We start from the raw sequence: 144179 nt of genomic DNA, 5'->3' as shown, positions 1-144179 counted from the left end.
ATTATTATTATTTATTGCTTTCTCTGTAAAAATATTAACGAAATAAATATTTTATAAAGGTTTTCAACATTTTTTCACTGGAGCCAATATTTAGGCCTACACTTAAACATAATGTTATATATGGTACCAAAGGGAAACCATGGTTATTTTGGGAGTGGAACCACGCTGATCGGTATAAAAATCCCAGAGAAATTGATGAACATCTATAGAAAAAAATACATTGGCACAAACGAATTGAGAACCTCATTCTTTTGTTGGTAGTGCGGAAGTCGGTTAAAAATACTCACAAGCAACAAATACAATAAATGGCTATTCAAATAAAAGAACAATTAATTTAATTATCAACATCACATTAACTAAACTAGAACAATTGCAATAAAACACTGGTGTTATACTGAAATACAGTTAGCCGAGGCTCTGCACGTACAAATCACGCTGTATGGAATCAAGCTGGGTGTGAGTGTCGTGGTCGTGTGTAGGCCTATGTGCCAAGGTTCCTTGCTCGCTGGTGCTCAGTGCTGGCGCGCGGCGGGGCGCGCGGGGCTTGTGGACGCGCGTGTGAGAGCTATAACGCGGTAAGAGTGTGTTTGTGTGTGTGGCTGTACGGTGAGACCTCTAGCGCTCCTAGCCTGACCGTACTGAACTACGTGGGCAGCACGCAACTTCGCCGTACAAGCGCTCGAACATACCGACCCCTATCCCGCGGAGAATCTACTAAGGGAGTATGTTTAATCTATGGTTAAAGGTACCAAAACAGTGGGTATATATAAATTGACCATCATATTAGTTATAGATATTATAGTTTTGTATATACATTATAGCTTTTATAGATAGGCTACTGCAGAAGGTGGGGCCACCATCCGCCTATTGTCGCTATAGCTTTCATAAATCATAAACGTTGACGAATTAGTCTCACTTAATATGATTTCAAGGCATGTTTACATAAAAATCCATCCACTCAATAGTACAAAAATATTATCCATACAACAATTTCAGTTTAAAGTGTGAATTGTAGTTTAACAGCTGAATGTACATTCGTAGTACATTCATTCAGATAATTTAAACAAGAGACGTATTATAAAAATAATGATAGGCCTACTTTAATTAAATGACATTCTGGTGCAAGGTAAAAAAAACTGCAGTGTTTAAAATAATGTTTACTTAAAAAAACTTCTGGGAGTGTCCTATTTACAAGCAAATACAACGTGAAAGTAAATAACAATTTGTTATGTAAAAACCAGATAAACACTAAGTATAAAATACGAAATTAAAAACTAAACCAATGTAACAAGAGACAAGTATGTTATAAAAATGCGTTTAAAATATAATCCTATGTATTAATTAACAGTCTGGTGTATTGGTACAACAAAATATTAAAATTAAACTTGTAACTGCAGTGTTTAAATTAACAATTACTGCAAAAAGGCTTCTAGTGATGTAGAACTATTTACTATCAGTAAAAGGAATTTACAGTTTGTTATCCTATATATAATACGAGTAAAGTTTGAATAATTGTTACTTCGATCTAGGAATCGGCTCTAACAAAAACGTTTATACTTACAGAATAACTAAGTTCTGAGTCAAAAATAAGTTCTAGGCTAGTGGTTTAGCCAGGAAAAATCTACTTTCGCCATAATTTGATTACAAACTTTTAAAAATTTAACATGGGCCTTATGGGAAAACATTCCGCCATTTTTGTAATTTTGTTTACATTTTAAGACATAACTCGGCGTTCTGTACCCACAGGCACCTCAGCTTGCGCATGCGCAGGAAGCTCTTGAAGCACTTTTAACTGTTCTGATGTGTATTAGCTTCTGCAATACAATTTTGTCAACTTGAGACAGAGAGAAAGAGAACGACTTGACTATGCTCCAGTTCATTAAATCGTTTTATGTATAAGAATTTGTATTAGGCCTACATTATAAAACTTTCCAGAATAATGAGTTTCTAATCCATAAAAAAAAAAAAACTATTCTTTTATTATCCTCAGCTTTATTACTGTTTATTCAGTACTTTTGCCAATATAAACAAGCGATATATCTTATTTTAAAAATGGTTTTAATAATAATTATCATTACTTAATTACTCTTTTCGTTAGTTGTCGGTCGTGTCGTTGTCAATAATGTCGTATGATTCTGACTGATGTCAGATGTTACACTGAATCGGTCACGGGGATTTAATTAATTGTAACCTACCACTAGCTTACCTAACTAGACTATCTAAGTTTGAGTTATCTAAGTTATCTAAGTTTGAGTGTTGCTATTAGCAGTGTGGGATGATTGCACTGGACAGTTTAGCAATCTTTTTCAGAAAAATAATGTTTAAAATAAATCAATCACTAGGATCTGTTCTTAAGTTTTGGCCGTTTTGAGATGGATGCTTTCAGGACTCAGTTTAGCCTAGCCTGAACAACTGGGTTAGTAGCTTGACTTTGTGGTTCATCCATGTATAGTTTATTAACACTAATCAATGCCTAATCTAGATTATACGTGCCTTATTCTACTCCGTTTTAAAACTAATATACATAGGCATAAGTTTTATTTTTTGTATTAAATACTGGGTACATCATTAAGGTAACTCGGTTAGGTTGCTTTTTATAAATGAATAATTTCATGAATCACTAATTCCCTATATCATCTAGGTGTGTTCAGTACATAATGACACTCTCTCAAAAAAGTACTAATCCTAACCCAAATAAAATATATGTAGGTAGCTTTAGGCCTACAGAGGATGAGTGTTTATATTTATATCTCTGTGGTTAGGTTTTAGCGTTTTAGTTATGTTTGACTTAAGATGGCTATAAGTTTAGGAATATATGTCAAATAAACTCCCAATTAACTTTTAGGGCAGCCTAGCCTATAATTTGTCAGTGACAATAAAATAGTGCAATTATATCGAGGACAACCAAACTTGGATATACAACCATGTTTATACCTAAGTTTCCTTTTTGGTACTCACCAACAATAAGGATCACCCGTAATTGTTTTCAGTCAGAAAGTGTCCTGCGTTTCCGGGAAATTGTAACTTGTTACATTTTAAAAATTAAGGGTAAATTAAAGGTTTCGGTCTGGTTTTGGAGCGAGTCCAAGTTCTTGCAGTGACTAATACTTCTAAGGAAGGAAGGTGAGAAGATTTTCTTACTGCTGATAGCCTTTTTCGAATTCAGCGTGAAAAATACTGGGTTATTTCTATAGTTAGGACCGTTTAGGGGAACCAATTTTTTTTTTCATTTCAGTAAACTATGATATTATTATTTTAATAGAAGTTAAATAGATGTCATGAAAAAATATACCGCAAATTATTATTTTTGGGATAGAATTACATTGACCAAAGAATAATCTCTGAGTAATAGTGTAGTGATAAAGTTTCCCGAGCAAAGCTCGGTCCCCAGGTACTATACAAAATCAGAAAATTCAGTTGGATGGAATTAAATGCCCCTGTGCATTTCATTCAACAATTAATGTAATTTGTAATTTAATAATTGGAACACATCATTCAACATTGCGCATTCACAACAAAAATTCTGTTGGATGGAATTAAATGTACTGTTTTGTTATTAGGTGAAATAACATAGAACAAGTAAGTATCAAAATTAAACTTTTACGGCCAAAATTTAGCGTACGCGGCCTACGAAATAAAGAATTCAAGCTAAAATTACTACAAGTATTTTGCATTTAAATGTTTCGTAATACAGTACAGTTGAATAGACACCCTCTAGTGATGACATGCACTATTTTGTATTGTTTTACTACCGTACACGAACATCTGTTACTTTTATATTTAGTGTTCACGGCCAACGAAATAAAGAATTCAAGTTCAAATTACTACAAGTATTTTACATTTATTTGTTTCGTAATACAGTACTGTTTAACAGGTACCCTCTAGTAATGAAATGCACTATTTTTTTTTTTTAACTACTGTACACGAACATCTGTTACATATTTAGCGTTCGCGGCCTACGAAATAATGAATTCAAGTTCAAATAATTGCAAGTATTTTACATTTAAATTTGTCATAATACAGTACTAAAAATCACTATCATATACAGTATTAAAAGAAGCATAACAGATTTATTATATGTAGTAGGAATTGGCGTATTTTTTAATCTAAAATTTTGAAACAAACCTAGGTTCATTTGGGGCGGATATCCACCACCCGTAGACACCATCACTTCCTGAGTCGTTAATGCCAAAGATTACAAGCAGTATTCTAATACAATTGTAATGTATTTCCTAGAAGGTTTGGCTCCAATGTTATTTGCCCTGCTTCCTGTGTCGACGACCCTGTCCACCACCCCACAAGTATTTCCGGGAGATTCCTGGGATTTAGTGGGTAAAGTTCAAGCTCAGGTCAGGTACCTACTCCCGAGAAACCTACCCTTTACACCCCATAATAGGGGCAGCCAAGGCCGAGTCAGGGGCAGCGCAGGCCGAAAGTCCGTTTCCCCGTGTCTCTGCACCACGCGTTATCTTTTATATATCACAGCAGTTGAGCCATCCCGTGCGCTCCCTCTCTTAGATCTCACGTCTTGCTAATCTTAAATAATAACTTTCTGCACGAATCCTAAACTATCCTAAAATCCTAATTCAATATTATAACTATTGTCATTAATTATCCACTTTCTATCTGGCGATTTCGTAATGTATTTTGGATTGTCGTCACGTTGAACACTGTTGCAATTAACTTTAGCCCCCCCCCATTTGGATTTGTTGAGCCCCCCCCCAAGAATTTCAATGACGCAGTCTGCGTCACGGCCCCCCCTTGTGGGCACCCCTGAGAAAACCCATAACCCAAGCAACAAATAGTCTTTTCTTCCTTAAAATTTTACAACTTTTGCATCTAAACCATCAAGTAAATAAAATGTGATATAAGTAATTATCTGGGGTGGGGTTGGAATATTGCAATGCATAGATAAAACAATACTAAAGCAATCTTTGAATCACTGCCACACTAAACTGGGCAATTGTACCTTGTACCAACGAGTCTAATTCAGTACCTACAGTGTTGGTAGAATGGAACAATGCCTCACAGCATTTAGACTCCATGTAACATTAAAAGTTTTTATTAATAAGCATTACAACAATTGTATAGCTTTTAATGTAACCTCATTGTTTGGTGCTGATTATATACCCTTGTGTTATTATTTGGCGATGCCATTTTAATATTCATTCCTCCTGTTCTTGCTTTCTAGTGTTGTACTTAATCCTCCTAGATCTTAGATCAATGCTAGCTAGCTTGCTGAGTATCACCGAGCGTAAACTTACGATTTGGAATTGAGTTGTACACATGCAACGGATAAGTACAAATATTCACTCTGTGTTTTATACTCCGATTTTACACGTCCATGCACCATTCTGTCCATTCAGGATTGTACATATTCATAAATGAGAGTTTTTTGTTTCAATGTTTAAAAACTCAAATGTGCTTAGTTCACAATAGTGGTTTATATTTTTTTTGAGCTGTGAAACCTTTTGGACCGTATTTTAAATGTACCTACTGTTAGTAACATTTTAGATGGTATTTTTTTTTTTGCAATAAAGCGATAGTTTTTATTATAGTCTTATCATTTCCTTTTCTCCTTTCTGTTTTGTTTTCAGAGACATCCACATTCTACTGTCAAGTGTACAGAATTTATAAAATGAGATTTTAATGGAAGTTATAAATATACTATAATTCAATATTATTATTGGCCACAGGAATGAGTAAACTAATAGTTCATCAAGTTATGAATTCCAGCCTCAGGCAAGATCAATATTTCATTTTACTTCAATATTGACATAGTGTAATTTGTATCTCAATCTGTATTTTGGCACTAAGTGTGACTGGACATATTTTTGAGTATATCAAATGCTAAATGTTTTGGAAATTAGGAGTCTATTCATAGAGTTAAAATTTTGCAGTTTTTGGATTTTTAAATGCATATTATTCTTAGTTACAGGTAACAATTTTTTGTGAAACTCACAAATGATGGATTAACTTGCCAACAAATTCGCCAGGGGCTGACATTTTTATCTGCTAAATTTTGGTGACAGGAGTCATCAGTTTGAGTGTTGCTGAAAGTCTAAATCTTGTAGACTTTTAAGTGCCAATGTCCTAATCAGATAAGAAGTAAATAATATAATTAGAATTAGCATGGTCATACATATAATTTTCTTTCATTCATTATGCAATAGGTTTTAAAATGATACACTTAATATATATTTTACTGGTACTCAACCCTCGACAACTCATCTACTCAATGTAGAAGCTATTGACCAAACCCCATAGCAACTCGCCATCACAAATGAGAAATATGTATGCTTAACATTTATTTCAGTACAGTAAAAGCATTTTTTTAGTTGATATAACATGTTTTTCCTGAAACTAGGAGCAGTAATAAACTATCTTTCTGGTGCTTACTCAAGTAATTCTGGTTGTTCAAAAATTCTTCAGATGATTAGCATTGCCTACACTTTTTTTTGTGCCTACCTTATTTTTTGGAGTACAGATAGTGAAGTCTCAGTGCCGGAACCATCATCAGACAGTTTTATGTACTACAGAATTGTGTCTGCCTACTCTTCCATGGACACATTATACTCCACAATCCACAACGTAAAAACTCGTCACTTACTAACAACTCTAACAAAATCTTCAAAGCAACATCATCGTTTTGACAAATACCTCAGAAAGAATGGAAAGAAACGTTTGTTCACTTTGTTCAAAGCGATTGAAACGGTTTTGTTCATCCTAGGAATGTTGGTAAACGTATCGTCGATCACTAAAGAGGACAAAGTACATGAACTGTTTGGAGTTCCGTCACAAGATTTTACTAAAACAATATCTATTGTTGCAATAATATTTTTTATGTTTATAAACTAGGGGTTTTTCCTCAACTGTATAATATTTAGGATCTCAGAACTGGAAGTCCTACATTACTTCAGCCAGTTTTGTTCAAAACAATCTCACAATGGGGAAATCTGTTCATCTATCAAACCTTCTCTTGAGATGATCGGAACATTTGTGAAAAGCACAAATTTTTGAAATAGAGTGTTCTCCAGAACATATAAGCACTATAGAGGAAACCAATCCAAACATCATTGCAATAATGTTAGAATCAAATGATCTCAGACTAAGGTTTCAGTCTTGGTCTTACTTCTTGATTGCTATTAAAACGATTGGATGTTTTATGTACTATCCCATTATGCTATCACATGCTTCAAAAATTTTCTATACAGGAGGATATTTCTTAATGATTATGTCATCCGTATTATTTTTCAACCAGAGTAGTATACTAAATGGATGGATCAAGTACAAAAGGGGTCGTCTTTCAGTTGTTTTAGCACAGAAGGCACTAACTCTGTCGACCCCAGCCTCGAAAGTGTTCAGCAAACTACCCAGCATTGTCAATGACGCTTACTTGGACACCCCACATGTGTTGTTTGATATCGACTGTTCTCTAATCAACATGATGGTGGACACAGTTGTGTTGATTACAACTTCATTCAATCTTAAGTAAACTTAATCAATTAAAAGCCATAAGAATATATTAGAATTCAAATTTAAAGTATTACCAAAGTAAATATGCTTTCTGGATTATGCCATTTGGGGTACAGAAAACACTAAACGCAAACAAATATGAGAAATAATTTTCAAAAAACTTTGTTCAAATTCAGAACTTATACTGAGGATTACAAGAACCGAATCTGGATTGTATGAATATTCTATTGAATGTTTCATAATCAACTTTAATTTGAAGAAAACTACAATAATTATAATTGGAGAATTGGAACATTTCTAGTTGTTTTGTGCTATCATGGACTAACCGGAATATGCTTTAATCAATGTTATTAAATACTTTTTACACTCCCTGCTAGCAATTCTGAGTTAAATCATCATTCATGACTGTTGCTTACAGTCTTAAGAATTTTAGAATTGTATTTTCTGGATAGAAATGAATATCTTGAGTCATCAAGTACTTAGCAAATATCAATCTTTACTTTCTACTTCATTTCAAATCTCAATTTTAGTAACATCGAAATGTTTTTGGATGAGTTGATAAAGAAGGGATATTTCCAAAAGCTAGCAAAAAAATATTATTTGACACCTTTTACCTTTTACCTTCGATGTCTTCACCACAATCCGTAGATCGGAGAATCGTCATGATTCTTCCGTCTGGACGGGATTTTGCTATTTGTTCACGAAGTGAGCTGGCGTATGTGTATGTATGAGTGTTCCTCTATGTACTCGTTTATGTTGTAATATGGTCTATTGGTGAGGTATTTTTTTAGGTGTTGGACAAATGTTTTATTGTTGTGTAGATGTTTAAATTGTTGTGGTAGCAAATTGTAAAATTTTGAGCCAGTGTATTGTGGTGTATTGCTGAATTTAGAGAGTCTATGTTGGGGTAGATCTATGTTTGCTTTGTGTCTTGTATTGTGTGTATGGAGTTCTTGTCTGCGGACAGGTGTTAAGTTTATGGAGTAAATGATGGTTTCAAGGATATACAGTGATGTGATGGTAAGGATGTTGAGTCGAATGAAGTGTGGTTTGCATTGTTCATATGGGTCTAACCTCAAGATTGTTCTTACAGTCTTTTTCTGTAGAATTAATATTCTTTCGAGGTTTTTGGCAGATGTAGAACCTCATGAGGCAATGCCATATCTCAAGTGTGAAGCGAAGATGGAGTGGTAGGCTATCATTGTAGTGTCCAGATCGGTGGTGTTGCAGATTCTACGGAGTACAAAGAGTGCAGTAGACAGTTTTTTACTACCTACCTCAAAGCAACCAAAAGTTTTATTATTATCAGAAATCAGAAATCAGAAACTTTTTATTGCCGTAATTTGCAAGGTACATGCATATGACAAAGTCAACAACAAATGAGGTTCAAGTTCAACCAAGAAAATAAAACTAGATCCGGTAAAACATGAATAGACAAAACATTTGTCTGGGCAGTCATTATTATTTATTATACTTCAGGTCAACTGTTCAATTCAAGTCTACTGAGTATAACAGAACACTTTTTCTGTTATACCCGCAAAGTATTAAAGTAAAGTATAAAGTATATATATATTGTATATACCCAAAGATATACACAGAGTGAGGCAATGGGAACACATCAATTTATAAATAGTACAAACTTAATGCTATTTACTCCATACATATAAATAGCACATCTAAACAAAGCTTATCTTATCACTTAAACAAAAAAAGACAGTAGCTTTTTGATGGTTCGAAGCTGGACCCATAAGCTATTTTGTTTAAAACTGTAAAGGCCATAATGTACTGATTTTAATCAAAATCAAATTTAAAAAAAACCGTTCAGAAAAAAAATCTGTTATTTTATAGGTTTTTTTATGGGAAAATAAGATAAGTTAGAATTATTACTGAACCGTATTTTTACTTTCTCCCCCTATACCATAAGTATATGGAGAAAGTATTGTTTTTGTCAAAATATTAGAGTTTGAGTTTTGAGTGGATATATCCGTCTTGGGTCCCCCTGGTTTACAGATATGGGAGTTGCACCTACCATTTTGTTTAGAATTTAAAGGACTATAACATACTAAATTACTATCAAAATCGTTCTGGCCATTTTTAAGGAAATTAGATTTTTCCGTTATTATGTGGGTTTTTACAGAAAAATCACCATTAAAATAAAAATTTAAAAAAAATGAAAAAATACCTGGAGATACCATAGATAGACCTACTTACCAAATTTCATCAAAATCGGACTAGAGGTGTGGTCAGTAGCTCTATACACATCCGCACACAACCAGGTCCAGGGTCCAGACAGACACACACACACAGAAAATTACTTCAAAAACCAATTTTTTGGGCTCAGGGGGGCCCAAAACAGATACATTCACTCAAACTTGAAATTTTGGACAAAAACAATAAAGTAATTTCTAAGTATTATTTATATACAGGGTGGTAATAAAGTCCAAAGACAGTTAAATATTTTCTAAACGACAACAGATAAATCAATAAGATTTGGTAGGTACATCAACACCACTCCTAAAAATCTACTTTTTTAGGAAATATAAATTTTCTGTCATATCATGGGGACGTCCCGCAAGGAGTCAGAAGGAAATCTTAAATAGAAGCATAGTACATCAAACATCAAACATGTACATCAAATTAAAGGTCTTTACTATCAGAACATAATGCCGAAAATTTGAACTCAAACGGGCAACCGACTAATCTATCCATCTATTTATTGACAAGTTGGTCCCAGACTGTCGACAACCATTAACGTAACTCAACCAATATACAATTTTCTTTGAAACTTAATCAATGCTGCAGTGCATTGTCCCATTCCATTGCTCCAAGACTCCAAGAAATACTCAATCTAAGTCTACTATAGTCCAAGCAGACGATATGAAACCACTCATTTTGGACCAGTAAAAACATGATGTTTTCGTTTTCACTGATTTCAGTTTTTTTCAGTCAGCAGAACCATAGACAAAACTCAGAACAGTCAGAACTCTGAAATCAGAATCAGAATCATCGAATCATCACATTCACTGTCACTCACTGAAAGGCGAAGACGAACGAAAATGTTTCACGGTAAAATTATGTCTCTGATTACTGCCAATAGCAAATTTTGTCACGTTTTGAGAATTTTATGAACTTTGTAAAATCGTCTGCAGTGTTAAGGAAGTTAAATAAATTAATGTTATCCATCTAACTTAGTCTAGTGAACGTACCACTTTTAAACCTTTATTCTGTTTTCTTTACAAATTAGTAATCACTCACAAGAAATTGGCATTGTTTTGTTTTGGATGCATATAACCTGGTCTGTAGAAGAAATAAAATAAAATGGATAACCTTGAAATGAATTTAACCGAAGAACAAACGGAAAAAGTCTTACAGTTTCAGGTAGGTAATCGTAAATAGTGTAGGGTATGTGACTTGGTCTTGATCTAGCCTATGTACAGTACCTAGGCCTAGTACTTCCTCAAGGAGTATGTTTTATCTATGCTAGTAGGGTAGGCCCTAAGCCCCACATGGGCCCAGAAATTGTTGAATGAAGCCTTCAATTAATCGTTGTAAAATCCATGATTAGGCCCCATCTTCACCACATTTTTTCTCCTGTAGCCTAAGTTAAGTAGGCTAGGAATATATTAATTCTTCTTACCTCTTACTAACTTTTAAAGAGCTAAATTAGATAGGCCTAGCCTTCGCTTGAGATTGAAATAGGCCTAATTTACTCTTTAGAAAATGACCTTACTTTCCCACATGTTAAGTTAGTTGTATTATGGTGATTCGATTTAGTTCTTAACTTACCATCATAAACAAAAAATCATAGCCTAAGTTAGGCCTACATCTGTAATTTTACATTCCTCTGGGGTAGGTCACAGAAAACATACTACTATAACCCAGAATGCCAACCGCATGATAAAAAGCATTAAGTGTTTTGAGAGAGCTTTGCCTGTCAATCCGTAGGCAGCGCCACCAGCGTTGCCATGCACTCAGCATAGCAATGCTGGTGGCGCTGCCTACGGATTGACAGGCAAAGCTCTCTCAAAACGCTTAATGGTTTTTACTATGCGATTGGCATTCTGGGTTATAGTCAGTGTTGGGAAGTAGCGCGCTACAAGTAGCGACGCTACAGTAGCGCGCTACTTTTTTAGTAGCGTTAGCTGTAGCGTCGCTACTTTTAAGATTTTGTAGCTTTAGCTGTAGCTAGCTACATTTTTAAAGTAGTTGTAGCGGAATTTTAGCTACTTTTCTCGCTACATTAACATTGTTTGAGATAGTGATTTTTACCATAACCTCAACCTTACGTGAAACAACATCTTTCAAACTGAGATTTCCAAAACAATTAGGCCTACTTTCTTGGCTTCATACAGCTGGTTGCAGCCGTTTCATTCCCTATTACAACGTTGTGTGGACATATGGAGGCCATTAAATAAGTGTTATCCACATTTTTAGCTTTCATTTCCTTAATTTACTACTCTATGATTACTGTCAGATAAAATAAAATCGCTAGATGCAGACGACGTTTAAACGTTACCGGTACCAGTGACAAGACAAGCTATTGAATGCTTGCAAGTGATTGACAGGGAAATTAGTAATCAATTTAGTTTCTTTGTTATATTGATAGTGTTTTAACTAGGGTTTTAATGGAAACCAACACTAAACCTTAAACTAATGAGAAAGCTGGTCTATCAACCTTTGCTTCAGCTGTTGATTGTGGTTCATCGTCACAAGCCCTTCCTTGGTTAGATTACAAAGATTTTTCAAAGGTTTACTAAATTAACAAAGAGGAAATTACCTGATGAGATTTAAAATATGCCTAGACTACATGATAATAGTAACGAAAAAATCTCCATATAACATGAAACTTACATTAAAAAAATAGCATAGTTTGCTCCTGCTAACAGCTCTATTCCTAGGCTATGCTATGGTTTAATGACGAATACCAAGTTTAATTATTAGGAATGTATCTGTTTAGTCCTTGCAAGAACAAAGCTACTATAGCCAACTTGTTACATTGCCAAGTAGGCCTACATGTTATTTTTACTTTACAAATTTCAACATGTTTAAATTAAAAGCCGATTTCAGGATAAGTTGCTGAATACTGTTTTCTGTACCAACTAGGTTGAAGCACAATTTGCCCTATGCATAATGACAATAAAGGACGATTTATTAATCAATCGATTATTAATCAATATTTTCAATTCAATAGTTTCGATCGATATTAACATAGCCCAGTTAAGAAACTGTACCCTTCCTCTGTTCGATAGGCCTATTATGGCCTGGGCCTATTAATATTTTAGCAAATTTGGTATTTATTGTGACGAACGTGACCATGGGAACCTATATAGATTGATATATAACTAGAAACTAGATTTTTAGCTGAAAATAATAGTGCAACAATTTTTTCCGAGCTCAAATATTAACCCTCCGAGCGTCGAGAGTCTACGCGTAGACGAACAAAACCCCCTGTGGGGCGTCGAGCATCTACGCGTAGACGAACACACGGTGTTTCGTTCAATTCGTTCTAAATCCAATTCGACGCAATGGGACCTGATTTATATTGGTATCACCGTTTACGGTAGAAGTTGGGCTTTCTACCAATGTCTGTCTCGAGCCACTAAACTGTATGTAGTGATCGTAGCGCAGCTGTAAACTTTGTCAATGTTTTATTTGTTGACGTTGACAGTTGCTTGTTTACTAACACTTGTAAATGGTGGATTTTTTATTTATTTATTCATTCCGACGGCAATCGCCATTTTACAAAACAATACATCAGACAAGATTTACATGCAACAAGATATAATACAATAGAAAACATCAATAAATGAGTAAGAAGTTTGGTGGTGGTGGTGGACAGTTTGAGTGAAATTGCAACAGTTACAACATTGTGAAAAAAAGTAACAATAACAAGAAACAGTGTAAATAAATAACATCAATAACAATAACAAGAAACAGTGTAAATAATTAACATCAATAACAATAACAAGACAAAGTGTGAATAATAAACATCAATGACAATAACAAGAAACAGTGTAAATAATTAACTACAATAACAATAAGTGTGAATAATTAACATCAATAACAATCAGTAATCATCAAAATGACTAACATTGTGAATAATTAACATTAATAAATTTACTATACATAACAATAATAGACTATGACAATAGATAACAATATAATAAACTGTGAAAAAGCTAACGTAACATAAAAACAAAACTATATAACAAAAGGATGGATCTGGAGGGAGAAAAACCTTTTGATAGAATGCTGACAACAAGACATTTAATCACTTAACACTGTTGAGCGTGTGGCCCTCTAAAGGCACCACCAAGGAACTCCAAGAGCACAAATCCCATCACTTGACACGAATCAGCTCTTCCCGGCACCCAGCATGTGGCCCTTTAGAGGCACCACCAAATAACCAACACTGATAGATAGCGGAGAGGTGTCAGTAGAGCAGCCTCTGGACATCACGTCTGAAGGATGCTGGTGATGGCCCAAAGAAATCCAAGTGTTTTAGATGTCGTGTTAATTCCTAAATATGGATAAGTAGTGACATTCGTGATTGTTTATTTGAGAGTAGTGATGAGTTAGATGATCCTGATGAAGTGGACATAGACAGTAATTTAGAAATAAATGAACCTCCAACATTAGATTCAGACTTGCCTATATTAGCCTATTATCAGATTCTGACCATAAACATGGCGCAGAAAATCACTTTTACACCTATAACTTTTTGTTACTATTCGGTAATAATGTGTAAGTTAGGCCTATATATTTGTAATCTACATAAAATTTCAGACAATGTGGCTATCTTCAAATAGTTGTAGGCCTAGAAATATTTTATTTGAACTTAGCGCAAAGCTAAAAGTTTTTTTAGATTTTTATATTTTGATTTTTTGTCTATCATTTTATATATATATTTTTTATTGCAAATAACACCTATATTATTGTAGCCCATGAACCTGTGAACAAAATGATATACAAAACATCATAGTTTCTGACATTTAAATAGGCTGTAGATTATGTTAAATGAAATCCTGCAAATCAGTAAAAAACAGCTTAACGCCAAGGCGTTTTTGCTTGACGCTTGGAGGGTTAACGGAGTTACAGCTGTTTTAAGTTTTATTTACCGGTACTTCGTTTTTTTGACCTAACCTATTTATAAGCCTATTGTAAGTAATTAACGTAGAAGACTCACTTTTTACCAGGAAATAACAGTGCAAAAATGTCTCCGAGGCCACGAATATTGACTAAGGTAACTTAAGTTAAGATAATTTGTCGTTTTGATTTCCTTTAAGTTATATATACCTTCTATTCTAGTCTGCTACTGCTTGACGCATTGCGGATTACGGAATTACGGAACGGACTAACTGTTACTTGTAGAACTATACTGAACCTGAAATGAAAATGAAAATACGAAATTGAAGAGAAGAGAATAAAAATAAGTCAATCAAGTCATTTAAAGTACATGTGCTACAAACATCTAACAAACAACACGGCACTGAATAACTTATTTCAGAATGATATTATTTATTAAATGCTTGCAGCATTTTTGAAATTGTTATTTCGTCGTGTTTAACACACTATTTTAATTGCACAATAACTGCCTGTGTGTAATATAAATTATCAACTCAGTACACTATAACCTACACTTTACCTTCCTAATCTAACCTAACTTCAAAACACTTAATACAGTCACGAATCCGCATAAGCCCGACTTGCCTTCTACACATGCCTTTTCTGTCATCATACTTATATTTTATGCTACAGCAAGTTTGGTTTGGTTAGGTTAGTTTAGAATAGTTTAATTTTAATAATAATATGTATTCATAGTCTAATCAACGTGTTATTTAAGTCAATAACACAATCACTCTTCCCCCTGGTTATATTACCAAATGTAAAGCACAGTTCATTACTAATATTTTTAATAATACTTTAGTACTCTCTGATAATATTTAACAAAGTGTTATGACACTAGCGCTGAACTGTCACCTACATGAACTAGACATGGAAAAAACTTCAGATTTTAGAATGAAATGAGAAGTCTACCATTGTTTGTTAGTGTATGTTTATTAGTAGGCCTAGTTGTTAGGCTTTAGAAGTATGCCTACGTAAAAATCCAGTACTTTATTGTTAAAGGGAACATTCATTATTATCGATGATTTTTTCTCGATATATCGATATTTTGTTTTCCTTTACGATACATTACAAATTGATAGCTGATCTTTAGGCTAAAATATAGTCTATTATATGGATTAAGAAATGAAACTGTTCTAAGCTAACCTAACATAACCAACCGAACTTGCTGTACCATTTAAAAAATCCGTTTGATAACAGAAAAGGCGATTGGAGAATATTAAGCGGAGTTTTTAAATGTTACAGCAAGTTTGGTTAGTTTTGTTAGGTTAGTTTAGAACAGTATTTCAATATTTTTTTAAATTATTGTTTGTTGATTCTAAACAATATTTATTTATCGTAGTTTGTCAGCTGATATATTCAATTTGTTAATATCGATATATCGAGAAAAAACATCGATAATAATGAATGTTCCCTTTAACAGGAAAATACCAAAAATCCTTATTCTAAGTATAAGGATTCAAAAGGGCATAAAATCTACATCGTTAAAGTAACAATGTTGGCCTATTTTGTAGAGTGGATTGGATTACTGGAACTTGGAACTGGATTTTGTCAAATCCATCATGCCGCCAACGCCACCGCCAGTCGCCACTGAACCATTTCACTTAGCTGCGTACAGCTTAGCTATCTTGTTTCCCGAACGTTCTTTATGCTGAAATTAATAAGTTCGCGTTAATTAACCTATTGATTCTTAGTGTGAGTCTAATATTTACTTAAAATCACTTACAATTTACATAAATTTAATAGTTATACAAAGTTTCTGGCGAGGAAATATTGTCAATTAAAATAGACTAGTCAGTAGACTTACAAAGGTAAATAAAACTTAAAACAGCCGTTACTCCGTTAATATTTGTGGGCGCGGAAAAATTTGTGCACTGTTATTTTCAGCAAAAAATCTAGTTTCTGGTGATATATAAGTCTATATAGGTTCCCATGGTCACGTTCGTTGCAATAATTACCGCAAATTTAATTTTACCTTAAGGTCAAGTCTAACAAACACAATACGGTTATTATTCAGTTTCCACAACTCACCTAAAACGCACTTAAAAACGTTCTTAAACTGTTCTTTGACATCAATACTACAACTCGCTTAAATAACTTTTTTGTCGCTGAGGCTTATTTTAATAACTACACAATCGGTTTTATAACAGCAATAATTCCTCACCCCCTAGGGGAGAGAGTGGGAATTCGGGGTTTTGGGTGGGGAGAAAACTCGCTTAAACATCGAGACAACTGGCTAATTTAACTCGCTAAAACATCGAGACAACAGGCTAATTATTTAAATCGCTAAAACATCGAGACAACAGGGTAATTTTTATCAGCAATAATTCCTACTCTCTAGGGGACAGAGTGGGAATTCGGGGTTTTGGGTGGGGGGGAAAAAGTCACATAAAATTGAGACAAAAGGGTAATTTCATGGGAAGATGGGTAATTTGTACAACAAATATGGGATTTTTTTAATTATGTGGGATAAAATACATAAAACGGGATAAAAATCAAAATTACTGGGGATAATATTCCCATTTCAGGTATTTTATGCACATATCAGGGATAAATACAGGGCAAGTACCAACCTAAACATATGTCGATGTGGCAATGCCACGTCATTAGGTTTGTTGTCGCGTCGCTATTGGCCAATGCCACGTCACTTGTGTTGTTGACGCTTCGCTATTGGCCACTGGTTATGAGTCAGCAAGACAAAGAGTAATAATTCTCATCATAGCCTACAACTGGGTTGTAGATAGGGGTCTCAATCCCGGGCCTTCGATCCAATACAATAATTAAATTTTCCAATCAAAAAGATCATTAATTATAGGTACCATTTCATATAATCGTCCTAAAAATAAAGAGTATATGTGTTTTAAGTGTTATTGGACTATTTTTATTAATTTTCCGTAAGTAAAAGTCCTAAAATTCACAAAAAATCAATATAAACATAGGTTTTTTGCAATCCCGTTAATCCCGGGATTAAAAGACACCAGTCCCGGGATTTCTAGGTATCAAAAATCGGCCGAGATCCCGGGGTTGAGACCCCTAGTTGTAGACTATGTAAAATAACCTTGGAAATACTTTATTTAGGCATGTGGGGAAGGGGAGACGGGGATTATGCGGGTTCGTGGCTGCATTAAGTGTTTTGAAGTTAGGTTAGATTAGTAAGGTAAAGTATAGGTTATAGTTGGCGGGTTGTTTATTTATGTAAGATCTACAACGTTTTATCACTATTGGAACATTGGCTTAAACAACGAGACTACGATTTCAAAAATGCTTGCATTTTTGAAATGGTCATTTCTTACTTGGTAAATTTATTTGTTTTATCCTAAGTTAATAATATATTACTAAAAAACACACTTTGTACCCTACCTGTAGCAGCAAGCCTAGGTAGCCTACTCATAAAACCTAATGTTAATTAAATACATTTAATTGAAAATCAATTCAAGAAAATGGAAATTCGCTTAGTCAGCAGGTTTGCTGCGGCAGGGGTATTTATTTTCTTTACAATTTCTAATAAAGCTGGGGTTTCCATTTTCCCTTCCGGAGGTTCACAAAAAAGTGTATAACTTCTGAACCGTTTGAGATATTTCGACAAATAAAAGATCAAAAGAAAGCTAATTTTCCCCTCTACAATCTACTTGTCCCAACATTAAGTAATATGCAGTGGAAAGCTACCATAAGGGGGGGGGGTGTACACTTACCCCAGATCAAGGGGGAAGTGTACCTAACTTACACCCCAAACATAATTTTACAAACAAATTCTCAAAAACACAAAATTCATATTTTTTACAAAATAAAAAACCACATATACAAAACATTCCAAAGAATAAGTTCAGCAAATTTGACTTGTATAGCACCATGCATACATTGTGTAGCATACATGCTTTTTTTTCAATCTGTGGTCAAAGTTGTAGCCTACAATGTGATTTGGGGCGTACACTTACCCCCACTTGACCTTATAATATAGTCTAGCTAGGTACTGTTGGTAAATAAAAACTATATAAAAAAAACTAAGTTAAACTTAAGTTAATAAGATTGTTTTTTTTAATCCTAAATTTGTTCGTCTAAAAATGGTTTTATATAGAAGTTTAAGGAGGTCAATAAAAAGTAGTGCAACATCTCACAATTCCGCGTGTCACCTTTGTGAATACCTCTCAACAGACATAAAGTTCTGTTGTCAGGTAAAGATTAGTTTCTCCAATTTCCAAAGGCAATTTACCAAATTAAGTTATTCCCTGGGTTGTAGGTGAATCCAAAATTTACAATTAGTTTTGGTCGGAAAGACTCCTAAGTGTCTTTAGGCCTAAAACTAAATTTAAAATTACGATTTAACGTCTAACTTATTGAGCGGTTGGTAAGTTAATATGGCGGTTTGGACGAGTCCTTATGTAGACTGTTGGAGAGCAAACACTCTTGTTTATATTCGACTTTATGCTCAATGGAATCGAAACGTTGAACAAAGAAGGATAAACTTTTACTTACCGGTAATTATTTGTGAGTTAAATGAGACTTGTAATTTTGAATTAGTTAATTTATACCAAATTATACTATAGCACCACTAGTCACTGGCAGGCAGGCAGGAACTGGGTAACTTATAGAATAAAGTCAGTGAAATCTAGGTTATAATTTTGTTTAATGTTTAATTGAATTTCAAAACGAGAATACATGAGCTTATCAAAAGTGAATTGTAAATCGTAAAAATAGGATTAACTGATAGCTATAACTTAAAATCATCAACTAATGCACCTCATGTTCAGACTACTTGGCCAAGTCTTTTGTAGAAATGTCATTTTTGTATGGGTCGTGTGTTTTATATTAGGTGATGGTGACTATGTAGTAATGTTTTGACAGGACTTGACGGGAATAGAGAACGTGACGTTATGTAGAGATGTGCTCCAGAGACACCATTGGGATCTGGAAGTAGCGGTGCAAGATCAGCTGAACATCAGAGAGGGTCGGCCTACGATGTTCTCCAGCGACCACGCTCCACCTAACGTCGTCAGTGACTCTGTGGCGCAACATGTGTTTCACACACCTCCGGCCGGATACAACCCTGGCAACAAGTTAGTATCATCAATACATGTGACAGGGTTATCATACCCTCGTGTAGCCTACAGGGTGTTCCACAAAGAGGTTTAGACATTTGATTTTATATTACTTCCCCCATTTATGCACCAAAAGTTTTGAATCTTTACACAATTTATAAAGCGGGATTTTAAAATATTTTGTGAAAATACCATCTATCTAATGTGTGTAGACTGTAGGCACTAAATAGCATTTTGAACATTTTACCAACTGGCTTCCTGATTCGTTTGGTGTGTTGCAGTTTTAACACTACGGTAGTTGTTGTAGGCCTATAGCTGTTTGAAGAATATCTATTTTAGCTATAAATACTTGCCTTACATTTTTTTGTTTAAACTGAAGATTGAGGAATGATTTTACATCCAATGACATCGGCATATTTTTTTATATTATGTCCTTTTAAGCCTTTTATCATAAGTGTTACATCATTACATGTCCATTTTTAACCAAAATTAAAAAAAAATATACCAAAATTTAAATATATATTGATATAAAAATTAGCAAAACTGGTGATGTGTGCAATCTATATAATTAATACGCGACATGAAATTTGGTCGGTTGAACTCCTCCGCCATTTCTTAACCGATTTTATTCATTGACATCTCATTGGAAAGAGGGTGTCGCGTAGATTTTCAAACTGGCCTTACATTTTTGAAAAAATCCCTTGGGCTTTGCCCCAGTTGCTGTTAAAGTTCCCATGTTATCCTTATGGAGAACATAATTGTTTACATTTTGATCAGCTGTATAATTTAATTGCTGTTATTATTTTTCAATTCAATGAAACGTACTGAGTACATTTATTGAGCGGAGCGAGCGAAGCGAGCGAAGCTCTTATACGTCGACTCTTATGCATTTCGTAATACGCAAACTCCTCCTAGACGGCTGAATCAATCGTTTTCAAATTTTGCATGGTGATAAAGACCATATCGGTGAGTGCCAACATCTATATGGCGTTAAAAAAGTCTCTCAGGAATCCGCCCCACTGGGTCTCAAAGTTTCAATGTAATCCTTATGGAAGCAGTATTTGACACATAAACAAAAACATATGATCAGCTGTTGACTTTTGAATGCAGTAGATAAAGAAATAGCTGATAGCATTAATCCACAGATATTAGAACAGAAACGGTATGGATCATAAATATAATCAAATGACGACACTAGCTTGAGGTCTATGGCGTAGGAAGTGGTAAAGGAAGTAGTAAAGGTGAGCAGCCTGGAGTGTGGAATCGGAAACTGTTTATGACGATTAGATTTAGGTATCTGCATTCCTAAAATTCTATGGGAAGGGAGGAAAACGGGTCCGCGACGTAGGAAGTGGTGAAGGAAGTAGTAAAGGCGAGCTGTCCGGAATGTGGGGACTGTTTTGACGATTAGATTAAAATATCTGCATTCCTAAAATTCAATAGGAAGGGAGGAAAACGGGTCCGCGACGTAGGAAGTGGTAAAGGAAGTAGTCAAGGCAAGCTGTCCGGAGTGTAGGAACTGTTTATGACGATTAGATTAAAGTATCTACAAACCTAATATGCTATGGGAAGGGAGGAAAACAGGTCCGTGACGTAGGAAGTGGTGATGGAAGTGTAGTCAAGGCGAGCTTACCGGAGTGTGGAAACCGTTTTTGACGACTAGATTAAGGTATCTACAAACCTAAAATGCTATGGGAAGGGAGGAAAACAGGTCCGTGACGTAGGAAGTGGTGAAGGTAGTAGTAAAGGCGAGTTGTCCGGAGTGTGGGATCTGTTTATGACCAATAGATTAAGGTATTTTTAATCCAATAATGCCAAGGGAAGGGAGGAATACAGGTCTATGACGTAGGAAGTGGTAAGGGAAATAGTCAAGGCGAGCTGTCCGGAGTGTGGGAACTGTTTATGACAATTAGATTTAGGTATCTGCATTACTAAAATTTTATGGAATGGGAGGAAAACGGGTCCGCGACGTAGGAAGTGGTGAAGGAAATAGTCAAGGCGAGCTTTCCGGAGTGTGGGAACTGTTTATGACGATTAGATTAAGGTATCTGCATTCCTAAAATTCTATGGGTAGGGAGGAAAACGGGTTCGCGACGAAGGAATTGGTGAAAGAAGTAGTCAAGGCGAGCTGTCCGGATTGTGGAAACTGTTTACGACGATTAGATTTAGGTATCTGCATTACTAAAATTCTATGGAAAGGGAGGAAAACGGGTCCCCGACGTAGGAAATGGTGAAGGAAATAGTCAAGGCGAGCTGTCCGGAGTGTGGGAACTGTTTATGACGATTAGATTAAGGTATCTACAAACCTAAAATGCTATGGGAAGGGAGGAAAACAGGTCCGTGACGTAGGAAGTGGTGATGGAAGTAGTCAAGGCGAGCTTTCCGGAGTGTGGAAACCGTTTTTGACGATTAGATTAAGGTAAACCTAAAATGCTATGGGAAGGGAGGAAAACTGGTTTGTGACGTAGGAAGTGGTGAATGTAGTAGTCAAGGCGGAGTGTGGGAACTGTTTATGACGATTAGATTAAGGTATCTACAATCTTAAAATTCTATGGGAAGAGAGGGAAACAGGCCTGCGACGTAAGAAGAGGCGAAGGAAGTAGTAAGGTGAGAAGTGTGGAGTGTGGGAACTGGAAACCGTTTGTAGCAGTTAGATTAATGTATCTGCAATGCTGAAATGCTATGAGAAGGGATGGAAGCATGCCCACGACATAGAAAATGGTGAAAGAAGTAGTAAAGGCTAGCAGTGCGGAGTGTGGGCAATGTTTGTGGCAATTAGATTAACGTATCTGCATTACTAAAATTCTATGGAAAGGGAGGAAAACGGGTTCCCGACGTAGGAAATGGTGAAGGAAGTAGTAAGGCTTGCAGTGCAGAGTGTGGGAACTGTCTTTGGCAATTACATTAATGTATCTGCAATCCTAAAATGCTATGGGAAGAGAGGGAAACAGGTCAACGACATAGGGGGTGGTGAAGGAAGTAGTAAAGGTGAGCAGTGTTGAGTGTGGGAATGGATTAATGTATCTGCGATGCTAAAATGCTATGGGTAGAGACTGTAGACTGTAGGTTAAAATGATTACGAAGCACGAATCGATACATATTTCGATACATGCAATCGTTTACAATAGAAATTTACAACTGAGTTGACAACAGCTGATTTTTACTCCCTAAAGAGTAAAAATGCTACTTTAGACCCGCAACGCATGCATTTAAAACGACTGTTTTTACTGCAGTATGACAAAAACAACATAATATGAACCCTTGATGACTCCGCTCAATTTTGTGGATGCCCCTGCAAACGCCCCCTAGTTTACTATTTGAGTTTGTGTAAACATAAACCCCAAGACGGATCGTGTTAATATGGTTTATCTTAACTTTCTTTATTTATCGTTGTTTTGTGTCTCTATGGCGGATGGAGTTAGCATGATTGTAACTGAAATTTGTGCATTTATCGTTGTTTCCTGTAGCTATAATTTGTTTATTTGTTGTAGCGAATTTCCCTATAGGGAAGTATTTAGCGAATTTCCCTATAGGGAAGTAGCTATTACCGTAGGTCTCATGGTAAGACTTAGGCCCGGGACCGATTTACTTTTTCATTTTAATGTCCCCAGAGGCCAAAAACACCATTCGTTCAAATTTTTATATATGTATATATATATATATATATAGGTATATATATATATAGATTTATATTAAGGAACGCGGCAGCGTTCCGCCCCGCCAAGTCCCCCAGCGGTACACAGCTGCTGCAGTGTATATATACATGACGTGACAAAGTGGCTTTTTTACTCGTCTATAGCTCTGAAGAAACAAAAGCTATTAAAATAATTGTTCATCCACTGGATAGGGGCAATCATTCTTGGCAAAATAAAAAAAAAGAATTTAAAAAAAGGTTGTGTTTGAGCCAAGAAAAACTAGTTTGAAAATTCACAAATTTTCCGTGTTCTCCTTCTTCTCCTTAAATGTTGACGGACCTACAGCCCAAACCACTGGCTCAATTTTAATGTTTATTATGTTGTTTGAAAGCCCTTAGCGTGTAGATGTGCCTTTTGAGGGTCACAAGTCGGTGCGTTGACCCATAAACCCTTGGCAAGCCCTCAAAGTACGATTTTGGCCCATTTAAATAACATGGGATTAAAATCAAAACAAAAGAAGGATCAGCTGCGATTAAATCTCAATTAATTTAAAATGTTAGAGAAATTCATAGGATCAGCTGAAAAATTATTTTAAAACTTTTATAAAGTATTTTTTTCAGGTATACCGAATGATTTGAGCTACTTACTATATAAAATTACTTAGAGCAGTGATATTCCCCGATACTTTCCATTGAAAAATGCAGTGTACCGATGGTACACTGGTACAGCAGCTCGTCATTTTTAACAGTTTAATACTACTTATACATAAAATACCTTTTTATACATATGAAACCTAAGAACTTGAAACTTAGTACTAGTACTAAGGTTAGTTTTAACATTGTTTCTTCATAATATTGCCAAAATTTATTTAACTAAATAAGGTTAGTTTTATGTTTTGATACACTAAAACAAATAAAACAATCGGGAAAATCCGTCTACGTATGTTAAACAAGCAAAAAAGTGAATGTAAAAAGTGATATGTAAATTTAGGATAAAAATGAGTTTTTCAATATTTGTTTTGCCTTATGCTATTTCTAACAAACCTAATCTTTTTGATTACATTTTTACTTCTCTAATAAGGGCTCAATTTACACTAGTCTTTAGATATACGGGTTTAATTATCGGAACACTTATGTAACACCAATGCATTTTATGTGTAGTTGTGCCCTGGTCTATATATAAGAGAAAAGAGGATTTTTATTTTAACTGTTAATTTTCTACAAAAATAAATACAATCTAACAAAAAACCACTAAGTGGTAACACTTCCCCCGCCAAGTCAGCAACCCAAAAAAGACAATAAATCACCACTTTTCCGCCAAGTAAAACAATGTAATGTATGTAAGTTTGGCCACTTGGCGGCAGACTTTTGCTTGATCACTTTAAAAAATACCATAAAATTAGTTTCATTGAGCAAGTATCTCTCCCAATAGTACATTGCTAGATGAGAGCTTATTTTACAAAATTTGACCTTATTTGTGTCACATTTCATAAAATCATAATAGTGATATGGTTTTATATTTACTGATTACCTCGAAATTATTATACTTAGTTGGACTAATTAATTAGAGAAGTTGATTTGTGAAATTATCCACCAACGTAACTTTAATGAAAAAAAACAAGCAAAAGTCTGCCGCCAAGTTGCCAAACTTACATACATTACATTGTTTTACTTGGCGGAAAAGTGGTGATTTATTGTCTTTTTTGGGTTGCTGACTTGGCGGGGGAAGTGTTACCACTTAGTGGTTTTTTTGTTAGATATATATATATGTGTCCGTGAACACGATAACTTGAGTAATTTTTATCAGATTTTGATGAAATTTGGTTTGAAGGTGTAAGGCGGGATAAACTTGAATGAGTTCGCGATCCAGCATGATCGGTCCATGGGAACAGGGTTTTATGGGGGGTTTTATGGGGTAAAAATTGGTTTTTCTCACTTTTTACCCTCAAAACACAAAATTTCCCAATTTTTCTCTAAACCTTCTTAAAGAGCTTAAAAAAACAAACAATTCAGTATATCAAAGTGTTTTTGTACGGTTATTGGTTACGGAGAAAACTAAAAAAATTGTAAATTTAAAATTCCCATGTTATTCTTATGGAGAATATTGTAAAATGTTGTAGTTTGCTTGTTTATGGATATATTTTGATCAAACTTGGCAAATTTATTTATTTTATAGTAAGCTATCAATATTTTACTAAAAACACACTACTTTATTAGTTTCCTTGTAGCAGCAAACCTAGGTACTCGTTAAACCTAATGTTATTTAAATAGATCAATTGAAAATCAATTCGACCAAATGGAAATTCGCTTAGACGGCAGGTTTGCTGCGGCGGGGGTATTTTTTCTTTTAAATGCCTCCGACGCGACGACAACGAAACATAGACAAGAGGCGTAATCGTGATAACGACCGCAGCTACAGAACAGTGGTGCGTAAAAGGCTTAACTCACCTAACACTACCCCAAAACGACTTTTTGTTCTCAATTGGCCCTCTATCAGTGGCCTGTGTTGCCTGTACAGCGAGGCATTTTGAGAAGGAGAAAACCGGCCGGAATGCTTTAGGTTTATCAATAACGAAGATAAACATGGTCTGAGTTACACACCTGTAATCTTTGAGTTGAAACTCATTGTACATATGACTGTTATTCGTTTTGAAATAACTCCGAGCAACGTGTAAACTAGTCCTTATTAAATCTGAACTTCCATCCAAGCCAGACTTAGTTTATTTAAGGTGGGCCCTCCACTTAAGCTTAGCCACTGGTTAGTGAGCTTAATATCGATTGCACATAAGGATTAAAGACAAGTCTCAAAATTTCAGGAAATTTTAAATCTCGATCTACAAGACAGGATTTTTTTTATCAAGATTTTTTCAAGACGAGAAAAAAAATTTAAACGCCTGCAGAAAGTCAATGCAATTACTTATCCGCAATACAGGAGCGCGTTGTAGTTGCGTTTCGTTTGCGAAGACGTTCTTATTTCATTAATGTTTTAGTCATAAAACATATCAAACATGCTTTTCCTGTTATGTATGAGAAGGGAATCCTGTCTCGATCTCGTCTCAAATTTTTATGAGAAATAAAAAATCTTGTCTTGTCTCGAACTAAAAATCCAATCTCGTTCATCTCTAACTGCACATGTACAGGATTCAAACCCGCAAATGTAGATACGCAACACTTGTCAGTGCAACACCCATCAACTGCTTAGCCAACTGAGCTACAATGATACCGTTGGTCGTACGGATTGATTGCCACTATAAGCACACGACGACACTAGCGCTTGTAGGTTGGATGCGACGTAATACAAGAGAGTTAGTGGGTTAGCAGTACGACTATCTTAAGGCAAAATGCGGTGACGAGCTACACTTTGTAAGTCTTTGTCAATGGGTCATTGTTGAAGAAAAAGTGTGAAGAATTGTGCGTGAGATATTGTTCTTTGTAACATTACAGAAACAATTAGACACACTTTTTCAAACTACAAGTTTTTAACAAAAAATTTATCTACTTTTTATTTATTAGGTAGTTGATTCTGTGTAGGCAATTAAAAATTGTCTGCAACACAGGTAATTGCCTAACTCAAGGAAGGCTTTTTATAGGAAGAAAATCAGAAAAGATGTTGTCCCTACAAATGTTAGGAAGCTGAAATGTTCACAATATTTTTTTCTAAACCTACTTTATAAATCATGTTAATTTTCAAAACATTCGATGCGTCGATGAAGATAAAATCAAACAACTTTAACTCTTTGAGGTACACCCTGTACAAGTCCTAATTTTATACCATTTATTTCTGAATTTTCGCTATTCCAAAACAGTTTGAATTCCAATGAGGCCTAATTATTGTACTTATTAAAAGCCCGCAATGATAAAATTATCAACAGCATAAATTAGTGCTTTGTTAAAACACGGGTATCTTATTGTTAAAATCGAAATATCATACTTTTATTTTTACACTGTTTAGGGTTACAATAGTTTGTCTATAGGCACAATTGCTGGATTGGGATCGTAGTGTGGTTGTAGATTAATTTACTGTAAAGAATATACCTAAAGTAAAACTGCACTGCGATTATTTATTGATAATGTGTATGAGAAACTACACACGTTTCTTTGCCTGTTAGCAGTTGGAGCTTCATAAGATACATAGCCACAGTATTCTTTCACTTCTGCTACGACACGTTGACCAGTTTGTTAGGAACCACATATCGTCTGATGTTCGGAGATACAGGAAGACGTAAGTTGATATATTTCATGTTTTCTTGCCTCAGTTTTAAACAATAGACTTTGAAATAGCCAAATAAATCGTAGTTGAATGAATCTCAGTTAAAATTAAAAATTAAAGGTGTAGAATAGAGCACAAGGGCCTAGATTTTTTAGGATTTTTTGAGAGGATAGCAGGCTTACCTGAATGGAAAAGAGTCCAAACTGGCATAGGAAACACAAAACAAAACTTTACACTATATACACAAAACATTAGAATATTTCACTGTCACTGACAGCATTTTCAACTAAGGAAGAGAGAGTTTTCTAGATTTCCAAAATGGTGGCCAGTGAGTTGTTGAGTCAGTGTTGCCAATAGTATGAATTCAAAAAACACAGTTTCAGTTTATCTTATATGCACTATATATATGAATAAATATGTAAGCCTGCTAGTTGGGTTGGATGTTGAAGTGGAGTGGGTTAGATGAAAGGTAGTATCTTAGGTTTAGGTTTGGGGGTTGTCTAGACTTAGTAAACCATTGGTTAGACAATTCCCATCTTCTCAGTTGTGACTGGTTACATTGAGGAGGCAGTGATTTGACTATTTTGGTTGTATAGCAGTCATTGAAACTAGGGTTGTTGTGGCTCTGGGCATGTTGTACAACTGGTTTGTCTTTGTATCCAGTAGATACATCTTGTCTATGGCCATTCATCCTGGTTCTGAGGCTATTGGTGGATAGGCCTACATACTGTGCCTCACATTTGTTACACTGTAGTTGGTAGATAATGTTCTTTGTTTCACAACAATGTATATAGTGTATACAATGTATATAGTGTAAAGTTTTGTTTTGTGTTTCTTGTGCCAGTTTGGACTCTTTCCCATTCAGGTAAGCCTGCTATCCTCTCAAAAAATCCTAAAAAATTAAAAATTAGTTTGATGAGTACTTAGGTTTTCTGTTACTGGGAAGGTAGGCCTAATAAAGGGTGTTTCTTAGTAAAATGTTGATAGCTTATTATGAAATACATTTTTATCAAACTACAGTATAGGCCTAAGCAAGCAAACTACAACAGTTTACTTATTGTTCATAAGAATAACATAGAAAATTAACAGTTTTTTCAACTTTTTCACAACCATTTAGCTCACAACAACGCAAAAGCATACTAAGTTGTTTATTTTGATAGGTCCTTCAAAATTGTTTAGGAAAAAATTTACATAGTTTTACGCTTGGCTCGAAATGGGAAATCCCAATTTTTACCCCATTAAACTCCCCATCAAACCCTTTCCGATAGATCACCTTTCCGATTACCGATCACACTAGTTTGTGAACTCATTTAAGGACATACAGACATATACAAATAGGCTTAGGCCTATATATACAAGACCGGTAATAGTTGATTCCCTATGTGGGAAATTCGCTAAAAAGCAATTATTTATTTGTAAAGTAATTATTAGGCTTATTTGTGATGTAAATTTCCTGCCGGCAAAAACTTGTATGGCAACGCAGGAAATTCCGCCACCATAACAATCGCCTAAGTCCCAGGAATCTCACGAGCCGGGTTGCAGGGATTTTCCAGGAGTCTATAGTGATTAGGATAGCCTCAGTGTTGATAGTCTCGGTTAATCAGAGCTCAGAGAAACCATAAAGTGTCACCAGACACCGCACTTATAATCACCGCTCTAGTCAGGGGAGTTTGTGGGGAAGCAATAATGTACGTGTGTCCGTGAACACGATAAATTGAGTAATTTTTGTCCCTTTTTTATGAAATTTGGCTTGAAGGGCGGGATTAACTTGAATGAGTTTGCGAATCAGCATGATCGGACTATAAGAACGGGGTTTTAGGGGCCCGGGGTTTTATGGGGTAAAAATTGGTTTTTCTCATTTATGACCCTCAAAACAAAACAATTCCCAATTTCTCTTGTTACCATTTTTTAGAGCTTAAAAAAACAAATAATTTAGTAAGTATATTGAAGAGGTTTTTACAATTATTATGGGTCACAGAAAAAATTAAAAAAATTGTAAATTTAAAATAACCATGCTATTCTTATGGAGAATAAGTAAACTGTTGTAGTTTGCTTGTTCAAGGATATATTTTGATCAATTTTAGCAAATTAACTTATTTTATACTAAAATTATTTTTTACCCATTTAATAAATTAACATCTCCTTTTGAAATCCCTTTTTGAAAACCCCTTCGGTTAGTATTCGAATCTTGATAAAGAATCGCCATCTTTTTAGTAAACACCACTAAATTTGTAAATTGTAATTTTAAAACTCCCAGCTATTCTTATGAATAAGTAAACTGTTGTAGTTTTGATTGTTTATGGATTTATTATGATCAAACTTGGAAAATTATGTTATTTTATACTAAGTTATTGATATTTTACTAAAAAAGCACACTATATTACCCCTCCCTGTAGCAGAAAACCTAGGTGCCTGTTAAACCTAATTTTTATTTATATACATAAATAAAACATCCAATTAGTCAAATGGAAATTTGCTGAGTCTGCAGGTTAGCTGTGGTGGAGTTGTTTTACTCATTAAATAAAGTAAAATTTTAAGATTTTATAGTATCACACTATTTAACTAAATGGGAGGAATTGTCGTAAACCTTGAAAGTAAACGTCGATTTCCATGGGTTTTGATTATTTTTGATAAAAAGAAAAACTAAATATACTTAATCACAAATAACTCAAAAACCGTTGGGCTTAGAGAAAGATGATAAATACACAAATTTTGTATTTTTAGATGGACTACATTTTGTATATTTAGCTTTTTCCTGTATCTCTAATAATAAAGTCACTATAGCCAAAAATACCGAAATATTGCGCCATTTTCCAATATGGCGGCCATAGCACAGCTTCAATTTTGGGGGACTTTTAATATGTTCAAAAGGAAGGTACACCCAACACTTTTACCAAATTCCTTGGTTGTGCTAATTTTTTTTGTCTAAACATATTTTTATTGTACTAATTGGATACTGAAGTAGACCCCATCTATATGAACCAGCTGTCACTGATTTTTTACTAAGAAATAACATAGTTGTGTGATCAACCAAAGAATATCTAAAATTTTATTTTCTACCTTATTTTTTGTTGCTGACCAAGTTGATGGGTCATAACTGTTGATATTCTACTAAAAATCCCACTCTATACCCTCCCTGTATCAGCAAACCTAGGTACTTGTTAAACATAATGTTATTTAAATAGATTTAATTGAAAATCCAATCGGGTTAATGGAAATTCGCTTAGTCCGCAGATTTGCTGCAGCAGGGAGTATTTAGTCTTTTTGGGATTTTTATGCTACCCTTACGTCACATTCTGAATATTACAATTTAGAGGTCAAAGAATGAATACTTTTTAATGAATCTGTAAAGTTTGATCAAAAACTGTATTGCCAGCAGCGGTCACTGATCCCGTGGGAGATGTGATGCGGTTCGTCCAACAGTTTGAAGATACGTACGGCCCCATTCATCCTGTGTTCTACCAAGGGTCGTACGGCCAAGCTATCAGTGATGCCAAACAAGAACTGCGCTTTCTACTCATTTATCTGCACCAAGATAATAACAACAACTGTACCAACTTTTGCAGGTATTGTCTTCCTAACTGTATTGTAAGTCCCACTATTCCGAACTAACGTCCCTGTTTGGATTTAAGTTGGTTGGAATTCAGAATTGTATGCCGATTTCTGTAATAATTCATCATAACAATCGCGAATGATGTTCACAATTTTGCTGTAATCTCAGATTTTTCTTATCTCCTAAGATATTGATGATTCTGCCGTGACCATGCCGAATGTTTTTGCGGTTGCAGAAAACCTATACAAAGAAAGATGCCCGATTTTTAATTTCACCGTGATTCTCGGGACGGGATTAGTTCCGATCGTGAGTGATTTCGCCATGTCACAAGTCACAAGTGAGCATGATGACATATCAGTGATCGCAGGAGATTTTGCCCGTATTGTGGGTGACGATAATGATGTCTCCGCGATTACGAGAGATGTTGACGATCTTGTCGCAAGCGTGGGGCTTACTGACGATGTTGGCGTGATCGCGAGACATGCTGTTGATGGCGCTGTGACCGCCAGCCATGTCGAAGAGGGCTTCCTGACTGCGAGGTGTTTTGATGATAGTGCCGAGAGGTCGTGTTATGTTTACAATTTGTTTCTTGTTATTTCAGACATTCAAAACCTCGTTTAACCAAATAAAACGATCTGTTTTGAGAAATTCATAAACAGTAACTCGTCCTCTAGTTATATAACCAAACAGTAAAGCACAAATCACTAAATTACCCCTATAATAATAGAAACCAAATTTTGTCTACACTATCGATCAGTGCAAAAAACGAGCTTTAAAATTTACAATGAGATGTGATGTCTACTTGTGTTGGTTAGTCTATGATGATAAAATAAATATGATTAAAGAACAAAACTACAGGATGTGGTTGATTCAACCAACACAAGTAGAACATCGTACTACTTTGAGAAGTAAAAGTATGGCTAATGTCTAAAATTGTTATTATTTTTATGGACACTGTATGACAGATCTGTTAAAACTGTTAAATCAAATGTTAAATTTCATGAAAGTATAGTGTTTCTTGTGTGTCATGTAGATATATACCCTAATCTGTACGTGTAATTGTGTATTGATTGATGTTTTCAGGTTTACCCTAAGCAATGAGACAGTGGTCCAGTTCATCAACAGCTCCATGTTGTTCTGGAGTTGCAATACCAGCTCAGGGGAGGGTTATAGAGTGGTGCAGTCCCTCCAGACGCACACGTACCCTCTACTCGCTGTCATCATGCTCAAAGACAACAGAATGACTGTCGTCGGCCGGTATGTCCTACATTAGACAGCAAGCAAGCTTACCTGAAAAAATGTCTCAAACTACCGAAATTCAGCACACTTATGTCCTATTGGAGGACTCAGAGGGTGGATTGAAAATACCCCTTCCGCAACAAACCTGCAGAATAAGAAAATTTCCATTTGCCTGTGATTTAAACATTTCCTTGAAAATACCAGATTCAATCGTTTCCCTGTTTGAATAATACTAGGTTTAACGAGTACACTTGAGTCCCGCTAATCCGAACACGGTTAATCCGAACGTCCGCTTAATCCGAACACGTTCCCGATATTAATTTTAATAAATTTGCACTATATAAAATACAATGGGAAAGGTAAAACATCTTGAAATGAAGTATAAACAGAGTAATCAATTAAGGAATACAATGGTTTGTTTATTACGTAAAGTTTAAATTTACAAATCGTAATAAAAAACAAATAAAACAAAGAATTATTTTGTAAGAAATATTGCACATACCGTACTGAAAAATTAACTTTGGTTAGGCCTACTTGTCATTGGACATGAAGTCCCGCATTGTCATTTGCTGCAGTTTAGTAAGTCTGTTTTTTGCCGCGTAGTTCCGCCATTTTCTCATGAACATCACATCTGCAGGCGTGGCAGTAGACTGTTGCTCTAAGTAGCGAAGGGCAAGGTCAAGCGCTGCAGCTGCCTCATTGTGTGTCACTTTCTCCTCTCCTCCCCCGCCCCCTGGCTCGTCATCACTACCCTCCCCCTCGTCTCCCTGAACATGATCTTGCGTCACTGCTGCTACGATGTCATCTTCAGTCAGAGTCTCTGCACTAGTACCGTCTGCCGCCATCCATTCATCCACGTCTTCTTCTACCGCGTTTTCACAACCGGGAATGTTTCGAATCATTGGTAATAAGTTAACTGGGTCATTTTCGGTAGGGGTTTCTTCAAAATCTAACGATTTCCACAACTTTTTCCACGATTTTCTTATCGCCCCAGTTGTCACATTTTCCCAAGATTCAGCTGCCCAATACACAACATCCTTTACGTTCGTTTGTTTAATTTTTTGAACCAAGGGAATTGTATCGTCTTCAATTAGGGACTTTAAAAAGTGTTTGCGATACTTAAGCTTCAGAGCCTGCAAAACCCCCTGGTCCATTGGTTGCAATAATGGCGTCACATTTGGAGGTAAAAAGGCTGCCTTTATTTCGCCACATGTTAGTTCGTCGACATCTGGGTGGGACGGTGCATTATCTAGCAAAAGAATAGCACGTGGGGGAATGTCATTTTCTTGGCTAAACCGTTTAACAGATGGTACGAATTGGTCATGGAACCATTCTTTAAACAGTTTCCCGTCCATCCAGCCTCTCTTCTGGTTCCTGTAATACACTGGAAGTGACTTCATGTTTATATTCTTGAAGGCTCGAGGCTTAGCAGCTTTGCCTATCATCATAAGAGGAAGCTTATGGTTACCAGCAGCATTGGAACAAGCCATAATGGTTACTCGGTCCTTACACATTTTAAAACCAGGAGCACGACTTTCTGATTTAGAGGCCAAGCTTTTAGTTGGCAGTGCTCTAAAATTTAGGCCGGTTTCGTCAGCGTTATATATCTGTTGGGGGGAATAATTTCCTTCGCTTATTAAATTGTCAAATGAAGCAAGGTATTCCTGCGCTGCAGCCTGATCTGAGGAAAGTTGTTCACCGGTGACAGTTAGCTGACGAATACCATGACGTTTTTTCCACCGGTCAAACCAACCGGTGCTGGCTGTGAAGGAACTGTCGCCATTTAACAGATTGTTCAACTGAATTGCCTTTTCTTGAACGATAGGTCCACTTAAAGGGGTTCCCCTTTCCCTTTCTTGCGAGAACCACAGAAAAAGCGCTTCGTCAACTTTATCATACTGCGACTGTCGCGCCGTTTGCCGATTTTCAAGGGTTACCTCTGAAGACGTTGTGCAATATTGTTGAAGTTTCGCACGGTTTTTTTTCCAGTCGCAAATTGTAGCTTTGCCAACGTTCAGCTCTTTCGCTAGTTTAGTCACACTTTCACCATTATCCAAACGTTTTATAGTTTCCAGCTTATCTTTAAGAGTCAAAGTGTTATGTTTACGTTTGTTAGACATTGCACTTATCACACTAAAAACCCGTACACACGCAAATCCACAGGTGACTGACCGCACTACGTAAACAAAAGCAGACTAGATCAAGGTGTTGTTGTGTTGCGATTCTGACAATTAAGCTAGTTTATTGGTGAGGGGAGGGGGGCAGACGTGTAGGCTACTGTGTACAGTCTCGGTAAGCAGTGCGTGCAGACGTACAGTCCGCACGCATTATCGTCACATCATACACGTCTGCCCACCCGTTCATATCGCTCTACGCTAGTTGATTGTTGACACGCTAGATATTGCACAACTGATGCGCTTATTTAAGTTTAACTGCCGGAGTTTAACTTTAACTGTTGTTTTTTTTTTAATTTTGTTGTAGTAAATGGACTATTAAAATTGGTTTTTGTGTATTGCTCGTTCATATTACGACACTACGACCCCTTAAAATTGCTTCCATCTTGATTATCTACGTTATTTCGGCTAATCCGAACAATCAGCTAATCCGAACGGGGTTCGGTCCCAATTAGTTTGGATTAGCCGGACTGCACTGTACTTCTAGGTGATCTACTAGAGGGAAAGAAAAAGTGTTGTTTTTTGTGTTAATGGTTTAGGATGAAAGTACCGGGCAGCCAAGCCATTGCTCGGTATAGTTTATTTTGATTGTATCCTTTCGCTAGGTTTTTTTGCTTTCCTTTAAAATATAACCTTAACAGTCATGTTGGAATTGTAGTTCATAACTTAGTTTATGAATCAGTTATGAATTGTCAGTTATGAATCGGTGTCTGATTCTGTGTTCTGTTTACAGAAGTGAAGGTTTTGTGGATGCAGTAGAGCTTGTCAGACGACTGCAGACCATTATTCAGGCCAATGAGGCTGCTTTAGTGGCAGCAAGAGCTGAAAGGTGGGTTGAGAAAATATTTGGTTGCATCTTGATGGTGCTTTAGATTAATTAGCAATGTTTAAAAGTGTGTAGGCCTAAAAGTAGATTATCGCTGATAACTGGGGACAACTTTAACATTGGGATGGAATGTCTAGTTGTATCAATAGTCAAAAGCTGGGAGTATTGATGTATTCGTGTTCTTTTACTCGTAACTACATAATACATCAATTGAAAACATTTATTCTGTGTTTATGGAAAAAATTGTATAATTTGGTGATGGTGATTTGCAGGGTGGAGAGAAGTTTCAACCAGACTCTGCGTCGTCAGCAGGACGAGGCTTACGAGATGTCTTTACGAGCTGACGAGGCTAAGGAGAGGAGACGCAGAGAGGAGAAAGAACAGCGGGAGGAGGAAGAGAGGCTCGTGAGAGAGGCGGAGGAGGCAGAACGGCAGAGAAAAGAGGTGCAGAGATTTACTCTTAATTCACATCGAGTGATTGTGTTAAAAAGAGATAAACATTGCAATTTCAATACAGGTCGTTGAGTCAATTACATGATTGACTCGAGTGCAAGTATTAGAGTTTGAAGATTACAGGTATACCTCTATTAATACTCACCCATGGCTATTTACTAAAAGTCTTTTCTAAATTACCTCAGATTACACCATAGAACTATAGGCCTAAACATGGAACGCTGACTCAATGCGGCCAAAACGAGCCGGCCGCGGAAGGGCTCTCCCCACCACAAGGACGGAGCAGCACTGACCCATGTATTACGATGGGCGCGTTACGTTTTCAGGCTTTATCATTATTATTAAGAACTTGATTGTGGTGATTTATTGTTGTGTGATGATTCCTTTATCACATTATTGAAAATACACATAGTTTTTACGAGTAGGTTTTATTGTTAGTTGTGCATTGAATGCCACACAGAACATTTCACTTCATCATTCACTCAAACTTACACCACTCGTATATTCGTATGTTCCTAAACATTAACTGCGTAGATGCCAATCTAATTAACTATGTTTCAGTTATTATTACACCTGTGCCTGGCTCGTATACAAGAGAAAATAACTCCAACTGGTCTTATGAAACTTTGTTTGCTAAGATGAAATTATAATTTAAGTTACTAAATTAGTCTTTTACTTAACAATTTGGTACCGGTAGGTTAAAGCGTGTTAAGAAACAGGTGCGAAGGTTTTTTAGTATATTTTAAAACATTGATGCCTTAAATTTCCCGTTTAGTTACAGTATCTCAACCAACTTCCCAAATTTTAGCATACTGACTCTTATTTGTGCATCATTCAAGTATTTCTTGTTAAAAAGAACATTGAAATACACAATCTCATTCGTGCATTTTTATGCAGTAACTTCAAACAAAGAGACTACATAGCTACGCCTAGTATTATATTACACAAATATTTCAATCAAATTTTAGATCATAAAACTATTTAAGAAGTTTTTCCCACTTTGTGAAGTTTCTTAATTACGGACGGTTAGTGTTAAATGACCCAATAGCATTTTGAATTTTTAAATCAAGAATTTTAAAGTGATCAATGTGATTTGCTTTTTCTAAAAAATATGATTGATCCAAATTTGTTCAAAACCACACACATGGATTAATTTGGGGAACTTCTTTGAGCCGTCATAAGAGTTTTGTGTCTTCATCAAACTAAAAAATATGTCTATTCGAATAAATTATGATGTTTCCTCAAAATTCAAAATCAGAGTTTGTGCTAGTTAACAGAAACTCTTAACCCATCAGAAACACTGTTACTTAAGATATGTCCTGTTAATCTAACTTTAATTTCCTTGTTATTAAAAAATGTGTGTGAGTTGGAAAGCTAATTAAACATTCTTTTGTTTAGAACATTTTTTTTTATATATCAAGATAATTTTTGCCGTTGTATGTTGACGCAGTATACAGGCATGTCATCATATTAAATAGTTTTCAAGTAAGTGATTAATTAAACGATTAGGCTAGTGAACTAGTGATGCGAAACATAGGCTAGGAGCATGTGCCGCATAGTTCACTATGCACCACAACACTGACTTGTGTTGGGGGGAGCCGAATAGGGCCGGCTCGTTTCCAAACTGCCTAGCGCAGCTTGAGCCGGCATTCCACTTGTTGTAGTTCTATGGTTTACACATGAATTACCTCATATATTTATTCACAGTACAAACATACTAAAATAATATTCTGTATAGGCTATATTGAAAACTGCAGCATGGCAGAAACCTACAGTAAAATTAGCTAAATACTCAGTTTTGAGGTGAAGAATCACAGACATCGGTTACGTAGTAGGCCTACTATTTTTAAGACTTGAGTTTTTGATCAAACTAGCACATCAAGAATGGAATGGAATTCTGCTCCGCATCATGAATCACATTTTCACCCTTTTCAATGGATACAAACCCATTAAGAAGCTAAATGCTTATGGAGAATAGTCAGACTGGAATTTTTCTGCCAAAATGAGTTTTGCGCGGTAGCCACGATACTCTATCTCTCTTTCTTTCTAAGCAGATTCTTGGTTTCACTCAGTCAGCTGACTTGGCCACGCGCTCGCTATAGTCTACCTAGCGGCCGCCGTGGGAACTATCGAAAATTCAAATATTTCCAGACTGAATTTTTCTACGAAGGCATTTAACTTCTTAAAGGGTTTGTATTCATTGCCCTTTTACAACCCTAATTTTCTGCCATTTATTTTAAACGCAGAAACATAACTTTTTTATACCCGTAGAATCAAAGGAACTGAACCGCATCAGCTGTATATTGTATATAGAAATAGGTATTTACCTTCGTCTACAGCTCAAACTGTTGTAACTTGAGTTACGGCCGTTTCGGCATTATAATGCCATCGTCAGACGTTGAACATTCAGCTGAAGTAGTGTCGTCATAGTTGAAACACATAACACGAACACGAATAACATTTTACAATTACTAACGAAAACACAACGAACAGGCCTGTCGCACACACGGTACCGGTTGACATTGCCGCGATCTGAACTGGATGCCGACTAGAGGTTAATCCTACATCGATCTTTGCGTAGTGGTGTTATCAGCTGACCTTTGTACTCCTGCCTTTTGTATCTTGTCCTGGTCTAAAATACTATTGAATATGATGTGTGATTTATATTGTAGTTTGTCATTTAATATTGTGTCATCAAAATTATTTTCTGTATAGGCTCTGTAAATTTCGTATTCTTTTAATGTGTCCAATTTATTTCCTTTCTTGCTTGTGTGGAGTATATCGAGACCAGTGTTCAGATCATACATGTCATGATTTTTGTCAACCAGGTGTTGAGCAAAGGATGATTTTTGTTTGTCGGCTCTTGGACATGGGTGATGTTCTTTGTACCTGGTTCCGAATGTCCGTCCAGTTTTTCCTATGTAAAAGCTCGGGCAACTAGCACATTTAATTTTGTATACACCTGACTTCTCACTTTTGTCGATTACACGATCAGAAACGTTTAATTTATTAATTGTCTTGTTGTTGGTCTTGAACGCCAATTCGATACCATGTTTTTTCAATTCTTTCGTAAGTGAGTACTGAATTGAATGTGAGTACTCTACACACACATACTTCTTCTTTAGTGGTTGGACGTCTCCAGACTTTTTGTTTTTCATCTTACTTAATAACCTGTCAATCATATTGCTGTTGTACCCATTAGATAGCGCTATGTGTTTGATCAAATTGAGTTCTTTATTAATATTGTTGTCTGACATTGGAACATTTAACAATCTATATAACATACTATTATAAGCGGCATATTTCTGTGATGGTGGATGGTATGACGTGTTATGGATGGTTTGGTTTGACGTAGTTGGCTTACGACAAATGCTGAAATCCAATCTATTGTCGAATTTTTCTTATTGTCAGGTCTAGAAAATTCATTTTGTTTGACTCCTCAATTTCCATCGTGAATTTCAAATTTGGGGCAATATTGTTTAGATATTTGTGTAATAATTCAAGTTGTCGGACGTTACCGTTAAACAAAAGAATAGTATCATCTACATATCGGTGGTATCAGGGGCTAAAAATGGATTTTGAATATCTAAAATTTTATTTTCTACCTTATTTTTTGTTGCTGGCCAAGTTGATGGGTCATAACCGTTGCTATTGCTATAGCTCACAATAAGTATCCATTAGTTTGCCTTGGATAAAAAGGTCCTTGTAAGACGATTTTGATTTAAAACTGGCAAAAACTTGAATGCGGTGGTATCAATAACAATAGTCAAAGGTAATCAACCAGAGATAGGAGTAAGGATAAGAATAATAATATAATAGATGTTTTTGTGTCTCTAGGAGCTACAACGACAGAAGATTGAGTTGGTTGCTCTGGTGCCGAGGGAGCCACCTGCTGCAGATCCGCAGTCTGTCTGTGTTGTGTTTAAGATGCCCAATGGAACAAGACTCGAGCGGAGATTCTTGCAAACTCACACGTTAGAGGTAATTTTCTTACCTCAATTCCTATTTTTTTTTAGATAACTATTATTGAGGACTGGATAGTGTTTAGATTATTATATTTAGTAAATGCTCAAGGTGCAATAATACTACTTATTCAACACACTTTTTACAATTACACACACACAGTTTGACATAGTGCTTAGGCCCCGGCCACACGAGGCGAATTTAAGCCGCGCGGCTTATCTTCGCGCGAAGTTAAGCCGCGCGAAGTACCTGGCCACACGGGGCGGATGAACCGCTTCCTGTTGGGTTTTCCCAGTATCAGTACTCTATTTAAACATAATTCAGTTCACTCTTTTTAGTCGTGGACGAAACATTATGTTAGTTTGTGCATTAGAAGCGTGTGGTGATCTTGAACCAAATATTAACAGAAACCATTTGGTCCATCCCTTCCTAACGGAAAAACCATTTGTGTTCCAAACTTTTTACGAGCACATGCGAAACCATAGTTCGGAGTTATATTGGTTATTACCGTATGTATGTGTTTAGTGTTACTGCATCGTTCGACAAGTTACTTGAATTGCGCCAACCACATATAGCTAAAGAAGATACACTCATGAGAAGTTCAATTAGTGCTGAGGAACGTCTGACAATAACATCAAACATTTTTTGAACACCACACAACCTGTAACAAACACGCAAAACAAACTAAAAAAGCACTGGAAGTGTCCGAAGAATATCTCCAATAAGCGCGGCTGCCGCGCGGTCGAACCGTATCGTGTGGCCACTCTCCTAAGACTACGTGTGTCATCCCCCCCAACGCGGCTTAACTTCGCGCGGTTGGGGGACGACATGGCGCGGCTCAACCGCACATGCGGCTAAACTTCGCCTCGTGTGGCCACTCTCATTTGATTCAATGTGTTGTCGAGCCCCTTAACTTCGCGCGGTTAAACCGCCTCGTGTGGCCGGAGCCTTAGGCTTCCAGAAGCGATGGATTGTAGAGCAAAATGTCCATTGTCACTTCAAAGCATGAATTGGAGTGGGAAGAAATTTTGAGTTTTATGAATGTTAGAGATAGCCCACTTTGGGGGGTATTTTAAGTGGCTTGGCATCTTAAGTGGGGATTGGTACCAGAATTTAACATATGAAATCACTTAAAATTTTAATATTTTTTAGGAAAAATTTATCATTTTTTAAACTAGATTTTTTCCCTTGGGGGGGGGGGGGGTGTATTTGTTATATTAAAAGTCTAAAATTAATTTTATGGTTCTACTAAGTACTATGAAATAAATATCTCTGCCAACCATGTATATGGTGCAAAAAGCCTAGGTTTGTAATTTATTTTTTGTTAAATAAAACATTTTTATTTCACCTGTTTTATGCAGCTTAACTGATGATGATAATGCTCAGTAGATCTCAAACTAACCAAATCAATTGCGACATTAGGATGATACAAAAATTCAGATAGACCTAGTTGCACATTTTTACTGAAATTTGGGGTATTTTAATTTTGTGTTTACCAAGACTTTCAATTGAAAAATTATAGTTTTTGCTGCAATTGCTTGTTTCCTAATTGGTCAAAGTATGAGATGTGTTCTTATTTTTGCAGGACATTTTCCATTTTGTGTTCTGCCATCCTCAATCACCAGATGAATTTGAAATCACAACAAATTTCCCAAAGCGAACTTTAGACTGTAAAGGACCCTCAAAAACACAGACTTTAAATGAGTGGGGGCTTAGGAAAGGTGAAGTGCTATTTGTCTATGATCTTGAATCATAAGAGATACTTGATTCATTCTCAAAATGTGCTAGTGTTAAGATGTGTTATTCTTATTGCATTTGTTACATATACGTTTTCTCTGTATTTTTATACATTACTTAGAATAAGGCAATTTATTTACTGATTTGCTTCCATATATCCTTATTGTTTGTTCTAAAAAAATATGAATGTTTTTTGTACTTGTTAATTTTAGGTTTTGATTTCAGTGATTTCACTGTAACGGTTGTAAACAGGTCTTTCCACAACCAAATCTCATGTAAATAAAAAGAGCAATCTTAAATATTTCCTAGCACACAATGTATTTAATAAATTGTTTTGTTGTTATGATGTTTTCATATTTCCTCCCTCACTGTACCCACAAACACCTCTTTTTTCATATTTCCTTATACTATGTGATTTCTGCCTACAATGACAATACAATTAATGTGAGCCAGTAATGACGATTCCTACATCATCATAACCTCATAGTAAACAATTTGACTACATTATACCCAAGAGTAGCATGGTGACAATGATTGGTAGCATCTTAACTAGTTGAGTCAACCATGATGACTCCTACTCTATTCTGGCCTCCTACAAAATTGACCAATTAATGTCAGTATCAGAGTGTCAGGACGTGGTAGGAACTTGGCTAGCTGAGTCAACCATTAGGACTCCTACTCTATTCTGGCCTCCTATTACAAAATTGACCAATTTATGCCTGAGAGTATCAGGGTGTCAGGAACTTGGCTAGCTGAGTCAACCATGATGACTCCTCCTCTATTATGGCCTCCTAATTCAAAATTCACCAATTTATGAGGAGGTGGTAGGAACTTCGCTAGCTGAACTCCTACTCTATTCTGGGCTAATATAAAATCGACAAATTTTTGTCTGAGAGTATCAGGGTGTCAGGAGGTGGTAGGAACTTGGCTAGCTGAGTCAACCATTATGACTCCTACTCTATTCTGGCCTCCTAATATAAAATCGACATATTTTTGTCTGAGAGTATCAGGATGTGGCAGGAACTTGGCTAGCTGAGTTAACCATTATGTCTTCTACTCTATTCTGGCCTCTTAATACAAAACAAGAGTACTACTTAACCTACACGCAAAATATATTTCTTAAATTAATCAAAAGTTGTTTTCTGACTGACATTTATCTCTGGTTGTTAGATGCAGTAAAACCACCTTTAACTGAAAGCTGGGTTAACCAAAAACCCAAAAAAGATTTTCATATCAAAAGACTAGGCTTATAACAATTAGTATTTTTTTTTTTTATGAACTGCAACTCGCACTAGAATGCTAGCAGCGCTAAAAGGTGAGAGAAATAAAAACATGGTAATCCCTTTCTATTGATTGTATTTAATTAATACAATGTTCAACAGAGCTAATTTTTCACTAACTAATCTAAACCTACATAACAATAGAAAATTACTATTACTTATCACAAAAAAGTGCTTTTGTTTAAACTCAAACAAATTATTATTGGTCTGAGGAATAAATTAAAATGTGTTTTGTTGGGTGTGATGCTAGCCAAGTGGTTAGCACCTCTTTGGTGCGAGCAGGGCTAGTTAGATTCCCGGCATGTCTACAAAAATTTGAGTGGTTGGACTGCTTTCCTTTAAAGCGCTAATTATTTGTCCTTACAAAAATGCCACTGGAGTAGACTATAACAAAGGGCTTAGTCAAAGTACAAGATTGAACAAAATCATTATTTGCACATTTCTCAATGCTGTTTATAGTTATTTGTGCAACTAGTGAGAAAAGTGAGCTATTGACTCACTCGAGAGAAATCCTTACTCACGAGCCGTAGGCGAGTGAGGAATGGTTTCTCGAGTGAGGCAATTGTACTTTGAACTCGAGTTGCACATTATACTTTTCCTACAGTTACCATAAAACAAATAAATTTGTGAAGAAACATAACCTATTTTTACACAGTTGTGAACTTTTAATATAACATTTAATGTGAAGTGACAAATACAACAGTACAACAGCTGACCAGCTGATTTACAGCCAGTGCTGCCAACGTATTTGGCGCGCATACGACATTGCCTGCATGTTACGCGCTCACTATTTCGTGCCTTCACGTTGCAAATCTGGAGTGAGACAAAGTAATTAGAGTGAGACAATGTTAACTCTGATGAGCAAATTGGCCACTTTGCTTTCTCAAATCAGTGAGAGAACATGTACATTGTTAGGTAACTGTAGGAAAAAATATTTATTTGTCTTTTTGATGAAAAAGTTGGGTACCACCTGTGAGTTCATTGGTGCATTTTAATTTTATCAAACAACATACTGGCCTATTTTAGAATTTAACAGGCTACAACGTGTAAAGCAACATATTTTTATTGGTGGGAATAGCTCCAATTTTCATTTGATGCAAAAAAATTAACGAGTTTATTTCATTTACACCACTAGAAAATTGATACGTTTACTAAAGTAAAGTAAATAACATCACTTCCAGTTAAGTAAGCTACTTGTCACAAAAATAAGTGTAACAAAAAAGCAAATTTAATAAAACATTTCATCCAGTATTAAAAAATAAGTTCATGAACAAAAAGATACATTTTAGACCAAAGCAACTTAATACCAAACAACAAAATGGTAATTGAATATTTGCCACTAAACTAAACCATTTTCATTATCCTGAACCACAATCAAGGATGTGAATAAAAATTCTTAAATTGCATGTATGCAACTCACAATTGGTCGTAGCTTTGACTATTCAAAGGTTCTAGTCTCACCTAAAAGGCTAAAATTACAGTTGATTATAACTTTCAAATATAAACTATTTACAAGTTAAAAATTATATACAAAAGCTACACATAGTTTAAAACAATTAGGCCTACTTTACAATACATCTTAGAATTTTACCGAGTCACACAGCAATGTGTGAAAGTACTAGTAACTTCATAAAAAATATATTTCTCCTAACAATGGAACCGTTGAGGTTATGAAGACTGAAACAGTTACCTAGTTGTGGATCTTTGTGAGAGATCACTACTTTATCAGGATCAGAAAGCACAATTATATACATATGTTTAAGTTTTTTAGCAGATCTACTGCCACATGACTGGCTTGTTGAAATACTTCGCTAGAGTCGCAAAGCTACTCCAGCTCTCCCAAGTAAATCACTTTGTCGCTGGACCCTGACATGACTGAAACAAAAAATATATTGTTATAGTGTATTACAACTGGTAGGTATGAGGAAAATGAGCAGAAAGCAACTACGGCTAGCTAAAATCATGGTAGACAAACTTTTATATAAAGTGCACAATCAAATAGTTTATTTTAGCGAATTTCCCTATAGGGAAGTAGCTATTACCGTAGGTCTCATGGTAAGAACTAGGCCCGGGACCGATTTACTTTTTCATTTTGATGTCCCCAGAGGCCAAAAACACCATTCGTTCAAATTTTTATATATGTATATATATATCTATATATTATATGAGTTCGTTCCGGACGATAACTTGAGTAATTTTTGTCTGATTTTGATAAAATTTGGTTTGAAGGTGTAAGGCGGGATAAACTTGAATGAGTTCGCAAACTAGCATGATCGGACCATGGGAAAGGGGTTTAACGGGAGGTTTTATGGGGTAAAAATGGGGTTTTCTAATTTTTTACCCTTAAAACACAAAATTTACCAATTTTTCTCCAGACATTTTTAAAGAGCTTAAAAAACAAATAATTTAGTATATCAAAGTGTTTTTGTACGGTGAATGGTTACAGAGAAAATTAAAAAAAAAATGTTAATTTAAAATTTCCATGTTATTCTTATGGAGAATATTGTAGAATGTTGTAGTTGGCTTGTTTATGGATATATATTTTGATCAAACTTGGCGGATTTATTTACTTCACACTAAGCTATTGATATATTAATAAAAAACACACTTTATTAGTTTCCCTGTAGCAGGAACTCGTTAAAAATAAATGTTAATTTAATAGATTATTTGAAAATCAATCCAGGCAAATGGAAATTCGCTTAGTCGGCAGGTTTGCTGCAGCAGTATTTTTAATTAGGGCTCAGATTTGAGGTCTGAATTTTGAATGTACTGTACCTAAAAAAAATGTAGTTATGGTCAACATATTTATGACTGGCCTAAATGCTGGCTTGGATTTGCGATCAAAAGACAAATCTCGACAAGAAGAGCTGAATGTATTTCTTGTCATTGGGTGTGTGGGTCGGATAATAGAATATCTACTTCTACTTCATTCTACAATATACAGATTAAGCAACTATGATTCATATTTATAATAATCAACCCTTGCAAATTAATTTGTACCAACTAGTTCAAAATCTGATAAAACATTCAACAAGGTGTATTAAAAGTTAAGTGGAACTTTCTACTTTTTCACATTTTTCCTACTTAATCTGAGGATTGCTGGACACGTTATGAATGCGAATTAGTTACACTGTGGCTTAAAAGCACTGCGGCTTAGCCCGTGTGAACGAATACAAGCACACTCGCCAACTCGCCGGCTTCTTACACGCTGGCGTGTAGCTTGTAAACTCGCCCCGTGTGAACGGGCCTTTAAAGATATTCTTTGATACTAGTTTGTGACTCTTTCTGAATGTCCCAAAAGTTATCAATGACACTAAGTAACTTACTGATGGGTTCCTTCGGGTGGAGATGGACGTCGTTGACACTGCCGTTGTGGCCGGGCAGCTTGTACAGGATGCGACGAGAGGTCGTATCCCAGATGTAGACGAACCTGTCGGCCGACCCAGCCGACACCTTAGACCCATCCGGAGACCACGCACATCTCAGCAGGTTCTAAAATATATGGCTAACTGAATAAACACTTTTACTGAAGAAAGGGTCTATGTACACATAATAATTTTAAGTAGGATAAATTTTTTAAATTTGAATGAAAAATAAGCAGGATATTTTGATTGGTTTATGAAGAGAATTTAAAGGAGATTAATTTAGGTACCTAAGAGGCAAACTGAGAAGAAAGGACCATGAAGTATAAAAAAGGATGAATAATTTCTTGAAATACTTGGATACAGGACGATACTTTGTCCCTGTAGGTATTATGAAAGCTACCATACTAATAATTGGAACTGCATACTGTTAAACAACGCAATAAATATAGATTTTACACATTTTTTCCTGCTAAAAATAATCCAACTTTATTCCAACACTTCTATTCCCTGTGTTGCCTTCTATGTTCTGGGTGGTTTGACTTGGCACAGTTGACATTATTAAAACAACATGATATCAACTATGCAAAAATTGAGTCACTCTACAATTGAGATGTTGATAAATGTAACGATTTTGACACGGTCACTGTGGAGACTATGAAACTACAGTACCGGTATGTGACTGTGGAAGCATGTCTACTGACCTTCTCAAAGTTGTGCTGGTGTCCAGACAGTATCTTGACGCAGCGCTCCTGAGGTGCGAAGGGTCGGATGTCCCAGATACGCAGAGTATTGTCCATCGCGTTGCTCAGCAAGTAAGAGCCGTCGGGAGATAGACTCAGACCCGTCACCGTGTCTGTGTGGCCGCGTAACCTCTGCAGCAGAGCGTTCTTGCGCACATCCCAGATCTAGAAGTGCAAAAGGTGTCAGTTGGATAATAATAGAGATTTTTATAAATGTCTGTTGGATATATGCGGTTCAACCAAAAAGATAGTATGGCACATCTGATCTTTAAACTGTCATTTCATTGGTAACAACAACTTTTCACAAATGAAAAAGAAATAATAAAATTAATATATGCAAAAATAGTTACTGCAATTCCCCATACACAGTATTATACATGATATAATCTATACAATATTACACATTACATTAGTTATATTCCCTACAAGTACAGCATCCCCTGAAGTAGGTGCCCTGAAGTTACAGGTAAGTAGCTATACCGTAGATGGCTTGGTAAGACTCAAGGTTATTAAAAGAAAAAAAGGTTGCCTCAGTCGCGCATATGACGTCACCCGCCGACCCGGACCGTGCTGCTTATAATTCACAAAGCTGCCACCTGTCAAATTCTTTGTTATTGTTGTTTTGTTTTTCATTTATTTATTTGTAAACAGAACCACCATTCTTACTAGGAAAATACGTAATTTCTGAGTGTCCACTTCAAACGTTTTTGTGCTTGTTTAGTGCAATTAAGTAACCTTATTCTTTCTTGTTTAATTTATCCTGCGTTATATTTTTTTATTGTTTAAGTTTATATTTTCACTAGCTGTACCCGCGGGCTTTGCCCCGTTTAACTTCATAAGTATTCGCATAGCTCATTCACGTCCTGGTTGAAGTTCGTTCACTTCGCTCACTCACCTTTTGGTTGAAAATTAGCTATTGTCATAAATAAAAAAAAATAATAGCTTGCTGCACCCTGTTGGTAATCCTTGTAACTTTTATGCTATTGAACATCATAGAACAGAACCAACTTGTTTAATTGAAACAGCTGTTAAGATTCATTAATTCCTTTTAGATATGAAAAATCATAAGGTTAACATGGGGAACTACAGAGCCACTGGGGCGGAGCCCGAAAGGATTTTTGGGATAAGAATATGCTTTAATGTTAATCGGGAATGTGAGCTATCATCATGACAAATTTCAGCCCAATCCGTCCAGTAGTTTATGCGTGATTGAGCAACAAACACACACACAAACATACACACAAACACACACACAAACTCACAAACTTTCAGGTTTATAATATTAGTAAGATTCTGGTTTATATTTTTTTTGTGTTTTATATAATTTGATTGTTACATTTTATCTTTATCAAACTATAGTTTGTTTGAAATGCCTGGTGAGCGGTGTGCTGTAGCGGTATGTAACAATAGTCGGGTAAAACCCGTGATTTACATAGTGACAGGCCTAAAATTGTTTATCATCGTTTTCCTAAGGAAGAAGAACTATGCAAGCAATGGGTCCACTGTTGTAAACTAGTCTAGATCCATTAAATCCTCGCATGTCCATCATTTAACTTTGTCTAAAATTTCAACATCAAGATTAACAAGAAGAATCCCTAGTCAAAATATCAAGCATAGATGAAAGTTGCACTGGAAATGGCAGTATAATAAGTACGATCACTAATCAACACATCTTATCCAGTGAAGTAACTCAGAGATAAGATTAAACTTTCAAAACAAAAAATTGAATTTTTACACGTTCTGGCAATTTACTAAAGAACATAACACCCATATGTAGTATTTGTTGATACAATTTATGCATTTCCAATTTTAAAAATGATTTTTGTATTGCTTTAATAAAATATTTGCTTTAATAACATGTTTATGTAAAGTTTTTTTTTCTGAAAACCAGTCGAAAAGTAGTTATAGGCTACATTACAAAGAGAGCTGTTTCTCATCCAAATGCAAAAATAATATGTGGTGTAGTAATAGAGTGAAGGAGAATGCGGCGATCAGATCGGCGGATAACGTCACACTCCCGCCCGCTAGCTTACTTTTACATGCTTTTACTTAATCGCACGAAACTTACACAAAAACAAACAACAATAACAAAGAATTTGACAGGTGACAGCTTTGTGAATTAAAAGCAGCACCGTCCGGGTCGGCGGCTGACGTCATACGTGCGACTGAGGCAACCTCTTTTTCTTTTAATAACCTTGGGTAAGACTTACCCCTAGACCTAGAATCGGATATACCTAGGCATCTAATTACTAAAATTCCAGAGCTGATTTTTTACAAATATTATCAACAAGTGTGATCCACCGAGTGTACTATCAACTGTTAGGCCTAAAAATTTGGTTTTTGTGACAAACTTATCGGATAAATTATTTTTGGAAGTTATGCATTCATACTTAGCTGCTATGGTAACTATTTACTTTATAGTATGCTCTGTGTTAATCAGTTCACCTACCTTGATGTCATTGTCTATGCCACCGGTGATTATCTGTTCCGAAGTGTCATTGAACGACACGGCCGTCACTTGATACGTATTGTTGAGTGTCACACATTGTCCTTTCTTGCGAGGGTCCCACACCTTGATGGTACAGTCGTCTGCACCACTGGCCACAAGCTGAGTCCCGCGACGCGTCGGATGGCACGAGTTGACAAAGCTCGAGTGGCCTGTAGAATTCAATGTTAAAGTAATTTTGTTATTCCACACTACCATACTACCTAAATAAAAACGACATAAAACATATTATTTTTATTGCCAATGCAGACAAAATTCTTATAAATTCCACAAAGATTACTCTAACCCTGTCTTGGAGTGTAAATTATAAACAGAACTTATTATTATTTATGTAGAAGAAATTATTCATGTATACTTTTGTATATCTGTGAATTAAGTATCTTTAAATTGAATTACCGGAGGTGAATTTTTAGTTTCTTTTTTAGATTTCATTAAAACAGAAACACAGTTAAAGAAATTTCCTTTTAGATTCACACCCATTTTAATGAGTAATTAAGTTTGCTACTACAGAAACTTGGAGCACAAAAACATGATGTGCTGTTTTGATTGACTTTTAAAATTCCTACGCAATGATTTTGTGATACTATCCACGTTCCTAAAGATTTATATGCATGAACAAGCAATATGCAGCAAATTATTTAACATCCATAAATTAAGGGTTGTTATCAAAAGTGAACTTAGTAACATCACTCTAATTCATAATAGTAACTTTAACTAGTTTTCTACATAACTCTATTCTAAACAATAACCCACTTCGGTAGCTTGGTTTGCAGCTTACTGCTCTTGAAGCAGTGCTCCCGGTCACGCTGTGCGCTGCATGGTCGGCAGTTAATTGCTCACCAAGAACTAGGAAAACATTCAAATTGGTTTCAAAGAAATCGGTGGCTCACTCCGGCAACCGGGAAGCACGATGCGTATCTGGCTTAATCGCAGCACTAGGAAAATGCTGCTTTACAATCAGTACTGCACGGTGAAAAAGAAATCGAACACCAGAGTGAGTTAGCACTTACCTTTGAGTTTCTTGATTCTCTGGCAAGTCTGGAGGTCCCAGATGGCCACGGTTGTGTCTGTGCTGCAAGTGAAGAGAGACGATCCGTCAGTAGAGAAGTGAAGGTCCATGACAGCTCCTGTGTGGCCGGTCATCACTGCGATGTTCTCGCACTCTCCGTACACGTTCCATAGAACTGCACATAGACAAAAAATATATCTAGAACTACACACTTTATCTCCATGATTAAGTTGTCGCTAGTTTTCTGTCAAAATAGACTTAGTTTAAATGAGCCAATCACCAACAGTGTGCGCTAATATAAATTACTGATTTCTCCACAGACTTTTTGACCAAGTCATGCAATTAGGATGACTTAAAGAAAGCGATAGCAATTTTATGTCCCATCAAATATGTCAGTAACAAAAACTAAAGGTAGAAAATAGAATTTTAGACATTAGCACATTTTGTGAGTGGCTAATTCAACTGTTCTTTTTTAATCAAAAACTAGGTGAACACGTGCGAATTCGCTCGAATAATAAGTTAGGATATTATAGCATCGTTGTATCGGCGTTGGTCTTGAGCTCGATCGTTGGCTTGTGCATTCTAAGTTCTTTTTTCTGCTCAGTAGGAGTATTTTGAAGAACGGAGCTCATCATGCTGAAAACTTGCGCGTATGGATTAATATCAACCAAATGTTGAGTCAAAATGTGCATGAGTTCAGTGTTACATGAGCCATTAGCTTTGTTTAGCATTCTTTCTTCAACAGCGGTTTCGACGTTGTATATATAAATTTGGGCATATGTGGGATGCTCCCCTTCTGACGGTTGAAAGGTGCCAATTGAGTGATAAATTGTGTCGTGCACCTTATACATGAAAGGCCCTTCACCGTTATGTTCTTCAATTTTAGCTCGAGTGCTGACCATTGCGAGCGCAGAGTTGTACAATCTAATGTTCTCTTTGTAGTTTCTGCTCAAATGATTTGCTCCATTTAGTAGGCTCTGGATATAATAGCTTTCTCGGTGTGGTGGTCGATTCACTTTTCCTTTATGGCAGTAGGAAAATCCTTCGCCTCGTCCTCTTTGTTCTTCTTTAAAATGTAGCAAACCACATTTCTGACATTTTAATGCCATCTCGCCAAGTGAATGCTGCTGAGTTCTTGTTAATAAAAGGTTAAATACCTGTAGTACTTGTCCGTGATCCTGTTTTTTAGGTCAGCGACCCAGGTTTTGAACCTAAAGGTTCATTTTCAAGCTGATACCATGGTTAAACTCCTTCTAAACACATAAATCCTCTTCATAACTGTGAAGAGTCGTTGAAGACACGAAAACACAAACATTTAACAAAATTGGCCAATTAAAATAATACTGGTACGGTAGTGTGCGTGGTGTAGCCGGCAAAAGATGAGTCATGACTGGCTATGTTTGAGTTCTTGTATTTGTCAGCGTAATTTTGTAAGTACACGTTGCCACTAACTGTTCCAGCTCCTCGTCTGGGCTCCTTACGTTTTGCATTGCCTGCTGTATGGTAACTCGCCTTGTCCGACCGGCAATATTTCTTGGTCATCGGGTCCTTGGCATGTTTAGGCTAAACGAAAATAAAATGTAAAACTTTTCTCCCGTCGTGTCCTATAGGTAACATTTCTTTGCCGGGTTTCTAATTATTTTTAATAACATGCAAACTGTTTACATTTCAAAACCAAACAAAACTAATGTATTGACATCTGTTTCAGAATATAATAACATTCAAATCAATCACAATGTTATCCTTATGGAAGGAACTTTGAGGGCAGCCCATGCCCTTAAAAAGATATATTTCGAAAATCTAAAGCTAGTTCGCACATCTACACACTTAGACGAACATTTTGGTATATAATATGTAGGGTTAAATTTTAAAACAAAAAAGCCTTATTGTTCACAAAGTTTCATGTCGCTTATTAAATAACTTCTTGATCAGCATTGTACGTGTTATTAAATTTACGGAAAGTAAATAAAAGAAACGTCTTATAACACTTAAAACATATATTTACGCTTATACTGTTACTCACAAGACGGTAAATTTACAAAAACGATGGTAAGTGGTGATCGATTTCGATCGATCGATTGATCGATCGATTTCGAATTGCATGGAATTTACTACACGAAGTCGTCAGTGAAGAGGTTGAAGACGCCATGGACCGGAAATATTTACGGATAAACGACAAATTAGACAAACTCCTAGAGAAGAATACACCTAATGAAGAATTGGATAGGACCAATACAGAACACAAATTCCAGAAGAGAGTCATCAACCTTACAGACATTCAATTCAGTGAAGAAGAAACAAAAATACTGAACTACGGAATGAAGTACAATTTCCCAATGAAGAAGAAGGACGAAAACGAACTACTAGCTACTGAAGTCGAAGCAAATGTAAAATCACTCAGAGACGTAGACCATTATGCCGTTCGGAAGGAAGTGACAGCCAACGATTTCACCAGCCTAGGACCCATAGACCCCAGCAGAAATGAAGAACTGAAGACATGCAACAATAAAAAGAAGAAGCTGGAAGAGAATAGCTCAATTGTTGTGAAAGCAGACAAAAGCAACGCCATCTTAGTGCTCGGAAAAGAAGAATATATAAAGAAGACGGAAGATTTCATCAAAGAAAATAACTTCAAAGAGCTGAAAAAGGATCCAACGCAGAGGTACCAAAGAGAGCTGTCCGACGTCGTGAAGAGATACACCAGAGTGATTCCCGAAGAATATCGACAGAAGATGAACATCCTAAATTCTAAAGCGCCCGTGATGAAAGGGATCCCAAAAATACACAAGAAGAATGTACCCATCAGACCATTAGTTAACTTTAAATGTGCTCCTACCTACAATGTTTCAAAATTGTTAGCAAGTAAGCTCAGCAATGATTTAGAATTAGAATATGTATACAATGTAAAGAATAGTTATGAATTTGTTGAACGTGTAAAGAACATATATATAGATTCGAATAGTAGGCTAGTCTCATTTGATATCGCAAATCTGTACACAAACATACCTGTATCAGAAACTGTAGATCTTGTTAAATGTAGGCTTTTGCAGAATAGTTTAGACGATGAATATGTCAATCAGATTGTAAAATTACTTGTGACTGTTTTGAAGCAAAATTATTTTAGATTTAACAATAGATTTTACGAACAAACAGATGGTTTAGCTATGGGAAGTCCACTTTCGGCAATTTTGTCAGAAATATTTTTACAGCACCAGGAAAAAGAAATGTTAATGAATTTAAGAAAGAATCATGATGTAAAACTGTATGTTAGATATGTAGACGACATTCTTGTTATCTTCAGACAAGCCCAAGAGCAGGAGCACGAAACGATGATGCAGACACTAAACAGCCACCACCCAAACCTCACCTTTACCAACGAGTTTGAAGAAAAGAAAAAGATCAACTTCCTGGACCTCACATTAGAGAGAAAAGACAGCAAGATAGAGTTTGACATCTACAGGTAACCTACGCAAACGGACACTACAATCAACAACAAGTCTATCCATCCGACAATCCACAAGACCGCAGCCTTTAGATCTATGCTGTACCAAGCCTATAAGATCCCACTTAGCCAAGCCAATAGGAAAAAAGAACTGGACACCATTAAGAAGATCGCCCAAGTGAATGGATTTCGAACCAAGACGATAGAGGACATCGCAAGGAAGACGAGGAGAAAAATCGATAGACAGAATACACTACACAGCAGAACAACATTAGAAGAGATAAAAGAGGAAAGCACCAGATATATCACATTTAGCTACACGGGGACTACAACACAAAGGACTGCTAACAGATTCAAGAAATATGGAGTTTCAATAGCCTACAGGACTCAGAACACCATGAGTAAAATACTGCATCCAAAAATAGAAGATTGTAACAAATTTGACACTTCAGGCATCTATAAAATCAATTGTAACGATTGTGATAGCTTCTACATTGGACAGACTGTGAACTTCGTAAACCGCTTCAAAAACCACATATCTGCGTGGAGGAACAACAAACCGGAAAGATCAAATGTCGCACAACACCTGTTACAAAATGGGCACTCACTAGGAAAAATGGAGGATAGTCTAGATATTTTAAAGAATTGTAAGAAAGGATATGTAATGAATGCTTGGGAAGAATTGTATATTTATAAGGAAAAATGTAAAGATAAATAAGTTGATTAATGAACAGATACATTTTGATTCCAGTTGTACTTATAAAAATGTATTGGCCGGTGCTTCCGGTAGCCAATAGGGTATAAGTAGGGACGGCATTCAAGATTCTTGTAATTCGCCTATTGGGTCTGATGATGATTGGAGTGTCCAATCAAAATCGATCACCACTTACCATCGTTTTTGTATATTTACCGTCTTGTGAGTAACAGTATAAGCGTAAATATATGTTTTAAGTGTTATAAGACGTTTCTTTTATTTACTTTCCGCTTATTAAATATATAGATTTGTAACAGCTGGTCCATAAATGGATCTTTTTCAGTAGGTATTCAATGGTTATATGTTGGTACTGGTTGTAAACATAAATTAATTGATCCAATGGATTGTTGTGGAAGGAGATCTCTATTACAGAGGTACTTTTTCTTAAAGCTTGGTTTTCATAGGTGCTGAACAGAGCGTAGAGAGTGATGTTTGCTCCCCTCTTGTCTTAAATAATAAATTTAATGGTACTGTTTTCCTAGTAGCGCTGCGGAACACCACTGGGAGAGGCGAAAATAGCTTTTCTACATTCCGCTCTCAGCATTCCGTGCCTAGAAAAACTCAGCTTTACATACTTATGAACATTAGGTTAATAAGACCTGAGTTATGGCAGTTCTTGTACAAAAAAATGTAAAAAATATAAAGGACGTGAATAAACACAAAAATAAAATAAAGACCAAATATTGTGTAGCCATTAGGTCAAAATCTCATTTAGACATAAAGAAATTTCAGTATCATTAGGTCGAAAGTAATGTATTCGCTGTTACACAAGTATCATTTGATCAATAACTAAAGAAAGTACTAAAAATATATAATCTTTGTTTAGGTTATACATTTTATCTAATGAAACTATGCATGGGTTACTGAAAACCAGAGATTTGATCAAATTTATTCAAGATTCTCATAAGGTCAAAAACTATGTACTCTGTTCATGAGAAAGTATATTCCTCAAAACCACTTTTTCTTTTGAACCTATTTCAACACTGTCGATTTAGTGCAACAGCAGTTAAATAATCATTAGTGCAGTTGAACTAGGTCTAAATTATGTCAAACGGCTTCTACAGAAAAGTGAAATAGCACTGACTTAGCTTTTTGTTTGATCTAATGAGATTTTTGGCACAGGCCTAGTGCAACAGCAAATGTATAATATTTGACCTGATGATAGGCCTACTTGTATTTAATCTGTAAACCTAAAGAAATTTTGACCTTTTTCAAAGGATTTACATAAAGTTGTATCAAACAAACAAATGCTTAGGAATCGTAATTAGAAGGCCTACTTATGCATATGTATTAGGGCCAAATGTGATTTCATAAGTTGGATAAAACAGTAAAAATAATGTTTGACCTCTAACTCGAACCGAATTATAATTTATTATTTTTTCAGAAAAACTTTTAACATAAACACGTCTCAAGATGCTGTTTGGGAAACCCAATAACATCAACGTTCATCCACTGTTTCCATTGGATGTTTATTTAGCTATTGGTAATTATCGTCTAACTGATTCTACTTAACCAGTAAACAGTGCGAACAAATTGGCAAGGTGAATAAATATTTGAGGCCATTGCATCACTGGCTATTTGTTTGCAGGCTTAAGAGTGCTGAGTCAACTTGTAAATGGTGTTTTATGATTGATTGTTTTGAGAGTCATGAAAGAATTTATGTACCATTGTATGAAGGAGATGAAGCTCAACAACAATCTTTTCTTGTGCAAGGATTTTCATGATTTTTTACTTTTGAGGGATTTAATATGTAGTAGATTATTAAAAGAATTTGTTGGATTTTTGTATTCAACAAATTGACCCCTAAATAGTAAATATTTATTTTTATAGGCATATTCATATTGGGTATTAATTTAAAGCTCTTATCCTCTAGATGTGCCTTTTGCAGGTTTGGATGATATACCGTGAAAGCCCTTCTTCTTATAAGGCTTTATAAATTTTAGAGTTTGTGCTGAATTCTGTTATCAATCATCTGACTTTTTTAAGTTTACATTTGTTTAGATCAAAACAGATGGCCATGATACAATTTTGTTTACATCTATACGAAAATGGAGTTATCGTTACAGTTGTGTTTTAGTGATTTCAAGTAAAATATTGTCATGTTATTTGTATAAAGAAGAAGATTACTTTCAGTAAATTTTGTGTTTTCATAGTATGTTTCATTAGTATTTGGAAACTAATTACAAAGTTATGTTCAGGGTTTGCTTAAAAAAATAAAGTCAGTGATAAGTTAATCAACATGTAAAACATAGATAATTTTCAACTTAATTCAGAGGAATAGAAAATTGTAGGGTAACTCAAATATATAAAGGGTTTTGGAAGTTACGAAGTGAGGCTAGCTGCTAGTTATTAATAATTTCTTCTAGCTATACTTATAAAACTGAATTCAAATTGATTATACTTAATGCAAGAATGTAATGTATAAGAACAAGGTTGTCAATTAGTTAACATAAAAAAAAATACCTATTTAAATTAATAAAATTAATTCTATTCCTGCTTTTAATCCTACACATAATCCTGATCAACTCGATCAGTACCACATATGTCAATAACTTCATCACCAGCTGCAAGACTTACACATTTTGTTAAGATATTGCGGAACACTTCTTCTATACCCACTGGTCTAACACCAGGGCATTTGTCAATTGTGACTAACCGATTAGCCATTGCTTGTATTTTTGACCAAGGTATGATTTCTTCATTTAACTTCATTGCTAATTCAGCAATTGACGCTCTTAACAAAGAACTTTTTCTACCATGTCTTAATAAAAAATCAGTCCATTGTTCAGAAGTACTCCCTCCCCGCCTGGCCCTCCACTTCCAAACAGTTTTCTTACTACTTTTCCTACATGTTCAGCTGTAATCTTAACTGACTCCAATCTAGGCATTTCTTTCATGTGGCTGGGTTTCAAATTGATTGGACTGATTTCCTACGAATGAATACCTTGTCATTTTAGTGCATCCTCTTCATGAGGTATTAGGCCAATTTCTTTTGTGATATTTATAAATGTGTTATTCAAGAATTCAGATATTTCCTTGCAACTTGTAAGATGATTATCATTAATATCAGGAAAGTAAGTCATTATTTACAACCGACTTTAGATTTAATGATACCCCAAATCAAATCAAACTTTATTGTCACAAGAACTTTTATAAATAGCATGGCTATAAAACAGGTGACACTATCGACCATGTCAACCAAGTAGCCTTACTCCTGTTAAATTATTCTATTATCTAGACTAGGCTAGTGAAATATTTTAAAAACAAAAGTCTTGTTTGTTGAACCCCACAAGTTACAGAGTTAATGAAAGAGTCTATTGAAATAGCAACACAATGTTGGCAAAGGTCAGTTAAGCTAGAGTCCACTTTCCTTATCTATCTCCTATCTCTCTAACACTCACAAATGTCCTGTTTATCAGCTCACTCCCTGCATTAGGCAGGAAATTTCAAAACCAAATAATTTGTAATCTTAGCATTTGATTATATACAATGTAATAAAAAATGCTGTTCAGCAAAAAAGCATAATTTTTACACAAAATCTTTATGCTAATTTCAACTTAAATCTCACTTTAAAAAACCTAGGAAAATTTCAATAGTTTTACGAGCAAGAAACGTATGAACTGTAGCCGCAGAGGCTTCCTCCACTTCTACATTATGTTACAAGTCAGAAGATTACCATTAATTACTTAGGTAGGACGGTAGGGAAAAAATCAATTGGGACAAACATTAACTTACATATTTGTCTGTCAAATCCTGAGGATGCTAAATATTGTCCTTCCGGATGAAACTTGACAGCGTAAATCTCGCCCTGGTGGCCTTCCAGGACCATGATTGGCGCAAGCAGGCCGGACGCTTGACCTCCTCTCTAGAACAGTGTTATGAATTCAATACAATTATACACAACAATCGGTTAGGTTGTTTACTGTATTCTTGGCTTAACCTTTTGAACTCTTTTCTATTGGACGCAAAAATAATACAACCAAAACTTCCGCTTCCGGTTACAATTATCTATGTGAGGATAATGTCAACAAAAACAGCTTAAAGCTATGCCTGACATGTGATCCAGCCTGACACTACCTGGGATAGGTTTTTGGTTGACCCGTGCTATTTGTGTGTAGTTAGCTTTTAAGTGTGATCAGTGACCAAGAGGTCCAAGGTCTAATCTCATAAGATTATGAATTATGAATGGGCCTAAGCTGTTGATAGTTTTAGTAACTTAAAACTATTTTGCTACATTTACAGCTCCCAGCTCCTCATACAATTATTTACTGTAGGATTCAAAGAGCATTTGATGACATAAACTCTTAAAAGCAAGCCGTTATTTCTTTTAATCCCTAGAAGCTGGTATCAGGCCGTTGTTTACCGGTAGTGAAATATTTTTACCCTACAAGTCTTTGTCTCTTTGACATAAACAAATGACACAATTCGTAAATGATTGATTAATAAGTGGAAGCAATTAGGCTATAGGGTTCAGTTGACTTAATGATAAAATTTACTGTTTACCAGGACTCTGTTTGCACCGGAACTAACTTAAAACTGAGGGGTAAGTTTAGAGGAGAGATATGGGTAAGATGATGATCTACGTTGTATGTGGCACACTATAACAATTAACAGAAAACAATTAAAAGCAAGTGCCTAAATTCTGACTCATATCTTCCAAGTAAGCTATAGACAGTGGTGGGTATTGGGGATGTTTTGATGTTAAGTTAGACCTGTTTTAGTGTAACCATGCCACCCAGAAATGTCATCCGGTTTCTCAGTAGCCTACTCAAATAGTCTGCAAGAAGAGTCATACACCACAGGAACTGATGGATTATACAGTAGAACCCCTTATACCTGGCCTTGGAATTTCCGGTCCTCGGTTTATCCGGTCACTCTCCAATACTTAATCAAATTATTTCGAACAGCTGTAGGCCTACACGTAATCTCCATGATTTGAGCGTTCTCACGGTTTATCTGTTTCCTGTTCACAGTTTTAGCGGGTTCACTACTCAGTTTAGCGAGTAGATTCCAAAAAGAGGAGGGCTTTTTAAACACTACTTTTAACCTATTACAAGTCGTTATTAGATACAAATTTATCAATAACAGGTTGTAACCGGCCAGGAGCTCGGTCCCACTTAGGCCGGATATGAGGGGTTTTACTGTAATCGAGACTCTACCATCTGTGGCCTAAGTTAGGCTACGTGGTAGAAGTCCTAGCCTACCAGATATGTTATTTACTCTCTTAGCCTATTAGATTGGTATCAGGCCTTGTTATCCCATTTAATTGTACACTTTTATCATTTTAAACATTTTTACAAGGATCTCTGACACAAGATAAAAACAAAACTAGGCTTCCTAACCAGCAAAATCTTGTTGGGTTGCTTAAAAGTTGAGTATTAGGCCACTACATACAACAATCTTGTTTTGTAGGTAGTTTTTTACTTCCTGAATCCAAAAATATCATTATCTTGTTTTTACCCCAAATGAATATTCATACGACTAACTGATAGCAGATCTGTCATTAGCAGTAGGCCTATCTTACCATTTTATTATAGCCTAACTAGAATAAATACTTAGTTTAGTCAATAGGCACAACAAGTAAGCTAAATATACCTTTTGGTAAGTTTTAGCGAGGATCAAACAATTTGTACATTAAGTTACAAATTACGGTAGGCCTAATCCATAACTTATTCATTGTGTTCACTATGTCATTGTGTCTTAGGCCTACAATCCGTGATTGCGGCTGTACTAAGTTAACTTAAGTTACCTGTCATAACTTAGCAACGACATTGTGAACATCTCCTGTGATCATGGAACCATTAGTTAGTTTAGTTAGATTATGTTATATTAAGTTACTTAGAACAATTTTATCAAATAATCTAAACGTAATTTTAGCAAATTTTCTATTAGGCTAGAATTAACTTTTAAACCTTCATTTGGTTTTTTTTTCATCAGCAAGTTTGGTTAGTTAACTTAGGTTATGACAGTTTAATTTTATAATTGAGATATAGGTAGGCCTAGTTAAAAAAAATATTGAACGACTCATAACACACTTTGTGTAGTGTTTTGTGTCGCTTTTGCGACTCACAAACACTGTTTACGGCGAACGCTCTATGACTGACTAAATCGGATTGAACTGGATCGAGTTAGGTATCGTTTTTTTTTTTGCAGATTCTAAGCTTTCTCCTGAGGTCTGTCTCTAAGCGCTTGATATTGATGAAAATTATCAGCCAGATTCCTAGCTATGGTTGGGCTATATAGATGCATTCTTAGCTAAACGCTATGTACCGAAATCTGTTTTTTGCCCATAACTTATTTATTTGCAAATCTACTTCCTTAGGCCTAGGCCTATAGCCTATTATTATATTTTTTGAATCCTTATAAAATTCTGAACAAAGTGGCTATTTTAAAATATTTGTAGACCTATAAATTATGTATAACAATTTATTGAGCGCAAACATAAATTGTTTTCATTTATTTTATAATTTTTGAGAAATGTTAACCCCACAAAAATTGTTAAACATTTTTTTGTAATGTTTTATAAATGTTACATTGAAGCCCATAGTTTTCCAAACAAAATGATATATAAAACAGTATACTTAATACATTATTTTTAAGTTTCTAAGATACATTTTAATAAAACCCTGCGATTGCGCAATAAATGGGCGAACATTAAGACCAAAACTAGAGACACTTGGAGGGCTAAGTTAGATCTTATCGATATTTTCAATTCAATGGATATTAGCATAGGCCTAGCCCAGTAAGAAACAGAAACTGTACTCTTAATGTTATTTTCATCATTTTGTATAACTCATAACTCATTTATTGAAACAAAATAACAAAATTTGCATTTACATAAACTTTGCAACTTAGCCTAGATCCTTTGTTATCTTGTGTCATTTAATGCGCCTCGTGCAACTCAAGCATTTTATTTCCAACCTGTGAATGAAGTAGATGTAAAAAAGGTCATATGTAACTTAAAGAATTCCAAAGCATTAGACTTCTACGGAATGTCAAATTTTGTCATTAAAAGTGTTGGTGATATTATAGCGACACCGCTGGTCACTGCCACTAACCTATGTTTTGAAGAAGGAACTTTTCCTGATTTATTAAAGATTTCTAAAATAACTCCAATCCATAAGAAGGGTGACAAGAAAAACCCTGCAAATTATAGGCCAGTCTCGTTGGTTCCTGCCCTGTCAAAGGTGTTAGAAAACATCATTTTTCGTCAGGTAAGTGACCATTTTGAGGCTTTGGGCCTTCTTTCCGAATCACAATTCGGTTTTAGGAGGTTGCGCAGCACCACCGACGCTGTTGGGGCGTTGATTGCTAAAATACATGATGTTCTTGAGGGCGGAGGCTTTGCTTGGGTCACCTTCTGCGACCTTAGCAAGGCCTTCGATTGCGTCGACCATCGGATGCTTTTGGGCAAGATACAGCACTACGGAGTCGGTGGGGCTGCCCTTAACCTATTAAATTCTTACTTAAGCAACCGAAGACAAGTGGTTTGTATCAAGGGCGAGCGGTCAGCTATGTCTAATGTAGTATGCGGAGTCCCGCAAGGGTCCATACTTGGGCCGTTTCTATTTTTAGTATCGATAAATGATTTGCCTAATAATGTTCTCTGTGATAGGCCTACCTATTTATATGCTGATGACTCGACCTTTCTTGTGCATGGTTCTGATATAGATTTATTAAGTTTGCATGTTAAAGATGTAGTTGGTAACATTTCAGACTGGTTTGCAGCAAACTCTTTTCTTTTGAACAACGAAAAAACAAAATCTGTCATATTTAGCTTAAGAAAAGTACCTGATGTTTTTGATTCACAAGATTATGTTAAGTTTTTGGGTGTTTTGATTGATAAACAGTTAACCTGGTCACAGCAGATTGATCAACTAACAAATAGGCTTTCAAGAATTGTTTTCTTGTTCTCTAGATTTAGGATGTAACTGTGATTTAGATATAAGTTGCACGATTTTTTAATTTATTACCAACTGTCAAATTTTTAATCTCTTGCCATGGTCTGTAACTTTTGTATTTATTTGCTCGTCGCTTAATTTCAATTTTAACTCTTGTATTATATTGACTGTATTAACTGAATTCCTTGTTATTTATATATTTATACATTTATTTACTCAAGACTGAATACGAGATGTATTTACTAACATTTTGACCTATCTATGCATTACATATGTAAAAAATGATGAATAAATGTCTTATGTCTTATGTACTACTACTCCTTTGTTATCTTGTGTATTTTGTTATCTTTGTATCCTTCCTAGACATTAAGTTTCAAGGAATAATTGAACCTAGGGTATAACTTAGGCCTATATAGCCTGAGGCTAAATGTTTTAGTGATATAGTGGTACAATGTGGGCTACACTTAATTGAGATAATCGCCTAACTTAACTTAGCCTACCGGTATAATTCTTAATACGGTAATTTAAAGTAGATAATAAAATTATCAAAAGTATAAAAAGCTTCTTCCTTATATAGAATCATAATGCTTTGTTTTAAACGGTTTTATTTTCAAGATTTAATGCGTAATTCGAAGTTACGTTGAATTGAGAAAGGTTCAAATTCGAATTCGTCTAGTAGGCCTGGCCTATAAAACATTTACTTACGTCTTCATGGAATTTTTTGATGCTTCTGTTCTCAGCTAGGACAATCTCATCACCTTTACGTTTCATTTCTTAAGTAATTAATTTACCGGCATAGATTCAACTTAACCTCTCACAAACGACACCAATACCAATAATCACCCCACAAGAATAAGAATGCAATGGTCAATGGAAGGATAGGATAGGAATGACACAAAAACAAAATGCAGAATGCAGAATCAGAAACGATAGAAACAGATTTTAGTACCGAGACCGAGAGAGAAACCACAAACGCAAACTCGCCAAGTCAACAAAGAGGAAGGAGAGTCCGAGAAATAAGTGATATTTCCATGCTCTTATAAAATTAAAAAAAAAGATAGCAATTAACTGTGAATGTTAGCTAAAAAAAAACACCTTTGCAGCTTTTTCCCTTTAGAAATATGTTACGTAGATAGAACATGATGGATATTGTGTAGGAAATGCAAATACTTATAAGTACGGTATGCGATATCCATCTATCTCGAGGGAAATGTGTCTGTCTTAAGCTGGGTTTTCCTAGGCGCGGAAGCGGAGAGAGGAACGCGGAGAGCGGAATTGAAATTAACATGGCATTCCGCTCCGCATCTAGGAAAACAGTAACATTAAAATATTGCCTAAGACAAGTGGAGTCCGCTCTCCACGTTCCTCTCTCCGCTCGCCGATTCCGCGCCTAGGAAAACCCGGCTTTACGATCGATTATAGAATCAATGCCTCAGCCCAATCTATCTACCATCATCCTAGGTCCGATTAAATGTCCGGGAGAACGGGCAACTTGCCTTCTCTTACCTAAGGGGTGGTCTGAGGCACGGCCTCCTTTAACTCCAGGCCGCGGCCGTCGAAGTGGCAACGTCGCAAGTAGGGTTGTAGCAGCTGTTTTGCCTGGGAGCAGCTAATGGTATTTGTGTATTTACGAAAGCATGGTTACTGGACTATGAAGAGAGAAAAGAATTTATTTATAAAAATAAATACCTCTGCCTTAAAAAATAAGGTTGCCAAAGACACAGAAAAATAGTACACATAAAATATTAAAGGATTATACAGCTATAAAACTGATTAATTTTGATGTTTGCCATATAGATGATTTCTCATTATAGTCAAAGAACCTCTTAATGTTTCATGAATAATAATTTTCAAAAAGGATCTGTCCAAATCATATTGACTCCACTTTAAATGTACAGATATAGATTTTCAATTCATGAGTGAAAATTTAAAAACGTACGTTTTCAGGAAAAGCACTTTGCAAATTCTTTTTCCCTTTTTTCAAAACTTTTATAATTTTTTTTATTTCATTAACATTTGAAGTTTTATAAAATGTCCATGGCAACGCAATATCTTTGGTAGTTTCTTTTAAAAAGAGCATCTTTAGTTGAAAAAAACCAAATTCTGTCACGACCATAACGGACGTTTAAATGGATATTAAAAATAGTTAATATTATTTTTATAACTATGTTTTGCTATAAACTAATTTACTTTTATGACCATTATACAATAAAAAGGTCACTGAGCTTTTGGTATATTTGGTCTTTCTAGAAAAAAATAAAAAAACTCAAAAAAATGAAAAAAGCCAATAAAATCTTTTTAAGTTTGTATAACTCCGAAGAAACTTACCTGAGACCCGAAAAATCGTTATGTTTGTATAGAGGTGTGCTTCTTTTGTGTATAAAACATTGAAATATGACGATATTTTAATTTTTGAAATTTTTATGATAGAAATCATAAACGTGATGGTCAGGGACAAGCGGTACGGTCGTGAATTGTCTGGAATAATCTAAATCTTTCTAAACAATCCTTCAATTATACTGTTAGTTATAATAAAAATATGTGTTTTAATTGAACTAAACTGTTCAATTTACAATTATATTAAAGTTATTGTCACGACCAAACACACTAAAATCCATAATGCTGGATTGGTCGTGAAAAAACCCGCGATGGTCGTGAAACTTTGGTCGTGAAATTACGTGTTATTTGGCTCTGTTCTGGCGGTAGCCCTGCACCTCATGTTCGAGGATACAAAGTGGACTTCTACGTTAATCTAGCAAATTGAAATATCTTATAAACAAAAATTAACACCATGTCTACTTCATCGAATGACTACGTACGGTCATGGACACACCAAAATTACAAAAAACACAATCTTTCCTTTATTTATCTTGTAATTCCTCCTTTCAACTCGAAACGACTGGCACTACAATCCTGACGTACACCCCGAACTATTCTCTAAAACCAACTGACTCCATCAACGCCAGGCTTGCCACTGTCGTGCTCCAAAGTTGAAAATTTTTCCCAAATGGTCGTGATGCCAAATCGAGGGACAGACATATTTTGTCATGGTAGTCAGTTTGTAATGACAATAAAATTATAATATGCTCCTTTTTTGTAAGTTTAATAACCATTGATGACATAAAAATATGGATTTATATATTTCGGAATGAATAATTAGTCTAAAAACAGTGTGAAAGTTGGAAAATGTACCCTAGGGACACGTCATGGTTGTGAATTTCGAGACTTTAAAAATACGAAAAAAATACCTAGAACCTATTTAAAACCAAATAAATGTGTGTAACATGTTGCCCCCGTCCCAAAAAATATTAAAACACATAATAATAAACTAAAAATCCAGTATCTACGAAGTAAAAGGCCAGGGACATGAAAACGTACGTTTTTAAATTTTCACTCTCATATTGTTTTGGTTATCAATTATGTGTGTTTTAATTTCAATATTTTAATAAATTCATGTTCATTTAAATCAATAAAGTGCGAATTAATGAGCTGATGTCACCTGTCTGTCATGTTATCTTATGGGACGTCTGAAACTAAACAACCCTACTTGCGACGTTGCCAATTCTACCAGGCCGCGGCCTGGAGTGGAGTTAAAGGTGGCCGTGCCTGAGGCTTCCTAAAAGTATTCACACAGCAAGCACAAGCATACTAATATTTGATTGGGGTACTATTAAAGTTCACGTGGCCTGTATTATATTTTTGCTAAAAATAAGGTCTTTGCTCTTCGCTCAATCAATTCTAGTATAACTGTTCTTTAAATATAATTTAATTAACTATTGTTCTGTTACGAGCCTAATTAATTTAATAACGTATACAAAATAGGTTCCAATAAATGCAAAATTTAGCATATCCCATTTTAACCCCAAAGTCTGTGTTACTGTTACACATACATCCAGTCTTTTTTACTCAAACTACATATGATTTGACAACAATATAGACATTTTCTGTTTATAAAACAGATTATGAAAACATGATATAAGATATACAAGAAATAACATTCTACGAATTCCAATCCAAGAAAATTTCAAGTTTAATTACACAATGGGTAGTCAATTTTATGCCAAGGACAGAGTTTGTGATCGAAAGGAAATGATAAAAAGAGTAAGAAAGGTTATAGACGACCTGGACAGTGCGTAAGTACAAAAATGAAAAATGTATACAAGGCTTTATCAACCCAAAGAGACAGATTAGACCTCATATGAAAACACATTAGTAAACTAAGAATATAAAACTCCTGTGTTTTTCCAAAAATATATACTAAATTTGTACTAATTCAATAATTTAATAATAAAATATCATTAAATGTACCTCTACGGTATATACTTTATTTTTACCAAGGCATTTTGGGATAAGAGAAAAATTAGATATTTCTGTTGAGTTTATGAATACAAATTGGATTGATGTTATATATGGATAGTTTACGCTTTTTAATAATCTCTGTAACCCTTGGGCATACAAAAATGGTTCAGTACTAAATTATTTGTTTTTAAGCTCTAAAAAGTGTACTTTCCTGGAACATTCATTATTATGATGATTTCTTTTTCTGGATAAAAAAGGTAAACAAATGTTTACCCCACAAAACTCCTCATACAAACATATTTTGTATTAGTTGTACAATTAAAGGTAACGGAGAAAATTATTTAAAAAAACTGAAGTCCTAAATTTTAATTCCTATTTTATTCTTATGTAGAAAAAGATGATAACTGTTGATTGTTGTAGCTTTGTAGTTTACTTATGTTGATCAAATTTGACCAAAAAAGACTTTTTAACTGCCCCGTAGCAGCAAAGGGGTACACTTCTATATCTGGTGGCACTAAAAACCGAATGAGTATTATTGATTATTCGATTATTTAATTGAATATATCGTTTGGTTAGTTAGGTTAGGTTAACCTTACCTAACTAACCAAACGATATATCGATCAATATTTATATTTTCTTGTTTGTGCCAACAATATGTAAGTGTACCCCGCCAGCAAAGCTAAGCACTCGTTATATTTAAATGGGGAATAAATGAGTGAAAATTTAAAAACGTACGTTTTCAGGAAAAGCACTTTGCAAATTCCCCTTTTTTCAAAACGTTTATTATTTTTTTTATTTCATTAACATTTGAAGTTTCATAAAATGTCCATGGTAACGCAATATCTTTGGTAGTTTTTTTTTTTAAAGAGCATCTTTAGTTGAAAAACACAAAATCCTGTCACGACCATAACGGACGTTTAAATGAATATTAAAAATAGTTAATATTATTTTTATAGCTATGTTTTGCTATAAACTAATTTACTTTCATGACCATTATACAATAAAAAGGTCACTGAGCTTTTGGTATATTTGGTCTTTCTAGAAAAAAATAAAAAAACTCAAAAAATTGAAAAAAAAGCCAATAAAATCTTTCTAAGATTGTATAACTCCGAAGAAACTTACCTGAGACCCGAAAAATCGTTATGTTTGTATAGAGGTGTGCTTCTTTTGTGTATAAAACATTGAAATATGACGATATTTTAATTTTTGGAATTTTTATGATAGAAATCATAAACGTGATGGTCAGGGACAAGCGGTACGGTCGTGAATTGTCTGGAATAATCTAAATCTGTCTAAACAATCCTTCAATTATTAGTTATAATAAAAATATGTGTTTCAATTGAACTAAAACTGTTCAATTTACAATTATATTAAAGTTATTGTCACAACCAAACACACTATAATCCATAATGCTGGATTGGTCGTGAAAAAACCTGTGATACCAAAATTACAAAAAACACAATCTTTCCTTTATTAATCTTGTAATTCCTCCTTTCAACTCGAAACGACCGGCACTACAATCCTGACGTACACCCCGAACTAGTCTCTAAAACCAACTAACTCCATCGACGCCAGGCTTGCCACTGTCGTGCTCCAAAGTTGAAAATTTTTCCCAAATGGTCGTGACGCCAAATCGAGGGACAGACTTATTTTGTCATGGTAGTCAGTTTGTAATGACAATAAAATTATAATATGCTCCTTTTTTGTAAGTTTAATAACCATTGATGACATAAAAATATGGCTTTATATATTTCGGCATGAATAATTAGTCTAAAAACAGTGTGAAAGTTGGAAAATGTACCCTAGGAACATGTCATGGTCGTGAATTTCGAGACTTTAAAAATACGAAAAAAATACCTAGAACCTATTTAAAACCAAATAAATGTGTGTAACATGTTGCCCCCGTCCCAAAAAATATTAAAACACATAATAATAAACTACAAATCCAGTATCTACGAAGTAAAAGGCCAGGGACATGAAAACGTACGTTTTTAAATTTTCACTCAAATATGTCATCTTGTTTATGGAAATATTTTAGTAAAAATCCAATTAGACAAATTAAATTTGCTTAGTCTGCAGGTTTGCTGCGGCGGTGGTATTTCATTTGTATGCCCCCATAGAGCCCAAATGTAGGTTCACATTTACATGGGTGTAGGTGTAAGACCCACGGTAATAGCTTATTCTGTATATGAGAGGTTTTGCTAAATACACCCTCTGCATAAAAAATTCCCCTAAAAAATTTCAAGTGAAGCCGCCTTAGGATATATTTGATTTATTTCTCATCCTGAATCACAATGAGAATGATTACCAGCAAGGTGGAGGCTCGCTGCTGTTGCACGGACCCTGGTTCTCCCCCTGCTGGCACTAAGCTGGTAACTCCTCAGACCCTGGATGGCGAGGCTGCCGTGCCAAGGGTTGTATCAGCTAATAAAGCCAAGTATATATGGACGCCCCCAGCTACAGACAATCGCCAACATCTTGACGCCACTGTGAGTAGGATCAAATTCAGGTCGATTGGGTTTTATTGATATAGGCTAGTCTATTAATTATAAGGTCTGGGACTTATAAGTGCTAGAAGGACAGGATTGAACCGTGAACCCCACAAAAATTTGAGGGATTTTGACTTGTTTTCTCTAAAATACGTAAATATGTGATTCATTGATACAAAATGCCACTCAGAGGCTATAAAAAGAGTGAGTGAAGCTTTTTAATTGTCAAGACTTCGTTACGTTTTAGGTGTTCATTAATTAATTTCATTCCATATCAAAGTTGTGCTAGTGGGTTTAATTTTCTAAACAGCATGCGTTCCCTAAACTCCCAAATGGTTGTAATTTTACAAAAAAATCCTTAAGTGATCTTAATCTATTGTAAAGACTTACTATGTCACTTAACCGGGTTTTGCTTTCAATGCTGCCCCAAAAAGAGTACGTGATGCTACAGGGTTATTTTATTTTTAAACATAGGTATTGAGGTATGAAATTAATTTTCATTGCAATGTTAGAATATTACTCTGGTACTTTCTTATATGTTAAAGCATTTGTCAAAAGCTTGACTCAAAATGATACACTGCAAAAAGATAAAAATTCACAAGCAAATGCTCTAATAATAGTAGTATGACATGCAGGAGTAGCACTACTGCCAAAATCAGCTGGAACAAATAATTCGAACACATTTTTTTTGTTGAAAAACAATTCTTTATTTGCTAAGCTGTTGGATTAAGAAGCCGTTAAGGCGTTAAGTTGGTTTTTCTCCATCCCTTGAAGCTATAATTGCTAATTTGTATAAACAGATGTCATGTTACTCTGCCACCGTGGCCAACCAGTTCTATGATGAGTTGAAGGGATGCAGACTTGACTGCGGGGTGTCCAAAGGGGAGGGGGGAGGGCCAACACCACACTCCCACTGGTGGAACGCTCCTGGTAAAGTAACATCTCCCAAGGGTGTAGGCCCGGACTACTGTGAGGATCCGGAGTTTGTACCCCCCGAACCACTGGGACACATGGCCTGGACCAACGAGCCTGGTGGCACCTGCAGGTAATTGTAATGTTAAGAGTTTGGATAGTTCCATCTGACCCTTACAGACAAGTAAGGTGAAATATCGTTTCCATATAAGTTTGAGATATTATTTTCCTTTAAATGTTGGTAAAAACTCAACAACCTTCTTCATTGTTATACGAATATATCTTGTAATAATATACAGTACAAGCAAGAACAATATATCCAATCCAACGTATAAATGTTATAGGACTCAATTTGAAATTCTGTCTTTTTGATATCAAAATTTATTATACAATTACAGTGGAGCGAGCTGGTGTTGTAGTGGTTAGAGCGCGGGACTTCAGTCCCTGAGCTCCCGGGTTCAAATCCCACCAAGTCACCAATGGATTTTATCTGAGTGATAATGCCGCAACCGCTAGGTCTAGCCTGAAGTAATGTGGAAAACAATCCCGGACTCGTGCCTAGCGTCCTAGGACAAAAAAAAAAAAATACAATTACAAAATTTGGCTTTTTCAACATGATGTGGAATACAATGAATGACTTGTATAACATTCAGGAGTGTTTCTGATCAAAATATTGTTTTGCCAATAATTAACATGTAAAATCATATTTATTTTTAATTATTTTTCAGGTATCCGCAGTACTGCAAAGCCCACTGTTTTGACCATGCACCTGAAAGAGACTGGTCTAGGCATTATTGACTCCCTTGTGAAAAAAACAACAAAAACACACATACAATAAAGACGTACAAACACTGCTGCTGTGTTTTAATTTAGAGAACATCTTAAATAGAATAGTGTTGCACTGGCAATAAAGGCAAAACATACTTCAAACACTTGACATACTAACTTGACAAAAATGCATCACGTTTAAGAACTGCTACATGCTACGAGACTCTTGGATAATAGAGACAAAGAATGTTTAAAGTAGGTAGCTACACAGTCTCAGTGAATTTTGTGTCTTGGTTGCAAGCATTAATTAATTTAATTGACATTTTTACAAATGTAATTTTCATGCATAGTAAAATGAAAGAAAGGATTTTGAGTAATTAAAAAAATGTGTGCAAAAAGGAAAAAAAAACAAATGGGCCAACATAATAAAATTCTAAGATTAATCACAGTAAGGTACTGAGGAAACGCCCTTGCGGGATAACAACCCCAGTGTGCTGGTATTTTGTGTCAGAAATATTGTGACGAGCAAACAAAAGCCCGAACAGCACTGTGCAGAAATTTCTATCGCACAGGCTCTTACTCTACCTTGAGTGTTGCAGTACATGAGGGCGAGAGGGTGAGGTCCCTACGTAAGTGCGGGGGGATTAAATGATTCCTCTGTGGACGAGACATTAGAAACGTTACTTTTTTTTGCCTAAGGCAGTTTAAGAATCTATGACGTCCTTGTGAGGGTGAATTCTTAAATTTTAAGATGTCTGAACGAGTAACAGATCATAATAATGTGAAAAAATTCTGGCTGGATTTTTTTTTGTTTTAGCGAATTTCCCATATAGGGAATAAGCTATTACCGTAGTACTCATGGTAAGACCTGGACGCGGGACCGATTTTTTTTTTCATTTTGAGGTCCCTAGACGCCAAAAACACCATCCGTTCAAATTCATATATATATATATTTATATATATATATATATATATATGTGTCCGTTAGCACAATAACTCGAGCAAAAATGATCCGATTTTGATGAAATTTGGTACAAACGTGTAAACCTACGTTTATTCAAACGAGTTCGCAATCCAGCATGATCGGACCATGGGAACGGGGGTTTACGGGGGGTTTTATGGGGTAAAAATAGGTTTTTCCCATTTTTGACCCAAAAAACATAAAATTTAGCAATTTCTTTCCAAACCATTTTGTAGAGCTTAAAAAAACAAACAATTTAGTATATTGAAGCGTTATTATGCGCCTAATGGTTACGGAGAAAATTCCAAAAAATTGTAAATTTAAAATTCCCATGTTATTCTTATGGAGAATAAGTAAATTGTTGTAGTTTGCTTGTTTATGAACATATTTTGATCAAATTTGGAAAATGTTTTTATTTCTTACTAACTATTAACGTTTTACCCTCCCTGATGTAGCAAACCTAAGCACTAGTTAAACTAATTCTATTTAAATAGAAAATAAATGTTATATTTTTAAGTAGACATTTCAGTGTAAATCCAATCAGTCAAATGGAAATTCGCTTAGTCTGCAGGTTTGCTGCGACGGGGGTATTTTTTTCTCGTGTCTACGCCAGTGGCATTTTTGTAATGATGTCAAACACTTTTAAGGGAAAGCGGTCCAAACCCATTAAAGTTTTGTGGATGTGCCGGGGATTGAACCCGTCCCGAAGTCCGAGATGCTAACCACTAGGCTAGCAACACACCCATTTTTATAGACTTATTCATTTATTAAAAATTTTTTTAAATAATTGTATAATTAATTACCCTTTTTCCCATATTTTGTTATACAAATCAATTCTGGCCTAATAAATATAAATAATTACTCCTACAAAAGAGTCACAATATAGGTTGTAGTTGCATTAAATTTTGTTTTGAAGTCTGTATGATTTTTGAACTTTTTTCGTGTGTTGTTCATGTTGAGAATTTGAAAATACAAAAAAACAATCAGATTAATACATAAATTAAAATATGACCAGTCTGTTAAATCGTATTTTAAAGGGATGGTCATTTTTACAGTTCACGCCTTATATATTTTTGAAACAATTAAATATTTTTTTTAAATATTGCTAGAATCAAGAATTACCTGTGCATAATTAATTAATACAAGGGGTAAAAATCTATTATATTATTAAAGTGATACAATCAAGTTTTATGTAAATGGTTAAGGCCATTAACCAAATAAAATTATAGGTATATGGCACATCAAAATGAAGCTCAGAGTGTGTAGATTTGCCGAAAAGTATTGGTATGAACGAATTCTCTTAGGGCTCTGCCCCACAGGCTAATTTCCAAATGGCCACGCCTTACACGTTTTAGTTAACGTTATTCGACTAATTTATCGAAAACATCTGGTCAATGAAATTGACAATAGATTGTTTATTTACATTTTTGTTTACGTATATTATTATTTACTTTTATGTTCAAAGAGGTGCGGCAAATGAACACTGATGCTATTTCTAGCTGTTTGATCCAAGTGTACCAATATACAAAATACACCCTTCATAAAAAATTCCCCTAACAAATTTCAAGTGAATTAACACCATATATCTTTAAGGTGTTTGAAAGACGATGCATAATCACATAAAAACATGTCCGTTGGTTGTCCAAGAGGTTGTCACCGATCTTTAAACAGGTTGTCTAATGTGAAGAAGATAAGTAATTGAGTAAGATTAGCTTATAAGAATCTGTAACAGGACGTCGTGAAAGAGAGCGGCGAGGTCAGGTACAACCATAATATATATATAATATTCGGCCAAAGTTTCTGTGCGCACGTATGCGAGGGGGTTGGCGGGGTACTTTTGTTAAAACATTTGTGTCTTACTACTCACTCACCCCTAACCCCAGTACTGCCAATAACCGGTACCTGTATGTTTTAACCCTTAGAGTGCCAGGCGAGAAATAAAAGTAACGCTCAAAAAATGCCGATGATTTTTCCTGAAGGTCGCGCTAAAAATGCCGAGCGCGATCTGGCGATTTTTATTTTAAAATTTCGTAAAAATCGAATTTTCGATATTTCAACCAACGAAAATCGATGTATCGCATCTAGTAACTTTCGACTCAATGTTAATATATGGGTTAAAAGAATCCGAGTATCCATTCGGTTGTTATGACAGCTGTTCGATCATTACGAAACGTCCGGTCAGCCGGACGTTGGCACTTTTGGCTCAACGTCCGGTCGCCCGGACGTCGGCACTTTTGGCTCGTTTTAAAAACGTCCGGTTCCTCGGACGTTGGCACTCAAAGGGTTAATTTGGATAGTAGCCACCTGTCCGCACTGAAGTTTTTGCCGAACTGTACCCACGTCGGCCACCTCAGGACGTAAGGTATGAAGGTCCCACTGCTTTTAACATTCCTTCTGATGAGAATTTCTTGAACTTGCGCCCTTTAAATAAAATATAAAGTCGATATTAATTAATTTAATTTAATTGTGGCTTCTGAATTGTACACCCGTGAATTCGCGGGTAGAACCTCTTGTTATTTAGTTAAACCAAGACTTGAACTTTTTCAAAATAAACCTTATATTGAAAACTATTTTTTTAGAAAACTTCCTAGCTTTTTTAAAAAACAAAAAAGACAAATCTAAATTTATGAAAAAACTTAAGGTATTCTTACTTGACCTAGCTACCTTACAGAATAGAAGATTTTAGTAATTCATTTTTAAATAATATATAGTATATTGTAATGTTTAGCTGTTGTTATCCATAATATATAAATCCCACAATACCCATGCAATTTTGAGAGAAGTAAAGTTCACACCCCCAAACCCATATACCTAAAATCTTTGCCATGACAAGAAACCTTGTGCAAAACTATCCATTATTTCATAAATTGCCCTTTGAGGTCTTAATTCCTTTCTAAAGGGAACTTTCCATATACCTAATGTTAAAAATACCTCAGCTGTATCATAGATAAAACATACTCCCTTAGTAGATTTCTCATCCTTATGGAACAGCTGAAGACAATTTTATTGTTAGTTCTGTACGGTTTTCTGCAGATGTCGTGTTTTGTTTACAATTTGTTTCCCGTTATTACAGCCATTTAAAACCTCGTTTAACCAAATAATACGATCTAATCATAAACAATAACTTGTCCCCTAGTTATATAACCAAACAGTAAAGCACAAATCAAGAAATTAACCCTAAAATAATAGAAACAAAGTTTCGTCGACACTAGCGCCCATGTGTCACGTACATGAACTAGACACGAAAAACGTGCTTCAAATTTTACAATGGGATGAGAAGTCTACTTGTGTTGGTTAGTCTATGGCTGTATGTCTACTTATTGGTTTGTTATTCTTTCATACTTATTGTTGCCATTTCATTGAAAAGTATTAAAGTATATTAAAGTATTTCAATGTATTACCTTATTAAAATCAGGTGTGATTATTTGCTTGTATTACTGTATTCTATTTTGTTTATTTCAGCTTAACCTAACCAATCAATAGTTTTATTAATACAGTACTTAAGAAGTCAAACGGAGTGAAGCCCGTGGGTAGCAGCTAGTTTGGTTAAACGGGGTTTTAAATTACTGAAATAATAAGAAACAAATTGTAAACATAACACAACTTCTACAGTGCATCGGACACAAATAGCAATACAAATTGTCTTCAGCTGATCCTTAATGATAAGAAATCTACTAAGGAAGTATCTTTTATCTATGATTGTACATACATACATACTGTAAGCGACTCAGCACTTAGAAGGTTAATTACCTTTTCTGCAGGCCTCTACAAACTATTTTTTTTTAAGTATAGATAAAAATAATGATTTTTTAAACATAGGTTTAAAAATACACGTTTCAGTGAATATCATTCTTTAATACTTTCTAATTGCATAAAGTGAGCTTATATTTACAATAAACTGTGGTTTTCATTAGTTACAAATTTTTACAATGTCTAAAATGCAAAAAAAGTAAAAAAAAAGATTTAATTTCAACAACATGGTAATATGGCAATCACAGTTCAATATACAGTTTGTTGCACAACTCAAAAATTTTAAAAAGATAGAAAACCTGCAATTTTACCAAGAATATTCCCCCACATTGAATTTATTGCTACTTGACAAGCCAGTTTTCTACCTTTTAAAAACACCCTCGGAAACATACAACATGCTGTGGAAAATTTAACACAGATCTTTCCACCATTAAACTAAACATTATCCACTTATACACTCTTTTAGAGCATATAAAACTAATATATAATACACTTTGAATATTTACAAACTATTTACAAATGAACACATTATAAATGAACGGTCATTACCAATGTTGGAATTAAAATTGAAATCAAGCCTGATATAAAAATCATCTCAACCGGAAAAAAACTTTGGTAATTGGTAGTAACCAAAAATTCAATTTAGAGGCTTTATAGCAATGATATAAATTTACAGGAGTTTAATGCATGCAGTTGATTGGTTTTCAATATTTAAATAATAAAGCAATCAAAACAGTACATATGGTTTTATTTGCACTATTTTAACTATGAACTCGGTAACGTAAATAATATAGACAAACCCCATTTTCAAACTTTTTGAATGCATTGTTTGCTAGGAAGTTTTGGTCCCAAAAGTAAAATTACACTACTCACAATAATTTAATCCATAATCAGAAATTAAATTAAACAAAAGTCACTATACAAAATAAAAAATTAAACTAATAAATTTGTACAACGATTAATCCTAATTTTCAGTTTTAACAGTAAACATGTTACAGCTTGATTCCACTACGTTGAGTAATTAAAATTAATACATAGAGATCAATTATTTTAAAGAATGTGTTACATATAATACAATTAACAGCCCTTAAACTAAATTGTAAGGAGAAGAGAGATAAGTCTGTTAAAGCATAATAACTAATCAATAATACTCTAAAATAACTCGCCTAACACAGAAAATAATTTAATTACTCTTATGAGAAACAAAGAATGGATAATTTTAAAATTAAAATGTTATCGTTTAACTAGCATGAACACTTAAATTGTTTGGTTAGACGAATAAAAGATTTCTAAATCACAAAATAGAAAATACTGGAAAAAGCTAACAAAAAGCGTACAAATTGTTGTCTTCTCTTTTACTACACTAAATCGCATAGCAAACTTTGGCATGATAGCAAATTTTGAGTGATTTTTAAATGGGCCGGAGCTAGAGAAAGTACTAACAACTATAAAACTAGTTTACTTGTATTTTAAGACCCGTAACAAAGACATTTCCGAAACTGCAGGCTTTTAATGAATGAAATCAGACTTTGTACTATTATCACTCACATTGTAATTAAACTAAATCTAATCACTGTCACTTTCTTTGCCTCTTCTCTTCTTCGGTGGTGGGGATTCATTTCTCCATTGCCGCCTTTCTAGAGTCTTCTGTTTTCGCTGTTCTTCAAACCTCCTGATGTCTTCTTCGTACTCGATCTGGATATTTTTTGGAGTAAAGTTTCTTGGAGGACCCGGAGGACCTGTAGTTACGCCCATGTGATGTCCTCTTTGATGAAATCCCCCTCGGTGGAAACCTCCTCGATTTCCTCTATCAAACCCTCTTCTGAATCCCCCCCTCATCCCTCTCTGAAACCTCCCTCTCATTTGACCTGCTCTTGGAACAAACTGGTGATTGGAAGGCCCAGCCATGATCTTTGGAGGAGGTGGTTCGTTGAATGGTAGGCCTACTGAAGGTGGCTCGTATTCCCAAGAATCTCTTCTTTTCTCGGGCGGAGGAGATTTCTTGTAAGGTCTCCAAGTACCCCCCCGCCGTGGGGAGGTGTCCCTCTTTTCTCTCTTCTTTGAGGAATACCGATCTCGTTCACGGATTTTTTCACGTTCATCGTAATCTTTTGGTGGTGGAGATTCAGAATATCTCCTTTTTTCCTTTTTCTCTTTACGGCTCTCCCTACGGCTGCTCTCCTCTTTAGACTTTTTCTTCTTCTTTGAAGAAGAAAACTTCTTTTTTGAGATGCTCATATCAGGAGATTCCGGAGGTGGTGGAGGTAGAGGGGCCGGTTGCTGGGGTGGTGGAGGATACATGGGTTGAGGGGGAGGCTGGGGATTTGTAAAAGGTATGTGAGGGGGAGGTAGAGGGGGAAGTGGTGGTGGCGCAGAGTGGAACATATGGGGTGGAGGGAAGTTAGGAGGAGGTAGGTGTGTGGAATGGTGAGGTGGTGGGAACTCTGGAGTGAACGTAGGTTGACTAGAAGTGAAAGGCTGGTTTAAGTACACAGGTGGGGGTGGGGGCTGGTGCATGTGAGGAAGCTCATCAATAGCACTCGGGTGTTCCACTCTTGATTTCAAAACATCTGGGATGGGTTCTGGATTTTCCGGATTCATAAATCCCATCTCCGAAGCTTTCTTCATGATTTCTTCGTCGGAGAGCTGACTGAGGGACAACTGGGGTCGCTGCCTCGGGTCTCTGTTGACCTTCACTGACGCAGCAACACTCAGGGCCGAGGACTGAGTTGAGAAACTCTCCTCAGATGCTGGGGAAGCTATCTTCTCACTAACTTCTGGCTCCAGTTCTGGTTTCTCATCTTCTGGAGAGTACGGCTCATCTGCAGATCTGTTGATCATCAAGTTTGATTTAGGATTTTAAAAAATCTAATACAAAAAATTGTAATCTCTAATGCATTATTTCCTTTTTATACTGTACAATTAATTATTGATTGGCTCTCCTAAACTTCTTCACCGTATCACTCTGATGGACACAACTTACCTATAAGCTTGGACAATTGGATCTGACTGGAGGTCCATGCTCTTAGGCTCGTCCGGTTTCTTCTTCAGACTTGCAATGATCTCCTGTAGATCGGAGGGCAGGGATATCTTGCTCTTGTCCAGGTACGAGGAGTCCGGAGGCGGAGGAGTGATTGAACCTGAAGGACTGTACGCCTCCTCTATTTCCTCCTCCTCCTCATCATTACCAACAGCCATGATTATCTCCTGCAGGACAAAGTCATGACAAATCACAATGCAATCAATAATTCAACTTCACTTGTATTTACAATTATTTTCCTACTAGTTATTATTCACTAGAATCACAAACATTAATCATCGGTCTCTTTAATTTTCAACACTTCAGAAAGGGAACATTGGAAATTGTAGAAGTTGCAAATCAACTAAAAAAAAACCTCTTTTATTAAACTTAAAAGGTAGGGTACCTATTCATTTTTCAATGATATCAATCAAATCATTCTTCATTCGTTATACACAGAGAACATGTGTTGAATAGATACAAATAGGCTATAATTACATTTATTCAAATATTACAAAATGATTTAAATAAATTTTATAAATGAAGCATTTTTAACTAAACATAAAGAGAAATATATAAACAAGACAAATGACACTTCCATCAAAATCACATTAGCAGTAAATCAATATACATTTATTTTCCAGGCCAAAATAAAACAAAAGCAAAAATAAGAAATAAAAAAAGTATTACTTAACATGGTAATAATTAAAAGGGTTCATTTAATTTTCTTATGGAATTCAAATTATATTTTTGTACTAATTTATGTAAAAAAGTCTTCCATAGAATAAAATTGAAATTGGATTAAACAATCTTTTATTGTTCATTTATAGTAGTTTACACAACGATTGCTTAAAGATAGTGTTAACGACACGAGTAGAAAATTTAATATTTATAATGGTTTAAATACCTGCATTCAGTAATCCATTATGCTGCTTGTGGCAACTATAGTTTCGGTTCACAGGGAACCATCTTCAGGCCGTACAAGGCGTCGTTATTCACTTCCATATATGAAGGTCGTCATAAGTACATAGAACACGAACACACGAAAACACACATTGACACGAACATTTAACATTAAAAATACCGAGTACTCGGGAACACGAGACAGGTGACGCGACCGGGTGGAAGTTGTAGCTCGAACTCGACTCTCGAGTTTCCTATGTTTCCATAGTTTGCAAATCAGCTCTTTCAAGGATTACTAAGAAATGCAGCACAGTGTAAATTCAGGTTTCTCGAGCTACAAGTTGAGTTCGAGCTACAACTTCCACCCGGTCGCGTCACCTGTCTCGTGTTCCCGAGTACTCGGTATTTTTAATGTTAAATGTTCGTGTCAATGTGTGTTTTCGTGTGTTCGTGTTCTATGTACTTATGACGACCTTCATATATGGAAGTGAATAACGACGCCTTGTACGGCCTGAAGATGGTTCCCTGTGAACCGAAACTATAGTTGCCACAAGCAGCATAATGGATTACTGAATGCAGGTATTTAAACCATTATAAATATTCAAACGTAATCCGGAGGCTAACAACTCTTAAAAATGAAATTAGAAAATTTAAGGTACGAGCCTTGGCGAATGCCTTAAAAACTTCCTACGAGTGTCGTTAACACTATTTACGCGAGTTGGGTACACGACTTTATCTATGGCAGTGTATTAATTACTAAGGGCCGGTTGCTGAGCTCGAGATTTAGCTAAGTTCTAGACTTAAACCGGCTTTAGACTCTGGAGTCTAAAAAATGGCTTGCTGAGTCAGGGCGTTAGCAAAGTCCAGAACTTAATAGACTCTGGAGTTTATTTGGCTGGTTAGACTCTGGAGTTTACTACTTTACCTACGACGGTGTTTTAATTACTAAAAATCACTACTCATAACTTTTAAGAGAGGTTATGTTTTTGTTTATAACCTCTCATTGCCACTCACAGTGATGCAATGAAACATTGTACCAAACACTAATTGCACCACTCAACAATTAAATTGGCCTGAACAGCTGATTAGTTGAAGTTCGAATCATTACAATTTTACTTCTTCCCTCTCAATCCTTGAACCTCATTGGTCCGTTACCGGTGTTGTTATGAGTAAAACTATGCTGTTTTATGAAAGTAAACAATGCTGTTATGTGGAACTTTTCAATTCTAAGAACTGACTTTATAGGCTTACCTCCATCAGTAGTCCAAAATTGACATGTTTCATTGCAAATGCAACATCGTCACTTTGGACTACTGACAGAGGTAAGCCTACAAAGTCATTTATACGTAGTCCAGGGGCAATCAGAATGAATACCTTAACTGAACTGAAACGGCTACTTGAAAAAACGGTCGTAGGTAAAATTGATTTAAATTGTCATATAGGAGCCGGTAGGTGTTGCAAAAAAATTTAACCCTGCCCCGAATAATTGTTTTTTTTTATTCCAGTTCAATTTGTAGTAGGTTTATAAATCTATTTTTATTGTCACCAAAGAAAAGTATTCCAAAAGTACTGTTCATCAACTACAATAGAAAAAAGGTACATAGGTATTATACCGACCACACCTAATAATTATAACCACGCCTAACTTAACCTAAGGGTGGACTATGTTTTAGGTTAGGTTACGTTACATTAGGAAGATTGTATGTTATTTAAACTACTTAAAATATTATTGGGAAGTTGATTTATCGGTGTGGCAGCTATAATACCTAAGTACCAAAACCACAAGATTTTAATTTCAATTAGTGATGGGCGAATCTAAGAAAATTTCGGTACAGAATCCGGATCCGGATCTTGAAAAATTCGGATCCGGATCCAGATACACACTGTAATAAGGGTGGGTAAAAAAAACGTAATCAACAGAATGCCAATTTAAATCATACTGTTTAAAATTAAATTGGTAATGTTTCAAGGTTAATATATCTTAGAGTAATCTCCAGTTGAGCCCATAATCCCTAATTTTTTGGAGACAATAAAAATTTTCAAAATCATAAAATGCACTAAGTTTGCACGACCACCAAAAGGGTATCTGTGTATGTTTTATTATAGTTCGATCTTGAATATGCTATATCATGGTTTTTGCATGCAGCATCCAATTTATTTATGCCTGGATCACCTCTTGTTAATCTCTTCCTTAAATTCGTTCCAGGTCCACAGTACTGATAGCCGGGTATGTGAAGTTCTACAAGTAAAATACCCGTGTCTGTGTACAAGAAGTCTATACTGTGTTCTAACTTAGAAAAATATTACATGGGGGAGTCTTGACTTTTTATTCATCCTGTATATACAGAGATAATCTTCTTGTACACAGACACAGAATATTTTATAGTGATGGACAAAACCCTAAACTTCGAGATTTTTTTATCACGGAGCATCGGGCGGGATTGAAATACTAACGGGATATTTTCGAGACGAGATTATAGGCCGTTAGCTTATCATCCAGGTAAAAAACTAAAAACTAGAGGTGTGCAGATATCCGAAAAATCGGGTTGGATTCGGTTTGGAAAGATACATGCCATTGCCGTATATGTTATTTGCATCAAGAGACAAACACTGAGACATGGCCTTGCCATATAAGTTATTTGCAACAAGAGACAAACACTGAGACATGGCCTTGCCATATAAGTTATTTGCATCAAGAGGCAAACACTGAGACATGGCCTTGCCATATAAGTTATTTGCATCAAGAGGCAAACACTGAGACATGGCCTTGTCATATAAGTTATTTGCACCAAGAGACAAACACTGAGACATGGCCTTGCCATATAAGTTATTTGCATCAAGAGACAAACACTGAGACATGACCTTGCCATATATGTTATTTGCATCATGAGACAATCACTGAGACATGGCCTTGCCATATAAGTTATTTGCATCAAGAGACAAACACTGAGACATGGCTTTGCCATATAAGTTATTTGCATCAAAAGACAAACACTGAAACATGACCTTGCCATATAAGTTATTTGCAACAAGAGACAAACACTGAGACATGACCTTGCCATATAAGTTATTTGCATCAAGAGGCAAACACTGAGACATGGCCTTGCCATATAAGTTATTTGCATCAAGAGGTAAACACTGAGACATGGCCTTGCCATATAAGTTATTTGCAACAAGAGACAAACACTGAGACATGGTCTTGTCATATAAGTTATTTGCACCAAGAGACAAACACTGAGACATGGCCTTGGCATATTAGTTATTTGCATCAAGAGACAAACACTGAGACATGGCTTTGCCATATAAGTTATTTGCATCAAAAGACAAACACAGAGACATGACCTTGTTATTTGCATCCTAAGACAAACACTGAGACATGGCCTTGCCATATAAGTTATTTGCATCATGAGACAATCACTGAGACATGGCCTTGCCATATAAGTTATTTGCATCAAGAGACAAACACTGATACATGGCTTAGCCATATAAGTTATTTGCATCAAGAGACAAACACTGAGACATGGCCTTGCCATATAAGTTATTTGCATCATGAGACAAACACAGAGACATGGCCTTGCCATATAAGTTATTTGCATCAAGAGACAAACACTGAGACATGGCCTTGCCATATAAGTTATTTGCATCAAGAGGCAAACACTGAGACATGGCCTTGCCATACAAGTTATTTGCATCTAGATACAAACACCGAGACATGGCCTTGCCCAGAGCCGGGGATAGTAGCTAGTAAGGGCTAGACCACTCCGCCGGTGTACCTGCATCCCGCTCGATTCACCCTGTGACGTGACGCGGTTGTCAGCCACGCCTGTGCTGTAGTATGATGGCAATGCTCGGCAGCGCACGCGCCCTGTTTCGAATTAAAATTCCCGCTAAATATAAAGACCAATGTTGTTAACCTCTGGCATTCTTGAAAGGAAATTAAATTGTATATGGAGTGGTGTAACTTGTTCATATGAATATTATTATTTACTATTTATTATTGAAGATCAAAGTACGAAGAATTGTTTTTGACTTTGAACATGTGGTTACTTTAATTATGTTTTTTAAATGATTATGAAATATTTAACCAAATAAACAATTTATTTGTATCCTTAAGGGTTTCTCGAAATAAAAAAAACATATATTTAGCCTTTCTCAATAGTAATATTTCTATTCAAAATGATATTCAAGTTTATTTATTTTTACAATTTTTAAGGCGAGCTTACTAAAATTAGGTTAAAATAAAAAAAAATATTTGGGTGGCGATATAAATATTTAATTAGAATTTCCTATCATGTTCTTATACTTTTTTAAATTTAAAATATTTCTGTAAAAATGTAAAACTCAAGCAGTTTTAAAACTAATGATTGTTCTGTGACACTTTTGATTGTTTCAAACAAAATTTGCTTATCGAAAAACAACAAATAATTAATATATAACAAATTATACTGTCACTGAAAATCATAAAATAATTTATTCTTGTAAAAAAATACAACCGACTTCAAACGCTCTAAAAAGAATCAAATAAATTCAATAAAGTAAACTTTTGTATTAGTCAAGCTCACGTATTTCAAGACGGCTCTATCTGCAAATACGAATTAAATAAAAGATTAAGAGTGTATTTTGAAAATCAATAAATTGTAGCTGGATAACATAAATATATGAAAAACATACTGAACTGTTTTGTTATAAACAAAATCAAAGGAAGTATTTTATTTTATTTTATGTTTACTTCAGAATGAATGCATTATGAAAATAACATACACAAATGTTCTATATGAATAGGATGATAATTTATCGTGATATTATAATTTATAGGATCTTTTTTAAGATACGCATTAAGGTATTAAAACACTAATTTTTAATAAGATAGTTAATTATAATCTTATAGTGGTAACTATAAGATTACAATTTACTATCTTATTGAAAATTATTAATCATTAATTATTCGTTTTGTATTTACATAGGAGTCATATTTTTCTCAGCCCACTTAGTTATAGCTACTTGTTTTTTACAGTTTTTGTTCAAAACACATACTTTCTAAACACCTACAATTTCAATCGTGCTCTTTAGCTTTTTAGAGCTGCAAGATATTCTTACGTTTTATGCTAGCTAAAACTTTATTTTTTTGTCTAGCTAATTTCAGTTGCGATTTTAAGATTACTACTTCAGTATGTACTTTTTCATTTATTCCTGTTTTACTTTTACAGTCTTTGCAATTGATCACATCGGGTATTCCATCGCGATTCATCTCTGTGCCAGTACCACATTATCCGGGATTTTACAAATAACAACTCCATAGGAAACAGATGAAAATCATAAACAAACTATCAGTCAGTCACATATTATTTGACTTCAGAACACTTCTAACCACAACTAACATTAAAACTTAACTACATACTTAGCGCAATGAATGCAAACAAACAAGGGGTTCATTGCAGAAGCGCTGGGCGAGGCAACCACGTGACGTCACGCGGCCGCCGACCCCCCCACTACCTGGCGCGGCGGCTTCTGGCAAACATCAAAAGAGTGGTCTAGCCCTTACTAGCTACTATCCCCGGCCCTGGCCTTGCCATATAAGTTATTTGCATCAAGAGACAAACACTCGGGGAAAAAACGGGCTTGTACATGGATACAGACAGCTTTGTGTTATTAAAAAAATCGGGGGAAAATCGGTCTTTTACATGGATACAGACAACTTTGTGTTTTAGGAAAAAAATCGGGAACAAATTTGAAAATATCGGATCCATCAAAACCGGATCCAGCCCAAGATCCGGAATTTTTTGGATCCGATCGGGTGCCGGTATTAGCTCGGATCCGGCGGATCCGGTAGTCCGATATTCAGATCCGACCATCACTAATTTCAATCAAAAAGGAAGCAAGGTCATTCAAATATGATAAAGCGTTATAACACAGCACGCTTGATTTAAACTTTGTTTTCCCCATCTGTTGTAAGAATATTACCTGTGGTGGTGACATGATGCCACTGTCTATCTTCTGCTTGCGCTCCTCGATGTCGTTGATCATGCGGTTGAGCTTGTCTACCTTGCGCTGCAGCTCCTCACTACACCCGGGCGACAGAGGCTTGTCCTCTCCCTCGCCAGGACTGTACGGAGCGTCAGCGTCGTCTGGCTCCTCATCCTCTGGAGTGTACGGCGTGTCGTCCTCCAGCATGAAGTCCTCACTCACTGTAAACAGTCAACCTCACTGTAGACTGCAGAAGGAAAGGAGTTATACACGATAAAATGAAAAGTTGTTGAATAAAGTTTTGACAAGAAAATCTGTTCTCAAAACCACGCTAACAAACACATTCAGCCACTAATCTTAGCCCCTATACACAAAAAGAGGTAATGAACACAATTAACTCACTAAAATCAAAACTATCCTGTGGAGTTGATAAAATCCCACTAAAAGCAGTAAAACACTGTGTAAAACAGCTTTTACCCATTTGTAATAATAATTCATTCTTAAGCTCGGGTCAATCCCCGCAAAACTTGCGAAGGTGTATCCTAAGCACAAGAAAGGCTCAACGCAAAATAAGACAATGGCTTTAATTCACTCCTGTCCACTTTGTCAATAGCACCCAAAAAGATGTCACGTCATTTACAGGACCAACAGCTACTTGCTAACAAAAAGTCAACAAGGGTGGAGGAATCTTAAAAGGCAGGCTAATGTATCAACCACTCCACTCACTAATTGATTAGCAAGATAAATATTCAAATTACAATCCGTATATGAAACTATTGCATTTCTTGAAGAAATCTCAAAAAATAGATTGATTGATCTATGTTAAGATATGTTAATGTGACATAAACGATTATAACTTACAATATGTTGTTTCATAAGTTTGACTTGTTTCGGAAGTCAGCATATTAGACAGAAATCAGTAATCTAGATCCGCACAAACTGTTGGTCACTCAATTCAACTACTTCCATTTTGATTAAAAAACTGAATACGATTTTTTACACAGGGGTGGAATGTCTACTCCTATCAATAGCCAAAGGTTAAATGAAACTTTAGATCCTGATAGTCTGGAATAACTTAAGCTCTCGTGGTTATGATGAGAGTATCATATTTGTGTCTAAGCCCAAAAATAAGTATGAATAAGAAAAGGTGACATTTGATGTTTTCCTCACCTGTTGGACTCTCCACGGTTTTGCTTTTGTTTGGTTTGAGTTTGATGATCCTCAATGGCTTAGGTGAGTGTGGAGGAGTGAAAGATTCAGTCTCAGGATGTTGGTGTGTGGTAGGTGGAGTGTGTCCTCCATCCTCAGGAAGCGGTGGAGTGTAGCTTCTCTCTGACTTCTTTGCAACCTTCGGGACGAATGGAATATCTTTGTCCGTCATCAGCCTTTTCCTTCTAGACCTTACGATGATACCCAGCAATAGATGAGGTCTGTAATCTTCAAATCCCGGTCCGTCCAGAGGCAACAACACCTGTGGCACTGGACTATGACTTGGCAAAGGTAGGATGTAAAAATCTTTAATCATCTTTGAATTGTTGCCAACCACTCCCAAGCGATTCCGGCTACTCAAGTACGAATAAAAACTCAAATATGACATTTTGTCTTCTTCATTGTCAGCAGCGAATCTAACAACTAAAATCTGCTTTGTTCCAGATTTTTTCATCTTCGCTATATAATCCCAAGCTGTTTCAGGACTGATTCTACCAACACAATCGATGTTATCTGGCAGATCGTATGGCAAATCCTCACAAATACCAGATACTTCGAGAATCGAACAAGAAAATTTGGCAACATCTGGCATTATTAGTGTTCCTTGCCATATTGGAGGTTTTTCAGGTCCTACTTCATCAAAAGTGTTAAATGGTGGTGTGCTTATATTTACGGTAGAACTAGGTTCTCGATCAGAAAGATCTTCTTCAACGGGACCGGTTTCTTCCTCAACAACCACATCGTGAATTATGTCTTTGATTTCAGCATCTATGATAGAAGACTGAACTGACGTCTTTACCTCTTCAATAACTTTTTCCTCACTTACAAACTCATCTTTCTTTACTTCGACTGTTGACTTTTTATTTTCATCAGGATCTTGACTCATTTTTCGTAGTCGACTCTTACTTCGTTCTCTATGCCTGCTCTTACTTCGTTCCCTAGGCCTACTCTTGCTTCGTTCCCTATGCCTACTCTTACTTCTCTCTCTCAACCCACTCTTACTTCTATCTCTTGGTCTACTTTTACTTCTCTCCCGTGGACTACTCTTACTTTGTTCCCTCGGCTTACTCTTGCTCCTCTCTTGTGAACGGCTCTTACTCCTTTCCCTGGGCCTACTCTTGCTCCTTTCCCTTTCATGGTGCTGGTGTCTACTTCTACTTTTTCTATCGCTACTCTTGATCTCTTCCTGCTTAGTTCCAACCTTTTCTTTACTCTTCTTTTCCTCAGGACTCTTGCTTCTACTCTTTTGTTCACTCTCACTCCTATGTCTACTCCTGTGCCTGCTTCTGCTCTTGTGGTGGTCTTTGTGGCTTTTTTCTTTACCATGACTACTATGCCTTCGCTCTTTATGTTTTTCTTCTTTCCTCTCCTTGTCCTTCTTGTGTTTTCCTTCTTTGTCCTTTGCCAAGTCCTCCTTGGGTTTGACGACAGGCTCCACTGTCGGGGTCGAGGGAGTCGTGACTGTCACTGGTTCTATTTCGACACTTGTCTCCAGTATCTTTGCTCCGAGACCGTCATCGTTCTCCACCACAATATCTCCCTTGTGTGTTTTCATCACCACTGTCTTGGCTTGCTGCATCAGATCCAGCTCCGTTTTCTTGATCATCTCCAACTGATGTCTTGCTTCTCTCTCTCGCCACTGAGCCAACTCTTGAGAGGCTAGTTCCTCTGGACTCAGTCTCACCAGCTGCTCGGGACTGATTGACTTGTCAGCAATCTTCCGGAACAGGGTCATATTTGCTTTATCTTTCATATTGAACATCAAGCTGCGATATTTTGACTTGTATTTGGCGTTTGTGTCTTTAAAGAGAGCATGTAATTCTTCTTCAATCTGTGTGGTGATTTTCCTAATCTGCAAAAATACACCTATGTTTAAAAGTCTTACAATAAATATGTAAAACTGATAATAATAAATAGACTAAACATGCTAAAAATAGTTCAACTAAGAACCCCTTTTCAAAATATTAGTTTGGAAAAGAAGTTAGTACTTGATTTCCAATCTTGAACCTAATATTTTTTATTTTAATATGCAAAACAGCAAAACGGACAGAAAGAACTGTAATTTTTTTTCAATTTTTAATATTACATGGATATTTCTATAGTGCGATATAAATATTCATTGCATAGAGTAAGTGTATTTTTTATGCTTAGCACACTACTTCAAATATAAACTTCTTTTTCCCTCCTGATAATATATGGCACTCACAAACTAGATATAAATCTACTAAAATTATAAAATTAAAGTGTACGGACATGGTCTTCGCTGAGCTTGAGGTCATCAACCTCTTGCAGTCTAGAGGTCAATATGTCCTGAAGAGTCTTCCTCACACTGGCTCTGACATTCATCTCTTCTTGTTCTCTGCCCCGTACGTCATCCCTCCTCTCGTCTTCTTTGAGTGTCTTTTTGACAACGGTGGGAGTCGTCTTCTTCACTGGTGGCTGCGGTGTTACCTTCTTAGGTTGTTCCTTCGCAGGTTGCTTCTTCACTGTCGGTGTCACTTGCGACTTTGCTGGCGTCGTTTTGTTCGCTGTTTCTGTTGCATCTTGTTTCGATTGTTGCACTTTCAACAACGTTGTGATTTGCTGCTGTCCCTTTGCCACAGGCTGCTGTCCCTTTGAAGGCTGCTGTTTCGCTTTAGGCGTCACAGTCGGGGACGGTGGTTCTGATTTGTGCAGATTCTTTTTCATTGGTCCTTCAACAGGGGGTAGCTGAAAACGATTTATTTCTTGGTTAATTTGTATTCACATTAATAAAATAAACACTAATTGCCTCTGTTAAAGAGTAGTTTTTAGAACAAGAGCTTTCCAATAAATACAACATGCGCTCGCCTTCAAATCTTAAAGTCGTTTGTTTTGATTCCAAGCAAGATCATTTCCAGACCCAGATACCATTTGCCATGTTGGGCTATCAATTAATTTCATGATGGGTTAGCCTCTGGATCAAGGTAATGCAAATATAAAAGGTTTAATTTACCTGTTGCGTCAATTGATCCTTAAGTTATGAAATAACTACGGCCGTTTCGTACTGCTAAACGAGTACATCTTCATGACTCATCATCTAACGCTACCGGTTACACAATTCTCGTGTTCGGACTACTTGGCCAAGTTTTTTAATTGTAAATATTTTATTGTTTCGTATGTGTTCGTGTTATGTGTCCTAAATGTGCTGACGACTCCACCCATGGATGAGAAGGCCGTATTTTATCGTTCATGACCTGAAGATGTACTCGTTTAGCAGTACGAAACGGCCGTAGTTATTTCATAACTTAAGGATCAATTGACGCAACAGGTAAATTAAACCTTTTATATTATCAATTAATGAGGCTATCTAATGAAAGGTCAAAGTTAGTAACTAGGGATGGACGGGTCCCGAAATTTCGGGAATTTTTCGGGAAAAAAATATTCCCGATTATCGGGACGGGATTACCTTTGATTCGGGAATTTTTCGGGACGGGATTTGGTCCGATCGTCGGCGATTTTGCCGTTCGCGAGTGCCGATGACGCCGCTATTGCGAGCGATAGGTCCGCGAACGCAGGAGACGAAGTCATTTCGACAATTGCGCCGTGGCCGCGGAGTCATAACGACGATCATGCCGTGATGGCGAGTCATACCGACGATCACCCCGTGACCGCGGAGTCATACCGACGATCGCGCCGTGACCGCGGAGTCATGCCGACAATCGTGCTGTGACCGCGAGTCATACCGACGATCACCCCGTGACCACGGAGTTATACCGACGATCGCGCCGTGACCGCGGAGTCATACCGACGATCGTGCCGTGATCGCGAGTCATACCGACGATCGTGCCGTGATCGCGAGTCATACCGACGATCACCCCGTGACCGCGGAGTCATACCGACGATCGCAACGTGACCGCGGAGACATACCGACGATCGTGCCGTGATCGCGAGTCATACCGACGATCATGCCGTGATCGCGAGTCATACCGACGATCACCCCGTGACCGCCGAGTCATACTGACGATCACCCCGTGACAACGGAGTTATACCGACGATCGCGCCGTGACCGCGGAGTCATGCCGACGATCGCGCCGTGACCGCGGAGTCATGCCGACGATCGCGCCGTGACCGCGGAGTCATGCCGACGATCGCGCCGTGACCGCGGAGTCATGCCGACGATCGCGCCGTGACCGCGGAGTCATGCCGACGATCGCGCCGTGACCGCGGAGTCATGCCGACGATCGCGCCGTGACCGCGGAGTCATGCCGACGATCGCGCCGTGACCGCGGAGTCATGCCGACGATCGCGCCGTGACCGCGGAGTCATGCCGACGATCGTGCTGTGATTGCGACCCCGTGACCGTGGAGTCATACCGACGATGACGCCGTGACCGTGGAGTCATACCGACAATCACGCCGTGACCGCGGAGTCATACCGACGATCGCGCCGTGACCGTGAGTCATACCGACGATGACGCCGTGACCGCGGAGTCATACGGACGATGACGCCGTGACCGCGGAGTCATACCGACAATCACGCCGTGACCACGGAGTCATACCGACGATCGCGCCGTGACCGTGAGTCATACCGACGATGACGCCGTGACCGCGGAGTCATACGGACGATGACGCCGTGACCGCGGAGTCATACCGACAATCACGCCGTGACCACGGAGTCATACCGACGATCGCGCCGTGACCGTGAGTCATACCGACGATCATGGCGTGACCGCGAGTCATACCGATTATCACCCCGTTACCACGAGTCATTCCGACGATCACCCTGTGACCGCGGTCATTTTGACGATCGCACCGTGACCGCCAGTCATTTCGACCACGAGTCACAAGTTTCTATAGATACCTGTAAATTGTTACCCATTTTTTGGTTTTTTTATAAATCAGTGCCACAAACGGTAAAAATTGATGTTGTATGTCTATTTTGGTAACTGCAATACTCAAAGACATTCTTTTTATGCACAGAAAAAAATCCCGTCCCGTCCCGTCCCGAAAATCGGGAAGGAAATAAAAATCCCGTTCCGTCCCGTCCCAAACTAAAAATTCAATCCCGTCCATCCCTATTAGTAACAAAACCAGGGTTTGGTCCATTCCCAAAAAAAGTGTTTAATCTTTTGTTAAAGGCTTAGAGAGTTATGTCTGACTGAACTAGTGTTACTTACTTGTGGCAAAGCTGCTATGAGCTGTATACCCTGCGGCCTGTTCTGCCCCAGCAGCACCGTCTGTTTGAGAGCTGGACGAGGCTGTTTGACAGGGGGAGTGGAACGGGGCTGGTTGTAGTACTTAGCGGAGGGTAACACTCCAGGTCTCATCACCTCGTAAGACGGATGAGCCATCAGCCAGCTGGTCAGTGTGCTGGGTGTCGGACCATTGGGTCCTGCAACAAAACACATTCTCTGTAACAGCTGTGTAAAGGGTAGAACATAACTCTGAAAACTGTAAGAGAAATAAATATAAATAAAATAGATTTTTTGTTAGGAAAATATTGAGTGAAGTAAAGAAATGTATAAAAAACCATCCCTGTGTCCCACTAAATCCTGAACAATCAGAAGAAAATGGTGGAACATCAAAATAATGGTGCGTTTTCAACTAAGTAATGTAATTTGTAAAACTATTTCAAATTGATTCTGGATTTTTTACAATGTTACTTCAGTAAAGAAAATTAAAGCAATCAAACGGAAAAAAATCAACAGTAAAAAAAATAATATTAAATATATGGACAGAATTTGGTTAAATTAACGTTTTTATAATAGGTTGGTTTCCAGCCTGGAGCTAGGTCAAAAGGTGGCTGGATATGAGGTGTTCCATTATATATCAATAGCAAAAAAAAAAAAAAAAATATATTAAACATATTGACAGAATTTGGTTAAATTAACGTTTTTATAATAGGTTGGTTTCCAGCCTGGAGCTAGGTCACAAGGTGGCTGGATATGAGGTGTTCCATTAATATCAACAGCAAAAAAAAAAAAAAAAATATATTAAACATATTGACAGAATTTGGTTAAATTAACGTTTTTATAATAGGTTGGTTTCCAGCCTGGAGCTAGGTCACAAGGTGGCTGGATATGAGGTGTTCTATTATATATCAACAGCAAAAAAAAAATTAATATTAAACTTATTGACAGAATTTGGTTAAATTGACGTTTTTATTATAGGTTGGTTTCCAGCCTGGAGCTAGGTCCCAAGGCGGCTGGATATGAGGTGTTCCATTAATATCAACAGCAAAAAAAAAAAAAAAATATATATATTAAACATATTGACAGAATTTGGTTAAATTAACGTTTTTATAATAGGTTGGTTTCCAGCCTGGAGCTAGGTCACAAGGTGGCTGGATATGAGGTGTTCTATTATAAATCAACAGCAAAAAAAAAATTAATATTAAACATATTGACAGTATTTGGTTAAATTAACGTTTTTATAATAGGTTGGTTTCCAGCCTGGAGCTAGGTCCCAAGGTGGCTGGATATGAGGTGTTCCATTATATACTGTATGTTAACTATTTCCCCTATTTACCTGCAAAGATGCGGCCAGTCTTTTTCTCAAACACAATGACAGAGCTCTTGTCCAACACTGAGAGGGATTCTGAAGCATGTTTGGCAATACACTCGTCACTGCAGTACACACCTCCAGGAAACGACTCCTTCTTGCACACTATACACTCCCCAGCAGGGCCCCTGTGGATGAACCAGGCACCTGTATTAGTGACCACAGTACACTATATGTCCAAATCTTGTTAGGTCTAAACATTTCTAATTTCTCCCCTAACCCGGCTTTACGAGTTTAAGAATACTTTAAACAATTTACAGTATGTGGAAAAGTATTGCTTTTGCCAAAATAGACTGACTGACCCCTTTCCCTACCTTGAAAGGTATTATATTTATTGAACCAAACAGCTCCTGAGGCAAGGCATTAGTGTTTAACGCTTTGAGTGCCTTCGCATCGCCCTTATAGACACTCAAGATCGCCAACGAAATGAGATGATTGGAAAATCACTTTTATAATATCATATTTCGACTAAACCGGCTTTTAATCAATCCAAAGGTGTCAGAAGGAGGTTGGCAATAACTATTTGCTAGACGAATGTGGTCAGAAAATCAAAAACATTCACGCATCAACCAATATAAGGTATTTACTCAAGGGAGGTACAGAAGAGCCTTCGATGACGTCAGCTGTCAGATCTCCTTTTGAGGGAACACCATTACCGCAACGATACAGAATTTAGTCATCGGCCTCAGTGGTGTAGTGGATAGCGTGTTGGGCTGATAATCCGAAGGAGCCGGGTTCGAATCCCGCTGGCAGCACTAACTTTTTGTCAAAAATTTTTTTTTCATATCAGCAAGTTTGGTTGGTTTGGTTAGGTTATGACAATTTAATTTTATAATAAAAAAATTATAAAATTGAATTTTAGGAATTAATAACTTTATTTTATGAACAAAACTATTTTTTAGATTAGTAAACCTTCATTCGATTTTTTCATTCACGTTTAAGTTTAATTTAATAATAGAACAATTTTAAGATTAATTTTTTAATTTTTCTTAATTTTTTAATTAACTAGGCCTAATAGTGAAGTAAAAGTACGCTCTGTGCTCTCTACTACAACGCTGTTAACGGAGGAATTTTGAACTAAACTATGATGTCATCGTTGCCTCATTTGTACCTCCCTTAAGTCAGACCCCCAATATAAGATGGCTTTACACAGATGGTTCATGTGTTGTGGTTTTGTCTGTTAATGTTCCAACAAATGTTGGTTGTTTGCATTTTGATTTGTTGTTTTAGTTTTAACTACAGTACAGGTTGTAGTACATTTTGAACCTTTTAAAATAAACAACACTTTTTATTTTCCTGACAGTTTTTTAGGTTTATTTTGTTGATAGTTGAATAATGTGTTATGAACTTGGTAGGCCTAATTGTGTGATTTTATTTTGACTGTTTACAGGAGACTGTATTTAAATGTTTGTAGCCTACCGTTTTTTTTTTCAGGGTGTCCACCAGGCCAACCAGAAAAAATTCATGAGTAATTCATGAGTAAAAAAAAATCCAGGTAGTTCAGGTCGTACTTTTCATACTAAAATTTCCAACGTGTTTTGCGCCAACTCCCGCAATGCTGTTTTAGCGCTAACACAGCTCGCTATTTTAGTTATCGGAAAGAGCATTCTCAGTTAAGGAAAACAAATTATGATTGCTGTAATATTGCCTGACACAAGTATTCAATTTTTATATATTACTGACTAAATAATCCGAAAATTAAAAACTAATCCTTAAACCTGCAATGTATCAATAACTTCTTAAAAATAGTGTTATGTCGATACCAAAATTTGTTGAATCTCTGTTGTAGAGACACGTGAAAAATAGATTCTTAATACTGATCATTTCAATTTTACCAAATTTTCTGAAGGATTACTACACCAACCCATGGCCTTATGTACTTTCATAGGCCTATAGTATAATTTTGGAGTAATGGGTTGTTTCCCAAGTGGCCTACGGAAATAATAATGCAGAAATTACAAAAATTGCACGTAGCCAATTTATGTTTTAAACCCTTCTTAACACATTAAATAAATACCACGTTAAAGGTACCGGTAAATGAAGATATTACAAAAAAATATAAAAAAACTTTCTAGATGTGTGCCATTTTGAAATTTTTGGTCGAGCCAAACCCGAGGTTATATTGTAATCATCTAACACAGTCGTAGAGACACCATCATCGTTTTCTGCGATAACTGAAAAATCCTGAATATCTCACTCAGTAACAGAAACATCGCCACTGTCTTCCGTGGTCCTGAAAAAATCCTGATATTGTTCAGCGGTAACGGAAACATTAAAATCGTCTCCAGCCATCACAGTAAAGTTATCATAATCTTCCTCGATCGTAGCTTAATTCAAATAATTTCCTGCGGTCATCATCGTCAAGCAATATTTTTGGACATCATCATCGTTTCCCGCAGTCACGAAAATGTCATCGTCATCTCCCGCGGTCACGTAAACGTCATCGTCTGCATGTGCGATCACGGAAACGTCATTGTCGTCTCCCGAAGTCATGGAAAACGTCATCGTTGTCACACGCGGTCACGAGAACATCATCGTCGTCACCCACTGTCATGGAAACATCGTCGTCGTCACCCGCGGTCATGGAAACGTCATTGTCTTCACCTGCGATCACGGAAACGTCATCGTCGTCTCCAGCGGTCACGGGAACGTCATCGTCGTATCCCGCGGTCACGGAAACGTCATCGTCTGCATGCGCGATCACGGAAACGTCATCGTCATCTCCCGAAGTTACGGAATCGTCATTGTTGTCACACGCGGTCACGAGAACATCATCGTCGTCTCCCGCGGTCACGGAAATGTCATCGTCGTCTCCCGCGGTCACGAAAACGTCACCGTCGTCACCCGCGGTCACGGAAATGTTATCGTCGTCTCTCGCAGTCACGAAAACGTCGTCATCGTCTCTCGTGGTCACGGAAACGCCGTCGTCGTCTCCCGCGGCCACGGAAACGTCATCGTCGTCTCCCGCGCTCACGGAAACGTCATCGTCGTCTCCCGCGCTCACGGAAACGTCATCGTCGTCTCCCGCGGTCATGGATACGTTATCGTCGTCATGCGCGATCGCGGCAAAAAATTCCCCGTTAGATACAAAATTCACACATAATTCCCGGTTTTCCAGGTCGGTGGACACCCTTTTCTTTTATTTCTTTTATTATTAAAATTATGGTTGGTCATTTTTCAACTGTTAGTTAGTCAGCCATTGGTTAGTAATGAATGACAGTGCCATTTAGAATGTGTTGTAGAACAAGACTTTCAGTTAATGTGTCAGTATAGACCAATCTGGTTTGTATGCAATACAATGCCTCTTTTTTTTTGCCAAAGTTAGGCCTCAAACTTCACATATCAGATGATAACCTTTCTCTTAATTCTAGGGTTCTTGTAGAAATATTGAAGACCCAGCTTTTTCTAGAAATGAAATTGGGCCTAGTACAAAATTACACCTCAAACCAGCTCAAGACAGGGAAATTTGTGCCATACTATAAGACATGTGTTTTGCAAAAGAATATATTAATTCACCTCATAAAACCCCTATTGAAATTGGCATTTTACCATGCAAAATGTCAGTACCTACTAAACAAAATCAATAAAAATGTCAATAAATAAATATTTTATGGTGTTTTTACCAAACACTTAAGTTATGTCCCAAATGGCCGGCTTTCCTATACTTTCCTAGCAGATATACCATATGTTTTGTCTGACAAACCTAAAATTGCCTTACCCTCCCCGCGGCACTCAAAACTTAGGCCTGACCACAGGTCATCAACCCAGCTCACCATAGTCCAGGCAAACTAAACAAACTTACATAGGGACCGTTAAAAAAATTGCAAGAAAACGTTTTATGGTTTTATTTTGTAGAGTTGGGTTTGCAGAATGACATACTAAAAGTTGCCAAAAATCGGTGCACGAGAAAACCACTAAAATCACAATTTAAAATGGCGGCTTTTTTCAACATTGGACAAATTAAAAAAACATATTTCACATGCATTTGCTATGCACATTTTTCGAGATATTGACTTGGGACCACCGCCTGTATTTATTGAGTGGTTAGTACTTCATTTTGATAGGGAACATGTTTTTGGCCGCCATCTTGGATCCGCCATATTGGACATAGATAATTTGTTTTCAATGTAATGATAGTGTTGTGACACATCATTACCAACTACATTTTTACACTGATTTCAATGCCGAAATCCGTTTTTAAATATCTTTATTCATTTAGAAGATATATACAAAAGAAAACTCTGCACCATACATTTCTTATGGACGTTTCGTAGTTTGATATTTTTTTTTAAATTATTTTTCTTATATCTCCAGTTCTTATTAACGCTTGTAGTTCGTTCTAGGCTTAAAATATTCAGTAATGTAAGGGCTTTCATTTGAGCTAATGGGATTCGACAGTGCTGAGGTTAAATTAGGAGATATTAAGAGTTTGTACATCCCCAAAGCCAATAGAAAAGATATTGAAGATATTATTGTAAAATTAAAGAAAAATAGCCCCGGTATAGATGGAATAAGAGAATGTGATTTAAAAAAGTGTAATTTAGAAGCCGCTGAAGTGCTGGTTAATATAATAAATGCATCACTTGATGAAGGCAGAATGCCGACTCTGCTAAAAACTGCTATTATAAGACCTGTTTATAAATCAGGTTGCCACAATTCATACCAGAACTATCGCCCAATATCTATTCTTTCTTCAATAGATAAAATAATGGAAAGGTACATTGCACACCATTTAAATAAATACTTAGCAGAAAATGATGTTATAAATAAAAGTCAGTATGGTTTCCAGAAAAACAAAAGTACAGAGTTATTGCTGAAAGATTTTTCTAACAATATTAACAAAGAATTAGGGCAGGGCAATCAAGTAATAGTAACTTTTATAGACTTTACTAAAGCTTTTGATACACTGCAGTTTGATAAAATATTGACAGCACTCAAGGACATAGGAATTTCTGGCAGGTTTTTAGAATGGTTTAGAGACTATCTGAAAAACAGAAAAATTATTGTAAAAGTGCATAGTACATTTAGTGAAGAGGCAGAACTTTTTTCTGGGGTACCTCAAGGAAGTATTTTGGGCCCAATCTTATATATAATATATGCAAATACACTCCCAAAATATATAAAAGAAGACACGGTTTTTATGTACGCTGATGACACTGCAATTGTCGTATCAAACAAAAATATAATAGAGGCAGAAAAAATATGCAGAATGCTGTTAACAACCTTTTAGAATGGTGTCATGATTATGGATTGGTAATAAATGACAAAAAGTCCAAGGTCATGCATGTGCATTCACCTGCATTTAAATGTTCTAATGTAAGCATTACTTACCATAATTTTGATTGTTTACATAATCATACTTACTCACTTATCCCAAAAAGTTGTCAATGTAAGAGTTTAGAGAATGTGCATGATTTTAAATATTTAGGGGTTCATGTTGACCACAATTTTAAATGGGATATACATGTTAATTATGTTTGTAAAAAAATCAGATCATGTGTTTGCAAAATTTTTTATTTAAAAAGTGTCCTGCCATTTAATGTGCTATTGGTGATTTACCAGTCATTGTGTGAATCAATATTAAGATATGGTGTGAGAGCATGGGGCAATGCTTCAAAGACTTCTCTGAGGAAAATTGAGCATCTGCAGGAGCAAGCGCTCAAATGTATTGTTCCAGTGCACATTAAGCAGTTACCAATTATAAAGATTTTTCATTTTGTTATACTGCTACCTGTTAGTAAGTTATATATCTTTTTGATATCCACTGATCATTTATTTGATGACAGCTTGAAAATAGTCAATAATCACCCATATGATGTTAGAAGGAATTATTATTTTGTACCAAAGCACAGGAATAAGTATGGAAGTAGAACACTTGAAGTTTTTGTTCCCAAATGTTTTAATAACCTCACAAATCATATGGTTTTTGCAAATAGTTATAGCATGTTTAAACATTATTTAAAGGAACTTGTTTGGAATGATTTGTTACAATTTTAATTTATTACAATTATGCATTTAATTTATTTACATTTTAGTTGAAGTTAAAGTAATATATTATTGTTATTTATTCCAATAGTTTATTTGTTATTGTTACTGTTGAATTTTTACAGATATTTGTGTCTTTGTTGTCTTTTTTTTGTTATTAATTACTCAAGAGACAATTAAGAACTCATAAAACTGCATGCTACTGATTCAAACTGACAAAAACTGTATGGTAGATAAGAAACAATATTTTTAGTGCAGACAAACCATTTGTGGTTTTTGCACTTTTGTATCCTATGTATTGGCAATTATTGTGTAAATAAATTTCTTGATTGATTGATTGATTGATAAGCTCTTGATCATTAAAATCAGACGAGTTAAAGACCTGCTACGAACCTCAGAACAATATTAAATTTAACTTTTTAGAAATATATTTTTATTAAAATATTTATAACTCGGGTTGTTAATACGTCACCAAGTTCTTTCTTGTCTCAAATTACTCAGGGAATGTTTAGCTTTGATTTTATTAATCACTAAACAAAATCTGACAATTTTAGAATGAGCCATGGACCATAATTTAACATTAAAATGTATTTATTTTGAAATTTGTCTTTAGTTAAGGACATATATCCCAAACCCTAATAACTCCTGGAAAGTAATCCATAGCTAAAATAAAAGTCAATATTTTGGCGAATTATTTAAGACTATAAAGAGTTTTGGGAGTTATTTAGAATTAGGAATATACGTCTTTAACTAAAGACAAATTTCAATATAAATACATTCTAATGTTAAATTATGGTCCATGGCTCATTTTAAAATTGTCAGATTTTGTTTAATGATCAATAAAATTAAAGCCAAACATTTACTGAGTAATTTGAGACCAGAAAGAACTCGGTGACGTATTAACAACCCGAGTTATAAATCTTTTAATAAAAATATATTTCTAAAAAGTTAAATTTAATATTGTTCTGAGGTTCGTAGCAGGTCTTTAACTCGTCTGATTTTAATGATCAAGAGCTCAAATGAAAGCCCTTACATTACTGAATATTTTAAGCCTAGAACGAACTACAAGCGTTAATAAGAACTGGAGATATAAGAAAAATAATTTAAAAAAAAATATCAAACTACGAAACGTCCATAAGAAATGTATGGTGCAGAGTTTTCTTTTGTATATATCTTCTAAATGAATAAAGATATTTAAAAACGGATTTCGGCATTGAAATCAGTGTAAAAATGTAGTTGGTAATGATGTGTCACAACACTATCATTACATTGAAAACAAATTATCTATGTCCAATATGGCGGATCCAAGATGGCGGTCAAAAACATGTTCCCTATCAAAATGAAGTACTAACCACTCAATAAATACAGGCGGTGGTCCCAAGTCAATATCTTGGAAAATGTGCATAACAAATACATGTGAAATATGTTTTTTTAATTTGTCCAATGTTGAAAAAAGCCGCCATTTTAAATTGTGATTTTAGTGGTTTTCTCGTGCACCGATTTTTGGCAACTTTTAGTATGTCATTCTGCAAACCCAACTCTACAAAATAAAACCATAAAACGTTTTCTTGCAATTTTTTTAAGGTCATATCCTATATTTACCCGACTACCAGGCCTACCCTCCATTACATAGCCTTTAACACTATTTTGCCTCTATCAGAATCTCAAGATTTTAAGTACTCACGTCTCAGGTGGATGATGTTCCGTAGCCGCTGTTTCTGACACAGTCTCTTCTGCTGGTTTCCTATCATCCATAGACTTGCGGCTGGACACCTTGGTGATACGTATCTCCGTTCCTTTGGTGTTCGCCTTGGGAGTCTCTTGTCCTAACACCACCAACCTCTGCTGTTGAACTATCACCTACGACATAACATGTTTTGCTTAGATTAATTGCTGGTGCTCCACCAAAAACTCATTGTAAACCCATAATAGTCGTTTTTCTGTCATGCCTCTTATTTTGTATATATATCTCTGTCTTGTGTATTGTAAAAAGAATGTAAACACTTGTAAAAATAATGCAGTCCCACAGTGATATCCATAGTTATAAGACCATAAACTGAGATGAACTTAGAAATTATATCCGTACATATAGCATAACTCAAAATAGTTTTAAATATTCCTCAATAATTATTCAACCATTTACCAAATTATATTCAAGTGTTACCATTAGATAAATTTAAAATTGTTAAGAATTTGTTATTGAAACACTGTTTTTAGGACCAATGCTTTATTAATTGTTTATTGTTGACTAGGCCTATATTGACGCAGCCTACACTTCTGTATGTTTTCTTTTTCTGTACATTGGTGTCTCTGGAATAAAGATTGATTTGATTTGATCTGATTTGATTTGTATTCTCCTTTCAATCTCAAAAGTTTTGAAAATGCCATGCATAGTAGAATTAAGTAATTTTTTGGACAAAATAGCCTTTTGGATACCAGTGGTTTTAGCAAAATAAACAGTCATCACAGTGCTGATCAATTTTGCAGAATCAATTTAAGAATTTATAGACAAAAAAGAAAATGTTAGTGCTTTCAAGGATATTTCAAAATTTTTTTGATAATATTTCATGAACAAATTTGGAAAAAATTACAATATCTGGGAACAGTAATTCAAATAATTCATTTACAAAGATTGAGGTCATATCTCACTAACAGTTATCAAACATTAACCAGGGTATTGTACACTACATCAACTTTAAACTGATTTTCGGAGCGTTTTATGTAGAGAAAACAACTTTTAAAAAACCATTTTGGGTCACCTTTGTGACTTAGTACTATGTTATTTTTAAATGTATGGGGATCACTGCTGTTCAGTGTTCTGAATTAAATAAGGTTTTAACTGGCTTCAAGATGCCCATTCGTAGAAAGGGCTCACAGCTAGTCAATAAACATTACATAAAAAAATATATTAATTTAATTAATAAAAGAAGCCCTCGTGTTGTTATTGACAACAACAAAATAAATTTAATTACTTTTACAAAAAAATTAGGTATCCATGTAAATTTTGTCTAAGGTGATATCATCATGAAAAAAGCATTGTGCGTAAGGAAAATTTTTGGAATTTCTGCCTTAAAAAATGTTTTTTTATTGATCTATTATAGTTAAAAGTTAGTCCCTGTTAGACAAAAATGTGTTACAGTATTTGAATACCTTATTGGCTTCTGGTTTCTTTGCAGGAGCAGGAGGAGTTTCTACCACCGCTGGAGTCACTGGAGCGACGGTCGGTGACGTTTTCTTGTTCATGTTCCCAACAGTAGGTGTAGTTTTGGTCACCTCTACTTGTTTTTTCGCTGCCGCTTCCTCTAGCTTCTTTTTCTTCTTACAGTTAGGACACATCCACTCAGTTTCATTCTCTTCCATTTGTTCACCTTGTATCCAACAGAGAAAGTTTAATGTGGTGAAAGTGTATGACTTAGGCTAATTTCTAAATTTATTGAGTCTTTGTAAATTCTGCATAAATGATTGATAAATAACCGTCAATAAACTTTACAAAAACAATTAACTTAATAGAAGAGCCAAATATAGTTAGCCCTAGTTAAAAAATACTTATGTGATATTTTCTGCACATTATAAAAAATTACTAAAACGGTGAAGCAAAACGTAATTTTTTTAATTTTCAAAAACCATATAGACACTAATATAACCTTATATAGACACCCAAGTGTGATTGCAGTCTTAATGAACTGATTGACAATCCTTTGAAAATTTGGTGTCAACATTTTCAATTGTACTGATAATTTTTAAGTTAAATTCACCTTTTGAGAAATATGCCCAAGTTGTGCACAAAAAAAGACTGTTCTTCACTTTGTCCTAAATGACATAAGTTTTTATTAGTTTGAATTAATTGTTTGAAAACTTACCCATTGCTTTAGTAATACCGACACACTTGCCATGAAACCAATCTTCACAGAAATCACAGCAAATCATAAACCTGCAACATTAAAACTTTAGAAGTTTGGCCTAGAATTTTTAAGAAACTTTACAGATATGAATAATGTGATAGATAAAAACTGGCAGATAGTTGATGCTTTCAATGATGTTTTTTATTTAATTTGTATGAAAAGTATAATACATTTGATGAATACTGCCTCAAGTTATTATTTTTTACACGAGCTCAAGTTTACAAAAAAGTCGAAACTGACGGAAAATTAGCAAGGTTCAATAAGGCACTTCTGGCCTGCAGGATGAACAATATTTTTTGTATCAAAGTTCCCTATTATTTTAGCTAACTAATTCAGGACATAGTAATTTTTTACCTTGTTTACCTTTATAAGCTCTCACAACTATTCTGTCTTGTTTTACACATTACTACGCCGACGCAATACATTTATACATTTTTATAGGGTTCAAATCAAAATCAAGGCAAAACGATAATGCAATACCCTTTTCATTTACAAAGATTGTATTTTTTCAGGAAAGCACGAGACTGAAGGTGGTTTATGAGGCCGTACCTACAGGAAGATGTGCGTTGGGTAGGCCTAAATTAAGATGGTATGACCAAGTCAAGAAGGATGTGATATTATAGTGCGGAGGAGCAATCCGGATGGAGAAGAGTGGGCCTATCTACAAAGGCAACAAATCGACTGAGATTTGTAACGCCTTATCAGTAAGAAAGTATATTTCTTTTGAGACTGTTATAAGGTGAAAAGAACTACTAATTTTCAATAAATTAAATTTGTTGCTTTTAGATTTACAACATGAAGAGTGATTTACCTAGGTACCTCAATCAGGTTACAGTTATATATAGGTAGCATATTTAAAATATTTTTTCATCAACTGTTTTGTCTCTTATTTACAATCTGCCTGTGGTTTAGTATTCAACAGAAAAATCAGCTGTTCAAATGTAAATTCACATTCGAACCGTTATATAGGAAGTTAATCAGCATCACTATCGCTCAATCTTTGAAGGCAAACTCTAAATTAAAAATTAAAATCAAACGCTAATGGCGGGTAAACCCTTAAGTAAATGATCTTTTTAGTTACCATTCGTCGCTCCGGCAGCTCATAAATTTTACAATAACACCTCGATTGTAAAAATTGGTTGAATAGGACAGCTGAAAAGGGATGTAACAGAGAAAACCCTTAATGTATATTAAGAAAAAGTTTATATTGTTATAGAGTATATTGTAGAGTTAAGTCTGTATTTTAATCATAAGAAAAAAAATCTTTACCAAACAACTACCTACTGAAGACATTTAATTTAATTAAAGCGATAACCTCGTTTCAAACTGAACCAAAAAGCCAAAAATAAATGCAAACCAAACATTTATATAGTTGTTGAAACGGCTTACAAAACTAGAATCTAAGAATGACCAACTATTCATGTGAGCCTTGGTAATAAGTAAAGTAACCTTTAAATTCCAACTTACTCTTTGCATGTTTTGTAGTGACTAAAATAGTATCAGTTAACACATTAAGATAATTTTATTTTAAAATATTTTAGAGATTAAATTAGTTGTTATAAAACAGTATTGGCAAAAAACAAGTATAACAGGGTGCCCACCAGGCCAAACAGAAAAAATTCATGAGTAAAAAAAAAATCCAGGTAGTTCAGTTCGTACTTTTCATACTAAAATTTCCAGCTTGTTTTGCGCCAACTCTCGCAATACTGTTTTAGCGCTAACACAGCTCGCTATTTTAGTTATCGGAAAGAGCATTCTCAGTTTAAGAAATAAAATTTATGATTACTGTAATATTAATTGCCTGACACAAGTATTCAATTTTTATATATCACTGATTAAATAATCCGAAAATTAAAACTGATCCTTAAACCTGCAATTTATCAACAACTTCTTAAAAATAGTGATATGTTGATACAAAAATCTTTGAATCTCTGCACAGACACCTGAAAAATAGATTCTTAATACTGATAATTTCAATTTTACCAAATTTTCTGTAATTATTACTACACCAACCCCTGTCTTTGTGTATTTTCATATAGTATGTAATTTTGGAGTTATAGGTTGTTTCTCAAGTGACCTACAGAAATAATTAATGCAGAAATTAAAAAAAATTTCACATAGCCAATTAAAATTTTAAAACCTTCTAAACACATTAAATAAATACCACGTTAAAAGTAAATGTAAATGATATTACAAAACATAAAAAAACTTTCTAGAAGTGTGCCATTTTGAAATTTTTGGTCAAGCAAAACTCGAGGTTATATTGTGATCATCTAACACTGTGATAGAGACACCATCATCGTTTTCTGCGATAACTGAAAAATCCTGAATATCTCACTCAGTAACAGAAACATCACCACCATCTTTCGTGGTCGTGACAAAATTCTGATTTTTTTCAGAGGTATCGGAAACATTATAATCCTCTTCCGCGGTCACGGAAACGTCATCGTCTCCTGCGGTCGCGGAAATGTCATCGTCTGCTCCCGCGGTCACGAAAACATCATCGTCTGCTCCCTCGGTCACGAAAACGTCATCGTCGTCTCCCACGGTCACGGAAACGTCATCGTCGTCTCCCGCGGTCACGGAAACGTCATCGTCGTCTCCCGCAGTCACAGAAACGTTATTGTATGCTCCCGCCGTCACGGAAACGTCATCGTCGTCTCCCGCGGTCACGTAAACGTCATCGTCGTCTCCCGCGGTCACGGAAACGTCATCGTCGTCTCCCGCGGTCACGGAAACGTCATCGTCGTCTCCCGCGGTCACGGAAACGTCATCGTCGTCTCCCGCGGTCACGAAAACGTCATCGTCGTCTCCCGCGGTCACGAAAACGTCATCGTCGTCTCCCGCGGTTACGGAAACGTCATCGTCTGCTCCCGCGGTCACGGAAACGTCATTGTCGTCTCCTGCGGTTACGGAAACGTCATCATCGTCTCCCGCGGTTACGGTAACGTCATCGTCTGCTCCCGCGGTCACGGAAACGTCATCGTCGTCTCCCGTAGTTATGGAAACGTTATTGTATGCTCCCGCGGTTACGGAAACGTCATTGTCTACTCCCGCGGTCACGGAAACGTCATAGTCGTCTCCCGCTGTCACGGAAACGCCATCGTCGTCACCCGCGGCCACGAAAACGTTGTCGTCGTCACCCGCGGTCACAAAAACGTCATCGTCGTCTCCTGCAGTCACGCAAACGCCATCGTCTCCTGCGGTCGCGGAAATGTCATCGTCTGCTCCCGCGGTCACAAAAACATCATCGTCTGCTCCCGCGGTCACGAAAACGTCATCGTCGTCTCCCACGGTCACGGAAACGTCATCGTCGTCTCCCGCGGTCACGGAAACGTCATCGTCGTCTCCCGCAGTCACAGAAACGTTATTGTATGCTCCCGCCGTCACGGAAACGTCATCGTCGTCTCCCACGGTCACGGAAACGCCATCGTTGTCTCCGCGGTCACGGAAACGCCATCGTTGTCTCCCGTGGTCACGGATACGTCATCGTCGTCATGCGCGATTATAATGAACATAGTGTGTGCAAAATACTTGATAAGCCAAAAGTTCTAAATTTGGTTGGATACTAAAAATTTCAAACTAAAAAAAAAAGAAGAAAACCCCAAAATAACAAAAACAATTTTATTTAATAGGCCTAATTATTACGTTTACATAAGTTTGCTGAGCTTCAAATTTAATTCAACTGAGGAATGCCCATTTCTGTTAATCTTTTTCTCGTCTTCATGTTAATATTCTGCGTCTTTCTCTCTATATAACGAACCCCAAACATTACTATTTTTGAACATCACAGTTCCTTTGATGAAAATGTAATGTAAAGATGTAAGTCAACGGTTGGGCTGACAATCGTCTGCTTTTACACATCTGTCTGCTGTGCACTATGTCACAACAAATTTCATTAGCTGGGGACTGATGACGACATAACGATTAGTATACTGTGATTGGGTGTAAAGTAACCATGGCGATGTTTGGCTAGTTTTTAGGTGAGTTTGTAAGCTGTGATTTTAAACATTACAGTTTGTATAATTGAAGTCAAGGTCAATGACTTGAAATGTTGTGCAATATTGTATTTTGTTAATAAAAATGCAAATTGTGACAGTAATGAGCTGTTGACACTGTATTATAGTGGTTTTATGGGTTTTCCATTTTTTATACAATGTTGGATTAATTTTAGTGTTTATTATCCGTGGTCTCCCTCGCCCTATTACCTCAATCGAAGTTCTAATTTACAATGCGGTCTGTCGGTCTATGCTACTAAATTGTGTTTTAACGATCAACATCGACCTATATTGACCGATGTTGTTGTGAACCTCTACTTAGCAAAATTCCTGCAAACATAACCTCAATATAACAAACCTTGTTTTAACGAAATCCTTGATAAAACAAATATTCGGTAAAATTGCTTCAGATTTGTTATACTGAGTAAGACTATAGTGAAGAAGAACACAAAAGGACGAACAGCAATCATTTGGAAGGTTTTTGAGCAGATGGAAAACTTAGAGTTTGCAGATGATATGTGTGAACAGGGCACAGCCAAAGCAAAAGACAGAGACACAGAGACAAGAAGCCCTAAACACAGACCTGCTAATAAATAAGGAAAAAACTAACAACACGAAGATAAAAATTACGAGGATAGAGATATAATTATGCTTGAGACTGAACAAGTAGAGGATGCTGAAAACTGTTTGTACCTAGGTAGTGTATTTCAATTATTTTTTTTTCTTGGCAAAAATCATTACACAATAATCACAATACATACAAAGATACAAAGTTAATTGACAAAATAATGCTTTTTCCTGAAAACATAACCCCAAAGTTAATTGACAGAAATGGAGGGACGGAAAGTGATGTAAAAAGGAAAAAAGTGAGCATTTGTAGCTTTTAGTACGCTAAATCATAGAGAAGTAAGGTATAGAGGAAACTTTCAATGGTACACTTAAATCGTGTCTAGCACTAGCCACTGGTGTCTAGGGCAAAGTCCAACACCGCCCCTCTCACAATCCAGCACTCATGTGGAGGAAGACCATATGCCCTGTGAGATAGGAAGTTCCGCACTGTGCTCACCGCTCGGGCACGGTTGTCCCATAAGCAAGTTTCATCTGTACAGTAAACTTCCTCTTATCCGGACTCCTCAGGACCGAGGCCAGTCCGGATAACGGTTTTTCCGGTTAAACCGACGTCACTAAAAACTCGTTAAAACGGACTGTTTACTGTGATATTTGACTAAAATGTAGGAGAGCATTGTATTTAGACACGTGATCACTGGTCTCAAATCTTTCCCACGAGAACAGTCGTTTCAGTACCGCCCACTTCCTGCCGATCTAGTCCGGTTAAACCAATGTGCTGATAGAAATTTTCTGGTTAAAGAGATGTTATTTCTGCCGAGTGTAGAGTGTGTTAAAAGGTGTACGGATAAGAGGGAGTTAACTGTATCTTACTTCTATGAGAGCAATAAAAATATTGCAAGCAAATAATTTTCAATTGAAAAATATGATATATTTAAACTCAAATGTAATAAGTGTCTTGCTGTAAAGGTGCAAAACCTGGAAACATAAAAAACTGTGATTAATAATAAGCTGCATGCATGAACAAGAGTACTTTAGAAGAATTTTAAGAATAAGGTGGCCTGAAACAATATCAAACAAAGAATTGTGGTATCACACAAATCAAGAGCCAAATAAAGTGAAAATAACATGCATGAAATAGCGATGGGGAGGGCACCCTGTGGAAGACAAATGGTGATTTGGAAGTATTGGAAAATAGGGATGGATGGATCCCAAAATTTCAGGAAATTTAATGAGAAAAATGTATTCCTGATGATCGGGTGGGATTAAATTTAACTCGGGATCGGTTCTAACCATCAGCAATTTGATGTGTCGCGAGTGGCAACCTTGTCTCTACAATCACAGTAGATGTCGCCAGTATGGCGATTGACAATAATGATGACTTCTTGACACCTTGGAGATGTTAACGATGGCTCAACGAACCCAAGAAAAGGCGCCGTAATCACAGATTATAATGAATTGATGAAATAGTAATAGTGTGTACATTACAACATTTTTAATTACTCAAGCTAATTCTGCTTTTTACGGGTGACCATCAGGCCTCTAAACTCTACAAGCTTTTTATATTCTAAGATAGTCGATTTAAGTTTTAATACAGCTGTTTATGATTAGCTAGAGGTGTTTTCTAATAAGACTGATGTTACATTACAACATTTCAAATTACCAAAGCTAATCATAATCATGTTTATCATGCTAATTCTGCTTTTCTACAACCTCACATAGTTATAGTGTGTACATTACAACATTTATAATTACCAAAGCTAATCCTGCTTTTCTACGGGTGACTGTCAGGCCTCAAAACTCTACAAGCTTTTTATATTCTAAGAGAGTCTATTTACGTTTTAATAGTTGTTTATGATGAACTAGAGGTATCAAGACTGATGTTTCTCAGTTGAATTGCACCAAATATGTATTTTTTTTTTAGTTAACACTTTTGGTAACCTGTGTATTTTGACCCATTATTGGTTTTCATGGAACATTGCCAATCGATGGGAAATAAGTAGGCCTATTACTTTATGTAATTTGCCATCGACACTGAAAATTGAACTTTTTTGTCTTTGTTTCCATTTGCAAGATATTATGTTATTTTTTAAAACAACCCCTTTTAGTTTTGCAAAAAATTCTGTCCCGAAAATCCCAAGGAATTAAAAGTTCTAAACCCAAACTGAAAGTAAAATCCCGTCCAGTCCAATTGGAATGGAACTCCACAGGAAGTAGGAGAGTGGGTAGAACCAGACACATGCAAAAAGGCATAGAAGAAACAAAGGAGAAAGCCAAAACCTGGGAGATCTGGAGGAAGGTGGCCAACAGTCAGGTGGGGAGGAACAGTCAACGGGACTAAGTCAATTAGTCAAGTAAGTAAGTTGAATGTTTCACCTATTGTTATGAGGCTTCCTGCAAATACACCAAAGTCTGTTGGGATCATCTTCTGAGTTGTGGCTGTCGTCTTCGTCGCTAACCTCATCACTGACTAGAGAATCAGCGTCATCCCTGAAACCAGCTGACTACACACACTGAGCCAAACAATTGGGGTAACTTGCAAATATGTCATTTAATAGGAAAAATAATAAACATTTGCTATTTTAATTAATAAAAAACCAGTACTCCAGCCCCATCTTCAAATTCTCTAAGGGTCCTCCACTTCTTTCTTGTCCTCCTTGGACACATGCCGCTGGCCTTTAATGTCGCACAGATGGTTTTTACCCTTATCCATTTCATCATTAAACTGTAAGGTTTCTTCCATTTTTCTGTTAGTCGTCCTGCCATTGCTCTGAACAAGGTCTGAAACTCTTTGCCTAGCATTCCGTCCACAGAAGTAATGACAGAGAACTCGCTTACACTCGCTTAATGGGAGTGGGAAACTCACTTAAATGCCGCTCTGTGCATGACCGACATTTGCCAGCAACGCTCACAAATGCAACATCATATAGTTAAATATTATTTTATTACGCTATTATGTTATTAGCTTTAACTATTTATAAGTATTATAACTAATTTATACTTCTGTATCCAATAGTCAATGATAAGACTATAGGTTATATTTTAAAGGAAAGAAAATCTATGTATACTGTAGTTGATTACTAAATTATCATTTACACGAGAGTCATCTTTAAATTTTTTATGGGAAGCCTGCTTATTCTGTCCTTAGTGTCCTTAATTTTCAGGCAATAAGTCTTTTCCAATCAAACCTAAATACTCCTACAATTATTTCAATCAATCGCAACTCAACGCATATTAATTCCTGAACTTTTGGAGTACAATTTTTTTGTTGGGCCCTAACAAGTTTTAGTTGAACCATCATATATAAATATTGAGTTTGCAACATATTAGGCCTATGTTAAACCTAACATGTTGTTATCTGAGGCTGAGGATGAGTTTTGATAAAAATCCTAAATATACCACTTTTTTTAATAACTGTGTATAATTTAGTGATGCGTAACCGACAAACCAAAAATAATGATGACAAAGTAAAGATAATTAAAACTCAAAAAAGGTTGAATAAGATGGATACAAATTCAAAATAACACGTAACATTACAAATTATAACGGCTAGACATGAACTTAATACGAGGGTTGTTTTTTTTTCAACCTCCGATAGGCTATGAACAAAAGAGATTGAGACATTTGCTATATCTGTGCACCAGCTTTTTAATACACTCTTCAAGAAAAGTGGCCGCCAGTACATTTAAAAAACAAAAAAAATTCAAAAAACAAAAAATGTAAAAAAAAATAAAAAAATCTAGAAAAAATAAAAAAGGATTTTAAAATTTCTAGAAATTCAGTAAACGAAGCAATAATGGTGAATCTGTGGTTTATTTAACCATCCTGTCAAACTGTTGAACCAAGTCATCTGAAACGACAGTAATGAGCTGGTTCAACAAGTTGGCAGAATGGTTAAATAAACCACAGATTCACCATTATTGATTAATTTACTGAATTTCTAGAAATTTTAAAGTCCTTTTTGATTTTTTCTTGATTTTTTTAGTTTTTTTGACATTTTTTTGTTTTTTTTGAATTTTTTTTGTTTTTTGAATGTACTGGCGGCCACTTTTCTTGAAGAGGGTATTAAAAGGCTGGTGCACAGATATAGCAAATGTCTCAATCTCTTTGGTGATTAAGTCAAAAAGTAACCATAAATGGACCAAACTTTTGGTAATAAATTTAATGTTTTATATGAACTTGTCTTTTGTTCATAGCATATCGGAGGTTGAAAAAAAAAACAACCCTCGTATAACATGAAACATGAAGTTATTGTAATACTGTAATATTACTGTAGTACAATACTGTAATAATGTAAGTGCTGGATCCAAACCTACATCAGTAAAAAAAAAGAAAATGTTTGTGTTGAACAGCAAATCAACACAAGTATTTATGTCTTTGCTTATCAGCAGGAACTTCATGTCATGACTGATATGTCGTCTAATAATCAGCACAGTAGATCCCAAAATGTGTTTCAACCCCTAGAAATCTTTTAACCTTAACAACTTACAAGGAGTCTAAAATAATGTGGTACGAAAAAAAAACCTGTATGGTTTAGTATAATCTTCTTTTTAAGAGGTTTGTGGGCTATTTAGGCTTTTTCATTTGCCCATACACAAAGGTCTCGAGCCTGTGCATTGATCCAGCAAAGCAAGGGGTGAGCTGGTACAGTACAAGGGTGAACTTTACTGATAAAACGTAGTGGCAGGTACCCATGACGTCCATGGATCCAAAGTCCGCCGCGCTATCGACGGAGCCACCGGCTCACCCATCAATGGACAATATATTGTTTTACTCAAGTTATAGTTCTTAAATAAACTTCAGCTGATGCTTAGAGCCTTCTTTAATTTTCATTTCCTTAAGTATCAGGGACACTTAAATTAATGACAAACCAACCTATTACAAAATAAATTATCCCATTACTTTGATCACAATTTAATGTAACCTCGATGTTCAATCATGCAAAATTATACCTTCCCGCAGACTTCTTTGAATCTATGGATTTCCTGGAATCAGTTGATTTTCTTTTCTCCTTCTCCACACTACTTGGTACTTTTTTATTGACTTCTGTCTTCACGCTTGGCGATTCCTATAAGGACAACAAATTAGTAAAAACAATAGCAACAAGTGTCAGTAGAACTCAAAACTTAGTGAAACTGTTTGACAATGCTATATTCTATTATTATTTACTCAATGGTAAATGATAAGTAGATTTACATCTACAATGCAGAAATATTTAATTCCAAGATTGAGTATCACCCAAACAATAACTACAATGAATGTCATGAACAGACTTATTAGAATCGGAGACTCAAATATTTGTTACTCCAACAAGGACTGCTAACCTAAGAAAATTCAGAAAAATCTTGATGGTTCCAACGTGTTAAGTTACAGTCAACAAAGATCATTTCTTGATATAAAAAATAGAGGAAATCAAATATACTTTAAATGAATAATTTTTATTGTTCTTTAATTTTTTACAAATTATTGACAATGTCATAAAACAGCTAAAATTATAGCTTAGTCAGTTAGTTGAGTTAGTTGACTGTATAGATAACTCAAAAAAAGGAGACATATACAATACATATTTTAAATTAAATATTACAACTGAATAATCGTATTGTTAAACAATTTGTCCAAGCTATAAAACGGGTTATTGGTCTTATTTCTGTCAACATTATACTAGAATTTGATAGTTCTTATAACTATGAATGATATATTTATGCTATTAACACTTGCACAAAAGTTGAAACCCTACTTATTTACATTTTGTACGAGGTCAGGGAAATGTCAATGCTGGAACCATCACCGCTAGACAAGGTAGGGGGTCTACAAGTAGGCATGACTCGTACCTGTGGTTGATCTTTCTTTTGGCTGGCTCGCTTAGTGGCGCCACGAGTAGCCGGTAACTCGACCGGAGGTAATTTACGACCCCCAGGCGAGAGGACTGCGGTCGGACTTTGTACGGTCACAGTCTCATCCTTTTGATTTACTTTAGGGAAAAACGCTGATAGGGAAGTTTGCGAGAGGTTTTTCTGTGCCTTTTTAATGGTTGGTGGGGTGGTCGGTGTTGTAATTTCTGTTGGCTGAGGAGGCAGTGGGTCATTGATATCATCCTGTTGAAATAGTGTGGTCAAAATAATTGTTATTTATTAATTATGTTGAGGATTAATTATATGTAGGCCTACTCTCAAATTTAGGACAAATCACCTAACATTTTTACTGAACCCTAGTAACACCAGTACAGGCATGCGGACTGACTGTCTGCATCTTATTTCTTTGTGAATTGAAACTTAAAATTAATCAGTTAGGTATTAATTTAACTTAAACACAAAAAAAGCGACTAAATTGGGTAGGACTGTTTTTTTCCTGTCACAGAGGTGACATTGCCCTCGTGCTTTTTCATTGTCTGGAGCAGATGCTGGAGCTACTCTCATGGGCAACACCTGAGTGTGAGTCCTGGCCTAACTCTACACCCTCGTAGCTCAGGGCTAACTGACACTAAGACGGACAAAACCTGGTTTTCAGGTCAGCTGGACACCCGTCTAAAAAGTAATCTACACAAATCCAATAATATTCTTCAGGACAACACAGCAGGCAATTAATTTAGTGCTTTTTAATTAATTATCTTAGTAACAAATACGCCCATAGAATAATAAGGTAATATATACAAAGACTTATAAAATGTATAAAAAACAAAATTAATTTCAATTAAGTTATTGCCAAAAGACAAAAAAAAATCAAAACAAAACTTTCTTTATATGGTCAGGTTTGACTGATTTCTGAAAAAAAAAATTGTTTATACAAATTGTCAATCAGGTCCTTTACACAGTAAAACACAATTTTTTATTACAAAGCTAAACCAAAGCTCCCAATACCATAAAAAAAATATATACCATCCAAAACATCCTCACCCACTTTATTTCGGTGAATCAGTGTTTTACTGTGTACTAGTAATGTTTTTGGCTTCTAAGCATTCCAAAATGAAAAAGTACAATGGTCCGGAACCTAGTTCTTCTCAAGAAGACTAATAATAGCATAATAATAGAAGTAATAGCTACTTCCCTAGATACCTTAGAATAACTTCAGAGCAATTAGAATCTTGTTTACACATCTAGGGGTGGAGTTTAATATACTGGCCAAAGTCTAATAGGTAGTTACACACCTGTAAAATGTCGTCTGTAGGCAATGTGCTGAGTTCCTCTAACAACAATGCTTCTTCCAACAGCTGATCGTCTTGCTTGGTCACCTGGGAGCTGATGGTTTCCAGTATTTCAGGCTCCGTAAGTCCTAGCTCATCTTCCACTACAATCAATAAGAAAAAAATATAGCTTGAAAATAATTAATTGTTTAACAAATATTTTACTTTTAGTGAATAGTTCTGTTTGATAAAACAAACAATTCAGTGTTGATTTTTTAAAGAATCTTGTAAAAAAATTATACAAAGATTTGTAACATTATACTGTAAAACCCCATCTAACCATAACTTTTTAAATCGAAACCGCCGTAAAAGTACTTATAAATTGGAAAACTAATTAGAAAACAAGAATTTACACTGGCGAGGGAAGTTGGTGTCTAGGGCAAAGTCCAACGCCCCTCTGGCCTTCATGTACTACAACGCTCACAGTCGAGGAAGACCCTGTGCGAAAGGAATTTCCGCATAGTGCATGGCGCTGGGGCTCTTCCTTTCCCAGCACTCTGACCTTGACAACGGTGTGCGTGCGTCCTGCCCGTGTTTTTAATAGGCCTATTTATTCGTTTTTCGTAATGTTTTCGTCCTGTCCGTGTGTATGTGTTTGTGTATGTACTTTTAGTAGAAAACAATGACAAGGATTTCACCATCCAACTGCGATGTTTTGACAATGGCCGATACAAGCCGAAACATGTAAACGACCTTCAATTAAAATGAGCTGTTTGTCGGATTTATAAGGTATGTAACCTATTAATTATATTGAATACAACAGCTCAGGAGCTAGAATGGAAATGAATTTTAATTATATTTTTCTTGCACGATATACTAGAGCTGAATGCGCATGGTCGTCCCAAAAGCAAGTTTTCCTATACACCTTACTTCTCTCTGCTTAATGGAAATCCTTGTTTGATGCCTCAAAATCAGACTTCCCAACCATTTTTAAATAACACTTCAATCCTAACATTTGGTAATGTAATAGCCTAAAAAATCATATAAATCCCAAAGAAGAGTAAGATTGACGTACATTTAGCAGTGCTGGCTATAGATGTGGCAGCAGGAGGGGATGGTACCGGTATGACTGGTACTGCTGTAGGACTGGCAGCAGGGGCAGCAGGTGTCACCGGTGTAGTAGTACCACTCTTTTCTGACACCCTTCTGATGATGTCTGCAAAATTAAACCATCACTTTGCTGTCTACATGCTAAACAATAAACTAAACTTATGTAATTTATCTTAAAAACCTTGTAAGAATGTAATGCAGGGTGTCTACCAGCTGATGAAACTTAATTTCAGTCACTGTATGGGGAAAGACGATGTTAAAATGCACGACCTTTGGTACAGGTAAGACAATACTTACCATAAGAGGTGGCAGGAATATTTTGTGTCTTAAAAGCTTTCTATTTAAGCTTGTTTCCTGCTGCCAAAATATGTTTACTCTCACCAATTCTGCATTAAGAATATAATCTTTGCTCGCAGAGTTGCAGCAAGATACAAGCAAAAGAAAGGTCTTAAAAACTTTATTTTTGCTAGGCACGAGTTTTCTGTGGCTTTGGGACCTCAAAATGAAAACCTGTCACTTTTCAATGATTTCCGTGACCCCCTTATAAAATCAGTGACTTTTTTGTGACTTAAGTCATTTACGTAACCAGTTGAAACTCTGAATAGGTAGGAATCGATGGTATTGTACTTTTAGTTTAGGACAGGATTCTTCTTCCTGTGCAACAAGACAAACTCTTGTTCGTTTTAAGAATATGGAGTAAACACTCCTGCAAATAAGAATAGTGACGAAATAAATTTTCAGTCTATGTTATTATGATTGAAATCCAAGATCACGGCACTATTGTTATTAACTCCTACAAGGACATTATCTCTGTTACTCGCCGTTCTGGCTACGCCGTGGACATATTCCGCAATCATGGTGACTTCATTACCTTCTCCAATATAAAAAAAAATTGTGGACATCCCCCTCAATTGTGGAGACATCATCATCATCACCCACATTGCTAGCAAAATTATTAAATGATGCAACCGAACCTGGAGTGGAGAACAAAGCCGGTCCAAACGCCTCAGCCAAGTGTGCAGGTGGTTTGCGGTTCTCTCTCTTGGGGTACTTCTTGCTGCCAGCCATAGGGGTGGTCACAGGTGTAAGGGTCGCGGGAGTGACACTAGTAGTGGATACATTCTGAGACATCACCACTGCAGTCACCACGGCCGGGGTGATCTGAGGCTCCAGAGACACTACAATCACCTTCTCCTCTCTCTTCACCTTGTCTGCTGCAGGCTTATCTAAACATGTATAAATACACCACATGTGATATAGCTTGTAAAGGATATGTCAACTTAGGCCTACCTATTAGTGGTCTGTGGGTTCCTGATATTTTCAGGTAATTTTAGTACTTTAAATACCTTTATCTAAGATATTACACCCACCGAGTGAAAGTGAATACGCTTGGCTACAATCAAGCGGGAAGGAGCTCAGTCTTGCTCAGCGTTTCAGATTACAAGTTGCAAAGTAGTACTTGTTGATCTAAGTTCAGTTGTCAACTCACCATCATGACTAGAAGACTCGACAGAGGTAGATTTTTTCCTTGGCCTGGGCTGAGGTGTCGGATGTTTCTCCGGTTTGAGCACCTTGAGGGTCTTGGGTCCCGGGGTGGTGGCAGAGATGTCGATGGCCCGTCGGTACACCTTGACAGGTTTCTTGGCAGGCACTTTGTTGACGAGAGGAATCACTCGGTCAGAGTCTACGCTGCTTTGATCCATCGATTCCTGTCGTTGGAAAGATTGTTAGGTATGGCTAACTGGAACTTTCTGATTTGCAGAATACTATAAAATTATTTATTTTAAAATCAGCCTACAACTTTTCAAACATATTAAGAAGGGTTGGACTTTGTGATCTCTTCTCCTAGACAATGACCACCGATTCTCGATACTGGGACCAATGTCCACGAATCGGTGGTATCAAGAATCAGTTGGCTTATTCAACAGAATCTAGCAATCTACATCAGTGCACTCTGACAGTAGGTCGATTTAACTTTCTTCACTTTTGTTCCAGAACTGTCAATGAAAAACATAAGAATGGAATGCCTGGTTATACCTGAACTGATAATAAATTTAACATTGGAATGGAATGCCTGGTTGTATCTAAACTGGTAATAAATTGAACATTGGAATGAAATGCCTGGTTATATCTAAACTGACAATAAATTTAACATTGGAATGGAATGCCTCGTTATATCTAGTCAAAAAGATTCAACTAACACTCACAATGTTTGCGAACTGTTCTGCTTCAGCTAGAGACAGAGCATGTACAGTGGCTGCCATCTCATCTGCTAGCTGCTTCTGCTTAGCTTCCTCGGTCTGAATCACTTTACCAGCTCCTCGGCCTCGTCCTGCCGCCCCTCGACCTCCTCTTGTCGTCACTCCTCGTCCTCGACCTGGGCCCTGCAAAATAGCATTACGTTGAGCTTCTTAAATCACAGTTTCAGGGTGTCCAGCATCTGATCAAAATAAAATTCAAGGACAATTCCAGGATTTCAAGATTAAAAATTTCCAGAACAAAACTTGCTGTCCAAAAAAAAAAATTACTTGTACCTGCTGTTAAAAACATATTCTGAGAATTCTGTGATATCTTGCGATCACAACACATCGGTCATGGCAAAACTTTTGATTGTTTTCTGCAATTTTGACAATATCTATGATGATTTACACGATTACGGCAACATCCAAAACATGTTCCGGGATTATTTAAACTCTTATACGGTAGGCCTAACTAAATTTGGCGATTGCAGCCACATCTGGGATCATTTTGCAATGGCGGCCAAATTTGTGATCATTTACCATGATAATTTCTTGCTATCGCAGCAACGTTCATTATTCGTGATAGTTTTCCCCACAATCGCGATTTCTGACCACGCAATACATGAAAGATCGGTGATTTTTTTCTAGTAATACGGTCAAAACCAGAAATTTCTAATCACAAAAATAAAAGCAAAACCTGAAAAGCATACTGTAACTAATCTTAGTAGCCATAGGGCTACAGTACTAAAAAATAACTGACAGCTATGAAAAATAGTTTTCATAGCTGTCAGTTATTTTGCAGTATTTTTTGTTTTCAACAGCCCAACCTTGTGAGTTAGTAATTACATTCTTTTTTGACTAAAAATATTAATTTTTAAGATTCTCTCCTAATAAGGATGATTTCTAGATTTTACCTTCTTCTTTGCAGATCCAACCAAGTCAGCTGGTGAAACTGTTTTGACAGTCGTAACTCCAGCAGTATCTGAAATTAAAAGTAATGAATTTTCTGCTACTTATAGAAGATACCGGAACAAAAAAAGAGATCAAAATTACTATAAATACAAATAAAAACTACTATCAATAAAAACACATGAGAATAATTCATAACTAGCCCATCAAAAAAAATTTTTATGTGGTTTATAATAAACAACAAGTGGCTTTTTAAGCTGACCAGCTCTCCATTGTAAAGCAAGAAGCAGTGTGAAATGTACTCGTTGACTTAAATGTACGTCTTATTGCAGAGCGAGATCTCCAATATCCAGATATCCTTGCGTGGATGGTCCTACTTGAGTCTACAATTTATGTAATCTTAATCTACCTTTCCAATGGGTCGGATAGAAAAGTGAATGGTAATGAAGGCATTTACCACCTTGCGCTCACCAACCTTTAAACCTACCGTGCCCCCAGTTTTTTTGTTATTGTCCAAGGACGCTAGGCACGATCCCGGAATTTTTTTCACATTACTTCAGGCTAGACCTAGGGGTTGCGGCATTATCACTTAGATAAAATCCATTGGTGATTTGGTGGGATTTGAACCCGGGACCTAAGCAACCGAAGTCCCGCGCCCTAACCACTAGACCAGTTCGCTCCCAACCATTTAAACAAATTTTAATTTTACTATAGGGCCTACTGAACTCCATTAGACAAACAAAACTTTCAGTGCAATACTACTTTTAGTAAAATCACAACCACGAGCCCTTGGCTTGTACACATTTACTGTCAAAAATAGATAAAAACGCACAAATAAACACATTTCACACAGCATTTGAAAAGCTTCTAGTTCCTTCATCATTAGTAGACATAGAAAGACTCTACTACTGAAAAAGGAGCTCATAGGCCCAAACGTTGTATGTTTTTATTCGTGAATTTTCATCTATTTCCTTCTTCAGTAAGGTAAGCCTGCTGTTGAACCTATCTAATACAGATTCCTTCAAAGGACAAATGGTTGACTAAACAATGCACACCCGAAGGATCTTTAATAATCCAATCAACATGATCAATAAATGCCAAACACTGAAATAACACAGACAATTAATTAGTAGCCTGACCAGATCGCTGTTTAATTAGAGAACTGAAAAATCTGACCCATTCTTGCAACTATCTTTTGAAGACCGAAGACCACAACGTCATGCAGGTGCAAATGATTCTGATTGTAGAGACTTACCCTGAGCCATGGAGCTGACGTTGAAGGTCTTGTTTTGCGTTGGAACCTTGGTAAGCATCACAGTACAGGCAACCATGTTCTGGGGAACTACACAACCACAACTGTCAATCAAAGGCTTCTCAGGGGAGTAAGGGTGGGGGAAATGTGTCAGGCTGGAGTGAAATTGATTTGGAAGACAAGGAAACACAACTCAAAGGACAGAATGGTAGGTCTCTGAGTTGGACAGTAGTCTAACTCAAAGGATGGATTGGCATTGGTTTAGAAGACAAGGAAACAAAACTCATAGGATAAGTTGTCAAAGGATCGAGTGACACAGAAAAACACACAGAGTGTGTTTAACAGTGGCACAGAGGCGAATGATTTGGAAGACACAGAAAAAAACACATAACACATAAGCATATTATTTATGGAGAGTCAATGCAATGGAAAAGGTAAAAGGCAGAAAGGTGTATAAAGAATAACAATTAAGATCCTTATCATTCACTTAACTTATAGTTAGATTACTGCAAACAGATGTATTCACCTTGTTTCAAAAACTTTTAAATGAAAGCTTAAAGCTATTAAATGTAGCTTTTAGACCACTGAAGCTTTAAATACTAGTTAGGCCTACTTTAAATATTAGTTAAGTCGATCAAGTCCCTTCTCACTGATCATAGATTTATTTACAGACTACTCTAATGTCAGATTACAGTGAATACACTATCACTGTAATCAGTGTTACCCCCCTAACTACGGGGGGAATAGAGGAACCCCCGGAGCAAACATGATGCATAAATATTTGGCCGGTAAAAAATCTTCCAACTCTTTAAATTACTGATTTCCGTCAACATAATATGTTTTATAACACTCTATAACAAGGCTGTCTATGATGCGGCCTAGGTTTGGAGCACAAACAGCCATTTACAATGTACTATCAGCATCAGCTTACCGTTTTGAAGGTTAACTCCTTGTATCGTAACAGTTTGTCCCTTGGTATTGTTGTTAGACGATACAGAACCCACCTGGAAAGAAACAATCTTATAATGTAATGAACTGAGACAATTTAGGCTGTCGTGGTAGTTTGAAATTCAAATTAACAATATATTAACTGGCATAAGAATGTTAAAAGATTGTTGATTATAGTTTTTAGTTAATATTATCATGTAATGTCAACACTGGTTATATATTATATGGATCAGAAACATTGGTAATGAGCAAAAAGACGGAACAGAATATAATAAAATTTGAAAACAAACTTAGGAGGATATTTGGCCTAACACTCGAGGATGGAGTATGGAGGAAAAGGCATAACACCGAGATTAGAGAGCGGTACAGAGACATTGTAGCGGAAGACAAAAGTAGACGGTTGAGATGGTTTGGGCATACTATGAGAAAGCAAAATTCCACTACAAAAAACATACTTGACAGAAACCCCGAAGGCAGACAAGCAGGACAGCCTAAGCTGAGATGGAGGGAGTCCAAAAAGATATAAGAATATTGGGAAGGATTGAAAATGATACTCAATAAAGAGACACCTGGAGGCAGTGTGTGGGCGAGTACCTTTTACCATGTACCTTTTAAGGTACCAGTGGTCACTCCAGTAAATAAGTAATGTCAACACAATATGATAATGAAATGAATTTTCGACTTTTAGGAAAAGGGTTTATTAATACCTAATGTATCCAAAGAAAGCATTCTAACCAGTTATAATGGTGAATTTGAATTCCATATTGGAAAAACCTTCTAAATTGTGCCTTGATAAAAAAACAATAAATTAAATTTACAGATTTTGGGGAATGGAATTTGTTTATAATTTTAAAAGCTTTCATTACTACTTTAATTTTTCTTCAACAAGTTTGTTTTTTAAAAAATTTTAAGGGTACACCAATTTTAGTTGGTTGTTGGCAATTATAAAAAAAAAATAATTATACATTTCTATCTGAACTCAGATGAAGCCATGACTGTAAGTACGTTAATATTCACTAAACTATACAAAAACAATAACATAACTTTATTGACCGACATAGGAGATACAGCACGAAAAGCTCATGATCATTAAATCAGCTCTTGGTCTCACTATCAGGCCCAAGGTTAGCATGTGACAAGCCATTAGCCGGAGAAGTAGATGCCCCCCTGATATGAATCGTCAAATAAAACTAGACATTTTATGATTTATCACGAGCATACGCAAAATAACAACGATAAGGATCGTTTTATTGTGTTTACTTATGGGTTTAAAAAAAGTACACGCTAACATTTACAACTCTAACACTCAACACTTTACATAATTGGTTTTCCCTCAATTATTTTGGTGAACCCGTTAATGGCAAAAAAAAGTCAATTTTTAGCATTTTGGTACAAATGATCATTTAATGCTTTTAATTCACAAACTACAGATTTTAGGGACTTTTTCATTGTCCAAAAGTTTTTTTGCCGCGCTATTTCCAAATTCACGTTGATCACGTTATGGATTACGTTGAACATAATTACAATGCCAAAACATAAGCAAAAACACAACACTAACTTAATTCACAAGTCAACTGATAAAATGTTTTTCATACGATTGAACAAAAGGAACTGACATAAGTGAGTAATAAAAAATTTACATTAAAAAAGACAAATAAAGATAAAGAGACAAACAAGTAGCAACATGCAAGCAGTGGCAATGATGTGTCATGAGCGAGAACCGATAGTAGTAGTCCCTAACTTATTGTAGTGCGATTAAAAATATTTTCTTAGTATTTAACTGCTGTTCGCGCCCAATTTAAACCCAAAACCTCTTGTGCTCCTGGGTCCATTTATGAAAGCGGGCCTGGCCACTGTTCTTTCGGAGAGAACATCCTAGAACCCAAGTAACACTAAGTTATGATTTTTTTTTTAATAATTAACTCCATGGTGATGGATAATAGAGATGGAAAGGAGTAATAGTTGGTATAGGATTTTCTGTGTTAAAACCAAAAGTAAAAACTAAACAAAAACTTAAAACGAAAAAATACCGTGTCGCCAGGAATAACAAGCGGTTCAACAACCGGGATCATTGACTGCATCATCTTGCTTTGAGGCTGCCCTCTGGGACGACCTCTTCCCTGAGAACATGACGGAGACGTCAACCAAAGTGTAGGACAGACAGCACCATTGACCAGGGAATTGTACAATCAACACAGTAACTAAGTGATGTGTCAAAACTGGATATCAAATCTCAAAACCATCAAAACTTTGAATCTCATTAAATTGATGAATTTTAAGATTTAAACTCGAAACTGAAACTGCAACAGTTTTTGGTGCAACTTAGTTATTGTTGTTTGTAAAAAAAATAGGGATGGACGGGTCCCGAAATTTCGGGAATTTTTCGGGACGGGATTTGGTCCGGTCGTCGGCGATTTTGCCGCTTCGCGAGTGCCGATGACGCCGCTATTGCGAGTGATAGGTCCGCGAACGCAGGAGACGAAGTCATTTCGACGATTGCGCTGTGACCGAGGAGTCATAACGACGATCGCGCCGTGACTGCGAGTCATACCCACAATCTTATAGATCAGAGCCACAAACGGTAAAAATTGATTTTGTATGTCTTTTTTTGGTAACTGCAATACTCAAGACTTTCTTTTTATGCATAGAAAAAAATCCCGTCCTGTCCCGTCCCGAACCAAAAATTCAATCCCGTCCATCCCTAAAAAAAAATATACTCCAAAATCTGCTGCCAAGGTCACAAGACTTTGTCATGTGTTAATTATTTGGAAAAATAAGCTTGTTTGGTATTTTATCGCTCACTAATTGTGCAGATATTATTAGATTCTCAATAATGTTTGTAGACAATTTTGAAACGTGTTGTTGAAATTCATAAGTTAAAGTTGGTTTAAGGTGAATTAATCACATATTAACATTTATTATTTCAGTGACAGGAGTCTAATTTCTTTCAGTATTTCTACTTGCATAATAAAAATCTCATCCTTTTCTTGCTGTAACTTTAACCAGGTAAGTAAAAATACTTTTGTTAGATTTTGAGATTCAGGATTTGATATTAAAGTTACTGTTTTGAGGTTTGAAATCTGTGGTTTTGACAACCACTACAACAAACTAGTGCAAACACCAACCATGCATGGCAATAATCTTCAATTTTAAAACCAATAGTAGTGGTTCAAAAACAAAAACAACACACAAAAAATCATTCATAAAGAAAATGTTATAAGTATAAGTGCAAAACAAGATATTTTCAACTATGATTAAACATTGTCTTAAAAAAAAATAATCGATTGGTAATTAGTGAGAATAATGCAGTCAAACCTTGATATAAATAACCTTAAAATCATGAATTCTTTGACAACATTTGTTTCAAATCCTTTGAAACATCCACAACAATAAAATTTATATTTATATGCAGTAAATAAGTTGTACTATTCTGAAGAAAATAGATCTGATCAAAATATTGAATTCTTTTCAAAACTGAACGAACCTGCCCTACATGTAAACGTACCTTCTTAAGCCAACTGGTTTGTTGTATTGGTTTCAATCTTCCTTTCTTTGTAATTGTCAAAGTGGTCAGTGACCAGAAAATGTTTCAATTTGGTGTGTAAATATATTTCCCATTGGGTAGACTCGCCCACTGCACAGTACAGGTAAGCCTACTCTTCCTATCAAAGTTAAAAAATTTTGTTTCTTAGCTCACGTATCTTCTCAGTGAAGTACAGTAGATAATCGCTTGTCTTCCATCGCATAAGTTTTTTATCTTGATTTTTGGTACAGTATGTTATTGCATTTTCAAGAAAATAAAACCTAGATTTGATAACATAGGAGTTGATAATTGTTATATTATGAAGTATGTTAACTTACGGTAAATAGGTTTTTGTGATACTGTATGAACCTAAATTTATAGTGAAGCAACGCTATACACAAATTGACACACTATGATCCAAAAAATCCCTGAATATAACAAAAATATATTGTTTGGTATCTTTAAAATAGTTATGTCAAGGTTTGACTGTAGTTAAGTTTGATTTTGTTAATTGTATCATCACTAAGTTAATAACTATTTTACTCTGTAAAGCATGTCTTATCAGCATGCTTAATAACTTAGCACGTTACTATAAATCTGCAACCAAAACAAGCTAAAAAAAGTTAAGTTTCTTATTTCATAGTTTAGTTAAAAATCTTTAGAGGGGGTGTAGAAAATACCCAAACCAAAAACAGCGATGAAAAGCACAAAAACAACAAATTTTGTCGTAGGACATTGACAAGAAGCTCACCCTGATGGCTCCTCTGACAGGGGTAGTGACGGGGGGCGGGGCTGGACCTGTTAGCGAGGCATAACAATGGTCCAATACCACGGAGCCTTGAGACAGGGGCCCCATATCTCCCGAACCTCCCATGTTATCTTCTCCGTTCTTTTGCAACATGTCTGTAAAATAAAAAGTAAAATTTGAAATTTTACATACCAAAATTGAATACATCACAATTTGTCTCAAACTTGAATCGCAATATTTCATTTCACTAGTCCTTATTGAAAAAACAGTAAAACCTCAAAAATTCAGCTCTTGATAATTCGGCCCAAAATAATCTGCACCATCCAGTAATACGGCTTGATCCAATCCATACACAAAAATAATAGGCTAAACCAGATCCTAAAGTAATAGGGTAGGTAATTTTGTATTGAAGTATGGGCTAGTACAATATAAACAATAATTCTATATTGTGCTTTATTTAATAGTGAAACCCATTCATGTCTGAACATATATACGATTATTGTATATTAGGTAATCACGTACAACACTAAACTTCTTTTGTTTGGTGTGACGTGCGTTGGTTCTACATGGCAGCCGGACGATTCTGCGCATGACGAGTATTCCTGTCACAAATGATGATGTCATATATCTTGTCAACAATTGAAAATGTTGACGAAATAACACCAGATCACCAACAGAAACGACATTTGGGAAGTTAATTTGACTTTTCATATTCACATAAAAGGGTTTCTTTTGCTGTTAACTTTAATAAAGCACAAACAAATAATAATAAATGACTTGTTATAAGTAATACCGGTAGGTCAAATTTAAAGGGATTTCTCACCCAAAACAACATCCCCGAGGATTTCTTTGGCATGTTCTGACTGAAGAGCTGTCTCCAGTTTCTCAACATCTTCTGGTTGAAGTATCTCTGTGATAGAGTCAGCCAGCATTTCCTGACTTCCCCCTACAAAAGATATGACATTACAAATCAGTATTTAAAACAACTCACCGTCAAGGGAGCTAAACCTAGTTCTAAATTCATCTTAAATAAATATTACACAAAATGCTACTAAATCAGGTGTTTTATTGTAATTCCTGTTCTGTAGCCACCATGACAAGCTAATGTTAGCTATTAAAATTGAAGTGTCGGAACGATTTTAATATTATGGTAACTGACTACGCTCAATTCATGGTACTTTTTACAATACAACTTACAAACTGCGTAGGCCCGAGTCCAGCTAATCCGAACTAATTGGGATCTTATAGATTAGCCGAAAAATGCAGTAAAATTTAATTTAAAATAATAGAACGATTTACATTTAGATTAACAGGAGTAAGGTGGATAAATGAGGTAAACATAGTTAAATAACCCATGGGGACAAGCAAAAAAAAGTTGTTTAACCAAGTATAACTTGGAACTATCCCAGTCGTCTGGGTAGCTGAGTGGTTACAGAGTATTACTCGGCTTCAAAGCTGAGGGTCCAAGAGTTTTAAAATTACATTGTTTGTTCAGCCTGCACCAGATCTCTCGGACCTTCTATTGTAATCCACTCTTCATACCCACTCTTCTATACCAAAGATTTCTTCACCATTTCATTTTGTTTCATTTCAACCATCCCCAAGAATATTGTAAGTAAAGTAGTCATTTTAAGTAGAAGCTTTCTCGTTTGATTTCTTCAGTTGGTGCATGGGTTTCGCCCTACTTTGTTCAGCTTTTCTCTCTCTGTTTTTGTCGGAGTGTTTTGTTAACTTGAATCTTTTCAGACTGCCTGCCTTTTCTATTGCACTTCTTGATTGTACATATTAAAATAAGAAAAAGTTGACATATCCTATTGCGTTGTTTTTTTTTGTTTTTTTTTTCTTATTCGAATACATTTTTTATTTTGATTTAAGAAAAAACTGGACCCAGATGCTATGTCATTGGGGTATCAATTCATGAAGCTATCTAACAAAAAGGTCGACGATAGATAACAAAATAAGGCTGGATACACTTAAGTATGAAAAGAATAATCTGGTTTGAATTTGAATTGAATTGAATTGGTTTTAGGTAGCTTAGAATGAAAAATTAAGAAAATATCAATGTTAGCCAATGCTTGTCCAGGGTGTATACTATTTTATTAAAGTGAAATTCCAGGTTTTTTCCTGGTTTTTCAAAGTTTTTCCAGGTTCCCGCGTATCTGTTTGGTTCCACATAAACTATAATCAATTTAAGACTTAAGTATACAATATACATCAAATTTGTTTCAAGTCCAGTGAGCTAGTGTTGAAAAAATAATAATCCTTATTAAGTAATAATTTTCATTATCATCATTACTTAAGGCCACGGAAACATCGCCTCTCTCGATGGCAGCAAAATCCTGAATATTATCTTCATTTTTTATGAACACATTATCAACGGCGGCAAAATCCTGAATATTTCCTGCGGTCGTGTGGTCGCTTCCCACAGTGACGTAGAAGTAATCACAGACTTACGTTATCATAGAAAAATCCTGGACATCTCCCGCGGTATGTATACATTATCGCCACCTCTCGCGATCACGGAAATGTAATCATCGTCATCCGCGATTGCGGCAAAATAACGAAAATGTTCCGAGGCCGTGTAGACACCATCATTGACTCCCGCAGTCACGGGAACGTCATCGTTGTCGTCCGCGATCTCGGCAAAATCATGAACATCTGCTGCCGTGTAGACATAATCATCGTCGTCTTTCGCGGTCACGGCAAATCACTAATATCTTCCCCGGCCATGTAGACATCATCATTGCTACCCGCAGTCACGGAAACGTCATCGTCATCGTCCGCGATCTCGGTAAAATTTTGATATTTTCCCGCAGCCGTGTCTACATCATCGTCGTCTCTCGAGGTCACGAAAACGTCATCGTCGTCGTCCACGATCAATTCAATTCAATTCAATTCAAAACTACTTTATTCATTTCCTGTACATAATACATTGAATAGTGTCAACAGTTGCAAGTAGGCCTAATAGTTATTAAATACATTTCTAACATAATAAAATAAAAACAAAATTTCACAAACTTAATTTTTTTTTAAGTCTAAACAAAAAATACATAAATTGAATTTGTTTTTGACTTCAAAGACTATTCAACTCTTCAAAAGAAAAAATAGCCTTGCTGATGAGAAATCTCTTTAATTTATTTTTAAATATTGTTTTGGAAGTATCTGATTTAATTTCGATTGGGAGATTATTATAAAATTTTGATCCCGCATACATGGGTTTTTTCTCAAAAAGTTTTAGACTATGGTGGCCAATTGCAAGGTTTTCCCGATTTCTGGTGAAATAATTATGACTATCCCCAACTCGTTCCAAATCATGAAGTCTGTCCTTTACTGATAAAATTGTTTCATAAACGTACATTCCGTAAATTGTCATTATATTTTCTGATTTAAAATGTTCTTTATTAACAGAAGTTTCAAAATCTAAATTGCAGATAATTCTAATAGCTTTCATTTGCTTTTTTAGAATAGAATTCAAATTGTAATCACTAGTTGCACCATAAAGTGAAATCCCAAAAGATATACTTGAGTGGATATATGAAAAATATATAACTTTTTGAGTTTGATTTTCACGTAAGGGTTTCAATCTAGATAAAGCAAATAATCCTGAAGTGATTTTGGCAAGTAACTTTTCAACGTGACTGTTCCATTTCAGATTTTTATCAATTACCAATCCCAAGAATTTCATGTTGTCCATACTTAGAATTTCTGTGTTCTCGAGTCTGATGATTGGTTTATTTTAGGGATGGACGGGTCCCGAAATTTCGGGAATTTTTCGGGAAAAAAATATTCCCGATTATCGGGACGGGATTACATTTGACTCGGGAATTTTTCGGGACGGGATTTGGTCCGATCGTCGGCGATTTTTCCGCTTCGCGAGTGCCGATAACGCCGTTATTGCGAGCGATAGGTCCGCAAACGCAGGAGACGAAGTCATACCGAAGATCGCGCCGTGACCGCGAGTCATGACGACGATCGCGCCGTGACCGCAGAGTCATGCTGACGATCGAGCCGTGATCGCGAGTCATACTGACGATCGCACCGTGACCGCGGAGTCATACCGACGATAACCCCGTGACCGCGGAGTCATACCGACGATCGCGCCGTGACCGCGAGTCATACCGACGATCGTGCCGTGACCGCGAGTCATGACGACGATCGCGCCGTGACCGCGGAGTCATGCTGACGATCGAGCCGTGTTCGCGAGTCATACCGACGATCATGCCGTGACCGCGAGTCATACCGACGATCGCGCCGTGACCGCGGAGTCATACCGACGATCGCGCCGTGACCGCGGAGTCATACCGACGATCGCGCCGTGACCGCGGAGTCCTACCGACGATGGCGCCGTGACCGCGGAGTCCTACCGACGATCGCGCCGTGACCGCGAGTCGTAACGACGATCGCGCCGTGACCGCGAGTCATGCTGACGATTGAGCCGTGATCGCGAGTCATACCGACGATCATGCCGTGACCGCGAGTCAAACCGACGATAACCCCGTGACCACGGAGTCATACTGACGATCGCGCCGTGACCGCGAGTCATACTGACGATCGCGCCGTGATCGCAGAGTCCTACCGACGATCGCGCCGTGACCGCAGAGTCATGCTGACGATTGAGCCGTGATCGCGAGTCATACCGACGATCATGCCGTGACCGCGAGTCATACCGACGATAACCCCGTGACCACGGAGTCATACCGACGATCGCGCCGTGATCGCGAGTCATGACGACGATCGCGCCGTGACCGTGAGTCATACAGACGATCACCCCGTGACCCGCGAGTCCCAAGTTACTATAGGTACCTGTAAATTGTTACCCATTTTTTGTTTTTTTTTAGATCAGTGCCAAAAATGGTAAAAATTGATTTCGTATGTCTTTTTTTGGTAACTGCAATACAGTACTTTCTTTTTATGCACAGAAAAAAATCCCGTCCCGTCCCGTCCCGAAAATCAGGAAGGAAATAAAAATCCCGTCCCGTCCCGTCCCGAACTAAAAATTCAATCCCGTCCATCCCTAGTTTATTTTGATCCCCTAATTCTCGAGTTTGAAAACTAATGAAATTTGTCTTATCTGGATTAAGAAGCAAATCATTAGAATTAAAAAAAATATTTAAAACTGCTATATCGGAATTTGCCTTAAGTTCAATTTCATCATTTGATTTTGCAGTGATTTTCAAATTAGTATCATCGGCATATAGGCAAAGTTCACTCAAGTCACTGAGCTGGGGAAAGTCTCTAAAGTAACAAATGAATAATAAAGGGCCTAAGATGGACCCTTGAGGCACTCCAAATTTCACATCTCTAATAGAGGATCGGTAATGAATTTTATAGTTTTTGTTGTTTTGGTGAATTAATTCTACAAACTGTTTTCTGTTGGAAAGGTAAGACTTCAGTAACTTTAATGCATTGTTCTTTATCCCTAATTTGCTTAGCTTTGAAAGTAAAAGGTCATGTAATATTGAATCAAAGGCTTTACTTAAATCCATAAATAATCCTACCACTTTCAATTTACTGCCCAAACTATCAATAATAGATTCAACAAACTTTGTGGCAGCTGTTATTACAGATCTACCACTGCGGAAACCATGTTGACATTTTTCAAAAAGATAATTCTTTTCAAAAAATTTACTAGTTGATTATAGATTACTTTTTCATAAATTTTAGAAATAGCGGGAAGCAATGCTATTGGTCTGTAGTTTGAAACTAAGTACTTGTCCCCTTTTTTGAAAAGCGGTTTTAATTTTGCTACTTTAAGTTTATCAGGAAAAATACCAGAAATTAATGAAGAGTTAATGATGTGAGTGATTGGTTTAAGTAATACAAATCTTGCTTTTTTTAGGAGTACCACAGGAATACCATCATATCCTGTACTAAAAGAATTTTTTAGGTGGTTTAAAATGTAATCAATTTCTCTCTCATCAACAAAGCTAAATTTAAAATTGTTAGTACTAATTAACAACAAATCATTTTCTGAACTATTTTCTGTCTCAACTTGAGTTTGCTCCATACTACATATTGAAGTGTCCTCAATTAAATCTTCAAAATAATTATTAAATTGGTTACAAACCAAAGAAGGCTCAGTACATACAATGTCATTTGATTTTAAAATTATGTTTTGTATATCCTTTGCTTTATTTCCTACTTCTGAGTTGATAATCTTCCAAGTGGTTTTATTTACATTATTTGAATTATTAATAACTGATTTATAGTAATTTTTCTTTGCAGTGTACAATTGTTTTCTGAAATTTTTGTTCATTTCCCTAGTTTTTTTAAACATTTTTTTACAATTAACTTCTCTAGCCAATTTGCTGAAATTAGTTATATTTTGTTTTTCTAACTTCAATTAATTAGAGATCCATTTTTTGTTAGAATGATCTCGGCAAAATAATGAATATTTCCCGCAACAGTGTAAACATCATCGTTGATCTCGCGGTCACGGAAACGTCATCATCGTCGGCCGCAATCACGGCAAAATCATGAGCATATCACGCGGCCATGTAGAAATCATCATCGTCGTCTTTTGCGGTCACGGCAAATCACGAAAATCTTCCGCGGCCGTGTAGACATCATCATTGCCTCTCGCAGTTATGGAAACGTCAGCGCCGTCTCCCGCGGTCACGAAAACGTCATCGTCGTCGCCCGCAATCGCGGCAAGATGCATTTTACGACTACAATCTTCTACCGGGGCTAAAATAAAAATCCCGGAATTGGTCCAAAAATCCCGGCTTTTTACCGGTTTTTTCCAGATCCCATCAAATTCAAGGTTATTTCCCGGTTCTGCCAGTTTTCCCGGTTGGTATACACCCTGTTGTCTTTACTCACCATCATTAGAGATGCCGGTGTCAGCGACTGGCGTAGGAGGAGGCGTAGGTGACGAGGGGGCAGGGGTGGGAGGGTAGTAACCCTCCACAGTCAGGTTCACTCTAGAGTCAGGGTCATCGTCTTCATCACCAGCTCCGTCACCACCACCACTCCCGTCACCTTTGGCATCCAACCGCACCAGACTGATCGGAGAGTTGTGATGCTGGTTTGCTGAAACACCAATCACATTAGTTGCAAACTGCAGCCTATTAGGTACAAAAATGTATAAATTCAAATTCAAATAATCTTTATTTGTAAGTAGCATATAACATACATAAATAGTGTCAAAATACAGGTATGAAAAAGTATAATCAAAGGTTTCTTAAAATTATCAATGCTTAAATTAACATTATTTCCTACAACTCATCTAAGGAAGCTTTGTTGATACATTCATATTTAGTTTATTTATTTAAGAGGGAGGTTTAGAAATTCATCCAGCGAGTAAATGACCTCGTTAATTAAATAAGCTTTCTTTCAGTTTTATCTTTTAAATTTAATTGAATTTTTTTCTTTATTAATATTTTCTGGGATTAATTTTAAAAACTGTTCACCAACATATGTTGGTTTTTTTTCATAGAGCTTCAGTCTGTGCTGATTATAATGATGTGTGGGTTCGTGAGGGACATCATTAGGAATTTTGTTCTTTGCACACAAAATGACGTCAAGAACATATTGGCCATAAACCGTCAGTATTTTTAACTGTTTGAAATGTTCTCTGGCCGAATCATCTTGATTCAATTTCAGCATTACTCTTATAGACCTCTTTTGGAGTCTTAACATACCATCCAAATTTGCTTTTTTTGTTGCTCCAAATAAACAAATACCAAAAGAAATATGAGAATGTATGTAAGCAAAATAAATATTTTTCAATGTTGTTACATTACAATAAAAAATCAAAATAACATTTGACAAATGCATGTTTATTAGATTCTATTTGTGAATTTGTGAGCACTTCAGGTATTTGGGCCAAATGTAACTTATTCGGTTCAGTTTTTAATGAGTAAGTACCGGTAGAAATAAAGATAAGTTATGAATTGCAAAATTCATTTAAATTTGTAACTAAGCACCGGTGAAGGTACCTATTATTTCTATGGTTAATAAACAGGCTTCAAGAACAAGTTTGCTATAATAACAATGTTACATAGAGGTACCTAGCCTAATATTTTTGATCGCCTTTCCTAACATTTGTTATTATTGATCAATCATTACAGTCCGGATGGTTTGAATTACTTGTGTATATAGCAAACTTTTTTTTGCTCAAGAGTTTACAGTTACTGTAATTTGAAATACGCCTATATGACAGGGATGGTGGCGTCATCCTGTAATCCAGCTACTAGGAGGTCACGAATTGTGGATATTTATAGGCATGCACTGTGGATGCGATACTCCCTGGTGTGGTGTAACGTCCACAGTAGTCAGTACTATGACTGTCCACAGTACTAACCTGATAATGAGGCCAATTCGTTAATTAGAAATGGGCTATTAATTAACAGCTGTGTCTGAGAAGAATATGTCGGCCTTATTCACTAACAAGACTACAAGATCGCGCCACTCATCATACACTATCTCCATTCACACTTGGTTTAAAATACCTACATTAGTATGGTCGCCATTTCATAAGAAAGTATTAAAGTATTATGCTTAATAATTAATTTTAAAGTTTAAGTATCTCCTACCAACTTAGGCCTACTTAGGCTTCAAGTGGTGAAACCCAAACTTTTCCTATACTCACCTAAAAGTTTCTGTAGTGTCTCAGGATCAACTGAAAGTGTGCCGTCAGAGTTGACGATGATAATGAGTGTGTCATCATCTTTACTGCTGTTTGTGCAGCTTGCAATGTAAGTATGAGACATCTTCACACCTGCAAAATGGTTAACAAAGAATTTGTAAGTTACAATAAGTTGTTTTGAGTTAGGCAACAAAAACAGGTACAGTAGTGAACCAACAATATTTTATCGGATGAATAACGTTAAATATCGTTTAAGATATATATTTTTGTTTGTCCTAGGACGCTAGGCACGAGCCCGGAATTGTTTTTCACATTACTTCAGGCTAGACCTAGGGGTTACGGCATTATCACTTGGATAAAATCCATTGGTGATTTGGCGGGATTTGAACCCGGGACCCCAAGAAACGGAGTCCCGCGCTCTAACCACTAGACCAGCTCGCTCCCCATTGTTTACATATTAATATCGTATTGAGTTAAATCATACAATAAGGTCAAAATAAAAACCAATAACGTTTAAATTAACAAATACATTAACAAAGTTCTGTCTTATGTTACCTTAAACGAATTTCCCATATTGAATAAGCTACCCTAAGTTATTAGGTACCGTAGTTCTCATAGTAATACCTGGACCCAGGACCAATATAAGTTACTTTTTTGTTTTGATGTCCACAGAGGCCAAAAACACCATCCGTTCTAATTCCTATGTATAAATTAAGCGGTTACTTAATTTATGCATAGGAGTAATATTGCAAATAGACATTCCATTTAAGTGAACCATAAGCAAGCCTACCATTGACTTTGGATACTGTGAATAGGCATCTTACTTGTAAACCAAATGGACCATTGAATTTGGATACAGCAAGTAGATTTCTTATTTATGTGAAGCAGGTGTACCAATGATTTAGGCTATTCCTCTGAGGTTTAAAGTTAACCTGTGCCAGTATTATGCACATTAAAATTTATCCTATAGTTCGGCCGCTTAGAAAACGACCTGTGCGCTAATGCTAAACCAATGCTGGAGGAGGTCGCTTTCTGCCATTTTGCGCAGGATCAACCTTTTGAAGTGCGGTTTGCGGCATTGTATTCTAATAAAAAAGACCTTTAATTTGATGTGCATATTGACCAATGCTTCCATTTAAGATTTTCTTCCGACTCCTTGTGGGCTGTCCCCCTGAAGAGTTATTGGATCACTGAATATGTGTTAAAATAGTGTTTTATGCCCTGTAACTTTGTACCAAGTATTGTAGCTCTATCTACATTATTTTTTTTTTAATATTTAACTGTCCTGGGACTTTATTACCACCCTGTATAGGATACTTGCAGTTTCCAATGTCAATGGTATATTTGGATCACATAAATGGAATGTCTATATTTACAGTATCCACAGTATCCAAAGTCAATTCACTTAGGTCTGGTTTAAGTAAATGAATTGTCTACTTGCAATGAACTTTCATATGTTTCATCTGATTCTAATAAATTACATGTCTACTTGACGTATCCAATGTCGATGATATATTTGGTTCGTATGAATAGCCCTTTGAGTGTCGTGAGTGAAATAATTTTATTTGAGGTTTGCCAGGCCTAATGTGGTGTTGCTTCTAGGAATGCCGGCCATTTCTCCACATAAATGCAGGAGTTTAGGAAAATCGTCATAAAATAAGCTACTTGTTTTAACATTTTTGGCCTAAATTTGTTTTGTTTTGTAGATTATTAGAACGTGCATTGTAAAATACTAATTTTAGTTGGGTTTCATGAGTTAAATAAAATATTTTCATGGAAAAGACAGAAATATGGTGCAGTTTATTCTCATTTTCAAAGTTTGAGTTAAAATAACATGGCCTAATTTAAAATTGTTCATTTAGCCTATATTTAATTTTACATTATTTTAAAGAGCATTAAAAACCAAAGAGAAACATGTATAACAAATGTATGGTATTTATTATATACCGGTATGTCCAAAAAAATATGTACCGGTAACATTTTACTACAAATAGGTCTCAAAAAATTCTAGGCCCTACCCAGCAAACAACCTAAATCATACTCTAAGACTTGTGTTGTTACAGACAAAACTGGATATCATTTTACATTTGACTGTATTTTAGGCCTATGTTGTTTTTACAGTATTATGTTTATAATTTGAAATTGGCCTACTATTAGAAGCCATGCACAAAATATACAAACGTTAAAAATAAAATCATGCACCTATAGGCTGTGACGGCCCCAAAAATTCCCAGACCCATTACATATCAGCTGGGGAGGTTTTTGCTACACCCTGTAGAAACCCTGTCGATACCGTCACAAAATCTTTGCTTTATTTCAAATATAAAAGGAGGGTCTGTAATATTGGACTGTGTTAACCTCCCAACTTTTGCGTCAGCCAGTTGCCTCACCATGGAATATTCCGTTAGCCGTGGCTCAGTGCTAGGCCCGGAGGCCAATGTTCCCAGAAGTGTATAACGCGCGTGGCTGGAATTTGCTTAGTCAGCTCAGCAAGTCGCTCGATGAAATCAGTAACTGCGCAACTGCAGTTTTACTGCCCCGATTGATCGTTAGGCAGCAGCACTATCCAGGGCTTGCACTGACTTCACGGGGCAGAGCCGCAACGTGATTGGCTAGTGACCCTCCACGTCGACTTTGCGCTACGGACGGAGAGCACTCAGTTGAGTTAGTCTAAATTCTAAATTCAATTCGGTCGGTCATCTAAATTTCCGCGTCGCCTTTCCCCATAGCCTCCTCGGGAGGCTATGTTTCCCCCTTTTCTAAAATGCATTTAATCATGAGAATCTGTATCTTAACATTGTAAATTTATAACAACTTACTTAATTCAGAATTGTATTTTCTCTTTCTTGTCAGCTAGTATTTAGTGATTATAAATTATTTGTGTTTGTAAATTATACAGCAGGTCGGAAGCTACATATCTGTTTTGTCATAAGTGTAATAAATTATTTATTTGTAGCGCATTTTCATTGTTTCATTCGGCAACCTGTCATAAGGCTTAAGTTACCAAGTCCAGTTACAGGTACACTTTATGTGATTAGCCACAAACTATCACCAAAAGATGCAAATAAGTTGTGGTATTATAACTTTTTAAAAGTTTAAAATGAATTATTCAACGATTCATGGCCGTAGCCTATTTACAGGTTCTAAAGGTGTCTAAGAGAATTGTTTACTTGCAGTATCCAAACTGAATGGTACATTTGGTTCAAGTAAAGGAATGGTCTAACCTTATTTGTAGTTGTCTGATTAAGTTATCTTTAAGTTTGGATAAGTTACAAAGATAAATTTTAATGTACATGACATGCGCATAAGATTGACACAGCTTAGCTTAAAATCTCAAAAGAATAAGTTTGCCATTTTTTTTTATAACTTAAGTTAGGCCTAGGCTACAATAGTCAATCTGATTCTAAAGTTTTGCCTAGAGAAATACTTACTTACTTAATGTGTCAAAAAGCAATGCTCATCAAATGGCGGCAAAAAGTGCTCAACCTGTGTTTGATTTTAAATTCACAATGGTATCAGAATTAGATGTTTTAAATGTGATTGTGTCGTTAAAAAATTCTGATACTAGAGATGCGTATGGGTTAACGAGTAATTTATTGAAAAATGTTTGTTCTGTTATTTTAAGTCCTTTCACTTATTGTATAAATCGCTGTCTCATAGAGGGTGTTTTTCCATCTTTTATGAAATTGTCAAGGGTTGTCCCGGTGTACAAAAAAGGGGACAAAAATTTGCCTAGCAGTTACCGACCCATTTCATGTATTTCTACAATGGCTAAAGTTATGGAAAAGATAGTCAAAAACCAGGTATGTAATTTTTTTGAACATAGTAATCTGTTTAGTAACTGTCAATTTGCTTATAGGTTAGGTCTTTCATCAACTTTAGCGGTGGATCATGTTGTAAATAATCTTTTTAACGCTTTAGAGGATAGGTGCTTTGCTCAGATCACCTTATGTGATCTGAGTAAAGCGTTTGACTGTGTTAATCATCCCATTCTTGTAGACAAATTAGCTCATTATGGTTTTCAAGGCTGTGAATTAGATTTATTTGTGTCATATCTTAGTAATCGTAGGCAAATGTTTGAGGTCAATGGTATTACATCGCAAGTCACTCATGTTAATTTTGGAGTTCCGCAAGGTTCAATTTTGGGCCCCATCTTATTTTTAATACTTATGAATGATCTATCTGTTAATGTTTCTTGTAGTGATGTCACAATCTATGCAGACGACACAACACTGTTCTGTAGCCACAGTGACTTAGGGCAGTTGCACTGCCTATCAGAAAATGCCTTAGGTGAATCGACAGAGTGGTTCTCTGCAAATGGCTTGCTTTTAAATTTTGACAAAACTGACAATTTATTGGTTTCAACCCATGACATCTGTGATTTTAGTTCTGTTAAGCTTTTAGGTATATATATTGACAATAGGCTGTCTTGGCAGCATCATATTGATTTTATCTGTACAAGGTTATCCAGAGTCAAATGCTTATTAAGCAGTTTAAGGAATCATGTCACTAATAGCTATTTGAAATTAGCCTATTTTGCATTTTTTGAGAGCATCATAAGATTTGGTATTGTGATTTGGGGTAATGGAGTTGGTATTGGTAAGGTGTTATTGATACAGAAAAAAGTCATTAGAATTGTTACTGGTGCCAAAAGATTAGACCATTGTAAATCTCTGTTCATAGAATCTAGTATATTAACTGTTGTAAATCTGTATATTTATGAAGTCTCCATTTTTGTGAAAAAGAACTCAAACAAACATGTTTTAAGAGGAAATGTCCATAGCCACTTAACTAGAAATAGAAATTTTATTGATGTAAGTAGAGTAAGACTGTCTAGATCTCAAAACTATCATACCCACTTGGGGATCAAAATATTTAACATGTTTCCAGTTGATTTTCGTGCATTGCCCTTAAATGAATTTTCAAAAAAACTGCTCTCTTGGTGTAAAGCTAATCCTATGTACAAGTTAAGTGATTTCTTCAATTTACAATTTGTAAACAAAGACTTAAATTTTATAGTTGTTTATAAATAATGTTTCTATTGTTTAGATTGACGATGTCTATTGTAATTCTTGTGAATTAATTAATGACTAATAAACTTGTCTATTGTCTATTGTCTATTGTCCTGTTGCTTGAATTCGAACAATTGCTAAGTATTACACATATGTTAATAACGAATATTAGTCATAATTTCTGATGACTTTAAAAGACTGGACTCAAATATTATGGAAATACTCAAGATGTACATAACAGATCGATATAATCAACATTTCTTGTAAATATCTTATAATTTTTCAAAAGCTAAGTTAATCTTATTTTTAGTAGGCTAAATAAAAGATACGTCTTATAACACTTAAAACATATAATTATGCTTACTGTTACTCACAAGACGGTTTATATACAAAAAAGATGGTAAGTGGTGATTGATTTCAACAATAGAAATCGACCACCACTTACCATCTTTTTTGTATATTTACCGTCTTGTGAGTAACTGCCGTCACTTTAACTTATTTCTTGAGGTGAGCAATTAAAAGGTAGGGGTTTTCTATAAGTTAAGTTACCTCTAAGTTAGGTGTTTCGTATCCTGATAACTTAAATAACTTTTCTTGCCTCTGGAAAGTAAGTTGGGCTTAGGCCTAAAAAATGTTTAACTTAAGCGGCTTACTGTAAGCGGCTGTAAGCTTAAGTTACTGTTGACTTATAGGCTAGTTTAAGGTAGGGCAAGGCTTGGTCTTTAAGCACCAACTTAGGCCTAAAGGTCGGCAACATAACCTCATTTTCAAATGCCTGTTGATTGGCTAAACTTAGAGTAGGTAATATTTTATAAATTAGTTTGTGTTTGATAAATTGCAGATGCTTAACTTATGGATTTATAGCCTAAGTACATATTGTTTTAGACTACATGCATAAGTTAGATATCAGTAGATGGATGAATAAACCTAATGTAGCCTAAATTAGGCTAGGCTTACTAAAATCCCAACTTAAGTTAGACCTGGGCTTTCCTAAAGTCACGATTTTTCAAAAACTGGTAAAGCATTTTTTTTTCTTTATAACTTTTTTATTTTAATTTTTTTTATGAATTTTGGAAAAAGTAAATTCATCTAAAATAAACACTTTTAATTTTTTTATATAAGAAAATAGCAGTTTTTGTATAGGTAAGTAGTTTTTTTGTTATAGTTATACTTGTTATAGACACTTCATATGTTGTTATATATTAAGTCAGAATCTCCCCTATAAATAGTAATAAACTATGTTTGTCCAGCATGAACAGTTTTAACATTATTTTATTAAATGCTTAGGCCTACTACGTCACTTTTGTAAAGTCCTATTTAAAGGACACTGTGACTTCCAGGATCAATGACTCTAAAGTTTTATTATTAATGCAATAAAACCATAATATTTCTATTTCTGATAAATTCCCAGTATCAAGTAACTCAATTAAGTTTTCTTTATCTTTTCTTATATCAAACCCTTTTTTCACAACCTTTTTGTATGTGTGGTCCATGATACATTCAGCACAAATTGCTGTTTCCAAAATGTTAGGTTATAAAACATCCAAGCATGAACAATCAGGGAAACTACAGATGTATTGCAAACATCTGTTTATCACTCATAGATTGCATAGAGTTAAAAAAAAATAGGAGTAAACAAGTCTAAATCATCCCCAGTCCTCAGTCACAGTGTCCTATATATAGGACGATACCGGTACTATAAAACAAAAAAAAAAAAAATATATATATATATATATACACGTTTTACGAGTTGTACCATATAGAGTTGTAAAAATACACTCTTTCTCTCGTCAAAATAAAAAATCCATCAAAAATGTATTACTTCTAGCCTAGAAAAAAAAATCAAAATTGACAGGTTTGAAAAAATTGGATTTTCTATGAACCCCAATATTTGGCACTGGTATTATAAATGTGTTATAATAGGATGTGTTTTCCATTATTATAATTTAGGTTGGTATCTTAGGAATACAGAGATACTATGGTTAGGTACTATGGAAATGTAGTTAATTTTTACAATAAAAAAAATATTTGTATGGTCCTATATATAGGACACAGTGACTAAAAGGGTTAACTTACATACGTTACTTAGCTTTGATGATTGACCAACAGAGCAAAAAAGCTTAACCCTCTAGGTGTCAATCAACGTAATTACGGCGACTTGACAGGCCTACGGTTTCAGTTGATATAACTTAATCCCACAAGAACAAACTCAGTCATTGGGCATACTAACGTGTTCAGGAGATTCTGGGCTTCATGACAAGTAGGTAGGCTATAAAAGACGGCCGTTTCCCAAACTATTCATCTTGTTCTGTGATAGTTTTTCCATCATTGTTTGTTTCGGTTGCTAGTGAACGAATGTTTACGTTGTAAGTTACTATTGTGTGTCGTGATTTTTAGAGTTAATGTATTAGGCTACCCTATAATGAAAAACAGGGTGAAACTAATATATTTTCTTTTTCCTTACTACATTTAGAGGGTACACTTCTATATCTGTTTGCACAAACAACTGAATGAAAATTCCGATCGATATATCGTTTGGTTAGTTAGGTAAGGTTAACCTTAGAACCTAACTAACCAAACGATATATCAAATTTAACAAACTAATAATCAACATTACTCATTCGGTTGTTCGTGGTAACAGATAAGGAAGTGTACCCCATTTAGAATAAAATGTAGGCTATATCTCAGTTTGGTAATTATTTACCCTATTACACTGGGATTTGATGTAATTTTTATGTCTACTTACAGTATTTTTAACACTGAATCCAAAAATGCAATAAGTTTTGGTCGGAGGGATTCCTAAGTGGCCGTAAAGTTAAATAATTAATATTGAGCTTCAGTTTTGTTGATTTATTAACATATTTGTGGTATGGACGAGTCCAAGTTCTAGTGGCGACTAACACTAAAAGGGGTGGAAGGTTTGTGGAGTGGAAACAGCTGTCAGATCAGAGTTACAATATGCAATAACTAGATTTTAAAAAGAAAATGGACTTGGGTGCTGTTTAGAAAATACGGTACAATAAATCAACTACAATACATAAACTATTAATCACATGAACATAAATTATAAAACAAAATAGAATTTATTCACGTAAAACATCAGTAATAGAAGCTAGGCCACTGCCGACATGATCATCGTCCTCATTCCAATCCTCAACCATTGACTAATGCCTCAACGTCTGGTAATGAACGTGACATAGTGCATGATCCCACAGTACATAATCCCATTGTGTCTAAAAGTGAAAACGTGCCACAGTGCATAATTTAATCCGCAACTAATAAATGATGTTACATAATCTAATCTAACCTAACCCAACCCAACCTTAATGTTAATGTTTAAATCACATTTTATGTCAGAAAAGGCATGTGAGGAAGATACGTCGGACTTTATGCGGATTTGTGACTAAGTTATATTAAGTCCTTTGAAGTGAGGTTAGATTAGGTAACTTAAGTTAAAGTTAAACTTTACCTTCCTAATCTAACCTCACTTCAAAACACTTAATACAGTCACGAATCCGCATAAAACCCAACCTACCTTCCTCACAAGCCTAAATAAGAACTATAAGACTAAGAACTAAATAAGGCCTATTTGGTTTCAAAAGGAATTGATTTGATTTCATTCTGCATTAGATAAAGTATAAACAGTTGTTTGCTCTTCTCACTCAGTCCTCACTCCTCACTCTTCACTCAGTACAGACCCGTCCAGTCCAGACCACGCCATATTACCAACCATTAGACTACCACCTTCAGTACCGCTCAATTATCCTTAGATTCGTAATCCTAACCTTTGTTTTACGGCCACTTAGGAATATCTCTGACAAAAACTGATTGCATTTTTGGATTCAGCGTTAAAAATACGTACTGTAAGTAGACATAGGGCCTATAAAAATTAGGCTACATATCATATCCCAATGTAAATACGGTAAATATTTACCCTCAGTTTTTGCAAATCGGCCCTAGGCCTATACCTAGTGATTTTTTTTTTACATATGCGGTTAAGTTACCGGTATGTAAAAAATTAAGAACTTTTTTTGGAACACCTGAATTTGAGCCAACAATAAATTGCTATTATATGCCTAGCCTACAGGGTAGCCTAAGACACAAAAATATCATACATTTTTAGATAGCCTAGACAATTTTATTTGCTTTAAGAAAATATACAATGTTATATAGCCTAGACCTAAGCCTAAGTACTACTTATCTAGGGCCTAAGTAGGCCTAATGTCATCATTTAGATTTTTTATTAGGCCTAGGTTTTTTATCAAACTCCGCAAGTCTCAAAAAATGAGTGACATTTAGGTAACTTACAGGTGTTGAATATGATTGAATACCTATTAAGAATTAAACGTTGAAAAGTCCTAAAATTATTGTAAAGCCTAGGCTAGGGCCTATCTAGGCTAAATAATCCGCCTTTTTATGGCCTAGGGAGCGGCTTATTTGATCACGATAGGTAGGCCTAAATCCATCCAACAAGATTGTGTCATGTAAAAACCATCGATTCTGCTTTAGATTGATGACAAATCATCTACAAAAGGGCAACGAATAGTTGTAATGACAAACTGAGGGTAGTCCTATTCCTATAAGTTAAAATGACCAGACCCTCCTGGAAGAAAAGCCGCCATTTTAGTCCAGAGTTATAAGGCTACAACAAAAACAATGATGAAACAGACGAATTAACTTACTTACTTGCTAGGCAAATTCAATAGAAAAGCAGACAAATGAGATTGCGAATATTCTCATCATATTCATTAATTTCAACGCGGGCATAGCTATAACTTATCCATGTATTAAAAATTCGCATTCGTTAATCTCAAATCCGTCGTCTTCATTCTTCTTTGCACAGACACACAAACATTTTCACTATTATTTTCAATTTCAGCCGTGCCTTCCATTTTCAGTTTCACAACAACTCAAGCAGGGTGCCAACCAATAGATGTTAAAAAGAATTATGTCCACCAAGCATATATACATGTATAAAAATGTCTTCTATTAATAATTATTGTCATACTATATAAAGAACGAATGTCATGTGTCTTTTGTCATGTGAATGTGAAGTT

General features: G+C 36.0%; 4 protein-coding genes across 7 annotated transcripts; 2 read left to right on the top strand and 2 right to left on the bottom strand.

Moving 5' to 3' along the window:
- The first annotated feature begins 10489 nt into the window (after positions 1–10489).
- LOC128990896 (FAS-associated factor 2-like) lies at positions 10490–41769 on the top strand. 2 transcript variants are annotated; one of them, XM_054413540.1, is made up of 9 exons: positions 10490–10854; positions 19444–19655; positions 27381–27493; positions 30861–31047; positions 32118–32291; positions 35181–35276; positions 35546–35717; positions 39564–39707; positions 41275–41769. In XM_054413540.1, exons 1-9 carry the CDS (start codon positions 10795–10797, stop codon positions 41443–41445), a joined length of 1329 nt encoding a protein of 442 aa, XP_054269515.1. In that variant the 5' UTR covers positions 10490–10794; the 3' UTR covers positions 41446–41769. The 2 variants fall into 2 exon arrangements, with proteins under 2 accessions (XP_054269515.1, XP_054269514.1); XM_054413539.1 differs by having other exon boundaries at positions 30858–31047.
- Positions 41770–42765: 996 nt separating this feature from the next.
- LOC128990843 (U5 small nuclear ribonucleoprotein 40 kDa protein-like) lies at positions 42766–63310 on the bottom strand. Its single transcript, XM_054413457.1, has 7 exons — positions 63129–63310; positions 58258–58387; positions 50328–50501; positions 49261–49469; positions 46773–46976; positions 46033–46198; positions 42766–44581 (listed from the first exon to the last, which is right to left on the bottom strand). The coding sequence occupies exons 1-7, from the start codon at positions 63192–63194 to the stop codon at positions 44532–44534; spliced, it is 999 nt and encodes a 332-aa protein (XP_054269432.1). The 5' UTR covers positions 63195–63310; the 3' UTR covers positions 42766–44531.
- A 3056-nt stretch (positions 63311–66366) lies between these two features.
- Positions 66367–70977, top strand: LOC128990803 (uncharacterized). The gene is made up of 4 exons (XM_054413387.1): positions 66367–66556; positions 69034–69211; positions 70012–70256; positions 70852–70977. Exons 1-4 carry the CDS (start codon positions 66465–66467, stop codon positions 70919–70921), a joined length of 585 nt encoding a protein of 194 aa, XP_054269362.1. The 5' UTR covers positions 66367–66464; the 3' UTR covers positions 70922–70977.
- A 4721-nt stretch (positions 70978–75698) lies between these two features.
- Positions 75699–143956, bottom strand: LOC128988434 (death-inducer obliterator 1-like). 3 transcript variants are annotated; one of them, XM_054409708.1, is made up of 27 exons: positions 143809–143956; positions 134114–134242; positions 132343–132552; positions 126344–126466; positions 125524–125675; positions 123280–123369; positions 121233–121305; positions 120305–120391; positions 119055–119122; positions 118108–118284; positions 117390–117609; positions 116875–117126; positions 115866–116006; positions 114815–114954; positions 113502–113765; positions 112623–112738; positions 110047–110160; positions 103064–103134; positions 102354–102571; positions 100888–101063; positions 93186–93346; positions 91835–92049; positions 88951–89406; positions 86659–88549; positions 85486–85709; positions 78586–78809; positions 75699–78432 (listed from the first exon to the last, which is right to left on the bottom strand). In XM_054409708.1, exons 2-27 carry the CDS (start codon positions 134232–134234, stop codon positions 77169–77171), a joined length of 7248 nt encoding a protein of 2415 aa, XP_054265683.1. In that variant the 5' UTR covers positions 134235–134242; positions 143809–143956; the 3' UTR covers positions 75699–77168. The 3 variants fall into 3 exon arrangements, with proteins under 3 accessions (XP_054265683.1, XP_054265685.1, XP_054265684.1); XM_054409710.1 differs by lacking the exon at positions 113502–113765; XM_054409709.1 differs by lacking the exon at positions 123280–123369.
- Between the last annotated feature and the right edge of the window lie 223 nt (positions 143957–144179).

Source organism: Macrosteles quadrilineatus, unplaced genomic scaffold, assembly GCF_028750875.1.
Source record: "Macrosteles quadrilineatus isolate MER2022 unplaced genomic scaffold, UCM_ALF_1.0 Scaffold_3__2_contigs__length_128488019, whole genome shotgun sequence".
Classification (NCBI taxonomy): Eukaryota; Metazoa; Arthropoda; class Insecta; order Hemiptera; family Cicadellidae; genus Macrosteles; species Macrosteles quadrilineatus.
The sequence above is the reverse complement of the archived record's forward strand: the minus strand, read 5'-3'. Positions and strand labels throughout refer to the sequence as shown.

Coding starts and splice junctions, on each gene's coding strand:
- LOC128990896 (XM_054413539.1), top strand. CDS start 10,795: ATGGATAACCTTGAAATGAATTTAACCGAAGAACAAACGGAAAAAGTC. Junction 19,656..27,380: donor GGATACAACCCTGGCAACAA/GTTAGTATCATC, acceptor TTTGCCTGTTAG/CAGTTGGAGCTTCATAAGAT. Junction 27,494..30,857: donor GTTCGGAGATACAGGAAGAC/GTAAGTTGATAT, acceptor CTGTATTGCCAG/CAGCGGTCACTGATCCCGTG.
- LOC128990843 (XM_054413457.1), bottom strand. CDS start 63,194: ATGAAACGTAAAGGTGATGAGATTGTCCTAGCTGAGAACAGAAGCATC. Junction 58,388..63,128: donor TCAAAAAATTCCATGAAGAC/GTAAGTAAATGT, acceptor ACACTGTTCTAG/AGAGGAGGTCAAGCGTCCGG. Junction 50,502..58,257: donor AGGATTTGACAGACAAATAT/GTAAGTTAATGT, acceptor GTCTATGTGCAG/TTCTATGGAACGTGTACGGA.
- LOC128990803 (XM_054413387.1), top strand. CDS start 66,465: ATGGGTAGTCAATTTTATGCCAAGGACAGAGTTTGTGATCGAAAGGAA. Junction 66,557..69,033: donor ATAGACGACCTGGACAGTGC/GTAAGTACAAAA, acceptor AATGATTACCAG/CAAGGTGGAGGCTCGCTGCT. Junction 69,212..70,011: donor GCCAACATCTTGACGCCACT/GTGAGTAGGATC, acceptor TTGTATAAACAG/ATGTCATGTTACTCTGCCAC.
- LOC128988434 (XM_054409708.1), bottom strand. CDS start 134,234: ATGTCTCATACTTACATTGCAAGCTGCACAAACAGCAGTAAAGATGAT. Junction 121,306..123,279: donor TTGTTATTCCTGGCGACACG/GTATTTTTTCGT, acceptor GTTTCTTTCCAG/GTGGGTTCTGTATCGTCTAA. Junction 110,161..112,622: donor TCAAAGAAGTCTGCGGGAAG/GTATAATTTTGC, acceptor AGCTGGTTTCAG/GGATGACGCTGATTCTCTAG.